Below are 128,389 nucleotides of genomic sequence, written 5' to 3' on the forward strand. Positions count from 1 at the left end.
TCCCTTCAAGTTTGAACATTCGCTACTTTTCACATTATCGTGCCAACAGGAACCGTACTGTGCCGGCTTGACTATATATTTTTCACACCGTCAGCGCGGTTCCAGCAGCTATGGTGGATACGTAAATATAAGAATATAGATACATCGAGAGGACCTATGAAATGGTAAACACTGGTGAAACTGGTCTGAGAATGTTTTGTCTGCTCTTTTCCTCCAATATTAAAAAGATCATTGGGGATATGGCATTGTTCAGCTGTTTTAGGAGTACAATTGTCCCCACAGGGCACAGAGAAAATGGGCTTATAATACACCTTCACACAGGGAACATGTCCAGGGGGAGATCAGTGTGATTATCATTGACCTCCCCTCCCATAACAGCTGCAGACAGAGCAGTTCTCATTACATTAGGTAGGGGACTTCCTGTTATTTCACACTGTGCCCAGATCAGGTTCCAGCTACTGTGGTTACATACCTGGGCTGATTCCAAACAATCTACAGTGTGACACTGAGACAGCTCTGTGGCACCCAAGTATTTCTGTGAGGCTTTAAGCGATGTTCCACTCCATACACAACCTAGCATGACTTTTCCACTTACTTTGGCTGTAGTCGACTCCCAAAGACAGTTTGTGGATGTTTTTTGCTTATTGAGATATTTGGTTCTGAACTTCACCTTCAGGCCTATCTGAATCATTGTTGACTAGCTTGTTAAAGACACGTTGCTTATCACACGTATGGGCAAGGTCACTGTTCCTTCTTAGAGCTGCTTGCTGGATGGAGTGGTGCTCTTTTGTCCACCAATGTGGGCCTATTCGAAGGCCTATACTTGCCCTCGAAGGCAAACATGAGTAACCCACTGTTAGTGAAGATGGGTTATCACGTACAGTCATTCCTTTGGTATTTGGCTTAGCACTACTATGTGTGTCTAGTCGGTGTTCATGGACAGCTGGACTTAGGGTGTCAACTAAGATCACGATAGTGAGTAATGGATCATTGCTTAATTAAGATTTTGTTGGCATGGTACTTCATGAAGACATAATTTCAGATTTTTACCTGGTTTTCTGGTTGACATAAGGAAACCAGATTGCAACCAGTTAAAGATGTCTCATGGTCGAGGGGGGGAAAAACAGTATACAACTTGGCCATGATGTCAAGAAAATATTTCAGTTTTCCCAGTTGGGTTATGCCTTTAAAAAATGTAAATAGCCTACTCGAAGACTCTCAATGGTGAATGTGCATGATAATGTGTACGAGATAATAATTAAGAAAATGGCCGTACAGGGGATTAGCAACAGCCATCTGCAGATCCTGATATATCTTCCTCTGCTCTGCTAGTTATTTGAAGATCCTGCCCTGTAGGTTGTACAGCAGTTGATCAGGAAAAGGCTTGTCATGGATGCCCAGCGTGTATATAAGTCTGATGGTTCTGAGAAATGACCGCTTGATCTGGTCCACAGGAACCAGAGATCAGGAGTCCGATCTCTGCCTTTTTCCGGTGGAGCCCCTAAGCCAGGGAGAAATCGTTTTTTCCAGAAGAAGTTCTCACTCAGACCCTAATCTGTGAAAAAGTCCTCACATATGTCCGGATCCACTATGGCACCTTCGGTCTCACTTGAATTACGGTTAAACTGTGTGAACACCCGGATCGGACTGGGGACTTGGTTATCTTCCTCATCTCAGTCCGCAGATGAGGCCTCTAGGAACTGGAGATTCTTGTTGGCTGAACGGCCGCAAGAAAAGATGGACACCAGCTCCTCCTTGCTTTGGACTGACGCCTCCATTACAGGGTAGAACTCAGAGTAGAAATGCTCATACTCAGGGACTGAATCATTGTGGTGTTTTTGCAACAAAAATGTTTTATAATACTGTCGGGCACTGCCTAAAAAGCATGACTGGGGGATGTCACTTGCAAAAAGTGGAGAGGGCGTACACAGGACGTGTTTCGCAAGGGGCTTTTTCAATTCCCTCACACTCTGCTGTTTTGACTGTGGTAACAGTGTCCTCAACTTTACTTCTCCCTTGTTGCTTTGGTAAAGTTTTGCCTCGACCATTGAACAGGGGCGAAAATCTGATATCAACTTTGGAGGGGACAATTACATGAAATATTCTCAAGAGCAATTCCTGAGGGGCACACCAAAAGTAGTGCTGTAACACATAGCCTACGTTGTAATATGTTAAATGCATATTGAGGAACCATAATCACTACTACTGGATAATTGATAGGTACAGTAGTTAAATGAAGGGTTGTCCCAACTTGTTCAAATCATTATAATACTACTACTAATAATAGTTAAAGCAGTGTTCCTTACCAGTCCAGTAGGTATACAGGTATTTGTATTTACAACCAGCAATACCAAGCAAGGCCAGTAGGTGGTAATGGTACTGTACACTGTATGGGTGCAGGTTTCATAAATACAATGAACATGGTGAGATCTCATCTCAAAGAATCTCCATTGAGAACCATCACAAAGTTGGTCTACGCACTGAACTGATCTTTTTATTGAACTTTTTCTGATTCATTTCTATAGTCATTAAATATGTGCCACTGGTTTGAGTCTATGACAACATCTTTACAAGAACAACACGCTCAGAGTAAGTACAGTTCTAAAAGCAAGATAACTACTTCAATGAAAAACCCAAACAAATCAACCAAAATATCCTTCAGAAATACTTAGTTATTGTTCAGTCAGTGTCTCAACTCTTCTAACAACAGCTATGGACAAATATTTCACACAAAGTATGCAATTTAAAAAAAATAAATAATAATAATTAGTAAGTGGACTGTCATGTACTAAAAACTACTAAACAAAATAACAAATATCATACTATACACCAGGTTTTCAAACAGGGTAGGTGGACCCCTAGGGGTCCCTGGTGTAATGGCAAGGGGTCCATGAAATAAAAAAGTGTAATGAACGTATTCAGCAGCACAAGGATTCCATTAACTTTACATATAATATAGAGGGGGTGAAGGTCCCTGAGGACCACTCAAAACCTTGCCTGCCTTTCCTCAAAATATGCAGGGGTTGCAGTACTCATAAAAGGTTGAGAACCACTGCTATACACTGTTTGAGGGTTTCAATGGATCCAACAAATTGCTGACAGATATTTTCCCTCAAGACTGTCCAGCCTGTCTTTATGTACATTGCAGACAACATTCTGATCAGCACCTCAACTTGGTCAACCAACCCCCGCACCGCCACTGGAAGCCTCCTGAGGACCTCTGCTGCCTCTCAACTTCTGCTACAGGGGTATTTGTTGCGAAAGAGAAGCAACTGCACTGAAAGAGAATCTATGTTCAGCTCAGGGTACTGATCTAGAGACTCATCCAACACCCCGTGAGAAGCACTCTTTCCAACTTTTACAGAATGTTTAGACTGTCCTGGTCAAAACGGTCGCCAAACTGAACCTCCACACCATCCAACACTTAAAAAAATGCTGCCCTATAGTGATCCATTGCTTTGCCAGCAAATCGTCTTGAGTGTGTCTCAATGGATTCAATCAATGTTGTTGCTTTCTCATACTGTAAAGCTTGTCGTCTGGGGAAGAAGAGGAGGACCAAGGTGCAGCGTGGTAAGTGTTCATATTTTAAATATTTTAATGAACACCGAAGGGAGACTCCGGCAGCGCCAGAGTGAAGGGCGATTCTGGCATCGCCAGCGTGACAGGCGGCTCTGGCAGTTTCTGGCTGACTGACGGCTCTGGCAGCTCCTGGCTGACTGACGGCTCTGGCAGCTCCTGGCTGACTGACGGCTCTGGCAGCTCCGGGCTGACTGACGGCTCTGGCAGCTCCTGGCGGCTCTGGCAGCTCAGGACAGACTGGTGGCTCTGGCACCTCAGGACAGACTGGCGGCTCTGGCAGCTCAGGACAGACGGGAGACTGGCAGCTCAGGACAGATGGGAGACTCTGGCAGCTCAGGACAGACGGGAGACTCTGGCAGTGCTGGACAGGTGGGAGCACCTGTAGGGAGGAGACAGAGAGACAGCCTGGTGCGGGGGGCTGCCACCGGAGGGCTGGTACGTAGAGGTGGCACCGGATAGACCGGACCCTGAAGGTCTTGAGCACCGAGCCTGCCCAACCTTACCTGGTTGAATGCTCCCCGTAGCCAGGCCAGTGCGGCGAGGTGGAATAGCCCAAGGCTGGTGCCATGTATGCCGGCCCGAGGAGACGCACTGGAGACCATATGCGTAGAGCCGGCTTCACGGCACCTGTCTCGATGCCCACTCTAGCCCGGCCGATACGAGGAGCTGGAATGTACCGAACCGGGCTATGCACACGCACCTGGGACACCGTGCACCTCACAGCATAACACGGTGCCTGCCCGGTCCCTCTCGCTCTCCGATAAGCATGGGGAGTTGGCTCAGGTCTCCTACCTGACTTAGCCACACCCGTGTGCCTCCCCCAATTGCATTTTTGGGGCTGCCTCTCGGGCTTCCAACCGAGCCGCCGTGCTGCCTCCTCATACCACCTCCTCTCAGCTTTCGCTGCCTCCAGCTCAGCCTTGGGGCGGTGATATTCTCCAGCCTGTGCCCATGGTCACTTGCCGTCCAGAATCTCCTCCCATGTCCAGGAGTCCTGCGATTCTGGCCGCTGCTGCTGCTGCCCGTTACCAGGCTGCTTGGTCCTTTCTAGGTGGGTGGTTCTGTAACACTTGTCGTCTGGGGAAGGAGAGGTTGACCAAGGTGCAGCGTGGTAAGTGTTCATATTTTAAATATTTTAATGAACACTGAAAACAAAACAATAAACAACCAACGAACAGTCTTGTAAGGTGCAACACAACACTAAACAGAAAATAACCACCCACAAAACACAATGAAAAACAGGCTACCAAAATATGGTTTTCAATCAGGGACAACGATTGACAGCTGCCTCTGATTGAGAACCATACCAGGCCAAACACAGAAATAGAAAATCATAGACAAACTAACATAGACAACACACCCAACTCACGCCGTGACCATACTAAAACAAAGATATAATAACAGAACTAACGTCAGAATGTGACACATACAGTGCAAGGTAGCTTTCGTCATTTCTCCTGTTTACCCCACGCGCTGGATAACTGGACACTGATTGGATTTAGCTGGTGTGCTGTTACAGTTACACAGTGGCGGTGGGTTTGGTAGTTTTGATATGCTGTGAATTTTACAGTGGCTTTTCTCCAGTTCCTAAATCCTGCACTAATGAAGGCAGCATCTGCTCGTTGGCCAAAATATGGCTGGCTTGAAAACCATTGGCTACAGTGAAAACAACACTCCTTTTATTGATGGATTATAATGTAGCCAAGGGAAACCGCAAAACCATCTCTCTTGAAACATCAACACTCTGTTGTCAAGAGTTTGCGGTTCTATAAATTGTGGGTGTGGCTGATATGGTTTTGTGCCATCACTGAGGTAACTGGACAATGCTGTGCCACTGTCCCCTATACTGGTGCTGCTGGCAACAAGGTTGACACCTGGTCCTGCCGTGGCTGTGACACTGTCCCCTATACTGGTGCTGCTGGCAACAAGGTTGACACCTGGTCCTGCCGTGGCTGTGACACTGTCCCCTATACTTGTGCTGCTGGCAACAAGGTTGACACCTGGTCCTGCCGTGGCTGTGAAACTGTCCCCTATACTGGTGCTGCTGGCAACAAGGTTGACACCTGGTCCTGCCGTGGCTGTGACACTGTCCCCTATACTGGTGCTGCTGGCAACAAGGTTGACACCTGGTTCTGCCATGGCTGTGACACTGTCCTCTGAAGTCTCTCTCCTTGGCTCTTTCCCTTTCACCACCCTCACTGCCTCACAGTCTGTCTCCTAGAAAAGAAATAAGGTGTTTGCCGTACTCCTAACTACCAGTACCCAAAACTACACAATTAGTCACAAAAGCAATACCATTGCCTTAAACAAATCTTAGTTCAGTCACTAGTTTAAGTTGAGAGTGGGGGTATCCATGGCATTTTCCAATTATGTCCCTATTTTACAAATCAAAAAAATGTAGAACCTTTCATAATGTTGCCAAACAAAGACTCAACAAACTTACCTGAGACACCCTGTCTCTGCCAGTCTGTCCCTGCCCATATGTCCCCAGCTCTGCTGTCTGTGTGCCCTCTGTTGCCTGGTCTGCCTAATGACATCATTGTTAAACGTTCCCATTAGATTTTCACTTCTTTCTAATGAAAATTTTTACTTTTTTCTGACATTTTTCTACCTGGCAGGCTGGCTAGCTGCACAAACACGCACGCACGCACGCACGCACACACACACACACACACACACACACACACACACACACACACACACACACACACACACACACACACACACACAGTGAGTGTGTGGGTTATTTACAGTAGGAGATTCTTATCTTCTCTTATCTTCTATCTAGCAAATGTGAGACGGATTGCAGTGACCGCTGTATGAGTTCATGAGTTCACTATTTCCACAACATATGCTGTAACCTTTTGTCATTTTAATACCGTTTTTTTCATATTGGCTGGCTTCAAACAATAGCTGAATTTGCAAAGCTAGCGAGCACCAATTCCGTTTCTGTGGTGTTTGCTATAATCTTTGCTATTGTCAGTTTACTCCAAGATCAGCACACGTGCTTCAAAGTCCCGTAGCGACAATTTACTTTTTGCAACGAGACCATTAAAGATATTTAAGACAATGGTAGAAGAGAGTGTAGTTCTGTTCAGTTGGGAGTTCAGTTTATCGCTAACCTTATCACAGGGCAGGGTAGCCTAGTGGTTAGAGCATTGGACTAGTAACTGGAAGGTTGCAAGTTCGAACCCCCGAGCTGATAAGGTACAAATCTGTCATTCTGCCCCTGAACAGGCAGTCAGCACACTGTTCCTAGGCCATCATTGAAAATAAGAATTTGTTCTTAAAACCTGTTATGGATGATGCGAATTTTCGCAGCTTTTTGTTAAAAATCGCGCAACATTTCAAAGTCCTGCTACTCATGCCAGGAATATAGTATATGCATATGATAAGTATGTGTGGATAGAAAACACTGGTTAAATCGGGTCTGTGGCTATAACAGAACGTGTTTAGGAGTAAAAATCCCTGGTAAAACTGTTTACCAAAAACAAAAACAAAAATATTCATCCGCCATTCAATCCATTGTTTAAGACGAGAGAAAATATATGCGAACCCCCTGTAAACGCCTACAGCTTCCACACGATGTCACCATTGCTATCAATATCAGAATCATTTATCCCTGGTTGCAACACAAATAGACCCCTCCCTTCTTCTGACGCACCACAGGATGTTGTGAAACTGAAAAAATGGACGATGTTTTCCAGACTTGCTGCTATCGAATACAGATCGCCCCGTGATCAATTTGATACATCATTTACGTTTATTAATACCTAAAGTTGGTTTAGAAACGTCGTTTGAAGTGATTTGTAAAAGTTTATAGGCGACTTTTGTAATTTTAAAAAGTGACGTTGCGTCTTGTAAATGGACTTTTTGCAGCATCAGACTGGCCTTCAGCAAATTACATTTTGGGTATACAATGACGGATTTAATCGGGAAAAAGACCCAATTGTGATGTTTATGGGACATATAGGAGTGCCAACAAAGAAGCTCGTCCAAGGTAATGAATGTTTTATATTTTATTTCTGCGTTTTGGGTAGCGCCGGCTACCGCAAAATCTGTTGTTTACGTGTCGTGCTGGTATTTTGGGGGGTGCATGCTATCAGATAATAGCTTCTCATGCTTTCGCCGAAAAGCATTTTACAAATCTGACTTGGTGGCTAGATTCACAACGAGTGTAGCTTTAATTCAGTACCTGGCATGTGTGTTTTAATGAAAGTTTGAGATTTAACGAGTACTAAGTAAAGTACTATAGGTGGCGCTCTGAAAATTCCGCTGAGCTATCCCTCTGCAGGGATCACCTCCATAAGAAGTTTAACTGACTTGTCTAGTTAAAAAAAACAGGGACTTTGAAGCGCTGCATGCTGATCTTGGAATAAACTGACGATAGCAAAGATTACATCTTTGCCGACGCCACATAAATGGAATGGAATAGGTACTAGCTAGCAAATAGTTAATGTAGGCCCGCAAGCTCTGCAAATTCAGCTAGTGTGTGTTTTTTTTTAAGTAAAAAAAACATTGCTATGGCGCGATTGACTGGATTGACTCAATGCACGTCAGTTACGTGCATTGAGTGCCTTTCTGAACCATCTGTTACCTGCCAGATAAGGAACTGGCAGTGGATCAAACCATTGTGAGGCAAAGGGCAGGGGGTCGCAATCTTTTGAAACTTAAACTTAAAAACACGCTAAAAACACGCTATTAAGTGTCTATAATCATCACAAGTGCTTTCATTGCGTATTATTAATATTATTGAAATTACATAGTTATGTTTACAGTGATATATTTTTCCCAGGATGGGGGGGGTCGTGTCCCCCCCGTCGCCCCTGGTATTTCCGCCTATGCCATTGAAGCTGGTTTGAATATCAGGTATACCAGAGCTTTCAAATAACTATATTGGCAAGTCATGGTTAAGTTTATCTGGTAGTGCTATCGTAGATCCTTTGTTAGACTTCTGTCCCAAAGCAAGCACCAGTTAGCCTGAAGCTAGCCTCGAGCTAGGCCCATCTCCCGGCTAGCCGAAGAGATCCATCAGACGATTCCTGGGCTTCAATACTTCTTTTGCCAATTGGCCTGGACCCTTTGCTGCCGACACGGAGCATTGCCGATCCATCCCGACTGGTCTGCCGACATAGCCGTTCGAGGGGGTTTCAACAGGCTCTCTCATTGCGACTTCCCCCTGAGGCCCATCTGTTAGCCTGCCAGCCCCGGCTTGCTAGCTGTCTGAATCGCTGTGGTGCCTCTAGAGACAAAACCTCTCTCATTTTCACTCAATGCCTAGGTTTACCTCCACTGTACTCACATCCTACCATACCCTTGTCTGTACATTATGCCTTGAATCTATTCTTCCTCGCCCAGAAATATGCTCCTTTTACTCTCTGTTCCGAACAAACTAGACAACCAGTTCTTATAGCCTTTAGCCGTACTCTTATGTTACTCCTCCTCTGTTCCTCTGGTGATGTAGAGGTTAAACCAGGCCCTGCAGCCCCCAGCATTACTCCCATTCCCCAGGCGCTCTCATTTGTTGACTTCTGTAACCATAAAAGCCTTGGCTTCATGTATGTTAACATTAGAAGCCTCCTCCCTAAGTTTGTTTTATTCACTGCCTGGATGTCATAGTCTTGTCTGAATCCTGGTTTAGGAAAGCCACCAAAAATCCAGAAATTTCCATCCCTAACTATAAAATTTTCCGACAAGATAGAACTGCCAAAGGGGGCGGCGTTGCAATCTACTGCAGAGATAGCCTGAAGAGTTCTGTCTTACTATCCAGGTCTGTGCCCAAACAATTTGAGCTTCTCCTTTTAAAAACCCACCTTTCCAGAAACAAGTCTCTCAACGTTGCCGCTTGCTATAGACCCCCCTCAGCCCCCAGCTGTGCCCTGGACACCATACTCCCCCCATCTATCTTCAGAGTTCTTACTGTTAGGTGACCTAAACTGGGACATGCTTAACACCCCGGCCGTCCTACAATCTAAGCTAGATGCCCTCAATCTCCCACAAATTATCAAGGAACCTACCAGGTACAACCCTAAATCCGTAACCATTGGGCACCCTCATAGATATCATCCTGACCAATTTTCCCTCTAAATACACCTCTGCTGTCTTCAACCAGGATCTCAGCGATTACTTCCTCATTGCCTGCGTAATGGGTCCACGGTCAAACGCTCCCTAAAACACTTCAGCGAGCAGGCCTTTCTAATTGACCTTGCCCGGGTATCCTGGAAGGATATTGACCTCCCGTCAGTAGAGGATGCCTGGTTGCTCTTCAAAAGGGCTTTTCTCAACATCATAAATAAGCACGCCACATTCAAAACATGTAGAACTAAGAACAGATATAGCCCTTAGTTCACCCCAGATGTGACTGTCCTTGACCAGCACAAAAACATCCTGAAGCGTTCCTGCATTAGCATCGAATAGCCTCCGCGATATGCAACTTTTCAGGGAAGTCAGGAACCAGTATATTCAGTCAGTTAGGAAAGCTAAGGCTAGCTTTTTCAAACAGAAATTTGTTTCCAGTAGGACTAATTTCAAAACGTTTTGGGACACTGTAAAGTCCATGAAGAATGAGAGCACTTCCTCCCAGCTTCCTGCTGCACTGAAGATATGAAACACTGTCACCACTGATAAATCTACAAGAAACGATAATTTCAGTAAGTATTTTTCTGCGGCTGGCCAAGCTTTCCACCTTGCTATCCGTACCCCGGCCAAAATCTCACCTGGTACCCCCTGCAGCAACTTTCCCAAGCCACCCCCCGTTTCATCAGACAGCTGATGTTCTGAAAGAGCAGCAAAATCAGGACCCCTACAAATCAGCTGGGCTAGACAATCTGGACCCTCTCTTTCCAAAATGATCTGCAGAAATTGTTGCAACTCTTATTACTAGCCTGTTCAACCTCTCTTTTGTATCGTCTGAGATCCCTGAAGATTGGAAAGCTTCCCGTCTGTTGGGGAATAATCAGAATTGGTTGGTAACATAGGTAAGATGTTTTATATTCATCATATGTTTGTAAGTTACTTCTCATCAAGAATGTTATTTTTGTATAATACTGTGGCAGGGTTGCAGTATCTGTTCTATGTCAAGACTAAGTTGCATGGTCCGCAGAGAGGGGACAGGTCAAGGTATCATCATGTGTAAACATATATTTTGCTCTTTTGCTCCACTGTGTCTGTGTGCCAGTCACTCCCTACTTTTCCCATGGGGGAGAGGAGGATGGCAGTGTCTGGAATCATTCTATGCTCTCCGTGAGCTTGTCCAGGATTGGTTGTATTTAGAGTTGGTTGTATCTAAATGACAATTTGATATATGCCTGTTGATATGGAGGATTGGTTTATGTTTCTGGGTTTGAGTAGGGAGACAAAGCTGAACGATTTATTATGTCTATGCTGTCTGACTATGTGTGTTTTTTGCTATTAAAGGATCTCAGCTGCAATGTGTAGGGGGCTCTCAGAGAATTCATTAATAGACACTGAATCGATCTGAGAGTCACAGGGTTGTGATAGAGCTCATATAATTAAAGATGGACTTTGATAACTAACTCTGACTTGTGTTGTGGTTTGCTCCCATGATTTGGTAAATAGAGGAAATTTCCACGACACGTCTTCAAAGGGGTAGACACTCTAGACCCAAACTGTTATAGACCTATATCCACCCTGCCCTTTTAACAGATCACCGACCATTTTGAATCACACCGTACCTTCTCCACTATGCAATCTGGTTTCAGAGCTAGTCATGGGTGCACCTCAACCACGCTCAAGGTCCTAAATGATATCATAACCGCCAAGGCTTTCGACTCTGTCAATCACCGCATTCTTATCGGCAGACTCAACAACCTTGGCTTCTCAAATTACTGCTTCGAATGGTTTACCAACTGCTTCTCAGAAAGAGTTCAGTGTGTCAAATCGGAGGACCTGTTGTCCGGACCTCTGGCAGCCTCTATGGGGGTGCCACAGGGTTCAATTCTCGGGCCGACTCTTTTCTCTGTATATATCAATTATGTCACTTTTGCTGCTGGTGGTTCTCTGATCCACCTCTACGCAGATGACACCATTCTGTATACATCTGGCCCTTCTTTGGACACTGTGCTAACAAACCTCAAAACAAGCTTCAACGCCATACAACACTCCTTCAATGGCCTCCAACTGATTTTAAATTCTAGTGACACTAAGTGCATGCTCATCAACTGATTGCTGCCCGCACCCTCCCGCCCGACTAGCAACACTACTTTGGACGGTTCTGACCTAGAATATGTGGGTAACTATAAATACCTAGGTCTCTGGTTAGACTGTAAACTCTCCTTCCAGACTCACATCAAGCATCTCCAATCCAAAATTAAATCTAGAATCGCTTCCTATTTCACAACAAAGCCTCCTTCATGCATGCTGCTAAACATACCCTCGAAAAACTGACTATCCTACCGATCCTTGACTTCTGCGATGTCATTTACAAAATAGCCTCCAACACTCTACTCAACAAACTTGATGTAGTCTATCATCCATTTTGTCATCAAAGCCCCATATACTACCCACCACTGCGACCTGTATGCTCTCGTTGGCTGGCACTCATTACATATTCGTCACCAAACCCACTGGCTCCAGGTCATCTATAAGTCTTTGCTAGGTAAAGCCCTGCCTTATCTCAGCTCACTGGTCACCATAGCAACACCCACCAGTAGCACGTGCTCCAGCAGGTATATTTCACTGGTCATCCCCAAAGCCAACACCTCCTTTGGCCTCCTTTCCTTCCAGTTCTCTGCTGCCAATGACTGGAACAAATTGCAAAAATCACTGAAGCTGGAGTCTTATATCTCCCTCTCTTTCTTTAAGCATCAGCTGTCAGAGCACCTTACCGATCACTGTACCTGTACACAGCCAATCTGTAAATTACACACCCAACTACCTCGTCCCCATATTATTACTCACCCTCTTGCTCTTTTGCACCCTAGTATCTCTACTTGCACATCATCATCTGCATATCTATCACTCCAGTTTTAATGCTACATTTTTATTATTTTGCCTCTATGGCCTATTTATTGCCCACCTCCCTACTCTTCTACATTTGCACATGCTGTACATAGATTTTTGTACGTTTGTTTATGTGTAACTCTTTGTTGCTGTTTTTGTCGCACTGCTTTGCTTTATCTTGGCCAGGTCACAGTTGTAAATCAGAACTTGTTCTCAACTGGCCTACCTGGTTAAATAAAGGTGAAATAAAATAACATAAAAGACGGAACCCCAACAATTTGTCTGCCTGCCATTTGCAAATCAGGGGACTTAGAAATTAAATGAAATATTTGATTGAGTTAATGGAACATTCTCTGGAGTAGATGGATCAGGGTGGTTTTCTGTGACATTATTACTTACACCAGTATCTTTTTTTTCATCTGCCTGATGAGAGTTTTTAGCACTCTTTGGGGTAACAGAGTAACAAGAGACAGTGAAAAGACACATTGCTAATACAGGCTTCTCAGTTGCATCCAGAATAAAGTCAGCTTTCCTGTCTGGTTTCCATATGTTCTTTGACTGTCTGATTCTGAACAGCAGGGCACATTAAAACAACTGATTTTGCTAGGTAATGATGTCTTGGTAGGTTTTAGTGTTGCGTTAGTGCTGACCACTCCTAGCAAGAGTTGGGAGGAGTCCATTTTTATATTTGTATTTGCTTGGTGTATCTCGAGGACTATGCTTTCATGAGGCAGCTGCAATGCGCTTGAATAAATAACAGCACTGCTAGCTTTCGAAATGAATTATGTATTCTTTCCGACTGCAGGGTTATGTTCTGTTGATTCTGGTGTGTTGAGAACCTCAGGTGAGGTCTCCCTGTTTTGAGTCTCTCTATTCATTTCTTGCAGTTGTGGAGGCCCAGATTCTCTTTGATATTGTGCGATGTTGTCTGTGCCAAACTTTCCTTCCTCTGTGAATGACGAAGACTCACTAGAAGCACAGGTGGTCATCGACACTGGCAACCCAGGACAATCTTTCAATTCAGCTGATGCCTGTAATTGTAATGAGCTGATTGGCTGTAAATTTATTGCCACGTTAACAAAATAATTAGGTGTTGACCAACCGGTGTCAACAGCTCGACCTGATGGGGAGCTTGATCACTCAGTGCCTTCACTGTTTGCAGGCAAGCTAGACTCGGCTGGTTTACAGTTAGCCTTCTTTTACTGGTCTTTCAATCAACTCATTCTTCTCAGATAACTTTGGACTTTGAGAGTCTCTTAGATGGGGAGTCGATAAATGTTCAACTGCAGACGGCCCAGGTGGCACATTGTTTCTGGCTCTCCCTTGGAGTGTTTCTGCATATGTGAGTGGACACTGATAACTCTTTGTTTGGAGAGTTTAAGATTTGATATGCTCACAGACTGCCTCAGTCACATAAACTGCTGTGTAATCTCTTGATAGTTGTACATGAGCATCCATTTCTGCTCCCTGTGCACATCTCTCCTCCTCAGAGTTACTCTGATTGACTAAGAATTGCCTCTCGTATCCTTCTTTCTTTGGTGATGTGACAAGGTATTTATTTTCCTTCTGTTGATTTATCATGTGGCATCACTAGATTAATCCCTATCTGAGTCAGAGCTTTTCTTTTAAGAAGTGGTTGATTTAGATCATTATCATTACATCTCTGTGTCTTTCGTCACCCATACTTTTACATACAGCTTATTCTGAGAACAGCACTTTCCCAGAGACAGGTGTCTTTAATGAGTCGGCTGTCATTTCCAATACCGCTTTGAGTAAGTCACAGGATTGACACTCTTCTGCCTCCCTGCTTAATTTGCTGACACCAACGACCAATCATCCTGTCTGATGACCAACTACATTGAGATTGGTTGATTTGTCCGTCTCGCCTTCAGAGGCATTATTGGCTGGGAGCTCAAGGGCCATCGTGGAGTCAGGCTTATTTATTGTGTTGGAGTTGGCGTTGTCTGGCTCTGTGGTTTCCTTGCTAGTTGCTGTCTCACTACGGGCAGACAGGGAGTTGAACTCTGGGTTGTTTATTGGCAGAGAGCCGCCATTGGCTCGTGGACCATCACCACATACCTCCCCCTGTGCTGCATTGCTGCTTTTTCCAACTGTTGCTTGGCTGTGCTCAATAAGCTGTTCAGCCTCCGGGAGACTTTTAAGCCTTTCAAAGGACCTATTGATGAATTCCAGGTGCACATCCTCATCTTCGCTGCCCGAGAGGACATTCCCCAAGCTATCCACGCCCTACTTGCTGAGGTAATGTTCCACGGGAGACCCCTCATAGTCCGAGGGTAAGTCAATGTGGCAGACAACCTACAAAGCACCTGACTTGAGGTCAGCTTGAAAACCAATGTTTAAGAAAGTGGTCCCCCCCCCGCGCCATTGATGTCACTCATGTAGAAAGGATTCCATTCCAGACAGCGTGTGTGGGTGTGTGTGTGTGTGTGTGTGTGTGTGGTGGGGGGGGTCACACTCCTTGCACTCCTTGCACTCCTGGAAGAAGAAGTCAGAGTCACGCTCAAAGACTTGCACACTGTGTTCATAGTCATCCATTGTGAGGAAGTGTTCAAAACAGTTTCACCACTACCTGTGAAATAAATCAACACATGGCTTTAAATGTCACTGCAAACATGGCGTACTGTCTGAGAAAATACGGATACTTGTCTCAACCTAGTTTAACATAAAAAAGTGATTCCTAAAAGTTCTACTGCAACAAATGACTGTAGAAATGTGGCAGGAAAGGTTACTGTGATTGACATATACAATTGCCATGTATGAAAATCTGATCTTGCACCTAAATGCAGACATAACATGCCCCAACAGGAGTGTGTCACAGTGCTGTTACTGATACACTGTGTATTTCTGTTGATATTTCCCAGCCACTTATGCCATGTCTCTCAGCTGATGCCTAATTCTGTCATGATTCATGTGTAGCTTTCCTGCAGCACAGAGGACAATAGAGTATATAAGCCCAGCAACAGTTACCATCAGTGATGCAAGTCTTTCGTCATAGAAACTATAGACAAGCGTACAGTAGATTATTGCTTTGGTTAGGCTACACATCTCAGCTCTTAATCTCTGGTTGACATCGGTTTAGCCTTCATGATGCGACTCAACTAAGTACTGGCTACGTTTGCCAAGTGCATTGCCAAAACTTGTTTGAGGAGAGCATCTATAAGACCTGCTTTGCCAAACAAGCTTTTATAGATAATGTCTAATAATGCATTATGATATGCTTTGTGGTTCCTGTGAGCCCCCACCTGATGTTCAACTCCCTCTGTCTAGGTGGGGAAACTAAATCAACTAAATAACTATAGTTATTAGTACAGTTATTTGTGAAATAATGATTTAATTATAGTTGTCATGCAATTCATGCATGACACAGATTCACTAACTTTAAAAACTTGTGCATTCACCATACATCTGTATCAGAAGATGTATTGTCCATGTGCGCAGCCATAGGGTCCTACCTGTAAAACTCAGACTACAATGCCACTGTCCTATATACAGTGTGCTGTATATAGGACAGTAGTGGCATGGTCCCAGCAGTGGCATGGTTGTCCCAGCAGTGGCATGAGTCCCAGCAGTGGCATGGTTGTCTCTATGTGTCCTCTGGTGGCTGACCTTGTGTCATGAGAGTGCAATGTGCCAGGCCCTATTATTCATTATAAATATAGCAGTGCTTCGGCGCTTCTTATCGCGTAAAACATGTCATGCTCCAGTCTGGCGCTCGCCATCATTCCAAACAGAGGTATAACATTTCAGAACCTTAATCAGGCGCCACACTCACAAGCACTCACAAGATCTACCCAATGTCTTCGTGGTGTTACAATTGTTTACCGAATCGGTCACAATCACTCTTTTGTATGTATGTATGTATGTTTTTTTTTTTTTTTAAGATCTTCCTGAGTAATTCTAACAAGGAATAAGGAATAGCACAACTGTCCCCGATGTTGCTACAGTAAATACTTGTGAAGCAGTTGATGCTCCTGACAACAGCCATACTACCACGGAAGAGGGTCCTCTGAGGCAGTCAGTCAGATGATGCATTACTGGATTTGATGTCACAGGGTGACAGAGGATCCGAATCTTTCCCCCTTGGACACAATGAACAGTCAGAGTGAATACGGGTAGGAGTGTTGGAGGGGCTAGGGGGAAGACAATGAGATCCGATTCACGCAAGTGTAGTCTGACACAAGCCATGTTGCAGCCAGAATCTCCCTATCTAATCCCTCCATAAGGGAGACATCTGGATACAGAAAGTGACAGGGCAAAATGCAATAAAGTGCTCAACAAAATGGTCAGTATATTTTCTGCACTTAGCAATGTCTTCTTTTGTAGTCTTTCGAGCATGGCATTAAATTAGGATAATTATTTTGTACCTTGGTCTCCTTGGTTTTTCCAATCTTGGATCCCTTGTTTTTTTCTATCTTGGTTTCCTTTGTTTTTCTTATTTTGGTTACCTTTGCTTTTCCTATGTTGGGCTCCTTGGGTTATATGGTTTGAGTGTGAGCACCTGTGGAACTCGATAGTAAATTAGATAAGTCCAAATAAACGAGCTTGACGTTACTTGGAACATAAGGTCTGTCAGGCTTTGTCTGTGGTGGGTTTGAGCCTTTGTTAACAGCTACCAGGAGGACTCAATTAGGACAATGGGGTTACACGACCATCTCTGCTGTCAAAATGTAATTGAAGGGACAGATATCAGGATGGCATATCATTCATGACTTTATTATCAACACTTACACTTGCAAATGAATGTAATGACTAGGCTATTGACAGTAAAAATAGTTCAGATAAGTGATTTCATACGTATAGCATTTATGCAAGCCACATTTCTAAATGCTTTCATCCACAGGGTTTGCTTTTCATGGAGGAACGACTTGTTAAGCATTCAGAACTTGCATCTAAAAAAGCATTCCGGACTAGCATCTACACTCCACATTTACAAGCTGTGTTTCTCCACAGCCACCACATTATTCACCATGCGTTTTATCACCAAGGCTAATTATGGGAAAGAATCCCGCCTAATTAACAAACTGCAGGCTGGGCCATGTGCCCAAGAAGGATCTATCAATGCATCGGGTTTCATAAAGAGAGACAAGCCAGGGCCTGTGTGTTTAATGCACCTGGGGCAACAGCAGCAGGCTGCTTTGACGCGGGTGGGATTCTGTTGACATCAACAGGATTTGGCCCTCAAAGTTAGTTTGGGATTAAGATCGGAATCTGTTTAGACTGCTTAACAGTAACTAATGCCCTGTTGGTTCGCGCTAATTGTTTCACCGTGTCAGCTCCAGCAATTCAGTGTTGATTAGACAAAGCCTTGTAAACAGAGGCAATCAGAGAGCAGGCAGAGAGACATTATGTTGTTTATTCAGAGATTGTTTTGTATTGTTTTACTGCACTGGCCTGTATGCCTTGGTTGGTGTCACCTTTAGCATCTCACAGGTGGCACAAACGGCAATGCTTCCATGACGACCAAATTGGGGAGAGTACTGTACTCTTTGTTTGGAGCATGCTCTGACAGAACATTTGACAAAAGAGGCAGTTTCAGAGGCTTGGTTGTTGTTTTGACCATTGAACGTGTTAAAAATGCTACACAGGGTGTTTGAGGGCTTTATTGTTAGGGGATTAAGTTTGTTCAAGTTCAGCAACAGTCACTTTAAGGCACTGAAGCAGTGCCAAAGCAGAATGCTCTTAGTTGCGTGGCACAAGTAATAGGTTTTTGTAACAATTAGTGGTTGGTCATTTCAATTAATTTTATACCTATTCAATTCTTGAAGAATATGTTGTACAATTTTTGCAAGATGAGTGCAACTCAGATGACGTTATGTTTTTGTTGACATTTGAGACTTTGTGAACAAGGCATGTAGGCCTATAGCTTCATGGGCCGAGTTTCCAAAAAGCATCATTATTAAGGCTAAGTTCATCGTTAGACAGTAGTGGTGCGTGAGTAAAATCACTGGGGAAGCCAAGTCAGACAAAAAGCCATATTACAACCTATGTGTTGTGATAATTCCTTTGTTTGCTCTATAACCTTTAAGTTCAGTTTTTGTTGTCCTAGGCTACCTGGCTAAAATGCTTGCTTGCTAGCCTAACTTCTTTTCATGGGCAACAATGGGCAAGCTAGTTAACATTAGCCTATTGCATCTAGCTACATATCGAACTTCTATCCTTCATTTAGGCCAGGGGCACAATGTATGAATTTATGGTTGGTTGGATCAGAATCTACATTAAATATTTATTGGCCAGTACGGAGAATTAAGTAAAACCACAAGTCCAAATCTCTATCTCCATTCATGACTAATTTAGGAAAACAACAATTTTAGCTAGCTAGCTAGCCACCGGAGGACAACGACACAATGAGATGAAACAATTTTTCTGTCAATTATGTTTTGCTTTTGATGTGATGTGATTGGTGTGACTCCAAATCCAAACTGGCTTACGTTTACACGTTTGTTTGGTGTGCCAGAACAATTCACAGTTGTGCTCACTCAGTTTAGCTCAATGCTGATTGCCTATTATTTGACTTATTTAATTTTTATCAAGGGAGACAAAATGCTTGCTGGCTTCCCTTGCATTCAATGCTACGGGCGGCAACAATGTCATACTCTTTTTGACCAGACAGCATCAGATAGATGGGCTACACATAAAGAGACAGAGGGGTGCTGTTTTTCTCACTAGGATTCTTTCTCAGGTAAGATACCATCAGCCTCTAGGCAAGGGAGGAAGGAAAATTACGAAACACAGAGGCAAAAGATAAATGATTTAATGTTTTTTTGTTGGGTCATTTTTTCCTTTTTTATGGGGAGGCTGGCTTACTTTGACATCCATGAATATCGTTAAAACCTTCTTAGGAGCATCGTTAAATATACGAGCTGTTTCCCAAAACCATCGTTATTATAGTTTCACAATTTTCATAATCTAACGCCTGCTTCAGACCACAGCTAAGTCTGTCAGAAGATTTCTTTGCCCTCCCACGTCACTTTAGACACAGAACATCACCGCTAAACATAGACTCACATGGTATATTCATCTCTCTCTGTGATACCAATATCTTCAGAACAAATTTGACTACAAATACAAAGTTGTCAATGTCTTTGCAATTGATACAAACAACTGACGTATAAAAATAGGCTTTAAATGAAAACCGAGATAACTGCATTAAAATAAAAGAGTAGGCCTATCTTAATCCTATTTAAATAAATTTTATGTTCAATCAGTTGAGTTCTACTTTACTACTTGTAGTCTACTGTCTGTAATTTCTCGCAATATATTGTATGATGTGTAGCCTAACGAGCGCAATGATGTGCCAAATCAGTGATTTAGTGCATTTTTATTGGGTAAGCAATTGAATAAGCCACCTCAACATTTGCAGCCGTAGGTGGTAATAACTCTCCAGGAGCTGATCCGTCGTCAGTAGTATTGTGAAATAAGTGTAATGTTAAGGTAAGATTTGAATAGAAAAAGCTTATGGAAGGAATCAATAGTTTACATATATAGCTTGATCAAATTAATTTACAAACATACAGTACCAGTCAAAAGTTTGGACACACCTACTCATTCAAGGGTATTTCTTTATTTTCACTATTTTCTACATTGTAGAATAATAGTGAAGACATCAAAACTATGAAATAACACATGGAATCATGTAGTAACCAAAAAGTGTTAAATAAATCCAAATATATTTTATATTTGAGATTCTACAAAGTAGCCACCCTTTGACTTGATGACAGCTTTGCACACTCATGATTTCTTCACTATTATTCTACAATGTAGAAAATAGTAAAGATAAAGAAAAACCCTTGAATGAGTAAGTGTGTCCAAACTTTTGACTGGTACTTTACCTCCTGCGAGTTCTCCCCATAACCGGCAGCTAAAATCAAAATCACATTCTGTGTGTGTCACTCGACACACCTTGAGTACCCCCAACAGCACACTGATTCAACTCATTGAGGGCCTGATAATTAGTTGACAAGTTGAATCAGGTGTGCAATAAAAATATGTGCTGTTGGGGGTACTCAAAGACTAGACGCTCTAGCGCGTGCAGACATTATCGTCAGTGGAGGAGAAGAGAGAGTGTCGAGTGACACACACACAGGGTTTGATTTGAATTTAGCTGCCGGTGATGAGCAGAACTCGCAGAAGGTATGTTTGTAATAAAAGTGTAATCAAAAGTGATAACATGGATCAATGAACAACATGGATCTAATTTATGATATAGGTTAGATAAGAACCAACATTGAGTAAACATGAGATGTCGCCTATAGAGTAAATCAATCCTTATTTGTTTTATTTTACCCTTATTTAACCAGGTAACCTACTTTTTATTTTAGGCGGTGGGATGGAATAGGCCTGTGGGCCTCCCATCTGAGGAAGTGTGAAGATTGAATCACCTTTGGCAGGGGCAGCAGTCCTGAACTCTTTCATGATTGTGACCACAAGATGGCGAAGAAGAGCCATAAAATCTGAACGGATTCACCGACATCAGCCAAAAGTCAATTAAGGTACGACCTGCAATATTTACTGCTGTTCAATGGTGATATTATAATTCAAGATGAATGTAATATAAATGCACATGCGTGTGCTACAACTGAGCATTAGCAGGCTACTGTCATCACAACTCATAACCCATCATTTAACCTTGGTTTTTACTTCAACAATTTAGTGTTCAGTGTTAAACAATATGTTTAAAACAATACCGTTGATCTCATGCACTGTCGGTAGTTGCATCCATATCTCCGTCTATGAATTTGTGAGTGGTTACATTTCTCCAGCTCCATCCCTCAGCATTATAGAAAAACGTGGCTGCAGTTTGGCTTAAATATGAAGTCAGGATTGTGAATTTAACATCAGAATTCATATGTTTAACATTTCATCAATATTGATCATAACACACACAAATCGGCCAGTATGCCATTTAATGTTGGGTATGGTTTTATTGACTTTAATTAGTGGGGGAGATAGGTGAACAAAGTAGCACATGGTCACTTGTAGCAACTATACTGAAGAAAAATATAAATGCAACATGTAAAGTGTGTGGCCCATGTTTCATGAGCTGAAATAAAATATACAAAACATTTCCAAAAAGCTTATTTCTCTCAAATGTTGTGCACAAATTTGTTTACATCAGTGTTAGTGAGCATTTAACCTTTGCCAAGATAATCCATCCACCTGACAGGTGTGGAATATCAAGAAGCTGATTAAAACACATTACAGAGGTGCACCTTGTGCTGTGGACAATAAAATGTCAGTTTTGTCTCAAGTTTTGAGGGGGCATGCAATTGGCATGCTGACTGCAGGAATGTCCACCAGAGCTGTTTATTTATTATTTTAATTTCTCTACCAACGTCGTTTTAGAGAATTTGGCAGTTCGTCGAACCGTCTCAGGGAAGCTCATCTGTGTGCTCCCAGTCCTGACCAGGGTTTTGACCTGACTGCAGTTCGGCATCATAACTGACTTCTGTGTGCAAATGCTTACTTTCAATGGCACACTGGAGAGGTGTGCTCTTCACGGATGAATCCCGGTTTCAACTGTACCGGGAAGATGGCAGACAGCGTGTATGGCGTTGTGTGGACGAGTGGTTTGCTGATGTCAACATTGCGAACAGAGTGCCCCATAGTAATGGTGGGGTTATGGTATAGATAGCATAAGCTACGGACAATGAACACAATTGCATTTTATCAATGGCAGTTGGAATGCACAGAGATACCGTAACGAGATCCTGAGGCCCTTTGTCGTGCCATTCATCCGCCGCCATCACCTCACATTTCAGCATGATAATGCATGGCCCTGTACATAATTCCTGGAAGCTGAAAATGTCCCTGTTCTTCCATGGCCTGCATACTCGCCAGACATGTCACCCTTTGTGCATGTCTGGGGATGCTCTGGATCGACGCGAACAACAGCGTGTTCCAGCAACTTCGCACAGCCATTGAAAAGAAGTCTGACAACATTCCACAGTCCACAACCAACAGCCTGATCAACTCTATACAAAGGAGATTTGTTGTGCTGCATGGTTGTTACACCAAATACTGACTTGTTTTCTGATCCACTCCCCTACCTTTTTTAAAAAAGGTATCTGTGACCAATAGATGGATATCTGTATTTCCAGTCCTGTGAAATCCTTAGATTAGGGCCTAATGAATTTATTTATCGATTTCCTTATACTGCTGAGACACTCAGGGGGCTCCAGAGCGGCGCAGCGGTCTAAGGCACCGCATCTCAGTGCAAGAGGCATCACTGCAGTCCCTGGTTTGAGTTCAGGCTGCATCACATCTGGCAGTGATTGGGAGCCCATAGGGTGGTACACAATTGGCCCAGTGTCGTCCGGGTCTGGCCGGGGTAGGCCGTCATTGTACATAAGAATTTGTTCTTAACTGGCTTGCCTAGTTAAATAAATGTTAAATATAAAATCAAATATGAACTGTAACTCAGTCAAATCTTAAAAATGGTTGTACGTTATGTTTATATTTTTGTTCAGTGTAGATCTACTCAGGGTTTTCTAAAGCTAGCTAGCGTCAGATAGCTTCACATTCCAGCTCAGGATTTATCAGTACTATGACGGTGGATATTGCTTGTCCGGCTTCCGCTAACTCTAGCAGGCTTGTAATTGCATGTACATGTCACGATCGTCATAGTGAGGAGACCAAAGTGCAGCGTGATGTGAATACATCTTTTTAATGAAAGACGAAAAAACACGAAGTACACTAAACAAACAAACAAAATAACAAGACGAACATGACCGTTATCAAAACTGAGTGCAAACATGCAACATCACATAGACAACAACCCACAAACCACAATACAAAACAGGCTACCTAAATATGGTTCCCAATCAGAGACAACGACAAACACCTGCCACTGATTGATAACCATATCAGGCGAAAACACATAGAAACAGACTAACTAGACTTGCAACATAGAATGCCCACTCATATCACACCCTGACCAAACAAAACATAGAAACAAACAACTCAAATAATGGTCAGATTGTGACAGTACCCCCCCTAAAGTGCGGACTCCGCCCGCAAAACCTAAACCTGTAGGAGAGGGTCTGGGTGGGCATCTGGCCGCAGTGGTGGCTCTGGCGCGGGACGTGGACCCCACTCCACCAGTCATTTCCCTCTTCAAGGGCCTCTTTAGAGTGGCGAATCTCGCCTCCGACCTTGGGTCTAAGACCCTAATTAAAGCCCCCACTGGACTGAGGAACGCCTCTGGACTGAGGGGCAGCTCCGGACTGAGGGGCAGCTCCGGACTGAGGGGCAACTCCGGAATGATTGACGGCTCTGGCGGCTCCTGGCTGGCTGACGGCTCTGGCGGCTCCTGGCTGGCTGACGGCTCTGGCGGGTCCTGGCTGGCTGACGGCTCTGGCGGCTCAGGACAGACGGGAGACTCTGGCGGCTCAGGACAGACGGGAGACTCTGGCGGCTCAGGACAGACGGGAGACTCTGACGGCTCAGGACAGACGGGAGACTCTGGCAGCTCAGGACAGATGGGAGACTCTGGCGGCTCAGGACAGACGGGAGACTCTGGCAGCGCTGGGCAGGAGGAATGCTCTGGCAGCGCTGGACAGGCGGGAGCACCTGTAGGGATGAGACGGAGAGACAGCCTGGTGCGGGGGGCTGCCACCGGAGTGCTGGTGCGTGGAGGTGGCACCGGATAGACCGGACCGTGAAGGCGCACTGGAGATCTTGAGCACCGAGCCTGCCCAACCTTACCTGGTTGAATGCTCCCCGTAGCCAGGCCAGTGAGGCGAGGTGGAATAGCCCGCACTGGGCTGTGCTGGCGAACCGGGGACACCATGCGTAAGGCTGGTGTCATGTATGCTGGCCCGAGGAGACGCACTGGAGACCAGATGCGTAGAGCCGGCTTCATGTCACCTGGCTCGATGCCCACTCTAGCCCGGCTGATACGAGGAGCTGTAATGTACCGAACCGGGCTATGCACACGCACCGGGGACAGAGTGCGCTCCACCGCATAACACGGTGCCTGCCCGGTTCCTCTCTCTTTCCGGTAACACAGGAAGTTGGCGCAGGTCTCCTACCTAGCTTCGCCACACTCCCTGTGTGCCCCCACCAAGAAATGTTTGGGGCTTTCTCTCGGGCTTCCTGTGCCCAGGGTCCTTCGCCGTCCAGAATCTCCTCCCAAGTTCATGAGTCCTGCGTTCTTTGCCGCCGCTGCTGCTGGCCGTTACCACGCTGCTTGGTCCATTGTTGGTGGGTTATTCTGTCACGATCATCGCAGTGAGGAGACCAAAGCGCAGCGTGATGTGAATACATATTTTTAATGAAACACGAAGACGAAGTACACTAAACAAACTAAACAAAATAACAAGACAAACGTGACCGCTATCAAAACTGAGTGCAAAAATGCAACATCACATAGACAATAACCCACAAACCACAATACAAAACAGGCTACCTAAATATGGTTCCCAATCAGAGACAACGACAAACACCTGCCACTGATTGAGAACCATATCAGGCCAAAACACATAGAAACAGACTAACTAGGCATGCAACATAGAATGCCCACTCATATCACACCCTGACCAAACAAAACATAGAAACAAACAACTCAAATAATGGTCAGAGTGTTGCAGTACATGTCGCACGTGGCTAGTCTAATGCCGAACTCTTCATTGAGACGATGCTGAAACATCAATCCATGCGCGAGGCAGTGCCATATTTAAATTTGTGCTGAAATCAAATGAAAGAAAGATGATCTTGGTGTGGTGTGAAATAGGCTTTTAGAAGTGCTGTTTTTATTTGATTACTTATTGTTGATGCCTAATTTGGTGTGCTTATCAATACACAACCATATTTTAAGTTTGGTATTGCTACATAAGACAGAAGGTTACTTAACCTTTCTGATCTCCCCATCCCGGATCCGGGATCGTGAATACAGACTCAAGCTCATTACCATAACGCAACGTTAACTATTCATGAAAATCGCAAATGAAATGAAATAAATATGCCATCTCTCAAGCTTAGCCTTTTGTAAACAACACTGTCATCTCAGATTTTCAAAATATGCTTCTCAACCATAGGAAAACAATCATTTGTGTAAAAGTAGCTAGCTAGCGTAGCATTTAGCGTTAGCATTAGCGTTAGCATCCAGCACGCAACATTTCAACAAAAACATAAAAGCCTTCAAATAAAATAATTTACCTTTGAAGAACTTTGGATGTTTTCAATGAGGAGACTCAGTTAGATAGCAAATGCTCAGTTTTTCCAAAAATATTCTTTGTGTGTTTTGTACATCACATTTGGCTACCAAAAAACACCGAAAATTCAGTGCTCAAAACGCGAACTTTTTTCCAAATTAACTCCATAATATCGACTGAAAACATGGCAAACGTTGTTTAGAATCAATCCTCAAGGTGTTTTTCACATATCTCTTCGATGATATATCGTTCGTGGAAGCATGGTTTCTCCTCCCAATCAAATGGAAAAATACTTGCACCTGGCTTTGCGCACCAGTTTCGACGCAGGACACCAGGCGGACACTTGGAAAATGTAGTCTCTTATGGTCAATCTTCCAATGATATGCCTACAAATACGTCACAATGCTGCCGACATCTTGGGGAAACGGCAGAAGGTCTAAGCTTATTCCTGTCGCATTCACAGCCATATAAGGAGACATTAGAAAACAGAGCTTCAGAAATTCTGCTCATTTCCTGTTTGACGTTTCATCTTGGTTTTGCCTGTAGAATGAGTTCTGGGGCACTTACAGACAAAATCTTTGCAGATTCTGAAACTTCAGAGTGTTGTCTTTCCAAAACTGTCATGCATAGTCGAGCATCTTTTCGTGACAAAATATTGAAACGGGAACGTTTTTTATCCAAAAATGAAATAGCGCCCCTAGAGATGCAACTGGAAAAAATGAAAGGAGTGTGGTTGATCGGGGTGGATGGGTAAGCGTGTAAATCGAACATCTAGCAACCCAAAGATTGCGTCTTTGAATCTCATCATCTACAACTTTAGCATTTGAGCTAATTAGCAACTTTGCAACTACTTACATGTTAGCTATCCCTTCCCCATACCCTTTAACCTAACATTAAAACCTAACCCTAATGTCAGCCACCTAGCTAACGTTAGCCACAACAAATGTTTGACTCCATCCGCATATTCTCAATCAAACGGAAGGATTTTCTCTATCTCCTGCTTCTGTCTGACATGCCACTGATTTCAAAACTCGGTCCTCCAGAAAGTGGAGAGCATTAAAACAACACTTTGCAGATCTTTTTGATATCTTTCAAAAAGGTAATGTTAGAAAGGATTACCTGCACACCAATCCGCATTCATCTCTTGTCATGTCCAGCACATCCATTATCTCAGCCAATCACGGCTAGCGGGAAGGTTCCTAACTTTTTCCGTGGTTAAACCACCGAGAATCGTAATTTAACAATTTCATTCGTATTTACAGATGGCATACAAGTTTGTTATTAAGGCACATGAAAGTTCACATGTTCCAGAAGGCATTTCTGGCAACAAAAAAAGCCACATTTTGATAAAAAAATAAATATTTACGCTCAGATGCCTCTCCTGTGAAGTTATGAGGAGCGATATTCGCCTAGTTTCCTGAAACGATTCACATATATGGACGGGCATGAGATTAGGATGACATTGCTGCATTTTTAGGCATTTGTATAAGGACAGTTTGCTGAAATCTTCTTAATTTGACCTGCTTTGAGGCAGCCTGACTTGGAGTCATACTAAATTAGACAATTTAGTCCATTTGGTCCTTTATGTGTACCGTTTGGCTGAAACAGCTGAGCTTGTGTGGAGCAGGGTGGAACCTGTGGACACACTTCACAGTGAACAGAACACAATGAACCAAGTAGACACGTGACAAGATCGTTGCTATGTGCCTGAGGGGTTGGGTAAGGTTTCCAGAGAAATTGCAATAAATTAGTGCTTCCCGGTATTCCTGTTCAAACCGGAAGTGCTATTAAAAAGCATATAATACCAGCTAAAAACATCTGACATGACCTTACCACTGTAAAGGAGAAATGTAGGCTACACATGAATCTAACGGTTTCTTCATTTTTCTAATGTTTATTTAACCAGGTAGGCTAGTTGAGAACAAGTTCTAATTTACAACATCGAGAGTAGGCAGCCCATCCAATAGGCTAAGGTAAGCTAAGATTCCCCTAAAGTAAATTGAACTTGCCAAAATTATGTCTATACAAAAATAAATAAAGTCCTTCAAAATACTACACCAGATAGCATGATTTAGCCCCAGTGGAACATTATCTTATTTTAATCTTGATCAAGTTTCAAGTTTTATTAGTCATTGTTACAGGAATTAAATTCCTCTATGTTTTAACACCCAATTAAAATTAAACACTGTCAATTCATAAGGATTTGTATGACCCTTATTTTATAAAAATGGACAGAGCCCAGTCTTAAAGTCAAACAGCAGCTTTTATTCACGAGAGTACTGCTCCTTACACATTTTACCACAGGTTATAAACTTAAAATGACGTCATTAGTTTCAGTACCCTCCCGTGCCATCTCCGCTCTAATAAAAAAAAGGCTGTATGGTTCTCACATCGTCTTTCCCTATTAAGTTGATATATGACTAAGCTTAGGACAGCTGGTGTAGATAAGCCTTCTAGCCAGTCTTGCTATAAGTTTATTCATTTCTACCATGGTACAGACAGTCATTGTTCTAATTCTTGATTATATTTACACACATTATATTCAGTACTAGGATTAAAAAGAAAATTCATACATATACAGTAATATAATAGTATTCTGATTAGTACATATACAGTAACATAATAGTATTCTGATTAGTCAGTCCTGATTGAAATGTATACATAATTAGTCATCATTGATAAACATTCCCTTAACAGTCATATGTATGGGATAAGCGAGACACTGTTGTGCCCTCTTGGTCAAGAGTGGTGTTGTTGGTCAATGACAAGTCCTCATTGATGTTGATGCCGAGGATCTTGAAACTCATGACTCTCTCTACTGTAGTCCCGTTGATGTGGATTGGGGCATAATCCCCCCTTTGCTTCCTGAAGTCAACCATCATCTCATTTGTTTTGCTGATGTTTAGGGAGAGGTTGTTGGCTTGACACCTCAATGCCAGTTACCTGCTCCGAATAGGCTGACTCGTCATTGTTGGTTATCAGGTCTACAACCATGGCGTCGTCAGCAAACTTGTTGATTGAGTTGATGTCGTGCATCATTGAGTGAGTCCGTGCTCCTGGAAAGCTTTTTTAGGAAAATGTCCTTCTCCAGGCTAGATGGACATCATAAACCAGGTTTCCGTCCAGCCGTTTTATGTGAGTAAAGTACAGGTCGGATAAAAAAATGTAATGACAGGCCTAATGGAAACAGCTAATTTTTAGGTAAACCTTCCAAATGTCGACAAAACAATATATGCTAGACAAGGTGGGATCTTTTTGTGTAGGTAAAATGAATGATACGGGATATGAGAGTGGAAACACCTTAATGCGCAAATATTAAAACAATCATATCGAAAGTCAACTCGGAGTCACACAATTATATCTTGTGTGGTCCTCCCATTATGGGAAAGCATGTTTATTAGGGTACAGATTAAATAAATTGAGATGAACTTCATAGGGTGGTGAAAGTGCACAATGATGGCTTGATGCTCCTTTCCAATAAATATCGAGGCTCTTATTCTGGTGACATGATGACGATGCTTGGTTGCCATTTGACAATAATCTCATTGTGTAGGTAGCCTACCCACACTGTATCTGTGAGCTGTTGGCTAGAGTGCACGTGCCAAGACAAGAGTGGGCTATATAATTTATTTTGACAAAACCATCAGTAGAGTTGAAAATGCGATAGAAACCCGGTTATTTATTTGGTACATGTGAATTTGAAACAGGAAACGGCCTTCCCCAAACTGTTGCCACAAAGTTGGAAGCACAGAATCATCTAGAATGTCATTGTATGCTGTAACGTCAATATTGTCCTTCACTGGAACTAAGGGGAGAGCATTATTCCCCCTCCACCAAATGTTACAGTTGGCACTATGCATTGGGGCAGCTAGCGTTCTCCTGGCATCCGCCAAACCCAGATTCGTCCATTGGACTGCCAGATGGTGAAGCGTGATTCATCACTCCAGAGAATGTGTTTCCACTGCCCCAGAGTCCACCTCTCCAGCCGACGTTTGGCATTGCGCATGGTAACCTTAGACTTGTGTGCGGCTGCTCGGATCATGGAAACCCATTTCATGAATCTCCTGACAGACAGTTATTGTGCTACTGTTGCACCCAGAGGCAGTTTGGAACTCGTAGTGAGTGTTGCAACCGAGGACAGACAATTTTTACATGCTACGCGCTTCAACACTCTGCGGTCCCATTCTGTGAGCTTGTGTGGCTTACCACTTTGCGGCTGAGCTGTTGTTGCTCCTAGACTTTTCCATTTCACAACAACAGCACTTACAGTTGACTGGAGCAGCTCTAGCAGGGTAGATATTTGACTAACTGACTTGATGGAAAGTTGGCCTTCTATGACAGTGCCACATTCAAAGTCACTGAGCTCTTAGCCTAGAATAAGGCCCTTCTACTGCCAGTGTGTCTATGGAAATTACATGGCTCTGTGCTCAATTTTATACACTTGTCAGCAACAGGTCTGGCCGAAATAGAATAATCCACTAATTTGAAGGGGTGTCCACATACTTTTGTTTATATAATGTAAAACTCTGGGGTAGATTTCTGTACTGCTTGCCATGCGGTAGTAGAGAGAACAGTTCATGACTAGGGTGGCTGGAGTCTTTGACAATTTTTAGGGCCTTCCTCTGTCACTGCCTGCTATAAAGGTCCTGGATGGCAGTAAGCTTGGCCCCAGTGATGTACTGGGCCGTACGCACTACCCTATGTAGTGCCTTGCGATTGGAGGCCGAGCAGTTGCCATACCAGGCAGTCATGCAACTCAGTCATGATGCTCTCGATGGTGCAGCCGTAAAACCTTTTGAGGATCTGAGGACCCATGCCAAATCGTTTCAGTTTCCTGAGGGGGAATTGGTTTTGTCGTTCACGATTGTCTTGGTGTGCTTGGACCATGTTAGTTTATTGGTGATGTGGACACCAAGGAGCTTGAAGCTTTCAACCTGCTCCACTACAGCCCTGTCAATGAGAATGGGGTGTGCTTGGGCCTCCTTTTCCTGTAATCCACAATCATCTCATTTGTCTTAATCACATTGAGGGAGAGGTTGTTGTCCTGGCACCACAGGTCTCGTCGTTATTGGTTGTCGTTGACTGTTGTGTCATCGGCAAACTTAATGATGATAACGGAGTCGTGCCTGACCGTGCAGTCATTAGTGAACAGGGAGTACAGGAAGGGACTGAGCACGCACCCCTGAGGGGCCCCCGGGTTGAGGATCATCGTGGCGGATGTGTTGTTATCTACCCTTACCACATGGGGGCAGCCCGTCAGGAAGTCCAGGATCCAGTTGTAGAGGGAGGAGTTTAGTTCCAGGGTCCTTAGCTTAGTGATGAGCTTTGAGGGCACTATGGTGTTTAACGCTGAGCTGTAGTCAATGATTCATAGCATTCTCACATAGGTGTTCCTTTTGTCCAGGTGGGAAAGGGCAGTGCAATAGAGATCGCATCTGCGGCCTAGTGAATGTTGACCTGTTTAAAGTTCTTACTCACATCGGCTGCAGAGAGCATGATCACACAATCATATGGAACAGCTGATCCTCTCATGCATGTTTCAGTGTTACTCGCCTCGAAGCGAGCATAGAAGTAATTTAGCTCGTCTGATAGGCTCGTGTCACTGGGCAGCTCTTGGCTGTACTTTCCTTTGTAGTCTGTAATAGTTTGCACGCCCTGCCACATCCGACGAGCACGGAGCCGGTGTAGTATGATTTGATCTTAGTCCTGTAATTATGCTTTGCCTGTTTGATGGTTCGTCGGAGGGCATAGCGGGATTTCTTATAAGCGTCCGGGTTAGAGTCCAGCTCCTTGAAAGAAGAAGCTCTGCCCTTTACATCAATGCGGATGTTGCATGTAATCCATGGCTTCTGGTTGGGGTATGTACGCACAGTCACTGTGGGGACGACATCATCAATGCGCTTATTGATGAAGCCAGTGACTGATGTGGTGTACTCCTCAATGCCATCGGAAGAATCCTGGAACATATTCCAGTGTGTGCTAGCAAAACAGTCCTGTAGCTTAGCATCTGCTTCATCTGACCATTTTTTTACAGACTGAGTCACTGGTGCTTCCTGCTTTAGTTTTTGAGTCACTGGTGCTTCCTGCTTTAGTTTTTGCTTGTAAGCAGGAATCAAGAGGATAGAATTACGGTCAGATTTGCCAAATGGAGGGCGAGGGAGTGCTTTGTACATGTCTCTGTGTGTGGAGTAAAGGTGGTCTAGTGGTTGCACATTTAACATGCTGGTGGAAATGTAAGTTTCCCTGCATTAAAGACCCCAGCCACTAGGAGCTCCGCCTCTGGATGAGCATTTTCCTGTTTGCTTATGGCGGTATACAGCTCATTGAGTGCCAGCATCGGTGCCAGCATCGGTCTGTGGTGGTATGTAGACAGCTACGAAAGCTAGGTAGATAGTGTGGTCTACAGCTTATCATGAGAAACCTTGAGACTCCCTTAGATCTCCACCTCTTGTCTTCCCAGAGACTGTTGTTATATCCTACCAATACAGTGTAAAACCTGCCAGCTGTATGATGTTCATGTCGTTGTTCAGCCACAACTCGGTGAAACAGAAGATATCGCAGGTGTAATGTTCAGTTGGTAGTTTAATCTTGCTCATAGGTCATCAATTTTATTTTCCAATGATTGCATGTTTGCTAATAGAACAGATGGCAGTGGGGTTTTACTCTCTTTCCTAGGAATTCTCAGAAAGCAGCCTGACCTCCGCCCTCTTTTTCTCTGTCTTCTCTTCAAGCAAATGACGAGGATTTGGGCCTGTTCCCGGGAAAGCAGTATATCCTTTACTTCGGACTCATTAAAGGAAAAAGCTTCTACCAGTTCGTGGTGTGTACAGTTTCAGCATGAACAATGTGTGCGCTTTGAATTTATGGTGACTTTGTGTAGGTAAATACCTTAGGCTAAAACAATGTACAAACACACACACACTGAGCATCCATTTTACGTCACGCTGTTCATATAAATTATTTATTATCATTTACTGGTCTCTCGCAATTATTTATCCCGGGACAAGGTAGTGGGCTTGGGTGGGAAATCCCGGTAAATCTTGGTAACCGGGTTCCCGCCATTAAACCCTAGTGTTGAGTGACCCTGGGTGTCATTGGCTGACTGGAGTCTGTCTCTTACCCGTGGGGATGCTGCTGTCTGCCATGAGTCGCTCCCTCATGAGCAAGTATGACCGTTTGGGCCCTGGGCTGCACTAATTATTAGAGAATGTCACACCCTAATCTGTTTCACCTGTCTTTGTGCTTGTCTCCACCTGCCTCCCGGTGTCGCTCATCTTCCTCATTACCCCCAGTGTATTTATACCTGTGTTCTCTGTTTTTCTGTTGCCAGTTCATCTTGTCTTGTCAAGCTTACCAGCGTGTTTTTCCATGCTCCTGTTATTCTAGTCTCTGTTTTTCTAGCCGTTCCGGTTCTGACCCGTTCTGCCTGCCCTGACACTGAGCCCGCCTGCCTGACCATTCAGCATGCTTTTACCTCGAACCTGCCTGCTCCCAATGTACAGTCGTGGCCAAAAGTTTTGAGAATTACACAAATATTAATTTCCACAAAGTTTGCTGCTTCAGGTCTTTAGATATTTTTTGTCAGATGTTACTATGGAATAGTGAAGTATATAAGACACATAAATGATCTCAGGATGCTTTACTGTTGGCATGACATAGAACTGATGGTAGCGCTCACCTTGTCTTCTCCGGATGCCCCAAACAATCCCTGTACCTTTTGCAGAATAGCAGTCTGTCCCTGATGTATTTCCTGGAGAGAAGTGGCTTCTTTGCTGCCCTACTTGACACCAGGCCAACCTCCAAAAGTCTTCTCCTCATTGTGCGTGCAGATGCACTCACACCTGCATGCTGCCGTTCCTGAGCAAGCTCTGTACTGGTGGTGCCCCGATCCCACAGCTGAATCAACTTTAGGAGACGGTCCTTGCGCTTTTTGGACTTTCTTGGGCGCCCTGAAGCCTTCTTCACAACAATTGTACCACTCTCCTTGAAGTTCTTGATGATCCCATAAATGGTTGATTTAGGTGCAATCTTACTGGCAGCAATATCCTTGCCTGTGAAGCCCTTTTGTGCAAAACAATGATGACGGCATATGTCTCCTTGCAGGTAACCATGGCTGTGATTACAAGTTTCAAAAGGAGGGTGGTCCCTCCTTTTGAAACTTCCAGTCTGTTATTCGAACTCAATCAGCATGACAGAGTGATCTCCAGCTTGTCCTCGTCAACACTCACCTGTGTTAACCTGTCTAACCCCATTCCGCTAGCGGAACCCCTCTCCAACAGCCAATGAAATTGCAAGGCGGCAAATACAAATCAACAGATATTTCATAAATCAAATTTCTCAAACATACAAGTATTAGGCACCATTTTAAAGATAAAATTCTCTTTAATCCAGCCACATTGTCTGATTTAAAAAATGCTTTACAGCGAAAGGTCCACAAACGATTATGTTAGGTCACCACCAACTCACAGAAAAACCCAGCCATTTTTCCAGCCAAAGAGAGAAGTCACAAAAAGCACAAATAGAGATACAATTAATCACTAACCTTTGATGATCTTCATCAGATGACACTCATAGGACTTTATGTTACATAATACATGTATGTTTTGTTCGGTAAAGTTCATATTTAGATCCAAAAATCTTATTTTACATTGGCGTGTTATGTTCAGTAGTTCCAAAACATGCAGTGTTTTTGCAGAGAGACACATGAATTTACAGAAATACTCATTATAAATGTTGATGAAAATACATGTGTTATTCATGGAAATATAGATACACTTCTCCTTAATGCAACTGCTGTGTCAGATTTCTAAATTTTTTAACGGAAAAAGCATAATCTGAGTACAGCGCTCAGAGCCCAAAACAGCCAAAAGAAATATCCGCCATGTTGCGCAGTCAACATTAGTCATAAATAGCATTATATATAAATATTCACTTACCTTTGATGATCTTCATCAGAATGCACTCCTAGGAATCCCAGATCCACAATAAATGTTTGATTTGTTCAATAATGTCCATAATTTATGTCCAAATAGCTTCTTTTGTTAGGGCATTAGGTAAACAAATCCAAATGCGCGTTCAGGTCCGGTCGGACGAAAAGTTCAAAAAGTTATATTACAGGTCAAAGAAACTTGTCAAACTAAGTATAGAATCAATCTTTAGGATGTTTTTATCATAAATGTTCAATAATGTTCCGACCGGAGAATTCCATTGTCTATAGAAAAGCAATCGAACGAGAGATACCTCTCATGTGAATTCGCGTGACAGAGAACGAGGCTGCTGCCAGACCCCTTGGTCAAACAGTTCTCATTCGCTCCCACTTCACAATAGAAGCCTGAAACAACGTTCTAAAGACGGGTGACATCTAGTGGAAGCCTTAGGAAGTGCAAAATAACCCATATCCCACTATGAATTTGATAGGGGCTGAGTTCGAAAACTACAAACCTCAGATTTCCCGCTTCCTATTTTGATTTTTTTCTCAGGTTTTTGCCTGCCATATGAGTTCTGTTATACTCACAGACATCATTCAAATAGTTTGAACTATTAACTGGATAGAAAACACTTCAGAGGGTTGTCTATCCAATACTAACAATAACATGCATATATTAGCATGTGGGACTGAGTAGGAGGCAGTTTACTCTGGGCACGCTATTCATCCAAAAGTGAAAATGCTTCCCCCTATCCCAAAGAAGTTTTAACAAGAGAATCACTGACATAATGTCAGCTGGTCCTTTTGTGGCAGGGCTGAAATGCAGTGGATATGTTTTTGGGGATTCAGTACATTTGCAAGGGAAAAAGAGACTTTGCAATTCATCTGATCACTCTTCATAACATTCTGGAGTATATGCAAATTGCCATCATACAAACTGAGGCAGCAGACTTTGTGAAAATTAATATTTGTGTCATTCTCAAAACTTTTGGCCACGACTGTACTTGTATTTCAATAAATATCAGAGACTTGAACCATCTGCCTCCTGTGTCTGCATCTGGGTCTCACCCTGTGCCGTTATAAAGAAAGACAGAAATCTCAGCTCTATACATCTGCTTTTTCAGATGAGATGTTTTGAAGAGAGTTCTCTGATTAGGTAAATACTTAAAGATATCACTTTAAGATAGTGTATGTAAATACTTAAAGATATCACTTTAAGATAGTTAGCCTAAAATAATATAATGCTACCAATAGTTTTTTTTAATAGACCTGACACTTTGTCCCGTTTGTGTCACTATGCTGATGTTTTCTAATCTTTTCGCCATCTAAAATAAGTCATTATGATGAGGACATACCATCCTAGTGTCCTGCCAGTTCCCTGAGCTCAGTCTGATAGGGCTATTAAGCTCTTTTCTGTATCATTTTCACAACCTCTGAAACATAGCAGAGGTTGGTCACACACCACTGTAATACACCCACCAAAGCTATAGAATTGAGAAGCAAATAACATTTTAAGTAGAAAAGCAGCTTGATTCATGATAATCAATTACTTTCATTGTTGAGCTGGAGGAGATTAAGACATGGTAATCAATTTGATGTACTCTGTTTTTAATCAATGAGTATTACAAGGTCAAATGTCACTCTCATTCAAAACAGTATCAATGTATTGTCTCTTATCTGCCTGTACAAAATAACTAGTTGAGAGCAGTAAACATTCTGTAACCCATGGAAAGGAATTAACTCATTTCAAATTAGTTAAGATTCGCTCCAGCATTTCTACACAATATAGTTGATCATTCAGACCGCCTACAGTAGGCGACCACAATGTTCCTGTTTGCCAGCTGGCTAATTTAGATTGATAGTAGAGAATGATTAGATGAACGCTAAACAACACCCTTGCTTGCATCCATGAAGTTTTGCAGCAATAACCAACAATGATTCATTGGATTCAGAGAGAAGGCTAGAACATCGTCCCGTCTTTGTCTGCTTCTTAGTTGTGTGCCGATTCCTGAAAAGCATTGAGCGGTTTGCTCATTGTTTAACATACTGGGAGCCATTGGAAGAGCCATTCTCTGACTGGTGGACATTTGGGTTGATGAGTTATGCGACGACAAAGGGTTGACTAGCCCGCCAGCCGAGGGATGGCCTTTCTTCCTTGAGCTAAGAAGTGGCATAGCCAGGCACGGGGCACAGGACTGTCAGTCACTTCCTGCATATCTACACAGACTGACTGAGTGCTACTGTCTGTCCTTGGCATGTCTCTCGTCGCCACTGATAAAACAGCAGCCCGGAGCCGCCGAGTTGACTGTCTCCACTCATTCGTTTAGCAGGGGTGTCAGTCACTGGCCCATTGTGTGACCTCCTGACCCCATCCATTACTTAACACTGCAGTCTAGGGCAGGATGGACACAGATAGATGGAAACACAATGTGTCCTTTGTGAAACAAGGAGCATGAGGGGAATTGTGGTGCATGTGTTAATTTATAGATTTTCAGATATGAGAACAGAAAAACAGTACAACCCCAACCCCTCATTCTCGCATCCCTCCCTCCCTCCCTCCCTCCCTACCTCCCTCCCTCCATCCCTCCCTCCCTCCCTCCCTCCCTCCCTCCCTCCAATCCACCCACACACCAAGGCATCATGCAAGGATAACATAAAAAAATGATTGAAATAGGACAAAAACATAAACAGTAATAGAATAAAAACCAATGGAAAAAGTTAAAATCGGTATCATAATTACAGTTGAATATTAACAGCACAATGTATGGCCACTAGAACAGACATGACTGCTTACCAAAATATGCAAGCTACACTAAGTAAAAGACAGGCTCTCCACGTATTGTATTAATGGGGACAAGTTTAAGTCAAACTTTAATCACCTTCTCCAGAGTCAGAGATGGCATCACCTCCTTAACAAACTGCAGAAAGGAGGGCGGCTTTGCAGACTTCCAGTGAAAGAGCACAAGGCGGTGAGCTAGCAGTGAGGTAAATGCTTTCGCATTCGCCTGATGCGTGGTAGCATTCTGGTCTAGGGGAAGTACCCCAAAAATGGCTGTGAACGGGGTGAACTCAAAGATTGGCATGACCAAAACATGTGTCCCACAGTCGCTGGACTCTGGTGGCATCTCAAACACTTGGGGTCAATATTTGGATTTATTTTTTTCAATCTGTCATTTTCCAATCGGTGTAAACTTTGAGCTGAATGAGCCCATGTCTTATGGAAAATTATGAGGTGTGGATACGCTTCATACTGTGTTGCCATATATCATCGGGTAGCTCGCCACCCATGTCTGATGGAAAATGATGAGGTGTGGTTACGCTTCATACTGTGTTGCCATATATCATTGGGTAGCTCGCCACCCATGTCTAATGGAAAATGATGAGGTGTGGATACGCTTCATACTGTGTTGCCATATATCATTGGGTAGCTCGCCACCCATGTATTGCTCCCCTGCAGAATTTGTATTTGCCAAGGAAGGTGGCTGAACGTTCTGTTATATGTCGTATAATCTGGAGATTGTGCCCTTCAGATACGAGTTAAGATCTAAGCACCCCTCGACTGGACACTTAGTGGGCTCGAGTGGAAATTAAGGGAAATGTTTTTTGGCAATGCTGCGAGTTTGCAGTTATCTAAAAAAGTGGGTGTTGGTAATATTATGGTTAAGCTTCAGAGCATCGAATGGCCACGAATGGCCACTCAATAAATAGATCGCAAAAAGACACCAGACCATTCCTATGCCAGGACAGGAAAGCAGTGTCAATCTGCGACGCTGGGAAGAGATTATTAGATGTTAATGGAGAGATGCAACTTAATTGTTTAAGGTTAAAGAGATTTCGGAATTGGGACAAGATTTTTTGGGAGTTCTTGACAATGGGATTCAAAACATTGGGTGCCTAGGTTCATGGGCAATGGGGAGCACAAGAGCGAGACAGGAGAAGTTGGAAGGCTTGACTGTAAACTCCATGAGTTACAGGCCCAAGTTAGACCATCCTTGTTTTGAAATGTAGAAACCCAATAAACACATTTAGATATATTTGCTGACCAGTAGTAGTGAAAAAAATTGGGCTTGGGGGCTTAGGTCTCTCTAGACATACCTTTCTCATTTGTGGATTTGACTTATTCCAAAGGAAGTTGGAAATGTAGCTGTCCAGAACATCAATTTTGGCAGAAAAAATTGGAAATATTTGGAATGAGTACAAAAACCTAGGTAGTACAGTCATCTTAACATAATTAATGTGACTTGCTAATGAAATGGGAAGAGATGACCACATTATGAAATCCTGCTTAGTGCGCTCCAGGAGTGTTTGAAGTTATGTTTAAATAGAGACATAAATGAAAATGAGCGTGTGACCTTTATCTCCAAATAAGTAAAGACCTGATGCTCCACCTTAAATGGGAAATTGGCATACCCAATACCTTCCTGTAACTGATTAATAGGGGGGAGCACACTTTTCGTTAGGTTTAATGTCCCAAAACGTTGTTGCATGCCCAAGAGATAGGGTATAGACTCCACAGGGTTAGAGATGTATGAAAGAAGATTGTCTGCATATAAGTACACCTTGTGAGTTATGTCGCCCCTTAGTATTCCCTTATAATCCTCTCCTCCACGCACAGGGCGATAGCAAGAGGCGCAGTAGCCATATCAAATAGGAAAGGGGATAAACAGCAACCCTGCCTGGCCCCCCTGTGGAGAGGGAAGTAGCTGGAGGTAACACTGTTGGTGTGATCAGAAGCCACTCGGGACGAGTACAAAATCTTAATTGAGGAAAGGAATGACAGGCCAATCCCAAATCTCTCTGGTACTGTAAATAGATATTTCCACTCAACCTGGTCAAAGGCCTTCTCAGCATCAAGAGAGATGACGACCTCTGGCTGTCGAGTTCAGTGGGCAGAATAAAGAACATTCAATATCCTTTGCATATTCTAGAAAGATTACCTACATGAGATAAATCCGGCTTGGTCAGAGTTAATTATATTAGGCATCACTGTCTCTAAACGGCGAGAGAGGACCTCAGTGAGAATGATATAATCAAAGCACAAAAGACTTAGGGAGGTATGAGCTACAGTCTAGGGGATTCTTGTCCTTTTTAATCCAAACTGAAATAGTCACCTGTGTAACTGTCTGGGGCAGTTTCTGACTAGACAGGATTTCATTATACATTGAGCTGAGGATAGGGGATAGTTTAGAGGAGAAATCTTTATAAAATTCAATAGGGAAGCCATCAGGCCCAGGAGATTTACAGCTCTGAATGGACTGGATTGCCAGAGTAGCTTCATCATCACTTACTGAGGCATCCATGTTAGTTTGTTCATCTGATTTGAGACAGGGGATGTCCAGATTGTCTAGAAATACATGCATATGAGATGTGTCAGGAAGAACCTCTTACGAGTAAAGAGCAGATTACAATTGCTTAAATTGATTGTTGATTGGTAGAAGTTAAATCAGCTGCAACACAGATTTCAGGTATGGTGCTGCTAGCAGCGGATTGGCAAAGCTGGTGAGATAACAACTTGCCAGTTTTCTCTCCGTGTTCATAAAATGTCTGCCTCGATTTAAACAGAAGCTGCTCTGTTTGTTTACTGGAAAGATTGTAAAATTCCAATTGGTGTAGCAGTCTTTCTTTGTAGAGTTCAGGAGTCGGAGAAGAGGCATATCTGTTGTCCACATCTAAAATGAGTTGAGATAGCTCCGATAAGCGTTTAGTGCCCTGTTTATTGTCATAATAACTGAAATAATTGCCCCCTTGGATATGCTTTTAACGACTTCCACACAGTAGAATGAGACACGTCAGGGGTGCAGTTGATCTGTAAAAATACACCATGGTGAGCACTACAGGATAGTTGTAGTGGGTCAAGTCGCAACGCGCGTTGTGACACAGTACTGTCCAGAAAGCAGATACCTAGCTGGACAGGGCTATGGCCTGAGATAATGATGGTGTGATATTGGCTATTAGTTACAAAAGGAAGAATTCTATTCTCCAGCAGGAAAATTTTTATCCTAGAGTATGAGTGGTGGACTGGAGAAAAAAAGGAGTACTGTTAAGCAGCGGGATTGCTCTTCCTCCATGGATCAGACAAGTTATAGGATTCTCGAAATGAGTTGATTCCTGCACCTGATTTTAAAATGACATTGGTCTGGATCTGTCTAGACTTAGATGTAATACACAATTGAAATCTCCACCCAGTATCAAATGACGAGAGTTAAGGTCGGGAAGTGTTGCAATGAGGTCTGAGAAAAATTGAGCGTCATCCCAATTAGGAGCATAAAGGTTAGCCAGAACAACTTGTGTGCTAAACAATTTCCTCATCACTACAATATACTGTAACTGCCATTAGTATCTGAAATTACTTTGGAGGAGACAAACGGGGTGCCTTTTCTGATAAGGGTGGCTGCCCCTCTCGTCTTAGCACAAAAGATGGAGTGAAATATTTTGTCTACCCATCCTCTCTTTAGTTTTATCATGGTCGCTGGACCCGGAGATGGGTCTCTTGGATGAAAACAATGTCCGGACTTAAAGACTTAAGGTGAGCATACACTTGGCTACTCTAAGTTCCAGCTGACAAAGCAAGCCTAGAGTATGTGAATTAGGCATAGTCACAGTAATTAGACATGAATGTTAATACAATCACATGGCCAGTGTGCTGAAAGGTCAGAGTAATAAAATATGAAACAAAGAAAAAACAGCTAAAAACAACAAAATACCCAGAAGAAAACCTTGGACCCTTACCTATGATGTCCTTCGCCCTGTTGGAAGGCTGCATCTACCTCTCCTAGACTAGAGCAAAATACAACATGTTAAACCGAACCTCAGAATTGTATTTTATTTTATTGTACCTTCATTTAACTAGGCAAGTCAGTTAAGAACAAATTCTTATTTACAATGACGGCCTAGGAACAGTGAGTTAACTGCCTTGTTCAGGGGAAGAATGACAGATTTTTACCGTGTCAGTCCAACGCTTTAACCACTAGGCTACCTATCCAGGGCGAACATAATCAAGTTCACACATAGCGAAGGGATTCTGGAGGGAACCACCTCAGTTCTCTAATGTATCTCATGCAATATGCATATTTGTATAAATGTAACACTGGGTTAAACATCCTAACAAGCCAGAACACCGAAAAATGACTGGCAAATGCTTGATAATTAATTCTCGTCCTGCGGTATCAATTACCGGCTGTACTACCTGCGGTCCCGTGCTAGCAGCCACTAAGCACCAAGGCATACCAACAAGTCAAATAGTAAAGAATTGTCACACCCTGATCTGTTTCACCTGTCTTTGTGATTGTCTCTACCCCCATCCAGGTGCCGCCCATCTTCTCCAATATCCCCTGTGTATTTATACCTGTGTACTCTGTTGGCTGTTGTCAGTTTGCCTTGTTTGTCAAGTCAACCAGGTTTTTTGCTCTCAGCTCCTGCTGTTCCCAGTCTCTCTTTTTCTCGCCCTCCTGGTTTTGACCCTTGCCTGTCCTGATTCGGAGCCCGCCTGCATGACCACTCTACCTGATCCTGAGCCTGCCTGCCGTCCGGTACCGTTGCCCCACCTCTGGTTTACTGACCCCTGCGTGCCTTGACCTGTCTATTGCCTGCCCCTGTTGGATTATTAAACTATTGTTAATTCGACGTTGTCTGCATCTGGGTCTTACCTTCATACCTGATAAAGAATAATACACATGGTCCTTTGGGAGTACAAACTTGTAGGTATTAAACATGCTCACAGTATGTTAGTAGGGTATCTTATTAAGGCATGGAAAGAGAGATCCGTGGCTAGCCTTAGGTAGCAACTAGGCTAATTAGTACCACAACACCTAGGACCGGGGCTATACAGCGGCCGCTAGTTGGTAAAAGCTAATTGTGCCATCTAGTGTCAATAAAATTCATACTATATTGCCACTCGCTGCATCACTTGGGCTCCCGAGTGGCGCAGAGATCTAAGACAGTGCATCTCAGTGCTAGAGGCATCACTACACACACCCTGGTTCAAATCCAGGCTGTATCCCAACCGGCCATGATTGGGAGTCCCAAAGGGCGGGGTAAATAAGAATTTGTTCTTAACCTACTTGCCTAGTTAAATAAATTGTTCCTAATGTTGAGTTTGGGAAGAATTATCCTTTTTTGGCATCATGGTGGAGGCATGTTTCTAATCAAGAAATGAGTTGACTAGTTAGTTCTTAGCCGCTTTAGCATGGCTAGTGTAGGGTCAGGGGCAGAGGCTGACCTCTTCTTCATGACTGCCGCTGTGTAGTCTGGGTAAATGCAAATCTTCTGGCCGTCGTGGGTGAGGGAGCCGGTCGATATGCCTTACAAAGGATATTCACCTTCTCCTGAAGATAGTGGAATTTGACTATGATGGGTCTGGGCGGCTCCCCATTCTTCAGTGCACGGTCAAGTGTGGGCGAGTAATCGATGCCAAGAATTTCCTGTAGCAGTTTGACTATGAACAGCGTAGGCCATGATCCACCTACGGTCTCGAGTCCCTCTCTCACACCGAAAATTCGACTGTTCCCCCGGCACTGCCTGTTCTCGAGGTCCTCGACCTTGGAAGTAAGTTTGACGACATCTGATGATAGCCGGGTGACTTGCTCTTCCAGTGTCACCGCTTTGTCCAAGTAAGTATTTGCGCCACCTTCCAGGCTATTCAGACGGGTGTCCTGTTTCACCAAGTCTTCTTTAACGGAGTCGATCTTTGTGTTTTCCTCAGTGGCGAGAGTGGCTATTTGTGGTCAGTGGATAGGGACTCCACCTTAGCCAGTACCGTCTGTTCAGACTTAATGATAGCCGCCACTACCTTGGCTAGGTCGGGGGGGTCAGAGTCAGTGTCCGGTGAGCCCGAGGCTTTAATAGAGAACTGCTCTTTTGTGAATCTTGTTGTTTCAAAGTTTTTCAATGAAAATGCCAGAAAAAATTGCCAAATGTTACAAAATGAACAAGGTAGGGAAGGTGTTGGTCACATATTAATAGTAAATTGTTCACCCTGGACAGGAGCACTAACGCGTCTTCACATGTTGCTGCTCACCAGCGCCCCCGAGTCAAATCTTTAAACTTGAGAAAATCTATTTTATTTCAGTCCTGACTGTTTGAGTACTGTATGTTCAAAATACCTCACACATGCACACACTCTGACAGACGCTTGTACTGTACACAGAAGAGTTGTGCAAAATCGTTGGCTAAATTCTAAGCACTCAAACCAGACTAATGTCTATTGTCGATGACATCATCTTGAGCAGATCCTGAGTTTCGGTATTCTTGCGCAGCTGTTATTCCAACAGCATGATTAAAGGACCAAAGACACAAGACAGATTATGTTAAATTATTGTAACAACATCAAAAAGTAACATAAACTGTATTTACATTATTGTCATATTGCAGATTCTCTTATCCTGAGAGACAATCAGTGCATTCAACTTAGGTAAAACAACCACATATCACAATAGTGTTCACAATAGTCACTATCTGCAAAATCAGTGCTAGAAAGACAAGGAAAATGTGAGTGCAAGAAATGCAGGTACATCAGTCACGTGTTAGTAGGTAAAACCTTTCAAATATATATATACTTCACATTCTGCCTACCTTTCTCTTCTAGTTTTTTTGTTTAAATGCTTTGTATGTTCTTCAGGGGTAATCATGTTATTATTAATGGTTGTAGGTAATGGCTACATACATACTTTTTCAGTGAACCAGCTGAGTGTAGCCTAGATATTTATTCGCTGACATGACGACATCAGGGCTTCTGCGACTGAACACCTAGGCATGAGTGTGGGCAAAACTGCCTGGCTAGCAAAACTCTGAGACATTACCATTATGTGATGTTTTCAGGAAGTCTACTGTATGGCTTTGCTTAACAGTTGGGAAAGAGAATGACGTATAGGCTGGAGCTCTGTCTGCACCAGTCACTAAATCAGTCTGTCTACATCTAGTACACTACGGCAGACTTGGGTTCAAATAACATTTAGTTTTCTTTCAAATACTTCATCTGCGCTTAATTGCTCTTGCCTGGCGGGATGGAATGAATGGGATTGTCTCAGTAGTGCAAATCCAGCCCATCTGGCACTCCAGGCAGACTCAAGCCAATGCTCCAAGTATTTGATAGAAACAATGTTATTTGAACCCAGGTGTGCAGTGCAGTAGACTACCACATAGTACACTACACACCCAGCATCTGTCTTAGGAGCTCTCATGAGTCAATTGGCCTGTGTATCTCTCTCTGTCATCCCTGCCCTCTGGCTCTGAGTCACAGTCTGGTGGTGAGAGTGGGTGTCTGCTTTGTTGCCCTGAGTGGGGATCTCCCTGGGGCAACCCCCTCCCACCGCCACTCCAGAACTCAATCATATGGAGCAGGGTCAAACAGGGCTCAAGCCCGACCCACCAATCACCTCCCAGTGAACAGAGTAACTGAAACCTTATCTGTGGTTTGACAGCCCTGTATTTCCTCCTTGGTTGGAGGCTGTTTACTTCCTGTTGATTTGGCATCAGAACAGCATTAGTTTATCAGTTGCTAGCGACAGCTGACAGGACCTCCACACTAGAGTAAACGTTACCTCACTGACGATGCTTGATTTAAGCTCAGTTGATTGATGTAGGTTTGTTCCCTGTCATCAGTGAATGTTGAGACGCCAGTCTAAATGGCGCATTCTTTGCACTACCACTTCAGACGTTTTACACTCTGACTTCGATCAAGTGGTCATGAAAAGCAGCTAAATTAACACAGGCCAGCCAGTCAATTCTTAATTTTTTCCCCAATTGAAAGTGTGTAAGAATTTGCATCGAAGCAGCCACTTTTCACAGGATAATAAAGGTGGCCCCCTGACAAATGCTTCAGCTTTAGCCCCCAGGTCTAGCAAAGAGCACTTTCCAGGGAAAGAGACTTCACTAGATGGTGTCCTGGGGCAAGCGAAGGGCTCTGATAACAAGAGGTAGGTTGAAACGTATGTGCTTGGGTGTTGTTTTTGTTGATCAGCTTAAAATAAATTATTTTCTGTTCCTCTCGTTTATGAGATAAGGCCCAGTCCAGTCAGAAACGTGATTTTCCTTTGTTTTATATACCCTGAGTATACAAAACATTAGGGAAACCGGCTCTTTCCATGACAGACTGGCGAATCTTATTGATGTCACATGTTAAATCCACTGTACTCACACTTGAGACATGGATTGTGTATGTGTGCCATTCAGAGGGTGAATGGGCAAGACAAAAGATTTAAGTGCCTTTGAACGGGGTCTGGTAATAGGTGCCAGGCGCACCGGTTTGAATGTGTCAAGAACTGCAACTCTGCTGTGTTTTTCACCCTCAACAGTTTCACCTGTGTATCAAGAATGGTCCATTACCCAAAGGACATCCAGCCAACTTGACACAGCATTGGAGTCAACATGGGCCATCATCCCTGTGGTACGCTTTCGACACGTTGTAGAGTCCATGCCCCAACAAATCGAGGCTGTTCTGATGGCAAAAGGGGGGGGCAACACAATATTAGGAGGAAAGTGAGTTCCAAACCTCTCAGTTTTCCCTCCCAACTCAGACTTCTCCCAGACAGTCCTAGCAAAATTATTGCTAGAGAAATGGCTTGTTGCTAAGAAGCAATTTTTTGTTTTGTTTTGACCATTTTAATTGAAAACAATCACAGTAAGGCAATTGTTACCCAGAAATTATTTGATAATGAGATAACAACATCTGCATTGGGCCTTTAATTGATGGTGGCAAAAGGATGGGGTCAGAGGTCAGCCACTGCCTTGAGCTCCAGTGACAAAAAAAGTAACTTCCTGCTGTTCATTTCCTGCAATTCTACACATTTTGCCATTGGTTAGAGATATTTTTTTCAGTTTTAAAGCAAGATTCCTGCAATTCTACACATTTTGTAATGACTTATGCCGTATTAATATGACATCTGAGTGAGAATAGTCTGGGGCCCCTATCGTCCGGTGGCCCGAAGCGACCTTTTAGGTAGCTTATGTCTGGTGCCGGCCCTGGGTACTGTGCATGCATGCTCACAAGCGGCACACTGTATTAGCCTATACATCTCACTGCTGAGACATGTAAAATACATATTCACATAACCCAGTGAGGTGTGGGCATGCTGTTGTCTCTGATGTAATATTTACACTTCCAGTCATCACAAGGATAAAGAAGACAGAGGCGAAGAGAAAGAAACTCCTGCCAGACAACAGCTCCCAGTCCCTTCTCATCTGTAGTCTCTCATAACAATCTGGGTTTTTACCCCCACTGTGATGCACATTCAATGATGATGTACAGTACCAGTCAAAAGTTTGGACACACCTACTCATGCAAAGGTCTTTCTTTATTTTTACTGTTTTCTACATTGTAGAGTAATAGTGAAGACATCAATAATTATAACATAACACATATTGAATCATGTAGTAACCAACCAAGTTTTAAACAAATCAAAATATATTTTAGATTTTAGATTCTTCAAAGTAGCCATCATTTGCCTTGATGAGAGCTTTGCACACTCTTGGCAGTTCCCACATATACTGAGCACTTGTTGGCTGCTTTTCCTCCACTCTGCGGTCCAACTTATCCCAAAACATCTAAATTGGGTTGAGGTTAGGTGATTGTGGAGGCTAGTTCATCTGCAGCAATCCATCACTCTCCTTCTTGGTCAAATAGCCCTTACACAGCCTGGAAATGTATTGGTTCATTGTCCTGTTGAAAAACAAATGCTTGTCCCGGTGGGATGGCGTATTGCTGCAGAATGCTGTGGTAGCCATGCTGGTTAAGTGTGCCTTGAATTCTAAATAAATCACTGACAGTGTCACCAGCAAAGCACCATCACACCTCCTCCTCCATGCTTCATTGTGGGAACTAGACATGCAGAGATCATCCATTCACCTACTCTGCGTCTCAAAAAGACACGGCGGTTGGAACCAAAAATCTTAAATTTGGACTCATCAGACAAAAGGACAGATTTCCACCGGTCTAAGGTCCATTCCTCGTGTTTCTTGGCCCAAGCAAGTCTTTAGTAATGGTTTCTTTGCAGCAATTCAACCATGAAGGCCTGATTCACGCAGTCTCCTCTGAACAGTTGATGTTGAGATGTGTCTGTTATTTGAACTCTGTGAAGCATTTATTTGGGCTGCAATTTCTGAGGCTGGTAACTCTAAGGAACTTATCCTCTGCAGCAGAAATAACTCTGGGTCTTCCTTTCTGGCGGAGGTCCTCATTAGAGCCAGTTTCAGCATAGTGCTTAATTGTTTTTGCGACTGCACTTGAAGAACATTTCAAAGTTCTTGAAATGTTCCTGATTGACTGACCTTCATGTCTAAAAGTATTGATGGACTGTTGTTTATCTTTGCTTAGTTGAGCTAATCTTTCCATAATATGGACTTGGTCTTTTACCAAATATGGCTATCTTCTGTATACCACCCCTACCTTGTCACAACTGATTGACTCAAACACATTGAGAAGGAAAGAAATTCCATAAATTAACTTTTAACAAGGCACGTCTGTTAATTGAAATGCATTCCAGGTGACTACCTCTAGCTGGTTGAGAGAATGCCAAGCGTGTGCAAAGCTGTCATCAAGGAAAATGTTGGCTACTTTGAAGAAACTAAAATCTAAAATACATGTGTTATTACATAGTTTTGATGTCTTCACTATTATTCTACAATGTAAAACAAAGGAAAACCCTGAAATGAGTAGGTGTCCAAACTTTTGACTGGTACTGTATTTCAAGAAACAATTTCATTCATCTCTTTGAAAATGTAGTGGTAGAACAGATCTAATGTGTTGCGAAAGATCTTTCGCACAAGTTATTTCCCACACAACAGCTCATTGTTGTGCCATTACATTTGTGTTGATATGATCCCCAACCAACCCCCCTTACCTTGTGAAAAAGCTTTGAATGTGACCTCTTATAGGTGGACAGTGGGCACTTAGGCTGAAGCGTGAGACAAAGTTGGGGGTGGGAGGTGGCAACAAAGACCATATACTTGAACAAGTGTCCTTCAAAGTTTTAATCAAAGTACAGAGAACAGGGCATGCTGGGAGCAAAACTTGCCCTCACTGCAGCCTGGGAAAATGCCAGCTCGCCCTGAGAACAACCCTTTTTACTCATCCACTTTCACAGAACTCCCACTGTGTTGTAATATCAACCTAGAAGGGGGTAGAGATATTGTGAGAGGTTACAGAGCTGGAGGGTACATTATAGGGGAACCTCTTGGACAGCCACACAATATTGTTAAATACTCTCTCTTGGGGTAAGGTTGCTGAGGTGAAGCGGCTGGTTACAGCATGGGGGTGGGAGAGGGGAGTCGGTTGGAGTCCAGGGTTTCTCTGTGGTCCCTCTTGATTAAAGTGCCTCATCGTTGTTGTGACCGCTTGTACAGGCAGAAAATAAGTTGACTACACATATTACACCTGTCCGTCAGTCTGCACAGCTGTTTCCACAATGTGCCAGCACTTAAAAAGAGGTGCATGTGGTGACATCTGGAGATTTACAGGAGTTATGCATTTTAATATCGTTCGGCAGAGTGGGGTTGTGTCAATTTGGATGAATGCCGTTTGGTTTGGGAAATAATTTGTAAGATTTCACAGAGAGGTTTGAGATACTGTTTCTGAGCAGTTTAGGAGATCCTTCATCTCTGTAGCCATCCCTCAGGCCTGACCCTCCCCTTCACACACTCCTTCACCTTCTCAAGCCCTCCTCCTCCACAGAGTTTGAGGCTTCACAGATAAAGAGGGCCCTGAGGACATGTTCTCCAGCTGTGCCCCCTAGCATGAGAACCCTCCCAAGCTGCCCCCCCCCCCCCCCCCAAACACACTCCTTTAGCCCCATGGTGAAAGTACAGAACAACTGGTTGATTGCCATGTTTATGAATGCTCTTCCGGCTGATGGCCCAAGGCTCTCTGTTTGCGCTCTCCACATGACCCCCCCCCCTGTCACCTCACCCCTGTTAGCATCATAGCATCAACCTTGTTAGCATAAACCCCGTAACCATCACCACACAACCAATCACGATACAACCACAATAATCTAGTTGATTTTTAAAGAATAAAAACATGACCCTACTTAGACCATGAACCAAATCAAATTTTATTTTTCACATTCGTCAAATACAACAGGTGTGCCTTGCCATGAAACGCTTACTTACAAGCCCTTAAGCAACAATGCAGTTTTAAGACTAATAAGAGTTATATATAATTAGAATTAGAATTATATATATATAATATTTACTAAATAAACTGAAGTAAAAAATAAAAAAGCAACAATAAAATACAATAACAAAACTATATACAGGGGGTACCGATACCGAGTCAATGTGCGGGGGTACAAGTTAGTTGAGGTAATTGAGGTAATATGTACATGTAGGTAGGAGTAAAGTGACTATGCATAGATACATCAAATCACATTTTATTGGTCATATACACGTTTTTAGAAGATGTTATTACAGGTGTAGCGAAATGCTTGTGCTTCTAGCTCCGACAGTGGAGTAAAATCTAACAAGTAATATCCAATTTCACAACATATACCCAATACACACAAATCTAAGTAAGGAATCTAATTAAGAATATAGGCATATATTGACGAGCGATGTCAGAGTGGCATGGACTAAGATACAGTAGAATAATATAGAATACAGTATATGTATATGAGATGAGTAACGCAAGACGTGTAAACATTATTAAAGTGACTAAGATACAGTAGAATAGTATATAATACAGTATATGTATACTGTAAGACATGAGTAATGCAAGATATGTAAACATTATCAAAGTCACTAGTGTTCCATTTCTTAAAGTGGCCAGTGATGTTTATAGGCAGCTGCCTCTAATGTGCTAGTGATGGCTGTTTAACAGTCTGGTGGCCTTGAGATAGAAGCTGTTTTTCAGTTTCTCGGTCCCAGCTTTGATGCACCTGTACTGACCTGTTCTTCTGGATGATTGGGGTGGTGAACAGGCAGTGGCCGGGTGGTTGATGTCCTTGATGATCTTGTTGGCCTTCCTGTGACATCGGGTGCTGTAGGTGTCCTGGGGGAGGGTAGTTTGACCCCGGTAATGCATTGGTCAGACCGCACCAATCTCTGGAGAGCCTTGCGGTTGCGGGCTGTGCAGTTGCCGTGTCAGGTGGTGCCCGATAGGATGCTCTCGATTGTGCATCTGTAAAAGTTTGTAAGGGTTTTAGGTGCCAAGCTGAATTTCTTCAGCCTCCTGAGGTTGAAGAGGCTCTGTTGTGCCTTCTTCACCATACTGCTTGTGTGGGTGGTCAATTTCAGTTTGTCAGTGATGTGTGGGGGGAGGCACCCTCTACCTCTACCACCTACTGTTTCCTGAAGCGCACGATCATCTCCTTTGTTTTGTTGACGTTGAGTGAGAGGTTATTTTCTTGGCACCACACTCCCAGAGCCCTCACCTCCTCCCTGTAGGCTGTCTCATCATTGTTGGTAATCAAGCCGACTACTGTTGTGTCGTCTGCAAACTTGATGATTGATAATAAACAGCGAGTTGCAGCAGCGTAAAAACAAGGAGGGGGGGGTCAATGTTGTTAAGAAGTTGTTAAGAAGCCTTTTGGACCTAGCTCTGTTACTGCTTGCCGTGCGGTATCAGAGAGAACAGTCTATGACTGGGGTGACTGGAGTCGTTGGCAATTTTTAGGACCTTCCTCTGACACCGCCTGGTATAGAGGTTCTGGATGGCAGGAAGCTTGGCCCCAGTGATATCCTGGACCGGACGCACTACCTTATGTAGCACCTTGCGGTCGGAGGCCGAGCAGTTGCCATACCATGCAGTGATGCAACCAGTCAGGATGCTCTCGATGGTGCAGCTGTAGAAATTTTTTAGGATCTGAGGACCCATGCCAAATATTTTTTGTCTCCTGAGGAGAAATAGGCATTCTCGTGTCCTTGTCATGACTGTCTTGGTGTGTTTGGACCATGATAGCTTGTTGGTGAAGTGGACACCAAGGAACTTGAAGCTCTCAACCTGCTCCACTACAATCCCGTCGATGAGAAGGGGGGCGTTCTCAGCCCTCCTTTTCCTGTAGTCCACGATCATCTCCTTTTTCTTGATCACGTTGAGGGAGAGGTTGTTTTCCTAGCACCACACTTCCAGGTCTCTGACCTCCTCCCTGCCTCATCATTGTCGGTGATCAGGCCTACCACCGTTGTGTTGTCGGCAAACTTAATGATGGTGTTGGAGTTGTACTTGGCCATGCAGTTGTACTTGGCCAATAAATGAACAGGGAGTACAGGAGAGGACTAAGCACACACCCCTGAGGGGCCCCCGTGTTGAGCATGGTAGACGTGTTGTTGCCTACCCTTACCACCTGGCGGCCTATCAGGAAGTCCAGGATCCAGTTGCAGAGGCAGGTGTTTTGTCCCAGGTTCCTTAGCTTAGTTCCCTCAAAGCTCATTACTATGGTGTTTAACACTGAGCCGTAGTCAATGAACAGCATTCTCACAAAGGTGTTCCTTTTGTCCATGTGGGAAAGGGCAGTGTTGAGTGTAATAGAGATTGCATCATCTGTGGATTTGTTGGGACGGTATGCAAATTGGAGTGGTTCCAGGGTTTCTGGGATGATGGTATTGATGTGAGCCATGACCAACCTTTCAAAACACTTCATGGCTACAGACGTGAGTGCTACGGTTTGGTAGTCATTAAAGCAGAATACCTTGGTGTTTTTGGTCACAGGAACTATGTAGGTATTACAGACTAGGCCAGGGACATGTTGAAAATGTCAGTGAAGACAATTGCCAGTTGGTCAGCGCGTGCTTGGAGTAAACGGCCTGGTAATCGGTCTGGCCATGCAGCCTTGTGAATGTTGACCTGTTTAAAGGTCTTATTCCCATCGGCAATCGCGAGCGTGATCACACAGTCCTCTGGAACAGCTGGTTCTCTCATGCATGCTTCAGTGTTGTTACTGAAGTCATTTAGCTCGTCTGTTAGGGTTGTGTCACTGGGCAGCTCGCGGTTGGGATTCCCTTTGTAGTCCGTAATAGTTTGCAAGCCTTGCCACCTCCGAGTGTCGGAGCCGGAGTAGAAGGATTCAATCTTAGTCCTGTATTTATGCTTTGCCTGTTTGATGGTTCGTCAAAGGGCATAGCGGGATTTCTTATAAGCGTCCCGCTCCTTGAACGCGGCAGCTGCCTGTAATCCATGGCTTCTGGTTGGGCTATGTATGTACGGTCACTGTGGGAACAACGTCATCAATGCACTTATTGATGAAGGCAGTGACTGATGTGGTATACTCCTCAATGCCATCAGATGAGTCCCGGAACATATTCCAGTCTGTGCTAGCAAAACAGTCCTTTAGCATAGGTGGGAAGTGAGGATGTCTGCAGCCTGATGCTGTATATTATTATTTCTTCCCTCTCTTCTCTCGGTTGTGGTGTGTTGGTGATGAGGTTGAAGACTTCAGACAAAGACAGCCGGCCACACACTCAGGAGCTTCCCGCTGCTTCAGTCTGAAGTTATTTCGGAGATTATTGCTGTGTCCACCAGCTGTGTATGTCTATACACACCCATCCTGAGCAACAAGTTACAAGTCCAACTCCCCACTCATTAAGCTGTAATTGATTGTAATGTGGCCTTTAAGAAGTACTATCCGCTACAGGGTTGTCCTGCACATGCGAGTGCCCCCACTGTCCCCTTCCTCTTGTTCACCTCACACATCAGCAGGGTCCAAGGTACAGGCACAATCGGCCCACTCAGAGTGAATCGTTAAAGCAGGCGGGACGTCGTCAAGAATTTCATAGAGCATGCTTCTGTGGACCAGCTTGAGCCCAGGGACAGTGGCCGGAGAGAGAGCCACATCCTGGGAAGGCCATTGTTTCCGTCTCCCCTTGACTGGCGGCCTGCAGCTCGGACTGCATTGGCTTGATTTGAATGCCAAGCCTCTGGACTAAAGGCAGCCACGCAGGGGAGCTCGGTCAATATTGGTTTTGAGAGCATGTGGAAAAATGTCAAAATGTTCAATTCTATTGACTTCCCCCCCACTGCTGTTTGTTTCTGTAGTGAAAGGCCTAGCAGGGCCATTAGTGTAAACAGCTCTTTGTCATACGGCTAGGTCTACAGCAGGAGGTTGAGAGAACAAAACACTGATACAGAGATTTAGGTCAGGCCTAAAAATGGCCAAGACACAGGACTCAAGAGAGACCTTAAAATAACAAAAAATACCTAGATAAAGAAAATAAACTGCAATCTTCCCACTCTCACAAGTGTGAAATACCTGCCATCTTTGCAACTTGATCCCCTGTGGTGTTTGCTGGTTTATATGAGGGAGAGCAGTCATCTTGAACATTTGAGATTTGAGAAATCCTTGCTTAAGAGTCATGAGTGGCACATTGACGAAACCAACAATCCCTTGCTGATTTGTTCCAATGTTTGTAACCTAACAAATGCAAAAATCTAGTGATAAGCAGCTTCATATGGACTGTGGACTGCATGTTATGTTGCATTGAACAAGTTATTAAACTCGACAGGTGGTCTCCATAATGACAGTGAGCAAAACATTTTTTATTCTACTGATAAAATCTTACTATACCGAAACAGAATGTTGGTAGTTAGAATTGTTAGTAGTTAGAATGTTAGTGGTTACAATAGTCCTAACCTAAGCTTTGGTCTTCTGCCTTACAGAACATTATACAGAAACAAAAACTCTAAGCCTTAATGTGTCCTTCGTCTCCATGCCTTTCTTGAGGGACTGGGGTCGTTGTAAAGAACAGCTGTTTTACAGCATAATGTCCCCCTTCCTCAACTTCTAGCTCTTCCTTTTCTTTCAGGCCTCAGGGAATTTTGGTATCTGTTTTGCAATTGCTTCAATTAACGTAAAAGTGTCCTTTTTCGCACCTCTTCTCCTCTCAGTTTTCTCTTCATCTTTTTTATCTGTCTACTTCTCACTTTATTGGACAGCTAGCTTTTGTGCTACACCAATGAGCCACTTCCTCTTCTTGCTGAAAAAAAGAACAGAGAGGTTATGGAGAGGTTTGAACATTTGGTAAGTGATGGGGTAAGGTATACGCATTGTCTTGGCAAATTGAGTGTGAACCGAATGCTTTCAAACTGTTTCTAGGCCAAATTCTGTGAGTAGGTTAACATGATTCACATGTACAATATATATAGGCCTTATGTTTTTTTTATTTTTTAGTATCAGCCTTACTGTGAGTGACAACTCCCAGTTAAATAAGCACGAAACACACCGGGAAATCTCCCTGCCGATAGACTGCCGATAGGTCCTTATCACAGTGGGAGGCTGTCCTAGAACAAAAGCGTACCTGCTGCGTGCCGACTCGTTAGTGACGAACTTGCCGTTTCTACTTGTAGAATAGCAATGCTCGTTAGAGGCCAACAACTTTACTTTGAGCAAATCAGAGAGCACAAACCCCCATGTGGGGGAACCAAAAGGAGTGACAACAAAAGGAGAAAAAATATATGAGCCAGTCACACTTCATATGCAATGTAGGCTATGGGATGGTAGCTAGTAGCTAAGTGCACAGACACAATGCACACAACACTAAATACTTCCTGTAAGCTAGCTAACCACTGTAGCTAGTATTGACATTATAATTAAATCACAATGGATTCGTTTGGGCTGACACTGGCAGTATGGGATTATGGTATGGGAAAGTTAATTTAATTATTTATTTGTCATCTTGCTGGGTAGTTATCTAGCAGTGGCCATCTGGCTAGGATCAACAAGGGCTTTCTACAAAATAGCAACATTAGCGCAGCCAGCTAGCCAGCATTGTAATCTAAACCATAAACTAAGCAACACACAAATATGCATAGTCAAACAACACTACTGCCACCTTCTAGGTTGGAGTATGGCTGACGACTTCAAGGTCTTTGCTATGTGAAAACAAAAGAGGTTTGACACTCTCTTCAGAGGTGCTAAGTGCTGTCGGCAGGCAAATGTTTGACCATCCTACCGGTATGTCTGAGCTATTAAGTTCACCATTAACAACATCAAAATCAGGGACACAGCTTTTCACCAGCGTTAGGTCTAAAATCAAACATGCAGGCAACCCTGCAAAGTGCAGCGTTTACCACCTACCAGTGTAGCCTCACTGTTGCTAATTGTTACTTAACATGTTGTCACACTGAAAAGAACAAATGCATCCCAAACCACACGTTGCTGCTAGGAGTCACACTTCTGTTATTGCAACTCAGGATTGGGTGTTAGAGATCTAGCTTTGAGTGTGAAAATCCCTTAAACAAGTTACTTGCTCACACCTCTATCTAAAGTGTGCTCTAAAATGGTACAACAATGTTTAATTAGCTCCACCACTTTACAAGAAAATAAAATTGTCATGGCCTGTAATTGCACTGATATAATTTAAATGAATGGTTTCCTCAGTGCATGGTACCCATAGTAGATGATATACCCAATATATAAAATTGGGCTAGTTAGCATTGACTTGCAAAACGATCTAAAACTAACTACCCTCATACTGGACACAGAGACATAAAAATAGTTCACCTGCCTCTGGGAAAAGTTCCTAAAGGGCCTCATTGACAAAATCCTAAAGTATCCAGTCAAGGCAAACATGAAAGGGGGGTGGGTTGGTCGGTGTGGAGGAGTGGGTGTACAGACGGGTTAGTTGTTTAAAACTTCTTATGGCTGGGGGGCAGTATTGAGTAGCTTGGATGAATAAGGTGCCCAGAGTAAACTGCCTGCTACTCAGGCCCAGAAGCTAAGATATGCATATTATTAGTATATTTGGATAGAAAACACTCAGTTTCTAAAACTGTTTGAATGATGTCTGTGAGTATAATAGAACTCATATGGCAGGCAAAAACATGAGAAAAAATCCAACCAGGAAGTGGGAAATCTGAGGTTTGTTGGTTTTGAAGTCTTTGCCTATCCAATATACAGTGGAAAATTTGGTCCGATTGCACTTCCTAAGGCTTCCACTAGATGTCAACAGTCTTTAGAACCTTGTTTCAGGCTTCAACTGTGAAGGGGGAGAGAATGAAAGCTGTTTGACTAAGGTGTCTGGCAGAATGCCATGAGCTCAGTCTCGCGTGTGCCCGTGAGAGTTAGCTGCATTCCTTTTCCTTTATAAAGACAAAGGAATTGTCCGGTTGGAATATTATTGAAGATATATGATAAAAACATCCCAAAGATTGATTCTATACATCGTTTGTTTTATGGCTTGTTTTGGTCTCTGAGCGCTATACTCAGATTATTGCATGGTGTGCTTTATCCGTAAAGTTAAAAAAAAATCTGACACAGCGGTTGCATTAAGGAGAAGATTATCTATACTTCCATGCATAACACTTGTATCTTTTATCAATGTTTATTATGAGTATTTCTATAAATTGATGTGGCTCTCTGCAAAATCACCGGATGTTTTGGAAGCAAAACATTACTGAACATAATGCGCCAATGTAAACAGATTTTTGGATATAAATATGAACTTTATCGAACAAAACATACATGTATTGTTTAACATAAGGTCCTATGACTGTCATCTGATGAAGATCATCAAAGTGCAGGGATTCATTTATCTCTATTTCTGCTTTTTGTGACTCCTCTCTTTGGCTGGAAAAATGACTGGGTTTTTCTGTGACTAGGTGCTGACCTAACATAATCATATGGTATGCTTTCGTCGTAAAGCCTTTTTGAAATCGGACATTGTTGTGGGATTAGCAACAAGTTTATCTTTAAAATGGTGTATAATACTTTTGAGGAATTTTAATTATGAGATTTCTGTTGTTTGAATTTGGCGCCCTGCACTTTCACTGGCTGTCGTCATATAGATCCCTTTAACGGGTTTTCAGCTGTAAGAAGTTTAACACAAAACCAAACCGTGCGCAACAATGGGGTAAAACAGATGGCTTAGATTGTTGACAACATGTAAACTACACTGAACAAAAATATAAACGCAACATGCAACAATTTCATAGATTTGTATGAGTTACAGTTTATTTAAAGGAAATCAGTCAATTTAAATAAATGCATTAGGCCCCAATCTATGAACTTCACATGGCTGGGAATACAGATACTGTATGCATCTGTTGGTCACAGGTACCTTAAAAAAAAGGGAGTGGCATGGATCAGAAAACCAGTCAGTATCTGGGGTGACCACCATTTGCTTCATGAAGTGCCAAACATTTCCTTTGCATAGAATTGATCAGATTGTTGATTGTGGCATGTGGAATGTTGTCCCACTCCTCTTCAATGGCTTTGTGAAGTTTCTGGATATTAGTGGGAACTGGAAAACGCTGTTATACAAGTCATGGATGGCATGGAAAGAACTGGGACAGCTTCCAGGAATTGTGTACTTGATCTTTGCAGGTGATGGTGGCAAATGAACGGCGGATGAAGGGCACGACAACGAGCCTCAGGATCTCATCACGGTATCTCTGTGCATTCAAATTGCCATTGATAAAATGCAATCGTGTTCATTGTCCGTAGCTTATGCCTGCCCATACCATAACCCCAGCATGGGGCACTCTGTTCACAACGTTGGCATCAGCAAACCGCTCGCCCACACAACACCATACAGACTGTCTGCCATCTGCCCGGTACAGTTGAAACCCAAATTAATCCGTGAAGAGCACACTTCTCCAACGTGCCAGTGGCCATTGAAGGTGAGAGTTTGCCCCCTGAAGTTGGTTACCACACTGGTGAGGACGACGAGCAGGTAGTTCAGAATCCCTGAGACGGTTTCTGACAGAAATAAAATGGAACGAAAGGTTTGCAACTGTTGGACTAATGATTACATCCTATATCAGTTAGATACAGGCAAGAGTGTGCAAGGCGTGTCACTGTCTGTTTACACCTACGTTGTAAACTTTCTTTCATTCATAGGTTAGTTTGTAGCAACTTCATGGTGGGTATAGGGAAAATGTGAGTATCATGTAGTAGCCTAAACCTATCACTGTTACACTGAACTGGGTGAATGGAATATGAATGACAGTCATCCAATATGCTGTAATAGAAATAAGGCCATGCTCATGAAAAAATAAATTGTCCTCCCTCATCTTAAACAGCACTGACTTCCACTGGGTCATGCAATATAATCTTGATGAAATATGAGTCGGTGGCGGGCAGGTTGAATAAAGAGAAAACAATGCATTAAAAATCCACAAATGTATAATTATTCATATTCATTGGTGTAAAGTACTTACAGTAAGTCAAAATACTTTAAAGTACTACTTAATTTTTTGGGGTATCCGTACTTTACTTTAGTATACATTCTTTGCCAACTTTACATTTTTCTTCACAGGATATAATGTACTTTTTACTCCATACATTTTCCCTGACACCCATACTCGTTACATTTTGAATGTTTAGCAGGACAGGAAAATGGTCCAATTCATGCACTTATCAAGAGAACACATGGTCATCAAATCCAATCAATTCAAATGTTATTCGTCACATGCGCCGAATACAGGTGTAGACCTTACCGTGAAATCCCTGCTGCCTCGGATCTGTCGGGCTCACTAAATACAAATGCATAATTTGTAAATTAAGTCTGAGTGTGCACCTGGCTATTTGTACCTTTTTAAAACAATAAAATGGTGCCGGCTAATATAAGGAATTTGAAACGATTTATACTTAAGTATATTTTATCAATTACATTTACTTTTGATACTTAACAAAGACTTTCAGACTTATACTCAAGTAGTATTTTACTGGGTGACTCACTTTTACTTAAGTAGCTTTCTATTTCAATACTTTAAATCAAGTATCACAGTTGGGCACTTTTTCCACCACTGTTCATACAGTGCCTTGCGAAAGTATTCGGCCCCCTTGAACTTTGCGACCTTTTGCCACATTTCAGGCTTCAAACATAAAGATATAAAACTGTATTTTTTTGTGAAGAATCAACAACAAGTGGGACACAATCATGAAGTGGAACGACATTTATTGGATATTTCAAACTTTTTTAACAAATCAAAAACTGAAAAATTGGGCGTGCAAAATTATTCAGCCCCCTTAAGTTAATACTTTGTAGCGTCACCTTTTGCTGCGATTACAGCTGTAAGTCGCTTGGGGTATGTCTCTATCAGTTTTGCACATCGTGAGACTGACATTTTTTCCCATTCCTCCTTGCAAAACAGCTCGAGCTCAGTGAGGTTGGATGGAGAGCATTTGTGAACAGCAGTTTTCAGTTCTTTCCACAGATTCTCGATTGGATTCAGGTCTGGACTTTGACTTGGCCATTCTAACACCTGGATATGTTTATTTTTGAACCATTCCATTGTAGATTTTGCTTTATGTTTTGGATCATTGTCTTGTTGGAAGACAAATCTCCGTCCCAGTCTCAGGTCTTTTGCAGACTCCATCAGGTTTTCTTCCAGAATGGAATTTGTATGTATTTGGCTCCATCCATCTTCCCATCAATTTTAACCATCTTCCCTGTCCCTGCTGAAGAAAAGCAGGCCCAAACCATGATGCTGCCACCACCATGTTTGACAGTGGGGATGGTGTGTTCAGCTGTGTTGCTTTTACGCCAAACATAACGTTTTGAATTGTTGCCAAAAAGTTAAGTTTTGGTTTCATCTGACCAGAGCACCTTCTTCCACATGTTTGGTGTGTCTCCCAGGTGGCTTGTGGCAAACTTTAAACAACACTTTTTATGGATATCTTTAAGAAATGGCTTTCTTCTTGCCACTCTCCCATAAAGGCCAGATTTGTGCAATATACGACTGAATGTTGTCCTATGGACAGAGTCTCCCACCTCAGCTGTAGTTCATCCAGAGTGATCATGGGCCTCTTGGCTGCATCTCTGATCAGTCTTCTCCTTTTATGAGCTGAAAGTTTAGAGGGACGGCCAGGTCTTGGTAGATTTGCAGTGGTCTGATACTCCTTCCATTTCAATATTATCGCTTGCACAGTGCTCATTGGGATGTTTAAAGCTTGGGAAATCTTTTTGTATCCAAATCCGGCTTTAAACTTCTTCACAACAGTATCTCGGACCTGCCTGGTGTGTTCCTTGTTCTTCATGATGCTCTCTGCGCTTTTAACGGACCTCTGAGACTATCACAGTGCAGGTGCATTTATACGGAGACTTGATTACACACAGGTGGATCGTATTTGTCATCATTAGTCATTTAGGTCAACATTGGATCATTCAGAGATCCTCACTGAACTTCTGGAGAGAGTTTGCTGCACTGAAAGTAAAGGGGCTGAATAATTTTGCACGCCCAATTTTTCAGTTTTTGATTTGTTAAAAATGTTTGAAATATCCAATAAATGTCGTTCCACTTCATGATTGTGTCCCACTTGTTGTTGATTCTTCACAAAAAAATACAGTTTTGTATCTTTATGTTTGAAGCCTGAAATGTGGCAAAAGGTCGCAAAGTTCAAGGGGGCCGAATACTTTCGCAAGGCACTGTATCTATAGGCTACATTGGACAGTAGGTAGCCTAGCGGTTAAGAGGGTTGAGCCAGTAACTTGGGGCGGCAGGTAGCCTAGTGGTTAGAGTGTTGGACTAGTAACTGAAAGGTTGCAAGATTGAATCCCCGAGCTGACAAGGTAAAAAGCTGTCGTTCTGCCCCTGAACAGGGCAGTTAATCCACTGTTCCTAGGCCGTCATTGAAAACAAAAAATTGTTCTTAACTGACTTGCCTAGTAAAATAAAGGTAAAAAAAAATTGCTGGTTTGAATCCTGAGCCAGCAAGGTGGACAAATCTGCAGTTCTGCCATTCAGCAAGCAGTTAACCCCCAACAACTGCTTCTCTGGTGCCGATGATGTGGACATTGATTAAGGTAGCTGATTCAGAGGGGTTGGGTTGAATGTGGAAGACACATTTTGGTTGAATACTTTCAGTTGTGCAACTGACTAGGTTTTGCTTTCATAATTCTTATCTGGTGTTGGTCCTAAGCCTAAGCTTTAAAACACACCAATTAATATACACAAAATACACACCAATTGAGAAATGCTTTTGGGAACTTGGGCAGAATAAGTTAACATCAATCCACTGAGGCAAAAAGGACAATGTCGGAGTTTAATTCAAAGAGCTGCGAAATAGAGAGTTGAAAATAAATAGAAGGGGGGGGCCAGAACACACATTAATCTAATCTTCTGGAAAGTTTTTGGTGAAGTTGTTGAAAGAGGATGATAGCAGTGCTGGCTATTTTATGTGTGATGATTGTGAGGCGCTATACAAATTATACGGGACTTCAAAATGGCAGGTCAAGAGAACTGTAGGCTACTGTTCATATGGGTTAAATGAAGTAGTAGCCTAACTGAAATGTGGACTCTGTAGGCTCAGAGTAGGCTCAAATACAGTTGAAGTTGGAAGTTTACATACACCTTTTTCACATCCCTGTCTTGGGTCAGTTAGGATCACCACTTTATTTTAAGAATCTGAAATGTCAGAATAATAGTATAATATAATTATTTATTTCAGCTTTAATTTCTTTCATCACATTCCCTGTGGGTCAGAAGTTTACATACACTAAATTAGTATTTGGTAGCATTGCCTTTAAATTGTTTAACTTGGGTCAAATGTTTCGGGTAGCCTTCCACAAGCTTCCCACAATAAGTTGGGTGAATTTTGTCCCATTCCTCCTGACAGAGCTGGAGTAACTGAGTCAGGTTTGTAGGGTTCCCTGCTCACACATGCTTTTTCAGTTCTGGCTACAAATTGTCTATAGGATTGAGGTCAGGGCTTTGTGATGGAAACTCCAATACCTTGACTTTCTTGTCCTTAAGCCATTTTGCCACAACTTTAGAAGTATGATTGGGGTCATTGTCCATTTTGAAGACCCATTAGCAACCAAGCTTTAACTTTCTAACTGATGTATTGACATGTTGCTTCAATATATCCACATCATTTTGCTGCCTCATGATGCCATCTATTTTGTGAAGTGCACCAGTCCCTCCTGCAGCAAAGCACCCCCACAACATGATGCTGCCACCCCCGTGCTTCACGGTTGGGATGGTGTTCTTCAGCTTGCAAGCATCCCCCTTTTTCCTCCAAACATAACGATGGTCATTATGGCCAAACAGTTCCATTTTTTGTTTCATCAGACCAGAGGATATTTCCCCAAAAAGTATGATCTTTGTCCCCATGTGCAGTTGCAAACCGTAGTCTGGCTTTTTTTATGGCGGTTTTGGAGCAGTGGCTTCTTTCTTGCTGAGTGGCCCTTCAGGTTATGTCGATATAGGATATAGATACTTTTGTACCTGTTTCTTCCAGCATCTTCACAAGGTCCTTTGCTGTTGTTCTGGAATTGATTTGCACTTTTCGCACCAAAGCACGTTAATCTCTAGGAGACAAAATGCGTCTCCTTCCTGAGCGGTATGATGGCTGCGTTGTCCCATGGTGTTTATACTTGCGTACTATTGCTTGTACAGATGAACATGGTACCTTCAGGCGTTTGGAAATTGCTCCCAAGGACGAAGCAGACTTGTGGATGTCTACAATATCCTTGGCAGATTTATTTTGACTTTCCCATGATGCCAAGCAAATAGGCACTGAGTTTGAAGGTAGGCCTTGAAATACATCCACAGGTACACCTCCAATTGACTCAAATGATGTCAGTTAGCCTATCAGAAGCTTCTAAAGCAATGACATCATTTTCTGGAATTTTCCAAGCTGTTTAAAGGCACAGTCAACTTAGTGTATGTAAACTTCTGACCCACTGGAATTGTGATACAGTGAATTATAAGTGAAATAATCTGTCTGGAAGCAATTGTTGGAAAAATGACTTGTGTCATGCACAAAGTCGATGTCCTAACTGACTTGCCAAAACTATAGTTCGTTAACAAGAAATTTGTGGAGTGGTTGAAAAACGAGTTATAATAACTCCAACCTAAGTCTATGTAAACTTCCTGTCTTCAACTGTAGGTTCGGGAACAAGAGTGGAGAAATATGTATTTCTTTCAGCATGTTGGGAGAATGTGAATGTGCGGTTGAGGGCTCTACACAGTTTCTATTTCTTGAACGCGACGCAAACGGACCTCCGTTGGCTCCGTTTGCGTCACGTTCAAGAAATTCAGGCGCACAAGTATACACACAACTATGTAGAGAGTGATGCAAACAGACCGCCATCAGCTCTGTTTGCATAGACTGTGTAGAGCCCTTTAGGGACCATCTGTAATAGTACCATTTGACTGTTGTCAACTAGATTGAAGTATTCATTCCGGCGATTTATGACGTTCGGGTGAACAAGGGTTTATTTTGTCTTCTAAATCAACATGTCATGACAGAAGAGAAGCTGCATGTATCTAATTATAGACTAATTTAACTAACAGATAGCCTACCAAATTGTTGGAAATTATAAGCAGAAACATAGGCCTATCTATAAAAAGGCCTATTAAAAAATTGTTCCGCCATCTCTGACTAAAATACTTTTATATATTTGCATGGTTGGGTGCGGGCCTCAGATTTTCACTTTATGACATATAGTTGGGCAGTTACTGATGGGTTATTAGCAATTCCTGGCAGATGCGGGTGAACAAACATTATTATCATTATTAGTCATATTAGGAACTCATCCTTGATGTTACATTTTTAGATCTTCCCTCTTTCGAAATTTCTTACAAATCTTTCCATCTGACTGCCATATGAAACCACTTTCATGGTGAGTTTTTCACAACGTTGTTTTGTCCCCATAATTGCATTCTGGAGCATTGGCGCGCACCATCGTGTGCGCATTTCTGCACTCATAATGTCCAAAAAGTATAGTTATAGATTATCAAGATTTGAAGCTTAATTTTGTGATCTGTTCCATCAGCCTCATTGTGACATTTTGAGATGTAAATGTGTTTTAATGAATTTGGGATTTTACCCATCATTCCTGAACTGTCCCAGAGTCTGTTTTGAATCGTCAAAGACATATTTCTTATTGTCCCTGGGATGGCAGCGCACCCTTCATTTCGAGACTTGGATATACAGTGCTGTGAAAAAGTATTTGACCCCTTGGACATCATGGGTCCCATTATGCCTGGCGAAAACCAAACACTGCATTCCACAGTAAGATCCTTGTACCAACAGTCAAGCATAGTGGTGGTAGTGTGATGGTTTCAGGATGCTTTGCTGACTCAGGATCTGGACGACTTTCCTTAATAGCAGGAACCATTAATTGTGCTCTGTATCAGATAATTCTAGAGGAGAATGTCAGGCCATCCATCTGTGAGCTGAAGAGCAGCTGGGTCAGGCAGGAAGAGAATGATAATGGCTAAAAAGCAATACATTTTAAGTTTTGGAATCGCCTAGTCAAAGTCCAGATCTATTCCCAATTGAGATGTTGTGGCAGGACTTGAAATGAGCAGTTCATGCTTGAAAACCCACAATTGTCATTGTGTTAAAGCAGTTCTGCATGAAAGAGTGGGCCAAAATTCCTCCACAGCAATGTGATAGACTGATCAACAACTACAGGAAGCATTTGGTTGGAGTCAATGCAGCTAAAGATGGCACAACCAGTTATTGAGTGTATTGGGGCAATTACTTTTCACAATTGGGTGTTGCATAACTTTGCTTATGAAATAGGTTATATAAGTATGTAATTATTGTGTTATTTATTCACTCAGGTTCCCCTTATCTAATATTAGGTTTTGTTTTAAGATCTGAGAACACCCAGTATCAGAAATATGCAAAAGTAGAGAAAATTAGAAAGGGGGCAGATACTTTTTCACAGCACTGTATCTTTGGCTGGCCAGTGGCTTGTGTGGATATTTTATCATGGTGATTAGCTAGAGTCTAGACTACCTGTTCCGCCCTGACACATAAGTGCAACTCCTGACTGAAGAAGAGCTTTATTCTGCTGTGGCAGTACTGCTGATATTTAAACTATGTAGCTTGCTGCACAGACTCGACCAGTGACCAAATCTAAAGCCATGCATGTTTGGATACCAGGTGCCCGCAGTCTCTTTACAGGGCAGGCTGGGGAAAAAGGCACAAACGGGCCCATGCAAGCTCCTTACAAAGCAGACCATCGGATGGGCTTTGGGTGGGGAGCTGGCAAACTTAGGGTCAGTGGGTTCAAAACAGCAACTGTATAAAACATTTTTTTTTATACCACCACCCAAAAGGGCACTTGGCACGTGGGAGGGCAAAGGGACAGGTGCTGCTCGGGCACAGGTAGACCCCCATTTGTGCACGTGCCTGATTATAAGCATTGATGATCTAACACAAGATGTGAACCCCTTTGACATGGGTGACGCAGTGTATTTATTTAACTAAAGCTGTAACAATGCTTCAGTATTTTTATTTCTTCCCACAATTACCTATCGCTGTTCCTACATAGTGCACTATGAGTTCTATGGCTCTGGTCAAAAGTAGTGCACTATAAAGGGAATACAGTACTATTTGGAATGTACAATTATGTTACCCCCATGGGCACCATGGACCAAAACCTGGCTGAAACTCCTGACATCTCCGCGTGAATGTTCTTCTGAATCCTTCAAAAAAGAACTCTCATCCACTCTTCAGAACCTAAATCAAGTCAACATTGCAAATGGGCTCCCTAAAGTCTAAAGACGTGAGGATTAGTACTCACATATAAAATACAATTAGTGTATCTTATTAAAAATTGTATAAAGTCAATAAAGTAGTTATGTAAAATGTTGTACCAGTTAAGTCACCATCACCAACTATACAGGCACAGGCACATGCACAGGACATGTGATAACTTTTTTCTCATCTGAAATGACATCATGAAATGCGCTTGCCTTCAGGAAGATGTAAAACCACACGGTGTACCCAGGAAGCAGCACCAGGTCCATTGTGGTCTGTAGTTTGTTTCTTAAACACTATGAACCTCTAACAAAGCCAAGTCTCTCTTCATCACAATGGCTTAAGTAGAGGCTTGAATGAGGTGCAAGCGCTGTCATTTGAAGTGCAATGTCAGGCCTTTCCTTGTGTTTATGGGGTAGTGAAGAACGGTGCAGGGGGCAGTAAAATGGAGGATAGAGGGTTTCACACGTAGGTGTCTATCCTGCCATCACTCATTCACAATGAATGTGCCTCTTTAAGAAGAGTGCTGAGGGCTAAGGAGAGGAGTGACATGCCTCATGAGTGACAAGCCGCCACTACTCATGCGTACATGCTTGCGAGCATACACACAACCACACTCTAAAATTCTACTTGTGTTACCACTGTAAAATTGCTGGGAAACTTAATAACAACAGTCTATGACTTGGTTGAAGTCATAAACATCAAATACAGTACATTAGTTGTTCAGAGACACAAAGACTACTCAATGGCTATTTTAAAATTACAAAGTTCTTATAGACGAGGAAAATAATGAATTGGATTGCAAAAATACAATAACAAATATAGCTTCTCTATATATCTTCAAATATAACTAATTGAAACACAAAAGCACTAATTCAACATGGAGAAGATAAAAACTCAGTAAACAGAAGGCAGAGTATGTGCGGATGGTGTTGTGTGTTTTTTTTTATGTTTGGGAAAGTGTGGCGTTGAGTGAGAAAGGAAATGGTTGCATATCCCAGAACCAATGTATTGCTCTGAGCAGGGGTGTGAGAGAGCTTTCAATGTTGTACAGATGATGGATATACTTTTTATAATGAATTATACGTCTTATTTATTTATTGTCCTATCATGGTAGAACAGTGTTTTAAGATAAATTATATATTTCATTTATTTATTGTCCTATCATGTGGACCTACATTTAAAAAATAAATTCAATATATTATTTATTTATTTATGACCCTATATTCATGGAACGGTCCACAGCCGTATACCCTAGACACGCACCTGAACGACCCAGATACTAAGGAGGAGTCCCTAACTGTTTTATGGGCCTGCTGTAAGTGGCCTGTATGCAGCCAAAATGCAGTCAGAGACCTAGAGCAGCACTGCCCCATCAAGATTCTAAGCCTGCTTGGCAGGGTTGGTCCTGCAAAGCTAAAGCCCCTTAATAAAGGGAGAGCATACTATACAAGGAAACTCTCAAAGCTGATAATGAGAACCTTGACGACCTTGTACCTAGCCGGTGGAGATTCCGGCTGTGTGCCCCCACCCAGGCAGTGGCTGTGCTGGCAACACTAGCTGCAGTAACCCATGGGGAGGGGGTCACACTCGGACATTCAGAGAGGGGGTATATTATTGTGGCCCTGGTGGCACAAAATCAAAAGTCTGACTACATGGAGATGCTTGGGAATATGGTCAATATGGGGGACCGTGTTGTAGGTGTTTCAGGGAAAAGGTGTACATTTGACCTCCATCATCTAGGACGTGACAATGGTTAATAAATCTCTCAATTTCTGCCCATTTTTTTTAACAGTCTTGCAGGCCTTCTCATACAGCTGCAACTGTATATGCATTTGGATATCAAGACCTTTCTTGAGTTGGGCTCTGGGATGGTGCAACTGTTGAGAATGTGAGCCTATGTGTTACAATGTGCCGCAAAACCTGACTCCATGGGGGGAGGGTCCGGGTGGGCATCAAGCCTCGGTGGCGGCTCCGGTTTGGGACGTAGACCCCGCTCCGCTCCCTGATCCCTCCGCTTCCGTGGAACCGGACCGTGGATCGTCGCCGGAGGCTCCGGACCATGGATCGTCGCCGGAGACTCCGGACCGTAGATCGTCGCCAGAGACTCCGGACCATAGATCGTCGCCGGAGGCTCCGGATTGGGAACCCTCGCAGGAGGCTCCGGACTGGGAACCCTCGCAGGAGGCTCCGGACTGGGAACCCTCGCAGGAGGCTCCGGACTGGGAACCCCCACTGGAGGCTCTAGGATACAGGCTATCACTGATGGCTCTGGACCGCAGACTGTCGCTGGAGGCTCTGGACCGCAGACCGTCACTGGAGGCTCTGGACCGCCGACTGTTGCTGGAGGCTCTGGACCGCAGACCGTCGCTGGAGCCTCTGGAACGCCGACTGTCGCTGGAGGCTCTGGACCGCAGACCGTCGCTGGAGGCTCAAGACCGCAGACCGTCGCTGGAGGCTCTGGACCGCAGACAGTCGCTGGAGACTCTGGACTGCAGACCGTCCGGGGCATGGATCATCACTGGAGGCTCCGGGCCATGGATCATCACTGGATGCTCCAGGCCATGGATCATCACTGGAGGCTCCGTGCCATGGATCATCATTGAAGGCTCCGTGCCATGAATCATCATTGAAGGCTTCGTGCCATGGATCATCACTGGAGGCTTTGGGCCATGGATCACCATGGAGGCTTCGTGCATGGAGCAGGCACAGGACGTACCAGGCTGGAGACACGCACTGAAGGCCGGGTGCATGGAGCTGGCACAGGATATACTGGACCGTGGAGAAACACTGGAGGTCTGAAGCGTAGAGCTGGCACAACGCGTCCTGGCTGGATGCTCACTTTAGCCCGGCAAGTGCGGGGCACTGGCACAGGACACACTGGGCTGTGTAGGCGCACTTGCGACACAGTGCGTAGAGCCGGTGCAGGATATCCTGGACCGAGGAGGCGTACTGGAGACCAGGAGCGCTGATCCGGCACAACCCATCCTAGCTGTATGCTCACTTTTGCACGAGAAGTGCGAAGAGCTGGCACGGAGTGCGCACTGGAGGCTGTGAATGCGCACTGGAGACACAGTGCGTATCACCGCATAACATGGTGCCTGAACGGTCACACGCTCCTTAAAGCGAGTGCGGGGAGTTGGCTCTGGTCTGAAACCTGGCTCCGCCAACCACCCGGTGTTCCATCCCCCAAAATATGTTTTGGACCTGCCTCTCGTGCTTCCTTCGTGGTCGCGAACCAAGGTGTCGTCGTTGTTCCTCCCTCGCTGCCTGCTCCCATGGAAGGCAATCCCTTCCGACCTGTATCTCCTCCCACGTCCAGGATCCCTTACCGTCCAAGATATCCTCCCATGTCCAGGATGTCTGCTCCTCCTGGCCACGCTGCTTGGTCCGTTTGTGGTCAGATCTTCTGTCACGATCGTTTAGAGATGGATTGAACCAAGGTGCAGCGTCGTAAGCATACATCTTACTTTATTTGATGAACACCAAAAACAACAAAATATAAACGAACGTAACGTTCTGCAGGCTACACAGTAACTATACAAAATCAAGATCCCACAAACTAAAGGTGGAAAAAAGGCTGCCTAAGTATGATCCCCAATCAGAGACAACGATTGACAGCTGCCTCTGATTGGGAACCATACCCGGCCAACAAAGAAATAGAAAAAGTAGAATGCCCACCCAAATCACACCCTGACCTAACCAACTAGAGAAATTAAAAGGCTCTCTAAGGTCAGGGCGTGACACTATGGTTGAGTGTGTATGAGTGTGTGGGTGTATGTGCGTATCCCACAACTGTTGCGAAGGAGTAAAATATGTTTGGGACAATATAGGATGATTCACAATAATTGTTTGCTAATATAATAATTGCTTGAAATAACGTAATTTTGGTAATGGCGAGACTGGTGAGAGGTAAAGACCTTTGTATAAATTGCCTACATTGCTACAAATAATAATAGCTAATTAAGGAAAATAGGAAACAGGATTTAAACAAACAAAAAAATTTGATGGCTATGTATAATACAAATAGAGGTGAGGTTGATGGAAATGCATTTGGCAGTTGGTCTATTTCTGTTCTGTAAATGTCACTGAATGCTCTTTCGAAGGATGGATCCCAGTCTTTTCAGGGCTATGGGATACGAGGGGTCGGGGGTGGTCTGCCGGGCATTGGGATGACAACCCAACTCGGGATGAGGAGGGGTTTTAGCGGATGGAATAGTGGGGACCAATTGGAGGTTTACTTAGTAGCAAAGCAAATATCATGGTACAGGTATATAGACACTCGATCATTATGTTACTTTTTAATGGTACATTTACAAACATATATTATGATAAATAGAATTGAAAGTTGTGTCTCATTATGGTAAGTGGTGAAATAAGTATAGCCAATTACAATTGTAATGGCTTAGCAGATAATAAAGAAAAGACTATCAGTATTTACCTGGCTAAAAGAGAAGGAATATAATATCTATTGTTTACAGGAAACTCATTCAACAATTTTAGATGAAGTTTTGTGGAAAAAGGACTGGGGGGTGAAATATATTTCTCCCATGGGCAAAGAAATACAAAAGGGGTGATGGTTTTAATTAACAGTAATTTTGATCCAAATGTGCATATTGTCCAAACAGATCATCAAGGTAGATGGGTTATTTTAAATATGATTGGACAATAAACAGACATGACTTATTAACCTATACGGTCCAAATAAGGATGATCAAAGCTTCTTTGAAAATATAAGAATTTATCAACTCTACAATCAACACTATTATTATGGTGGGAGATTTTAATAAGGTCTTAAATACCTATATGGACCGTAAAGGAAAATCACACTACAAACTATCACCCACAGGCACTTAAGGAAATCATGAATGTCATAGATATATTGGAATTAGTGGATATATGGAGACTTAAATACCCTGACCTAGTGAGATACACCAAGCTAGTCGTCTTGACTACTTTCTTATGCCATTCTCTCTGGCACCAAATGTTAACAAAGTGTTGATAGGGGACAGAATGTGGTTGAATCATCACATAATTGGTAAATATATTACTCTTACAGAATTTCCACATGGGCGAGGATATTGGAAATTGAATCAAAGCCTACTAGATGATAAATTGTTTAGAACTAGGACAGAAAAATTTGTAACTGACTTTTTCAGACATAACATAGGTACAGCAGATCCCCTTATTGTATGGGACACTTTTAAATGTGCCTTTGGAGGCCATGCAATTCAGTACTCATCTATAAAACAAAAGCAATTTAGATCAAAAGAGTCCATATTCACAAAGGAAATTGAAGGACTAACAATACAGTTAGATAGCAATAAAACGGTACCATAGAGGCACAGAATAAGTTAGAGGAAAAACAAAAAGAAATGGAGGAACTTATTCAAGAAAAATCCAGTGTAATATATTATATAAATAAGGAAAACAGGATGGAATATGGGGAAAAATGCACCGAATCTTTTTCAATCTTCAATATAGAAATGCTAAAAATAAAATGTATTGACATTTGTTACAAATGATGGAGTCACGCATGATTCACCGAATAATATTTTGAAAGAGGAAGTAAAGTGCTTTAAGAATATGTTTTCGATTCAGTCTCCTCCATCTCCGCTAACTGAAGCTAATTGTAAGGATTTTTTTCCTAATAATAATGTAAAATTAACATCTGTACAGAAACACTCACGTGAAGGCCAAATTACAGAGGAGGAACTTCTTGATGCATTTAAAGTTTTTAAGGCTGGGAAAACTCCAGGGCTGGATAGCATACCAGTGGAAGTATACTAAACCTTTTTTGTGATATACTCAGAGGACCATTATTAGCATGTTTTAACCACTTCTATATAAATGGTAAATTATCAGACACACAACAAGAAGGTCTGATATCGCTTTACTGAAACAGGACCCAAGTGGTATATTTATTTTATTTCATGTTTATTTAACTAGGCAAGTCAGTTTAGAACAATTTCTTATTTTCAATGTCGGCCTAGGAACAGTGGGTTAACAGCCATGTTCAGGGGCAGAACGACAGATTTTTACCTTGTCAGCTTAGGGATTCAATCATGCAACCTTTCGGTTACTAATCCAACGCTCTAACCACCAGGCTACCCACCTCCCCATATAAAGATCCAGTCCATTTAAACAATTGGAGACCTCTTACACTTCCGTGTTCTGATGCAAAAATCCTAGCAAAATGCTTGGCGCATAGAATTAAAAAAGTATTGTCAGATATTATTCATCCTAATCAGACAGGTTAATGGAAAGTACTGGAAACAATAGAATATTATGATATATCGGAGACACCAGGCCTGGTTTTCATAGCTGATTTTGAAAAGGCTTTCGATAAAGTACGACTGGAGTTTATATATAAACACCTAGAATATTTCAATTTTGGGGAATCTCTTATAAAATGGGTTAAAGTTATGTATAGTAACCCTAGGTGTAAAATAGTAAATAATGGCTACATCTCAGAAAGTTTTAAACTCTCTAGAGGAGTAAAACAAGGTTGTCCACTATCGGCATATCTATTTATTATTACCATCGAAATGTTAGCTGTTAAGATTAGATCAAACAATAATATTAAGGGATTAGAAATCCGTGGCTTAAAAACTAAAGTGTCATTGTAAGCTGATGATTCATGTTGTCTTTTATAACCACAATTAGAATCTCTCCATGGCCTCATAGAGGATCTAGATACTTTTGCTATCCTCTTTGGATTAAGTGTACTATATTACGTATTGGATCACTAGAAAGTGCACATTTTACATTACCGTGTAGTTTACCAATTAAACGGTCTGACGGAGATGTGGACATGCTCGGTATACAAATCCCCCAAAAAAGAAATTATCTCACTGCAATACATTTTTACAGAAAGTTAGCAAACATAGATAAAATCTTGTTACCATGTAAAGGAAAATACCTGTCTATTTGTGGAAAAATAGTAGTCATAGTCATATCACAGTTGACCTATTTGCTTATGGTTTTGCCTACATCTAGTGACCTGCTTTATAAATTATATGAACAAAAAATATTTTATTTTATTTGGAATGGCAAGCCAGACAAAAGTAAAAGGGACTATTTATATCACAAATATGAATTCGGAGGGCAGAAATGATTAAATATTAAAGCGTTCGACCTCTCACTAAAGGCATCAGTCATACAAAAGTTATACCTCAAACGGGTTCTCTAGTACATTGGTAGGAATGTCTCATCCTATGTTCAAGAATGGTCTTTTCCCTGTTATTCAGATTACACCTGCTCACTTTTGGTTTTTTGAAAAGGAAATAATCTCCAAAATGTCGTAACAAGCTTGAGAAAGTTGGTTGAAATTTCAGTTTAATCCACCTGAAAAGAGAGAACAAATAATACAATAAATCTTGTGGATAAACTCAAATATACTAATTGATAAAAAAATATATATTTTCGAAGAAATGTTTAAAAAAGGTATGATTTTGGTGAATGATATCATAAACAGGACTGGTGGAGTTATGTCACACATGCATCTAACACAGACATATGGAAATGTCTGCTCTACCCAAAATTACAACCAACTAATAGCAGCATTACCACAAAAATGTAAGGGGCAAGTAGAAGAGGAAAAAAACAAGGAACTTGTCTGTCGACCCTGCATTAAAGAACATAAATGGTTAAAGAAAAGTGTGATGAATAAAAACATATACCAATTTCATTTAAGCACCAAAAAACTGAAAGCTGTGCCATATAAATTGCTAAATAGTTGGGAAGAGATTTTCGATATACCCATTCCATGGCACATGGTTTATGAATTGATACGCAAAACAATGCCAGATTCAAAACTTTGAATTTTTCAATTAAAATTACAATACATAATTCTTGCAACCAATAGAATGTTAAATATATATATATATATATATATATATATATATATATATATATATATATATATATATATATATATATATATATATATATATATATATATATATATATATATGAGGGATACAATCTTCCCAGCTCTGCAGATTTTGCTGTGAGAAGGCAGAGTCATAAGATCATTTATTTTGGTACTGTCCAAATATAGCTCATTTTTGGTCACAGGACCAGGAATGGCTGAAGAATTGCAACAATTACCTAGAACTAACGCTGCAGACAGCAATACTGGGTGATTTGAAACGCCATAGTCAATCAATCAATAATATAAAGTTATTTTAGCAAAAATGTTTATTTTTAATTTACAATCTGTAGAAGCTATGAGAATAGAAAGGTTCAGAACTTTTGTGAAGCATCACAGCACAGTTGAAAAATATATGGCAAAAATAAATCCAAAATGGATGGTGTTGAGAGATAGATGGGAGGGGTTGAATGGAGCTGAAGGGTGGGACTAATAACAAGATAACCAATGTAAAACATACGGGGTCTGTAAAATGTGTATCGGTTCAGAAAATTTGTGAAATAACACAGTTACAAATAGAAATCAAACTGGATGGACATCAGAAATAGAGGAAGGTCTAAAAACAAACTAAATATAACTATTGTAAAATAGATTGTGTCTGTAAAATGTGTATAAGATGAAGGTAGAAGCCTAAGTGTTATTGTTTATTAGTTTACTCCAATTGGGGGAAGGGTGGTAGGGTTTGCGGGGAATAATAAAGGTATATTCTAAAAAAAAGTATCTATATCTATATAGCTATGTGTATGTATATATGTGTATATGTATGCATATGTGTATGTACGTGTAGGTATACGAATATATATATTTACCAAAAAAAAGATACCGGGGATTGTAAATGATGCAGACAATTACATTAATGGAAGCAACAATCTTTCCGCAATATGAAGCTGATCCACCCCATTTTCTAAGAAGCAATACTATTTTTTTCACTGGGAGGCATTGTTGGATGTGCTGATTCCCAGTCATCAACCGGAAGGATTTTAAAGTTGGCTGTGATTAATTAATTCAGAGGAATTCTTTCAAACTTTAAGGGCTGCTTTCCCAGACAGAGATTACGTTTTGGACTGAAAAGCATGCTCAATGGAAAATCTCCATTGAAAGTGCTTTTTAGTCTTGGAGTAAATCTCTGTTTACCTGAGGGCAAAAATACAATGTTTATCTAACTGTGTTTACATCATTACCAGTGTGCTGTGGTATTTTTATTCCAATATTTTGACTTTGAAATCAGATAAAAAATATTACTTAATTTCCACTAAAATGGTTTTAAAATAGGGCAACACAAAGCCTTGAACCACCACAGCAAATTCAGTAGGCTATTTATTAATTTATTATTTCATTAAATGTTTTTTGTATTATGTCTAAAGTAAACTGATGATAGAATTGTATTTTCTTGAGTGATTATTTCTTCAAAGAGTCAATGAACTCAGCCTCTGAGGCAATGCCACAGGTGCAAAAATAGCTGCACAAGCATGGTTAATAATGATAAAAGCATTTAGAAAGAAAGAAAACGTGGGAGGAAAAGTTCCCACACTTTGCCTGTTTTGTTTAGCTTTTTTCTCTCTTTTTTCAATACTGCCAAGATGTAAAGCTGTGTGCCATGAATGAATAGAAAAAAACGAAGGGAGAAAAAAAGAAAACAAAGAGAACTTGACTTGTGTAACTCATCTGTTGCCTGTGAGTTTTTTTGTTTTGTGTTCATTCAGTAACCGGGCAGGTTGCAGGTTGCCCCTCCTTGAGGCAGCACTGATTCCCAGGTAAAAGAGACAGAGAGAGAGTAAAGAAGGAGAACGAGAGGGGAGGAGAGTTCCCACCACGCTCGCTTGCTGTTCTCACACCAGCCCATTGGTCGAAGGTTGCCTCATCGGTGTAACACAAAACCTCCCCAGCAGAGCTGGGAAGGCAGGTGTCTGGGGCTACACGACAGAGGTGCTGTGTGCGGGTGCGTGGGTTAAGCATGTTTCATTCCACATTGCTGTGCCTATCCCTGTCAATGCAATATACTTCATAATACAACATCCTGGCCTTTACCTACCAGGTACAGTATATACTGTATCATAAGCAGACATTTGAAGTGCTGTAAACAATAGACAGCATTTTACCTACATTACACTCTGGTCCGTAACCCAGGTCGGGGCTACGTTGGGCACAGGTGAGCGCGAGGAATGACCTGTGGATGCACCTAGAACCCTTCTGTGTCATATATCACCACCTTACTACCGTTATCAGCCTATCTCAACTCACAGTGCCCCTGCATATATTTACACAGCGTTTCCTGGTGTGGATTTCGACAACGCATGGTTCTCATGCTTGGCACTCGCAGGCTTCCACAAGGACACATTATTATGGTATTCTTAATCACTGACATGAAGCAATAGGCAAATTAAGCAATAGGCATTTTCCATCAAATAAAAGAGTTTTTCATTGTTTAAAATGTAGTAAACATATTTCACTTAATTAAACAACTTGAATTAAATTAACTGCTACTTTGTAGATTGTACATGTACTGTAGCACCTTAAAGAGCCACAGAACATGCCGATTGGCACTTGTTTATCTGTTGCTCATTAGGAAAACAAGATTTCAGTTTTGGAGGTGTGTTTCCTGTCTGCGTTTGTTTAATGATGTTTGTCCCCCATGAGACACTGTAGATGCAGAAGCCCATTTCACTTGCTCAAAATCCTCAGAATGATTCTAAGATAACTCAAGAAATCCGTAATTAATTTTGACGGTTTTGCCAAGGATGTTTTAATTGCCGGTGACTTTTTTGTTTGGTGTTCAATTTTGCATCTAACTAAGGTGTTTGGTGCAGTATTCAAGTAAAAATAACAGTTGGAGCTGCTGAGCAGATCTGTCACATTGTTTATGCTATTGGATTAGAGGTAAATCACCACAGCCCATGTTAGGGGGCAAATCGAAACCCAACCTTCATTTACACGTTGTGACGCAAGTTCCAAACTCCATTTTAGACGAGACTGACTTTATGACCAAAATTACACTTTGTACTTTGTAGTCAATTTTGACACTAGAATAACTGTCTCTAACTCATATCGATGCCACACAGGCAGTTTTCAAAGGGATATGTTGCTTTTTAACGGCAGTCATTCTTTAATGCAAATTGTGTCCTGTCTTGATTATTACAGTATTATTCCAACAGCTCTCGCACACACCAAAAATGAAACATGCACACATGAATGGCCATTGTGGACACTCCCACTCTCTACGCTGTATGAGAGTTTCTGTTCCTCAATGAAGGGCCTCCGCCACCATTCTGTCACCCGTGGAGTATTCACCACACCCAGAGTATCAAGGACACAGCACTCAACACATACAATGCACACGGGACATCATAGTCAATAATGAAGATATCAACACCAATCCCCAATGTACTGTTAAAACACTTCAATCATCTATTCAGGGAATATTTCAATAATTGTAAATATACACATAGGCACAAATATCCTAACTTGAGATCTGCATGCTCACATTGTCGCACAAATCATTGATGTCAATTATTTATGAAAAAGAGTCATATTAACAATAATGAATTTTATAAGTAAAGCACATTTCTCACACCCAAGGCGCTAAACTGCATTCATCTCAAGCTAGGATTCAATCCTATGTGCTGAAGTAGGGCGTAGCCAGGGTTCGAGGGTGTTCGAGGCTAGGCGGTCTGTGCCCTTCCTTTCTCTATCCCTACTCCAATTCCTGTCTACCATATACTACAATTAACCTACTTCTAATACTGTCCTGTCAGAATAATGTTTTATATTAAAAAAAAGTGTTTAGCCCCACAAAGAATTGTGAATTGTAGGGCTGGGCAATATGGCCAAAATATCATATCACAATATATACACTGCTCAAAAAAATAAACACTAAAATAACACATCCTAGATCTGAATGAATGAAATATTCTTATTAAATACTTTTTTCTTTACATAGTTGAATGTGCTGACAACAAAATCACACAAAAATTATCAATGGAAATCAAATTTATCAACCCATGGAGGTCTGGATTTGGAGTCACACTCAAAATTAAAGTGGAAAACCACACTACAGGCTCATCCAACTTTGATATAATGTCCTTAAAACAAGTAAAAATGAGGCTCAGTAGTGTGTGTGGCCTCCACGTGCCTGTATGACCTTCCTACAACGCCTGGGCATGCTCCTGATGAGGTGGCGGATGGTCTCCTGAGGGATCTCCTCCCAGACCTGGACTAAAGCATCCGCCAACTCCTGCACAGTCTGTTGGTGGATGGAGCGAGACATGATGTTCCAGATGTGCTCAATTGGATTCAGGTCTGGGGAACGGGCGGGCCAGTCAATAGCCTTCCTCTTGCAGGAACTGCTGGCACACTCCAGCCACATGAGGTCTAGCATTGTCTTGCATTAGGAGGAACCCAGGGCCAACCGCACCAGCATATGGTCTCACGAGGGGTCTGAGGATCTCATCTCGGTACCTAATGGCAGTCAGGCTACCTCTGGCGAACACATGGAGGGCTGTGCGGCCCCCCAAAGAAATGCCACCCCACACCATGACTGACCCACCGCCAAACCGGTCATGCTGGAGGATGTTGCAGGCAGCAGAACGTTCTCCACGGCGTCTCCAGACTCTGTCACGTCTGTCACATGTGCTCAGTGTGAACCTGCTTTCATCTGTGAAGAGCACAGGGCGTCAGTGACGAATTTGCCAATCTTGGTGTTCTCTGGCAAATGCCAAACATCCTGCACGGTGTTGGGCTGTAAGCACAACCCCCACCTGTGGACGTCGGGCCCTCATACCACCCTCATGGAGTCTGTTTCTGACCGTTTGAGCAGACACATGCACATTTGTGGCTTGCTGGAGGTCATTTTGCAGGGCTCTGGCAGTGCTCCTCCTGCTCCTCCTTGCACAAAGGCGGAGGTAGCGGTTCTGCTGCTGGGTTGTTGCCCTCCTACGGCCTCCTCCACGTCTCCTGATGTACTGGCCTGTCTCCTGGTAGCGCCTCCATGCTCTGGACAATACGCTGACAGACACAGCAAACCTTCTTGCCACAGCTCGCATTTATGTGCCATCCTGGATGAGCTGCACTACCTGAGCCACTTGTGTGGGTTGTAGACTCCGTCTCATGCTACCACTAGAGTGAAAGCACCGCCAGCATTCAAAAGTGACCAAAACATCAGCCAGGAAGCATAGGAACTGAGAAGTGGTCTGTGGTTGCCACCTGCAGAACCACTCCTTTATTGGGGGTGTCTTGCTAATTGCCTATAATTTCCACCTGTTGTCTATTCCATTTGCACAACAGCATGTGAAATTTATTGTCAATCAGTGTTGCTTCCTAAGTGGACAGTTTGATTTCACAGAAGTGTGATTGACTTGGAGTTACATTGTGTTGTTTAAGTGTTCCCTTTATTTTTTGAGCAGTGTATATATTATTTTTTTTACCGTATTTTGTGTTTTTGAATAATAAAAGTTGTCAAATTTTGTGGTGGTGATAGCCCCCACATTAAGTAGGTATTTATTGATGCTCAATGTTAATTTCAAATCTTCCTACCATCACATCTAATCCAATATGACAGCAATGTTGCTGAATCTTCGCAAATCAACTTGGTTGAAGGTACACAACACACTCCCCTACCCTCGTCATGATCCGTTCAGCCGTTACCGAGAACCACATACCAGATTTTTGACAGGGTCGTAAAGATTAGGAACAAAAACAATTTCTTGCTGCCACCTAGCTAAAACTCTAGACGTTGGATTAAAACGAGACTATAGCATCCATACGGTGACCCTTGGACATTCCATTTGTCTTCTAAATAAGTTTGTAGGTACAGTTTTGATTAAATGTATATTTTATCTCTCTCAGGTGCCAATAGAGAATCAACGTCGCGCTACCTTTTTGTAGCATTTCTGACAGTGCCAACAGCTTTTTCAGCTGAATGTCAGAGTTCTAAAACTCTTACTGTAGCTAACATATTCATGCCTCGCCTATTCCGCTCTGATTTAGAAGATCCTGTTGCACAAACAACATGCTGATTTAGGCCGACACCAAGCACTGGCACTATCTGAGCAACTAAACGATCGCTGCAGCTGTACATAGTCCATCTGTAAATAGTCCACCCAGGTAAAAAATTAAATACAACAGCAGCAATTACCAGTAAAAAATAAAAAGCCTAAATATATATATATAAAAAGCATTAAGACCTCATCCCGATACTGTTTTTATTTATTTACTTTTCTGCTCTTTTGTACACCAGTATCTCTACTTGCACATTATCATCTGATCATTTATCACTCCAGTGTTAAATTGTAATTATTCGCCTACCTCCTCATGCCTTTTGCACACAATGTATATATACTCTTTTTTTCTACTGTGTTATTGACTTGTTTATTGTTTACTCCATGTGTACTGCATGTTGTTGTCTGTTCACACTGCTATGCTTTATCTTGGCCAAGTCGCAGTTGTAAATGAGAACTTGTTCTCAACTAGCCTACCTGGTTAAATAAAGGTGAAATAAAAAAATTTAAAAAACTGGTACCAGCTAGCTACATTTGCTCTGACTCAGTATATATTAGCTATCTAGCTAGACAGCTAACTAGCGATTAGCATTTGCGGCTAACACAATTTATTTCAGCCACAACTTGCTAAGGAAATACAAACTAGTCATTGCAGAGAGTAAGATACAAACTAATAGTGCAATTATAGAACACTTAAGGATTTATATTAAGAAGCTAAGCGGAAGAAAGCAGCGTTGTTGTTATCAACATATCGTTGCATCTACTGCATTGACCAAACAGACTGAAGAGTGAACGTCGGCAAATGACCTCATGGTTGAGCAACAACAACTGCGCTCCTTGATTGAGAAGGGGCTTGGTGAGAAAGGGAGAGAGACGACTCAAGTAGCGACGTAAACTATAAAAACGGAGTGGCGTATCAAATTTAACAAACCAAAACCTGAAATACCATTAAAGAAGGTAAAGTAAAAACACATACCGGTCCGTGCATCAATACCGGTATATAGTAAAATGCAGTATACCACCCAGCCCTAGTGGGAACCAGTTGGGACTGTGCTGTTTGTTTTGCTTTGTCACATCTTCCCTCTGGGCAGCTTAAACTTGCTTGTGGACAGAGGTGGATGAGCTCTCAGGACACACACAACATTAGTATTGGGAGGTGAGGCAGCTTTTACAGTTGGAGGTATATACTTATAGTTACGTTTAAGTGAGTCACTCAGCAGCAGTACAATAGTCTAAATTCGAATGATTTCCGTGATCATTATGAAAACAGCTTTGATGTTGATCGTAATGACATGACAAGTATGCCAAGTGCACCTGATGAGCAGGTTGTGGCTCAGGGAAATGGCTAAGGTAGATAGGAATATGGTGAATATTTTTGCTTTCTCAAACGTACATCTTTCTGTAGAATATTAAACAGATGACTGTTGAATTGATTGCAACCTTTGAAGTGTAAATTTGACCAAATTTAATGAACCAATGTAGGTTATAAACTGATGAGTGATGAGTGTGTCTACTGTATATGTATGAACACGTCTGCCTGTGTGCGTCTATTAGTGCTATTGTGTGTCTGAAGTGTGTGTGTGTGTGTTGGGGGGGTGTTGCTGGGCACCTCTGGCTTCTGCCTCTTTAATGTGTGTAAGTCTGCAGAGAGGAGGGGCGGTAAGCCTGGCTGTGTGCCACTGGGAGCGAGCCTGTCTATGTGTGGGTGTGTGAGGCCGCTGACGGGACCTGTCACTATCAGGCCCACACATCTCTGGCACTGTCTGTGTTGACAATCTGCCCGAGGGGGAACGAGTCTGCAGAGGTTGAGGAGAGCAGTGGTTTCCCACGCATGCTGCAGCCCCAGTCCTGCCTCTGCATTCCTCGGCTGCCAGCGCTCTGTAAATGTTTGGACAGCCTTGAACAAATAACACACCTTGAAAGCACAGGCTCTCTCTCTCTTTTCCTCTCACACCCCCTCCTCCTCATTAAGCCCGATGCGCCACCAATGGCACCAATCCGCCACCCTGCCTACCTACCGCTGCTCTCAAGCTGTCTCTCCCAGATTCACTGTCAAACACAAAGAGATACAATATATATACAAAAGTATTTGGACACCCCTTCAAAATAGTGGATTCAGCTATTTCAGCCACACCTGTTGCTGACAGATGCATGAATCGAGCACACAGCCATTCAGTTTCCATCGAGAAACGTTGGCAGTAGAATGGCCTTACTGAAGAGCTCAGTGACTTTCAATGTGGCACCGCTATTTTATTTGTTATCAGAAACTAGTCCCACTCCTGCGTTGCCTTGGCTGTGTGCTTAGGGTCGTTGTCTGAGGTCCTGAACACTCTGGAGCAGGTTTTCATCAAGGACCTCTCTCTACTTTGCTCCGTTCATTTTTCCCTCGATCCTGACTAGTCTTCCAGTCCCTGACACTGAAAAACATCCTCACAGCGTGATGCTGCCACCACCATCCCTAATTGTAGACTAGTTGAACGCCAATGCCATCCTCCTCTCTTTCACGTTGGCAAAATGGTCTATGGCTCTGTCATACAGTACACTTTTATTTTTAGTTAGCTTGCTAGGCTGACTTCCTTCACATGGGCAACAATGAACGAGCTAAGTTAGCCAGCTAGCTAGTTAACGTGAGCTTTCTATGCTACATCTAGGCTGCATATTGAACTTCAATCATCCCAGGCCAGTGGCACAATATATTATTTTATGATTCAAACAGAATCGTCATCATAATCATTGGCCTGTACAAAGAATTAAGTCAAAACCACAAGTACAAAACCTCATCTCCATCCATGGCTTAGGAAATGGTGAACTTAGCAAGCTAGCTACTGCAGGACATCGACACAAGCAGACCAGAAACAGACACGTTTTTCTGAAAATGATGTTTTGCAAAGGAGGTCATTTGATTGGTTTGAAGCCAAATCCAAACTGGCCTCCCTTGGGAGGTGTATTGCTGCACCGGGACAACCTGCAGTTGGGCTCAGCTCAATGCTGATTGGCTAATTCTTTCATAATTTCTTAATCTAGGGATGGCAAATGCTTGTTGCCATCAATCAATAAAATTCTACAGCAGCAACATGTAATACTCTTTTGGTCCAGACAGCATCAGATACATGGGCTACACATACTGAGACAGAGGGGAGCTGTTACCCTCGCTCGGATGATTTCTCTGGTGAGATTCAGTCACTTGTGAATTGACTGAAAATTATGAAAACACAGTGTGACGAAATATTAAAAACTAAATAACTATAAAATCATTTATTGGTCAAATATTTTGGGAAGCATGTCTTCCCTTGGCATCTATGAATACACGCCACTGCACCGCTGTAGCTCTGTCACTTTCCACCACAGATGCGTAAGGCCAACCCCGGCAAATGCAGTGGATTGAGATGACAAGAGATCGGAGTGACAAGCGCCTGTCATAAGCAAGACCAAGAAATACAAGAAGCAAGTGCCCAAGTTGTTGTGGCCCACAAGAAAAGTTTACTCAGTGCTGAAGACTGAAATTATATGCATTTCCTATATTTCATATTTAAATTAAATTATTTTGTTCTCAAAAAATTAGACATTGTTTCATAGAAAGTATATCCTCATGAACAATTGTGAATTATCATAAAATCAACATTTTGTCAAGTTTGTCTGGCGTACAATCAAAGTAGGCTACTTGCAGTTATTTGTTATTTGTTTATAGTTCTTATTTGGATCCTCATTAGCTTTTGCAGAAGCTGTAGCTATTCTTCTTTGTGTCCACAAAAAAAAAAAAACATGACAAGTAACAAAACACTGATAGACACAGACAGTCACACAAATTGTAACTACAATGAAATACAAATAATACAACAACAAAAATGATACAAATAAAGTTGACACCTAAAAGGGGTTAATTGATTCAATAAACTTTGCACAGTGTAGACATTTTAGTAAGATGTCAGGGTAGGACACACAAAATCGTCTAACCCACATCTTAGACAGACTTCCTGACAAGTAGGAGTTTTGAGGACATTCATACACAAGCTCCATTTTTAGGGCTAGGCCCCTTTTTTTCTCCACTTCCTGTCTGAATGAGGTGCACGAAGTAAACTGCCTGTAGCTCAGGCACTGAAGCCAGGATATGCATGTAATTGGTACCATTGGAAAGAAAACACTTTGACATTTGTAGAAAAGTTAAAATAATGTAGGAGAATATAACACAATAGATATGGTAAGGGAAAATCCAAAGACAAAACAACCAGAATTGTGTTTTTAGAGACCATCCTCTTAGAAATGCAAGAGAAATGTCATATTGAAAATTAGCTCCCAGGATGCAATTCCTTTGGCTTCCACAGGGTGTCAGCAGTCTATGTTCAACGTTTCAGGGGGGACACAGTCTCGAAATTTGTGTTTGCGTGCGCCATGAAGACATTACGCACCTGCTAAAATCGGTTTCTGATTGAACATATTTCTTTCTGAAAGAAATATTATAATTTGATTACATTTTAGGGTAACAGAGGAGTAAATAGACACATATTTTGACTTGTTGAAACAAAGTTTAGGGGTAGATTTTTGGATTCCTTTCTCTGCAAGTTGAACAAGTGGATTACTCAAATCCATGGCGCCAACTAAACAGACTTTTTTGGATATAAAGAAGGATTTTATCTAACAAAACGACACTACGTGTTATAGCTGGGACTCTTGGATGACAAATCAGAGGAAGATTTTCAAAAAGTAAGTGCAAATTTAATTGTTATATGTGAATGTATGAAACCTTTGCCGGTGGACAAATATTTTGATGTGGGGCGCCATGGCATGTTTTCGCTTTAATAGCTACTGTAAATCGAACAAACAGTTAGATTAACAATAATTTAAGCTTTCAGACATTATAAGACACTTAAATGTACATAAATGTTTCAAATCCATAATATTTATGATTATTTATTTGAATTGCACGCCCTCCAGTTTCACAGGAAGTTGTCCCGCTAGTGGGACGCCTAGGCCTAAGAAGTTTTAATGAGTTCCTTATTCTGAAAACAAAGTGCGTGCTCATGTAAGGTAAACATTACTGTTCTACCTTTATATAAAACTTTATAGTATAACTTTATGATAAACCATCAATTTGTAGGCCATAACGATTTGATGATGACTGATGATAATTATTGTTGATTACATTGTTGTAAGAAAAGCCTAGACTGTCAATGCTGATACAATGTATATTTTGCAGGAATTCAATTGAAACCAATGAATCACTCAGAATAAGGCAAGTTTTGTTGAGTGATACTGAAAACCCACAAAGACACCAAGGTCGGAATTCAATCAGATCATGTGCCGTTGAGCACTGTTGAAAATTATGCTTTTAAAGGCAATGTTCCTGCTACAACACACATTCTGATTGAATCCCAGCCTGTGGCGGGAGGTAGCCTAGTGGTTAAGAGCAAGGCACTTATCCCTAATTGCTCCTGTAAATTGCTCTGGATTTTTTGTGTCTGCTAAATGACTAAAATGTAATGCAAAATGAGACATTATAATAATATGTAGATACTTATAATACCCTATTTATTAGGATCCACCAGCCCATCATTATGAGACAAGATGATACACACTGTAGCCTATTGCACAGGCCGATCCCAATGCAAATTCCCCCACAACCACCCACAAACACACGTGCGCACTGATGTCTGACAGCAGCTGTGGAATTCTGGAGTGCCTCTGCTCATAGTAAATCCCATGTAACATAACGCAGGACAAGTTACACTGGGCTTCTCCCGGCAGCAGCCGCCGAGTCAAATGCGGCTCTGTTTTCATTGTAGGGAGGCCTCGGGGTACATATTTCTGTAATTAGGCTTTTATACTCAGCAGTTTTGCAGCTGTGATGACATTTGGGTGTCGCCCCCCTGTTTCTCACGGTCTCGCTGCCAACGCTGGTCCGGCCGCTGGTCGGCAGCCAAGACTGAGGTCTATGTGTCAGCCCCCACTCCTTGTGTACACACAGAAAGAAAAAATATATTCCTGGCAATTGGAAGTTAACCGCACTTGTGCCATTTCAGGGTCAGCTTTCAAACCGTAGCTCCCTGGTTTGGGGGTTGGAGAGGAGAGGTTAAAAGAGAACTGAAGCACATTGAAGTGGATCTATACATGCAAAACATTTACTTGTTTTTGCGCTTAGTGGTTTGCCAGGCTACTTTATTTTTCAAACACACCACATTGGGAATTTTAGGACTTTTGGTGGGTTACTTGAAAAAAAGTTGTATTTATTTTTACTGAATAAGTTAGTTATTTCTATAAACTTGCTTTTGCTGTCACATACTGTAGCTGTGTTAATGTTTTTCCCCTACTGGACCATTCTCCCTATTGTCAGTTGAGTAGCCTCCACTGGCAAGATAATGAAGTAATTATTTGCAAAATGATCCTGTTTGTATGTACTCCCCCTTTCCTATTTTTTTAAATTACATTTCATTAGATCAATTTAAGAGTATATGCAATGATTTTAATCTGATCTCAAAACCCACACGGCTAAATGTGAAAAAACCTGTTAACTCCTCCCTGATTGATTTCATTCATTTTTTCTTATTTTTTTACAGGGTGGATCAGCTTAATATTGTGGAAAGATTGTTGCTTCCATCAATGTAATTGCCTCATTTCCAATCCCCCATATTTTGGGGGGTAAATATATGTATCCATATACATACACATATGCATACATATAGAAGCCTAAGTGTTATTGTTTATTAGTTTACTCCAATTGGGGGAAGGGTGGTAGGGTTTGCGGGGAATAATAAAGGTATATTCTAAAAAAAGTATGTATATCTATATAGCTATGTGTATTTATCATCATTAGTCATTTAGGTCAACATTGGATCATTCAGGGATCCTCACTGAACTTCTGGAGAGAGTTTGCTGCACTGAAAGTAAAGGGGCTGAATAATTTTGCACGCCCAATTTTTCAGTTTTGATTTGTTAAAAAAGTTTGAAATATCCAATAAATGTCGTTCCACTTCATGATTGTGTCCCACTTGTTGTTGATTCTTCACAAAAAAATACAGTTTTATATCTTTATGTTTGAAGCCTGAAATCTGGCAAAAGGTCGCAAAGTTCAAGGGGGCCGAATACTTTCGCAAGGCACTGTAGATATGCCGATAGTGGACAACCTTGTTTTACTCCTCTAGACAGTTTAAAACTTTCTGAGATGTAGCTATTATTTACTATTTTACACCTAGGGTTACTATACAAAACTTTAACCTGTTTTATAAGAGATTCCCCAAAATTGAAGTATTCTAGGCATTTATATATAAACTCCAGTCGTACTTTAACAAAAGCCTTTTCAAAGTCAGCTATGATAACCAGGCCTGGTGTCCCTGATATTTCACAGTATTCTATTGATTCCAAAACCTGTCTCATTAGGATGAATAATATCTGACAATACTTTTTAAATTCTATGCACCAATGATTTTAAATAGGATTTTTGCATCACAACAGGTGTCCAATTTTTTAAATGGACCGGATCTATATATATACCACTTGGGTCATATTTCAGTAATAATGACATCAGACCTTCTTGTCTGATAATCTACCATTTATATAATAGTGGTTAAAACATGCTAATAATGGTCATCCGAGTATATCAAACATGTTTTCTGTACTTCCACTGGTATGCCATCCAGACCTGGAGTTTTCCCTGCCTTAAAGGCTTTAGTTGCATCAAGAAGTTAATCCTCTGTAATTTGGCCTTGACATGAGTCTTTCTGAATAGATTTACATTTTACATTATTATTAGGAAAAAATCCATACAATTAGTTCCAGTTTGTGGAGATGGAGGACACTGAATCAAAAACATATTCTTAAAGCTCTTTACTTCCTCTTTCAAAATATAATTCGGTGAATCATGCGTGACTCCATCATTTGTAACAAGTTTCAATACATTTTTTTTGGTAGCATTTCTATATTGAAGATTGAAAATGAATTTGGTGCATTTTTTCAATATTCCATCCAATTCGCTTTATTTTTATAATATATTACACTGGATCTTTCTTGAATAAGTTCCTCAATTTCTTTTTGTTTTTCCTCTAACTTATTCTGTGCCTCTATGGTACAGTTTTTATTGCTATCTAACTGTGCTATTAGTCCTTCAATTTCCTTTGTTAATATGGACTATTTTGATCTAAATTGCGTCTGTTTTATAGATGAGTACTGAATTGCATGGCCTCTAAAGGCATATTTAAAAGTGTCCCATACAGTAAAGGGATCTGTTGTTGTGTCTGAAAAAGTCAGTTATAAATTATTTTGTCCTAGTTCCAAACAATTTATCGTCACGGATTCAATTTCCAATATCCTCGCCCATGTGGAAATTCTGTAAGAGTAATATACTTGCCAATTATGTGATGATCCCCATTCTGTCCCCTATCAACACTTTTTTAACATTTGGTGCCAGAGAGAATGGCATAAGAAGGTAGTCAAGACGACTAGCTTGATTAAGCCTCCGCCATGTATATCTCACTAGGTCAGGGTATTTAAGTCTCTATATATCCACTAATTCCAATATATCCATGACATTCATGATTTCCTTAAATGCATGAGGGTGATAGTTTGTAGTGTGATTTCCTTTATGGTCCATAGAGGTATTTAAGACCGTATTAAAATCTCCCACCATAATAATAGAGTCTAGTGTTGCTTGTAGAGTTGATAAATTCTTATATATTTTTTCAAAGAAACTTTGATCATCATTATTTGGACTGTGTAGGTTAATAAGCCATATCTGTTTATTCTCCAATAATATATTTAAAATAATCAATCTACCTTGATTTCATTATTACTAATAACCCCACTAAATATTTGTCTAGGGTTTTATTTGCATATGTTATCAGTGATCATTGTCCCATAGTATTAGAGATACGAAAAAGGAAAATACTCATCTTCGTTTGAATTAAGAGAAAATGTAAAAAGCTTCCTCCTCAAGAGTTTTTACATGACAAGCTCTGGTCTGATTTAGAGTATTCCAGACCCTGAGTTGGCTCAAGAAAATGTATTCCCCATATGTATTCCTCTGGCAGATAAACATGCCCCTTTTAAACAATTCAGAGTCAAAGATAGAGCTAACCCTTGGTTTGCGTGGAGCTATCTGTCTCATCCAGATGAGAAATCAGGCCTGGGCCAAAGTAAGAAAAACGGACTCTTTGGTGGACTGCCAATCTTTCAGTTAATTGAGAAGCAGATGTACTATCTCGATTAAGAAAGCTATATCAAGCTATTCTTTAAGCTCTGGTATCATAACTGAGAAGAATGGGATAACTGATGATTTTAATCATCATTTTATCTTGGCAGGCTTTTTATTTGAGAGAAACAGTGATTTAATTGACCCTGGTCAGTCAATCGACTGCTCTTCCCTCTGCCAGCCTTTAGCTGACTCAACGATTAACCCGTCAACTTCTAGTGAATCTTTGTTTTCATTTCAATAATTTACTATATGTGATGTGCTAGATGCCTTACTTAAGATTGATGTAAACTGTCTTCCCTAGCTAAAATATTACAATCCTTGATTCATTCTCAGCTAATATCTTTCTTGTCTTTGACATGTATCCTAAAAGAACCCCTGTCGGGTTTTAGACCAGGTCATAGCAATATCTCTGCTGAATCCCTAATTATAAATGATGTGGTTCACTGTATGGATAAAAGGCAACATTGTGCTGCCATCTTCATTGACCTGTCAAAAGCTTTCAATACTGTTGTTCACTCATTGCTAATTGAGAGGTTAGATCAGGCTGAACGTAACTTTTTTTACATGAATTGACAGATAGCACTAAATGTATATCTACTGATGGTGTTAAAACTTCTTCAGGATTGTTGGGTCCCCCTGCGGGACGGTAGAGCTAATGTGGGCTAATGCAATTAGCATGAGGTTGTAAGTAACAAGAACTTTTCCCGGGACATATCAGACATATCTGATATTGGCAGAAAGCTTACATTTGTGTTAATCTAAATCCACTGTCCAATTTGCTGTATCTATTTCAGTGAAGTAATACCATGCTATTGTTTGAGGAGAGTGCAAAGTTTTGAACATGAAAAGTTATTAACCTCTCTGGGGTAGGGGGCAGCATTCGGAATTACACGGCCTGCTACTTGGGCCCAGAAGATATGATATGCATAAAACTGATAGATTTGGATAGAAAACACTCTAAAGTTTTCAAAACGGTTAAAATAGTGTCTGTGAGTATAACATAACTGATTTAACAGGAAAATCCATTCAGGAAGTCGTTTTTTTTTTGGGGGGGGGGGGTTGTAGTTTTCTATTCAATGCCATTACAGTATCCATTGACTTAGGACTCCCTTTGCAGTTCCTATGCCTTCCACTAGATGTCAACAGTCTTTAGAAATTGTTTCAGGCTTGTATTCTTATAAATGAGGGAGTAAGACCAGTCTGAACAAGTGGACCCTAACATGTCGAAGAGCTTTTTCAGGCGCATGTGCATTTCTTGTTTACCTTTTATATTGAGGACGTTATTGTCCGGTTGAAATATTATAGACCATTTAGGCTAAAAAACAACCTGAGGATTGAATATAAACATTGTTTGACATGTTTCTATGAACTTTACGGATACAATTGGGATTTTTTTGTCTGATCGTTTTGACTGAGTTTGAGCCTGTGGATTACTGAAGAAAACGCGCTAACAAAACAGAGGTTTTTGGAAATAAAGAGACTTCATCGAACTAAAGGAACATTTATTGAGTAAATGAATGTCTTCTGATTGCCACCATATGAAGATCATCAAAGGTAAGGGATTCATTTTATCTCTATTTCTGATTTTTGTAACGCTTCTGCTTGGCTGGTTACTGTTTGTAATAATTTGTTAACTGGGCTATGTTCTGGGCTAGGTATGTTCTGGGCTAGGTATGCTTTTGCCGAAAAGCGTTTCATAAATATGACACTGAGGTTGGTTTAACAAGAAGTTAATCTTTAAACCTATGTAAAATATGTTTTGTTTTCTGAATTTTTATAATGAGCATTTCTGTAATTGAATTTGGTGCTCTGCAACCTCACTGGATGTTGGCCAGGTGGGGCGCTAGCCCACGTACCCTAGAGAGGTTAATAAACAAATTAGGCATATTTGGGCAGTACAACATTTTGAACAGAAATGCAGTGGGTCCTTGGATCAGTATAAAACTTTGCACATACACTGCTGCCATCTAGTGGCCAACGTGTACGTTGCCCCTGGGCTGGAATAATACATTATGGCCTTTCTCTTGCATTTCAAAATCAGAATCATAATGTTAAAATCGAGATGTTAAAAACTGTCCATTGTGCCAATAGATGGAATGCACTCGCATGAGATTTGCTGTGATGTTGACAGAGTGGCATGGGAGGTTTATTTCTTAGACTGGGTTAAGATGTCAATTTTGGGACACATCCTCAGTAGTGTGCCTTCGAATCAGTGGGTGTTTCGGCCTTTAATCACTAAACACTCTCATCAAAGGTGGCCAGCTAAAGGGTGATCAAGCCTTAGCTTGTGTCCCATGCCCAATTAAGATGTCCCACGGGACTATGCAAGGCAGGGGCGTCCTCTTCCCTGAGCCAGTCCTACAGCTGACCGCATATCTCATATGCCCTCCTCAAGTTGGAGGGATCTGAATTGGGTTCTCAGGTGGGGGTGGGGTGGGGGGGTCATGAAGTTATAGCCCAGCAAGGGTCCTTCCGTTTGATCCAGATCCACTGGCTGCCTCTTTCAGCTGCTTGAGAAACTGCTCTGACGGTCTGCCGCAGAGCCTGTCCATGGATTCCAAGTTCTTTCAGCAACCTGATGGTGGAAGAAGCCACGAATCCTCTGCATCCCACTTCAACTGGCCAGACTTTTGCATTCCAGCCACGCTGAGTTGCGTCTGCTGCCAACTCTGTGTAACGCAGTTTCTTACGCTCGTAGGCCTCTTCAACAGAGTTTTCCCACGGGACTGTGAGCTCTATGATGTACACAGCCTTTCGTGAAGGGGACCAGAATACCATGTCTGGCCTAAGGTTGGTAGAAGCAATCTCAGGTGGAAAAATGAGTTGCTGGCCAATATCGACAAGCATCTTCCAGTCCCGGGCCATGGCTAGGTGTCCAGTTTCTGGCTTTGTAGGAGGATACTTGGGCCTTTTCTGTCCCTCCCGGATGAATGTTGTTGTTTTGACGGGATTGCTTGTTTTTGGAGGTAATGAATTGGTTGCACTCCTTTTGGTCTCAAGTGCTGCAGCCAGGCTCTTGAGGACCTGATTGTGCCTCCAGGTGTAGCGGCCTTGTGAGAGGCTGGTCTTGCAAAAAAAAAATTAAAAAATGGTTTTGTTTTTTCTTTGTATTATCTTTTAACAGATCTAATGTGTTATATTCTCCTACATTCTTTTAACATTCCAACAAACGTCAAAGTGTTTCCTTTCAAATGGTACCAAGAATATGCATATCCTTGCTTCAGGATCTGAGCTACAGGCAGTTAGATTTGGATATGTCATTTTAGGCAATTTTTTTTTTTTAAGGGCCAATCGTGAAGAGGATCCTTAATGTAAAAAGTGCAGGACCCAGAATCGACCCCTGCAGGACACCTTTATATGCCGATGATACTATTGTGTATGTTATTGCCCCCATGGTTGACCAGGCTCTATCTAAACTACAGTCTGCCTTCATTGTATTACCGAAAAACTTTGACCTGAAATTAGTATTGAATTCAGGTAAATCTAAGGTACATCTTGTTCTCTAGATCACATCCAGATAACTCTGATGTACTTTGGATGGAGTTCATATTGATTGTGTCCCAGCTTACAAATATCTGGGCATCTGGATTGATGAAAAGCTGTCTTTTGAAAAGCATATTGATTAGTTAGTTAATTAAAACTTCTTATGGCTGCAGGGGCAGTATTGAGTAGCTTGGATGAAAAGGTGCCCAGAGGTGCCCAGAGTAAACTGCCTGCTCCTCAGTCCCAGTTGCTAATATATGCATATTATTATTGGATAGAAAACACTCTGAAGTTTCTAAAACAGTTTGAATGATGTATGTGAGTATAACAGAACTCACATGGCAGGCAAAAACCTGAGAAAAATCCAAACATGAAGTGGGAAATCTGAGGTTGGCTGGTCACGCGCATTTCACATGAGAGGGAGATGCATTCCTTTGCTTTTCTGAAGACAAAGGAATTCTCCGGTTGGAACCTTATTGATGATTTATGTTAAAAACATCCTAAAGATTGATTCCATGCATCGTTTGACATGTTTCTAAAGGACTGTAACGGAACTTTTTGACATTTCGTCTGCAACTGGTGAACGTGCTTCGTGAGTTTTGATTTGTTTACCAAATGCCCTAACAAAAGTAGCTATTTGGACATAAATGATGGACATTATCGATCAAATCAAACATTTATTGTGGAACTAGGATTCCTGGGAGTGCATTCTGAAGAACATCAAAGGTAAGTGAATATTTATAATGTTATTTCTAACTTCTGTTGACTCCAACATGGCGGATGTATATAAATGTTTTCTGAGCTCCGTTCTCAGATTATTGTATGGTTTGCTTTTTCTGTAAAGCTTTTTTAAAATCTGACATAGCGGTTGCATTAATGAGGAGTATATCTATAATTCTATGTGTAACACTTGTATTTTCATCAACATTTACGATGGGTATTTCTGTAAATTGATGTGGCTATGCAAAATCACTGGATTTTTTTTTATATAAATATGATCTTTATCAAAGAAAACATACATGCATTGTGTAACATCAAATCAAATCAAATCAAATGTATTTGTCACATACATATGGTTAGCAGATGTTAATGCGAGTGTAGCGAAATGCTTGTGCTTCTAGTTCCGACAATGCAGTAATAACCAACGAGTAATCTAACCTAACAATTCCAAAACTACTACCTTATACAAACAAGTGTTAAGGGATAAAGAATATGTAAATGAAGATATATGAATAAGTGATGGTACAGAACGGGATAGGCAAGATGGAGTACATGGTATAGACTACAGTATATACATATGAGATGAGTAATGTAGGGTATGTAAACAAAGTGGCATAGTTTAAAGTGGCTAGTGATACATGTATTACATAAAGATGCAGTAGATTATATAGAGTACAGTATATACATATACATATGCGATGAGTAATGTAGGGTATGTAAACATTATATTAGGTAGCATTGTTTAAAGTGGCAAGTGATATATTTTACATCAATTTCCATCAATTCCCATTATTAAAGTGGCTGGAGTTGAGTCAGTGTGTTGGCAGCAGCCACTCAATGTTAGTGGTGGCTGTTTAACAGTCTGATGCCCTTGAGATAGAAGCTGTTTTTCAGTCTCTCGGTCCCTGCTTTGATGCACCTGTACTGACCTCACCTTCTGGATGATAGCGGGGTGAACAGGCAGTGGCTCGGGTGGTTGTTGTCCTTGATGATCTTTATGGCCTTCTTGTGACATCGGGTGGTGTAGGTGTCCTGGAGGGCAGGTAGTTTGCCCCCGGTGATGCGTTGTGCAGACCTCACTACCCTCCGGTTGTGGGCGGAGCAGTTGCCGTACCAGGCGGTGATACAGCCCGACAGGATGCTCTCGATTGTGCATCTGTAGAAGTTTGTGAGTGCTTTTGGTGACAAGCCGAATTTCTTCAGCCTCCTGAGGTTGAAGAGGCGCTGCTGCGCCTTCTTCACGACGCTGTCTATGTGGGTGGACCAATTCAGTTTGTCCGTGATGTGTACGCCGAGGAACTTAAAACTTACTACCCTCTCCACTACTGTCCCGTCGATGTGGATAGGGGGGTGCTCCCTCTGTTGTTTCCTGAAGTCCACAATCAACTCCTTTGTTTTGTTGACGTTGAGTGTGAGGTTATTTTCCTGACACCACCTCCTCCCTGTAGGCCGTCTCGTCGTTGTAGGTAATCAAGCCTACCAGTGTAGTGTCGTCCGCAAACGTGAAGTCCTATGAGTGTCATCTGATGAAGATCAAAGGTTAGTGATTAATTGTATCTATATTTGTGCTTTTTGTGACTCCTATCTTTGGCTGGAAAAATAGCTGTGTTTTTCTGTGTCTTGGTGGTGACCTAACATAATCGTTTGTGGTGCTTTCGCTGTAAAGCCTTTTTGAAATCAGAAACTGTGGCTGGATTAATGAGAATTTATTTTCATATACATTGTTATATACATTGCTATGTTTTCATTTATAAAGCCATTTTGTAAAAAGTCCTACTGGTACACCTAACATCATTACTAAACCTTAGATATACGAGTTACCACACCCCGCCTCAAAGATGGCTAACTATGGAAATTCCTTTCGTCTCTAATGTGTTAGGTAAATCAGCCTTTAGTTTTCTTGCATTTGTGGAACAATCTTAAACATTTTCTTAAAGTTGATGTTTTGGTGCCTGAAGGCAATTCAGAAAGCTGATTGAGGACCTTATCACTGATGAACGTGTTTGCTCTGGTGCCTCTAGGGAAATTCATAAAGCTGATTGAGGACCTTATTACTGATGAATGTGTTTGTTCTGGTGCCTCTAGGGAAATTCATAAAGCTGATTGAGGACCTTATCACTGATGAATGTGTTTGTTCTGGTGCCTTAAGGGTAATTCATAAAGCTGATTGAGGACCTTATCACTGATGAATGTGTTTGTTTTTATGACCGTGTTGTTCTTTCTGCTTGCATTTTCTATTTATATGTTGATGTGTGCATTTTCTGTAATTTATGTAAAAGAGACCTCAGTCTCAGTATTACTCCTTGATAAAATAAAGGTACAATAAAAAATAAATGTATTCTGACCATCAAAATGAACAGTAGCAAGAGGTAATGTAATGTCAAATTTATCAATCTAACAGATATGAGAATGTATGCAGACTGCAGTGCAGTTCAGTGGTTTACAGACTACAGTATACAGACCCCTTGACTTTGTCCATATTTTGTTACGTTACTGCCTTAGTCTAAAATGGATAAAAAATATTTCCTCATCAATCTACAAACAATACCCTATAATATTTTTGGGGGAGTGTCAAATTTATAACAAATAAAAGACAGAAATATCACATTTAGATAAGTTTTCAGACCATTTACTCAGTACTTTGTTGAAGCACCTTTGGCAGCGTTTACAGCCTCGAGTCTTCTTGGGTATGGCACTACAAGCTTGGTACACCTGTATTTGGGGAGTTTCTCCCATTATTCTCTGCAGATCCTCTCAAGCTTTGTCGGGTTGGATGGGGAGCATCGCTGCACAGCTATTTTCAGGTCTCTCCAGAGATGTTAGATCTGGATCAAGTCCAGGCTCTGGCTGGGCCACTCAAGAACATTCAGAAACTTGTCCCATAGCCACTCCTGCATTGCCTTGGCTTAGGGTTGTTGTCCTGTTGGAAGGTGAAACTTCACCCCAGTCTGAGGTCCTGAGCGCTCTGGAGCAGGTTTTCTTCAAGGATCACTCTGTACTTTGCTCTGTTCATCTTTCCCTCGATCCTGACTAGTCTCCCAGTCCCTGCCACTGAAAAACATCCCCACAGAATGATGCTGCCACCGCCATGCTTCACCATAGGGATGGTGCCAGGTTTCCTCCAGACGTGACGCTTCACATTTAGACCAAAGAGTTCAATCTTGGTTTCAGACCAGAGAATCTTGTTCCTCAAGGTCTGAGAGTCCTTTAGGTGCCTTTTGGCAAAGTCCAAGCAGGCTGTCATGTGCCTTTTACTGAGGAGTCGCTTCCGTCTGTCTACTCTACAATAAAGGCCTGATTGGTAGAGTGCTGAAGAGATGGTTGTCCTTCTGGAAGATTCTCCCATCTCCACAGAGGAACTCTGGTGCGCTGTCAGAATGACCATCAGGTTCTTGGTCACCTCCCTGACCAAGGCCCTCCTCCCCCGATTGCTCAGTTTGGCCGGGCAGCCAGCCCTAGGAAGAGTCTCGGTGTTTCCAAACTTCATCCATTTAAGAATGATGTGTTCTTGGGGAACTTCAATGCTGCAGAAATGTTGTGGTACCCTTTCACGGATCTGTGAACCGACACAATCCTGTCTCGGAGCTCAATGGACAATCTTTTCTGCCTCATGGCTTGGTTTTTGCTCTGACATGCACTGTCAACTGTCCGACCTTATATAGACAGATGTGTGAATTTCCAAATCATGTACAATCAATTACATTTACCAATCAAGTTGTAAAAACAAGGATGATCAATGGAAACAGAATGCACCTGAGCTCAATTTTTTTGTCTCCATAGCAAAGGGTCTGAATATCAAATCAAATCAAATCAAATCAAATCAAATTTTATTTGTCACATACACATGGTTAGCAGATGTTAATGCGAGTGTAGCGAAATGCTTGTGCTTCTAGTTCCGACAATGCAGTAATAACAAGTAATCTAACTAACAATTCCAAAACTACTGTCTTGTACACAGTGTAAGGGGATAAAGAATATGTACATAAGGATATATGAATGAGTGATGGTACAGAGCAGCATAGGCAAGATACAGTAGATGGTATCGAGTACAGTATGTACAAATGAGATGAGTATGTAAACAAAGTGGCATAGTTTAAAGTGGCTAGTGATACATGTATTACATAAGGATACAGTCGATGATATAGAGTACAGTATATGCGTATGCATATGCGATGAATAATGTAGGGTAAGTAACAAGGTAGCATTGTTTAAAGTGGCTAGTGATATATTTACATCATTTCCCATCAATTCCCATTATTAATACTTATGTAAACAAGGTATCTTTTTTTATATAAATTTGCAAAAATGTGCAAAGACCTATTTTCACTTTGTCATTATGGGTATTGTCTGTAGATTGTTGAGGAAAATAATTAATGTAGTCTATTTCAGAATAAGGGTGTAAAGTAACAAAATGTGGAAAAAGAGAACAGTTCTGAATACTTTCTGATTGCACTGATTCACAATACTGGTATTAAGCTGTTTATAGATGCATCCCAAATGGCACCTTATTCCTTATACAGTGCACTACTTTTGATAAGAACCTATGGGCCCTGGTCAGAAGTAGTGCACTATAAAGGGAAAAGGGTGCCATTTGGGATGTGCCCTATGACAATTCAATTTATACTCCTTGCAGTTAAGTTGATAGAAATGGTTTTGTCGCTCCACGTTTTGAGCAAAGTAGCCTGTCTGGGTGTGTAAACAAATATACATCCCCAAATGATTTCCTAATTCATAAAGAGCCCAGAAGGAGAGGAAGGGAGGGAGGAGGAAGGTGGCATCAGGAATAGTCCCAGGGGGGTGATAATGGCGGGGGGTGTTCCCCATGGTAGTGCCGTCTGTCTGTTAGCGCTTAGCTGTCCTCCCGGAAACCCCAGTCCAGCTGCTGCCTATTACGCCAGGAATGTATCCTTGGGTCGGATGCCAAGAGTGTGGTGGCACATTAATAATGGGGTGACCACTGGCTTCGGCCACTTGTGAGTTATTAACATTGCACACACAAATCCTTCCCATGCCCCTCTTCTCCCCTGCCTTAACCCTCCCATTACAGCAGCTGCCAGACCCACGGTTTCCCAGACTCAGTGAGACCATCTGTGTGTGTGTGTGTGTGTGTGTGTGTGTGTGTGTGTGTGTGTGTGTGTGTGTGTGTGTGTGTGTGTGTGTGTGTGTGTGTGTGTGTGTGTTTGGGTGTGGAGAGTTTATTGGGTCAGGATATCTGATTAACCTCTTATGGCTGAGTCCCTTGTTCTCAATTTTCTGCCTGAAGACATACCCTAATCTAACTGCCTGTAGCTCAGCCCCAGAGGCAAGGATATGCATATTCTTGGTATCATTTGAATGTAAACATTCCGAAGTTTGTGGAAATGTTAATTGAATGTAGGAGAATATAACACAGTAGATCTGGTGGATGAAAAGAGAAAGAAAGAACATGTTTTCTGTTTTTCATTGTTGTAGCATCATCTTTCACATGTACTAGAATAGCCACACAGTCAGATAGGATGCTGGAGATAATTTTGATGGATAACACAAGAGGGCAACTGTAGGTGTGCAAAGTTTCAGACTGATAACTTCAGGAATGGGTGAGCTACATGACATTCAGCATGAAGTCACCCAGGTGTCCCACACAAGTTGCCCAAATGTACCCAAGTGGCCAAATTGGTGAAATTACCTATAACGGTATATACAAACGTGCAAATAACTATATACAACATATCAAAAAGCAATTCTAACACACCAAAAAAAAAATATATATATATTTTTTTTTTAAACAGTACACCCTTTGGATGTCCTCTACACAATATTTTGCTGCCCGTCCCATGTCCCATAGCAGTCTCGTTCTGATGTAAAGCAGAGGCAAACTGAACAATTGGTGCAGGTCATGCGACACAGAACACAACGACGCCTCCATGCTGTGCCCTTTTGGCCCTGAGGCACAGTCATGCCTGCAGTAATGAACTGTGGCATATGAACACCACTGGAGGCAGGAGTAGAGGGGCAGAGGTAGAGCGGGCAGCTTGGCACCGGGGGCTCTCAGTCGGAGTCGCTATCATTATGAAAGAAAACATTAAAAAAAATATTTGTATTGTATGAGCCTTTTATCATCACATAAAAAAAACAAATATGTATTGTATAGAGCAGAGGGAACAGTCACTAAGGTGAAGCGCTGTTCCATTCAACTTTGGCCATTGTTGTGGTCCTGCCCTCCCCTGAACAGCACCCAATGGCTATTTCATATGGAAATGTAGAGTAGCAGGCGCAGTGGCCATGTGTGTGTTTGCTGTTCTACTCCATTCCATTTGAATACAAAAATGGAAAATATATATATATCTGACAAGGAAAATATATATCTGGCATGGAATATATAATATATATATATATATATATATATATATATATGTACACACACATACATATATACACACACACCCAAACAAACCAGCACACACACACACACACACACACACACACACACACACACACACACACACACACACACACACACAAACAAACCAAACAAATTGCTAAATATATATACAGTGGGGAAAAAAATTATTTAGTCAGCCACCAATTGTGCATGTTCTCCCACTTAAAAAGATGAGAGAGGCCTGTAATTTTCATCATAGGTACACTTCAACTATGACAGACAAAATGAGAAAAAAAATCCAGAAAATCTCATTGTAGGATTAGATTTTTTTTTGTGCAAATTATGGTGGAAAATAAGTGTTTGGTCAATAACAAAAGTTTATCTCAATACTTTGTTATATACCCTTTGTTGGCAATGACAGAGGTCAAACGTTTTCTGTAAGTCTTCACAAAGTTTTCACACACTGTTGCTCGTATTTTGGCCCATTCCTCCATGCAGATCTCCTCTAGAGCAGTGATGTTTTGGGGCTGTTGCTGGGCAACACGGACTTTCAACTCCCTCCAAAGATTTTCTATGGGGTTGAGATCTGGAGACTGGCTAGGCCACTCCAGGACCTTGAAATGCTTCTTACGAAGCCACTCCTTCGTTGCCCGGGCGGTGTGTTTGGGATCATTGTCATGCTGAAAGACCCAGTCACGTTTCATCTTTAATGCCCTTGCTGATGGAAGGAGGTTTTCACTCAAAATCTCACGATACATGGCCCCATTCATTCTTTCCTTTACACGGATCAGTCGTCCTGGTCCCTTTGCAGAAAAACAGCCCCAAAGCATGATGTTTCCACCCCCATGCTTCACAGTAGGTATGGTGTTCTTTGGATGCAACTCAGCATTCTTTGTCCTCCAAACACGACGAGTTGAGTTTTAACCAAAAAGTTATATTTTGGTTTCATCTGACCATATGACATTCTCCCAATCTTCTTCTGGATCATCCAAATGCTCTCTAGCAAACTTCAGATGGGCTTGGACATGTACTGGCATGTACTGGCACTGCAGGATTTGAGTCCCTGGCAGCGTAGTGTGTTACTGATGGTATGCTTTGTTACTTTGGTCCCAGCTCTCTGCAGGTCATTCACTAGGTCCCCCCCCGTGTGGTTCTGGGATTTTTGCTCACCATTCTTGTGATCATTTTGCGTGGAGCCCCAGATCGAGGGAGATTATCAGTGGTCTTATATGTCTTCCATTTCCTAATAATTGCTCCCACAGTTGATTTATTCAAACCAAGCTTCTTACCTATTGCAGATTCAGTCTTCCCAGCCTGGTGCAGGTCTACAATTTTGTTTCTGGTGTCCTTTGACAGCTCTTTGGTCTTGTTTGTAGGTGACCAAATACTTATTTTCCACCATCATTTGCAAATAAATTCATTAAAAATCCTACAATGTGATTTTCTGGATTTGTTTTCTCATTTTGTCTGTCATAGTTGAAGTGTACCTATGATGAAAATTACAGGCCTCTCTCATCTTTTTAAGTGGGAGAACTTGCACAATTGGTGGATGACTAAATACTTTTTTTGCCCCAAATGGCATTAGCACTTACCCGTCCAGAAGTACTTCCTGTCCTTGCAGAAACAGCTCCTCAGCTCCTGTTTGAATCATAACACTCAAAGATTCCTCAAACAAAAAATCTGTCTCACTTCCACTTTTTCACTTTCACTTTAGACTTTGACTTCGCTTTTCCTGATTTATTTGCCATGATATCTTCAATGAAATCATGGAAAATACAACTTTCCAAAACTTTACTGCTGCGCGTAACAGCAACTCCTCTGATAGTCAAGGCGAGAATGGAGTTCGTTACGCATGCATTTACAAACAAGGAATGGTGGTCCAAACCAAAACCATTACATACTGGCGTTTACCTCAGCTCATTGGCTATCTACCCAGCTAGAGTTTAAGAAGATCAGTGGTCGTTGGGCAGAAATACAGTCAATCAGCGAAGCTTCGCTAAAATTATTGGTGCGCAAGGTAGTCATTGCCCGTTGTCTTCAAATAATTTCACTTTGGTCAATACTCCCCGCAAAAAAACCAATGATGTTAAAATTAAGCTGTGTAGCAAACATCCAGAGGAATGCACTGAAACCAACCATGACTAGATAAACGATTGTTTACCGTGTGTAATTACGTTGAATGCTCTGTAAAAAAAAATTGATAGAGATGGAATTCACGGCACAAACGGGTTACAAAATGTTTCGATTTAGCCTATAAAAATGGCACTTCATTTGATCACTGGGACCCTCAGGAAGAGAAATGAGAGCAAGATATCAGAATGTAAGTCAGAATTTTACCTTCAGATGTGAATGTGTAAAAATTGTCATGGCGGAAAATGTTTTTGTTGTTGATTGCTCTTCTCAAACAAAAGCATGGTATTTGTTCTCTGTAATAGCTATTTTAAATCGGAAAACGTAGTTTGATTACCAAGATCCTAATCTTTTGAAGGATGTAAGACACTTGCATTTTCAAGAATGTTTAATGTTACGGCGTTGTATTTTTAGTTGTCACTCTGAAATTTCCCCTGATGTTGATCCCTGTACAGGAGGTTTAATAAGAGGTTTAATTGGCCAGATATGTACACCAATAGTTCCTGTTTGGTCTGTTTCATTCTAAGCACATTTACTTAATCTTTTTTGTTATGGGCCCAGCTTGTCACGATGTCTAATGACTGGAGACGGGTGCAGGAATACGTAATAGGGCCTTTTATTTTCTCCATCCAAACAAAAGAGCGAGGTGTAAACATCTAAATAATACACGGGACAAGACCTGTAAAACAAGTGCACAATAACATGTATCATGGAAGCTGAAACCAAAGCACAGGTACTCATAGGACCAATGGACATGGTAACAATAACCGACAAGGACAATGGGGAACAGAGGGCACATTTAAATACACATACTAAACAGGGGGAATGGGAACCAGGTGTGCGTAATGAGACAAGACAGTCTGGGGTTGTGTAGTGAATCCAGTTCAGTGACGCCGAGAAGGACGGTGACGTAGACCTCCAGAGCTGGTGAACTGAATGAGCAGCAGAACCGGGGGGATCCGTGACACAGCTGAAATGTTATAGGGTGCCTCCCATAGCTATTGCCATTTGGGACCCATACATAGCTACAGTTGAAGTCGGACATTTACATACACTTAGGTTGGAGTCATTAAAACTCAGTTTTCAACCACTCCAAATCAAATCAAATTTATTTATATAGCCCTTCTTACAACAGCTGACATCTCAAAGTGCTGTACAGAAACCCAGCCTAAAACCCCAAACAGCAAGCAATGCTTGTGTAGAAGCACGGTGGCTAGGAAAAACTCCCTAGGAAGGCCAAAACCTAAGAAGAGACCTGGAGAGGAACCAGGCTATGAGGGGGCGCCAGTCCTCTTCTGGCTGTGCCGGGTGGAGATTTTAACAGAACATGGCCAAGATGTTCAAATGTTCATAAATGACCAGCATGGTCAAATAATAATAATCATAGTAGTTGTCGAGGGTGCAGCAAGTCAGCACCTCAGGAGTAAATGTCAGTTGGCTTTTCATAGCCGATCATTAAGAGTATCTCTACCGCTCCTGCTGTCTCTAGAGGGTTGAAAACAGCAGATCTGGGACAGGTAGCACATCCGGTGAACAGGTCAGGGTTCCATAACCGCTGGCAGAACAGTTGAAACTGGAGCAGCAGCACGGCCAGGTGGACTGGGGACAGCAAGGAGTCACCATGCCAGGTAGTCCTGAGGCATGGTCCTAGGGCTCTGGTCCTCCGAGAGAGAGAAAGAAAGAATTAGAGAGAGCATACTTAAGTTCACACAGGACACCGGATAAGACAGGAGAAGTACTCCAGATATAACAGACTGACCCTAGCCCCCCGACACACAAACTACTGCAGCATAAATACTGGAGGCTGAGACAGGAGGGGTCAGGAGACACTGTGGCCCCATCCGATGATACCCCCGGACAGGGCCAAACAGGCAGGATATAACCCCACCCACTTTGCCAAAGCACAGCCCTCACACCACTGGAGGGATATCTTCAACCACCAACTTCCCATCCTGAGACAAGGCCGAGTGTAGCCCACAAAGATCTCCGCCACGTCACAACCCAACGGGGGCGCCAACCCAGACAGGAAGATCACGTCAGTGACTCAACCCACTGAAGTGACGCACCCCATGTAATGCTCTGTAGGTTATCAGTAAAACCTTGAAATCAGCCCTTGCCTTAAAAGGAAGCCAGTGTAGGGAGGCTAGCACTGGAGTAATATGACCAAATTTTGGGGTTCTAGTCAGGATTCTAGCAGCCGTATTTAGCACTAACTGAAGTTTATTTAGTGCTTTATCCAGGTAGCCGTAAAGTAGAGCATTGCAGTAGTCTAACCTAGAAGTAACAAAAGCATGGATACATTTTTCTGCATCATTTTTTGACCGAAAGTTTCAGATTTTTGCAATGTTACGTAGATGGAAAAATTCTGTCCTTGAAACAGTCTTGATATGTTCGTCAAAAGAGAAATCAGGGTCCAGAGTAACGCCGAGGTCCTTCACAGTTTTTTTTGAGACGACTGTACAACCATCAAGATTAATTGTCAGATTCAACAGAAGATCTCTTTGTTTCTTGGGACCTAGAACAAGCATCTCTGTTTTGTCCCAGTTAAAAGTAGAACGTTTGCAGCCATCCACTTCCTTATGTCAGAAACACAGGCTTCTAGCGAGGGCAATTTTGGGGCTTCACCATGTTTCATTGAAATGTACAGCATAGCAGGGAAAGTGAACATCATATTTTCGAATGACATCCCCAAGGGGTAAAATATATAGTGAAAACAATAGTGGTCCTAAAACCGAACCTTGAGGAACACCGAAATTTACAGTTGATTTGTCAGAGGACAAACCATTCACAGAGACAAACTGATATATTTCCAACTGATAAGATCTTAACCAGGCCAGAACTTGTCCGTGTAGACCAATTTGGGTTTCAAATCTCTCCAAAAGAATGTGGTGAACGATGGTATCAATAGCAGCTCTGAGGTCTAGGATCACGAGGACAGATGCAGAGCCTCGGTCTGATGCCATTAAAAGGTAATTTACCACCTTCACAAGTGCAATCTCAGTGCTATGATGGGGTCTAAAACCAGACTGAAGCATTTCGTATACATTGTTTGTCTTCAGGAAAGCAGTGAGTTGCTGTGTAGAGGAATGGAAGATTTGATATATGCCGATAGTTTTTGTATATTTTCTGGGTCAAGGTTTGGCTTTTTCAAGAGAGGCTTTATTACTGCCACTTTTAGTGAGTTTGGTACACATCCGGTAGATAGAGAGCCGTTTATTATGTTCAACATAGTTCAATTTGAACTTTTAAGAAATCCACCTCTCTAAAAACAAGTCTCTCACTGTTGCCGCCTGCTATAGACGACCCTCTGCCCCCAGCTGTGCTCTGGACACCATATGTGAACTGATTGCCCACCATCTATCTTCAGAGCTCGTGCTGCTAGGCGACCTAAACTGGAACATGCTTAACCTCTCTGCGCACCGAACCCGTTAGAGGGCTGAAATTCCACAACATACGGTGATCGCTACATAAATAGTCCTATTAAACATTCATGAAAATACAAGTGTCTCACATGTTTCGAAAGCCTAGAATCTTGCTAAACCATCTGCGTTGTCAGATTTAAAAAAGGATTTACTGGGAAAGAATACATTGCGATTATCTGAGGATAGAGCCCCATAACAAAAAAAATATTTCAACTAGCACAGAATAACAAAATCACAAACTGCATTAAAATAAATAGTTTACCTTTGACGATCTTCGTCTGTTTGCAATCCCAATGCTCATTGTTGCACAATTAATGATCTTTTGTTTGATAAAATCCGTTTTTATAGCCTAACACGAAACCGCTTGTGTCATGAATTCCATCTCATTCCATTTTCGACGACACATTCGAGGGTAAATACCCACACAAAACGTGACTTTTCCAGTCATGTTTGGTTTCATTTCAATCAACTGGTTTATTTGTAACACATTTCGCGGACGTATTGACCGAAAGAAACCGATTTGAAGGCAACAAGTAATGACATCACTGTCATTACTTGACATCACTGTCCACCAATGAAATGACCACTGTTTTGTTGATTGACTGTATTTTAACAAACTTTAGTTTTGGTAAGTCGGTTAGGACATCTACTTAGTGCATGATACAAGTAATGTTTCCAACAATTGTTTACAGACAGATTATTTCACTTATAATTCACTGTATCACAATTCCAGTGGGTCAGCATTTTACATACACTAAGTTGACTGTGCCTTTAAACAGCTTGGAAAATTCCATGAAATGATGTCATGGCTTTAGAAGCTTCTGATCGGCTAATTGACATCATTTGAGTCATTTGGAGGTGTACCTGTGGGTGTATTTCAAGTCCTACCTTCAAACTCAGTGGCTCTTTGCTTGATGTCATGTGAAAATCAAAAGAAATCAGCCAAGACCTCAGAAAATAAATTGTAGTCCTCCACAAGTCTGGTTCATCCTTGGGAGCAATTTCCAAATGCCTGATGGTACCACGTTCATCTGTACAAACAATAGTACGCAAGTATAAACACTATGGGACCACGCAGCCGTCATACTGCTCAGGAAGGAGACGCGTTCTGTCTCCTAGAGATGAATGTACTTTGGTGCGAAAAGTGAAAATCAATCCCAGAACAACAGCAAAGGACCTTGTGAAGATGCTGGAGGAAACAGGTACAAAAGTATCTATATCCACAGTAAAATGAGTCCGATATCGACATAACCTGAAAGACCACTCAGCAACGAAGAAACCACTGCTCCAAAACTGCCATAAAAATGCCAGACTACGGTTTGCAACTGCACATGGGGACAAAGATCGTTGTAACGGAATTCTTCGTCCTCCTCTGACGAGGAGTATGAAATGTCGGACCAATGCGCAGCGTGGTATGTGTTCATGATGATTTATTTGACTGAAAATACAAAATAACAACGTGAAAATAAATGAAACCGAAACAGTCCTGTAAGGTGCGTAAAACACTAAAACAGAAAATAATCACCCACAAAACACAGGTCGGAAAAGGTTACCTAAGTATGATTCTCAATCAGAGACAACGAACGACACCTGCCTCTGATTGAGAACCATACCAGGCCAAACACATAAACACAACATAGAAAAAAGAACATAAACTACCCACCCCAAACCACGCCCTGACCATACTAAAACAAAGACATAACAAAGGAACTAAGGTCAGAACGTGACAATCATACTTTTGGAGAAATGTCCTCTGGTCTGATTAATTAAAAATGGAACTGTTTGGCCATAATGACCATCCTTATGTTTGGAAGAAAAATGGGGAGGCTTGCAAGCCGCAGAACACCATCCCAACCGGGAAGCACGGGGGTGGCAGCATCGTGTTGTAGGGATGCTTTGCTGCATGAGGGACTGGTGCACTTCACAAAATAGATGGCATCATGAGGCAGGAAATGACCTGGATATATTGAAGCAACATCTCAAGACATCAGTCATCAGACATCAGTTAAAGCTTGGTCGCAAATGGGTCTTCCAAATGGACAATGACCCCAAGCATACTTCCAAAGTTGTGGCAAAATGGCTTTAGGACAACAAAGTCAAGGTATTGGAGTGGCCATCACAAAGCCCTGACCTCAATCCTATAGAACATTTGTGCCCAGAACTGAAAAAATGTGTGTGAGCAAGGAACCCTACAAACCTTACTCAGTTACACCAGCTCTGTCAGGAGGAATGGGCAAAAATTCACCCAACTTATTGTGGGAAGCTTGTGGAAGGCTACCCAAAACGTTTGACCCAAGTTAAACAATTTTAAGGCAATATCAATCAAATACTAATTGAGTGTATGTAAACGTCTGACCCACTGGGAACTCTCCCATAGCATACTAGAGCATCTGTAATACTGCGTCACGAAATAAATAAAAGCTGAAATGAATCATTCTCTCTGCTATTATTCTGACATTTCACATTCTTAAAATAAAGTGGTGATCCTAACTGACCTAAGACAGGGAATTTTTACAAGGATTAAATGTCAGGAATTGTGAAGAACTGAGTTTAAATGTATTTGGCTAAGGTGTATGTAAACTTCTGACTTCAACTGTATCTGAAATACTGCTAAAAATCATAATATCATCCACTATTTGCTTTCAAGGAAGAATAGGGTTCCATACTGTATTGCGCATGCAGTCGGCCTATTTCTATTAAAGATGAACAGTGTGGCATCAAAAGACAACGACTCGGTCAGTTTAACAGAGTACTTCTGTGTTCAACGTAGACAAAACAGTTGATTCAGAATGACTGGCTTGTGTATACGATCGACAGGACATTAAAGGCTGTGGGTGTGATTCACTTCCTTCTTCTACAGCATCAAAGGTCGACGGAAGTTCTGAAGTGCCTTTGAATTGATCGAGGAACAAACACCATTATGTTTCTTTGGGAGAGCTTTTTAAAGGACCGCAAGCAATATGGAAAAGAATCACGCAAATGTACATCACAGTTAAAGTATTTTTGGGTTTGATCCCTTCAAAGTAAAACCATTCCATCATTGTTAAGCATAGTTTGATTGACAGATGGAAATTTGAGGGGTCCACTCATGGTTCAGTATTAACCAACATCGTATAGGCCTGTCACAAAGCACAAAATCCCACAGTAGTACCGCTGTTTTTCTTTAAATCATCCCTTAGGATATTCAGCCATTGAAGCACCTGGGTGGATCATTTTGGCCTAATGATATAGGCCTGACAACAAAACAACCCAATAGGTACTCCAGAGGACATTTTTCAGCCTGGTCCTAATTACAACCGAGACAGACAAAAAAATATCAAAACGCTCTGTACTTAATTGGTTTCCTTTCTTTTATGCTTCCATGCATGCTATTCAATCATGAGATGGAGGCAAACAAAACGTTGCTCTCTCCTTGACCCGAAACGTTCCCTCTAATTGCTGCAGGCTGCATGGTCAAATGCAGCTGGATGTGGACTCTCCCATAGCATACTAGAGCATCTGTAATACTGCGTCACGAGAAGGTTTTTATCAAGCTACATGAAGCACGCTAGAGTGTCCGAGACATAACAAGTTTGCCTCTGTTTCTATTGACGGCATGTTCATAACTGAGATTTCATTTCCTCATGTTTTTAAATATTAGAGGACGTGTGGATGATCATAGAATCCCTTTTTCACACCTCCTCCTGAAGAGGCATACTGAACACACACCTTTTCTAAGAGAACATTTCTCCTTTAAGTAAAAGTGGGACACTGCAGTACCATTCGGACAACATTTACAGTGAATGTTGCAAAATTATGTATGGTGTCTCTGATCACTAAGATGATTTCAACTGTATTACGCAGCATTAGGCATACAAGTACACCATCATTGGGATATACATTTTCTCTGGGCTGCAGGATGCAATGACACTCACCCCCCATCGTGTCTGCTGCTAAGGGTTATGACCTCACAATCACACGTGTCTTGTGCATGCCAGCAGAGCAGTCCGCGAGGCCTCCACACAGATGACAGACTGCATATGTGCAGACAGACAGAGACAGGCTGACAGCCCAGAAGTATCAGTGATCACTCCAGGAGACGTTTATGGGAGGAGGGTGGCAGTGGAAATATTGCATGATGGGAACAAACCTGCTTTTGTTGTTTCTAAGGTTGACACAGGTAAAATGATTGCCCGTTCTAGACTTGTTTTAGGGACTATAATCAAATACACAAGACATGGCACCCCAGGAAGACGAGTGGTAGCTAAGGCGTCAGCTAATGGGGATAGTGCCTAGGGATGTAGCTCGTTCAAATTGGAAGCAAACAAACTGAAGTTTGCTTCTGCCATGACTGATTCAGAGAAAAAATAAGAATCCTCACAGGAATTTGATTTGACAATTTTATCATGCTGATTTGCATGATAAAATACATTTATACTTTAAACAGCATTACTGAGAAATTAAGAACTCTTCAAAAATGTGTACACAAGGCAAGGTAAGGCAGTGAAACAAAGTGAATTAAAGTGTAAGTACAGTCAATACGTTTCAGAGAGAGAGAGCGAGAGAGATAGAGAGAGACAGAGAGAGAGAGAGAGAGAGAGAGAGAGAGCATGTGCAACTCTCACTCATTGGAGAAGTTTAGTTAAACACCATTTACCAGCAGACAAATGCAAGAGCTTGTAGTATGGGCAGTGATAGTGTGTGTATGCGTCCTTGTGCGTGCATGCATTCGTTCCCTGTTTGGCCACACATGGCTCCCCCTTTCCCTCCACCCACACCACTGCCTCTAATCTCTGACCCCCATCAATAAGATGCTTTCAAACCCCATCAAGCAGCAGAGCTGTTGTGCAGGCGGGCAGGCACCACTGAGGGGGAGGGGTGGGGGAAGGGGGAGGGCCCTCAGCCCTGGGAAACACTCCCTTAATTGTCCCCCCGAACCCTTTTTAAAGAATATTAAGCTGCATTAGCGGTCTATGAGCCTTTCTTTCCTGGCCTTTCTTTTGGAGAGGGGCTACAGCGGCGCACTCAGCCGACAGACCATTAAACGTGACAGGTCTTTATGGTGGAAGGGGTAACAAACCGCAGAGAAGTGAGGCTAGGGCTGTTCGAGCCGCAGGTTAGTTAGGGCGTCTGGTTTGTATCAAGCCGCTCCTGCCTGATCCGCTCTCACAGACTTAGCTCTATTAGGGGATATTAGCCATCGTGGTGGAGTGGAATCATACAGTGTAGGAAGGAGCTCCCACAGCCAATGTTGTGCTACTACTGTTCATTTTCTAGGAGGACAAGCAGGCAGACACCAAAGAGGATAATCATTAACTTGAGATTTTCCAGTGCTTGTGATGTCATCGCTTCTCTTGTTATTTATGAAATACCTAGACTGCAGTACATCTCCAATTACATATTTGAATAGCTGAAATAACTGAATTTAGGGTCATTGTGCAAGTGATTTACTTTATCTACAGTCCAATCAAAAGTTATTTGTTTCATATCCAGTCTGTTCTGTACTGACAAATGGAGAAATACAATTCACTTTTGATATAATGGCTTATAAGAGGACCAACACTGCTTGAGCAGGTTAGAAGTGAAATCCATTTGTTAGTAAATTGAGCATGGGGGGTTGGAGTTATATTGTATTGTCACCCAACGCTGCCACATAACAGGAATGTGGTGGGGCCAGGGCATCCTGTTCCTCACATTAACCAAAGAGAGCAGATAAGGGAGCATGGAAGGAGTGAGGCATGCGTTAAGGCCTGTGTTAAGCTGCTATGCTGAGACCTGAATTCCCAACACAGTGGATCTGACACAGGGATTTAGGGGTGAGGGGCCCTGGTGCCAGCACCTTTAGGCTGCTCTCATTTGGGTGAACTGGCGTCCCGATTCTCCACACATCTCCCGATTCTCCCAAAGAGCTCCACATCATTGCTTTCATTAAAAGCCAGCAGCATACCACCTTGCGTCCCACTGTTGGCTTGCCTCTGAAGCAGGATTGGTGCTGGTCCCTGGATGGGAGACCAGATGCTGTTAGAAGTGGTGTTGGTGGGCCATTAGGAGGCACTATTTCCTCTGGTCTAAATATCCCAATCTCCCAGGGCAGTGATTCGGAACATTGCCTTGTGTAGGTTGCTGTCTTCTGGATGGGATGTTATACGGGTGTCCTGAGTATCTCTGGTTACTAAAGATCCCATGGAACATATCGTAACCCCAGTGTCCTGGCTAAATTCACAATAGCCACCTAATCATCCCCAGCTTCCAGTTGGCTCATTCACCCCCTGTATCTATTCCCCAGGTTGTTGCTGTAAAAAAAGAATGTGTTCTCAGTCAACTTACCTGGTAGAATAAAAAGCATTGGTGTAAGTGTTGGCCGGAGGGAGTTCCCACCTTAGTTAAATTGGGTGTGTAAGTGCAAACATTGGGAGAAGGGTGGAGAATGGGGACGCACGATCAGGCCATTGGCTGGCCCAGACCTATGGAAGAAGGATGTGGTGCAAACCAGCTTAATTCATCATTAGATGCTTTTTGTCTTTTTTGGGGGTGTTTTTTGAGTCTACATTATACAAGAGGGATTTAGAGAAAATGTGGGAATGAGTTTCAGAGTCGAACCTCAGTATTGAGATGTTCAAATCAAATTGTATTTGTCACATGCGCCGAGTAGAACACGTGTAGACCATACAGTGAAACGCAGAATAGAACACGTGTAGACCATACAGTGAAATGCTGAATAGAACACGTGTAGACCATACAGTGAAATGCCGAATAGAACACGTGTAGACCATACAGTGAAATGCCGAATAGAACACGTGTAGACCATACAGTGAAACGTCGAATAGAACACGTGTAGACCATACAGTGAAATGCCGAATAGAACACGTGTAGACCATACAGTGAATTGCCGAATAGAACACGTGTAGACCATACAGTGAAATGCCGAATAGAACACGTGTAGACCATACAGTGAAATGCTTACTTACAAGCCCTTAACCAACAATGCAGTTTAAGAAAAAATACCCAAAGAAATTAAAGTAACAAATAATTAAAGAGCAGCAGTAAAATAACAATAGCGAGGCTACATACAGGGGGTACCGGTACAGAGTCAATGTGCGGAGGCACCGGTTAGTCGAGGTAATTGAGGTAATGTGTACATGTGGGTAGAGTTATTAAAGTGACTATGCATAGATAACAACAGAGAGTAGCAGCAGCGTATCACATCTCAGTATTGAGATGTTGAAGATAAAGCATTGTCCCTCTCAAAGAAATTATTTACAATTTATTTTAAAAAATATGGATCTACTATCATGTTATGATCTATCTATATCCATCTTAAAATGCAAAAAGAGGCATTGTGTAATTCATTGCTACTGATTGAAGGTCTAGTGGATAATATACAAATGTAGTGGCGTTCATACTAATTGTAGTTCTTTGATAAGTCAAAAAAATACTATCTGTTCACTACAATATTAAAAGTCAATGTAAAACAGTAACAAAAATGAGAAATGGGTAGTCTTATTAATATACTGTTGATCATTGGCATATTGGTAAAGCCTCTCATCACAGAATTTAACTAAAGTCTTCAAAAACAACCTGAAGAACTTAAACACATTGACTGAAAAGCAGATGTACAGCTATCTCCTTCCTTTTATTATGTGGCTAACGTTCCCTATGACCTTGTGACATCATTACTCAAAAACATTAAAGAAATGTGCTGCCCTTCTGGACCCTGAAACTGGCATATGCTGCACAGAATGGGCCCCACATGAATCAAAAGCAGTTAAGCGCTAAATAGGCAGATCTTAGAAGAAGAGACAGACCTCGGGGTTAGGGTTACTCACTCCTGGCCCCACGACAGTTCATATAATCCCAAAGAGAGAGAATTCATCATCTTTTCATCCATATAGAGGAAAGAAAACTCAAAAAATTGTATTGAAAAAGTGGTGTGTGTGTGTGTGTGTGTGTGAGTGAGTGTATATGAGAGAGAGTGTGTGTGTCCGTGTGGAAAAAGAAAGAACGCGGTCAGGGCTGGGCGGGTCCCTCCTTGTTGGCGACACAAAGCGGTTGCTGTGCAATCAGCTCGGTGTAAAATCGGTGCTCTGTGGCCCTCACAATGGCCCACAAAGGCCAGGGTCTGGTGGCTGGGGCGGGAGTGCGGTGACACAGCTGTGTGCAGAGCCTACACAGCTCCGCTCAATATGGGCCCTCTTCACATCTGTAGCAGCTCGGCCCCTGCTTCCACCAGGCCCCGGCAAAATGGGGCCCCTCAACAGACCCTTTTGTTGCAAACTTTTTCAGGGCTCCTTTTTAGCCCAAATCTTAAATATTTCATTAGGCCTCCTTCACCCCCGCTCCCTTTCTTTCTCCCTCAATCTAAAGAGTGGAGCTGGGCCCTTGGCCCCTACCCTTAGCCTACCCTCTGGTAGAGCCTCGAAGTCAACAAAGGATTTCTCCAAATCTGTTGCATTTTGGTTGCTCCTCAAACACAAGTAATGTTTAAAATTAAAAAGTGTACAAAAAAATACGCTATTTAAGTCCCTAGAAATGCACAGTGAAGAAAAGTTGGACCAGTGTTGCTCCAAAGTTAGTATGGAGAAGTTTTATCAAAGTATTATGGTCCAGAGTACTTGGTGTGTATGTGAATGTGAGAGTATTCTGTTCCAGGGCACCTTTATTTTTATTCTGTATAATGACAGAATAATTTCCCATCCATCAATTGTTGGAAAAGTATATAACAAAATGTATCTAGCTACATAATCACAATTATAAGGACAGGGTAAAGAGTAAGGGAAAGGATGTCTACCACTTCAACAGAGATTCTGTTGAAAGATGTGTTCACATTTGTACAGAAGGTCTATAATTTCACTCCATAGCCAGTGTATGACCGCAGTTGATAACAACCATGCCACATTATTCATGATATGCTTAAGTACATTTAACTTTCACAATGCCAGTGTATTAAAATTCAAATATATTCATGGTGACATATGGTCACTTTCACTTTTCAATGACACTTATTGAGTGTCATTATGAAGTGTTTAGGCTATGACTTTAGGCTCCTCTCTGTATCGGAATGCCACACAGTAAAAAAACATCAGGAGAGGGTGACCAAACACTCCCATACAAATATTAAACACTAGTTAATAACTTTTCCGTCCTTGCAGCAGAGCTTCTTTCACGATGGATAAATAGGCCTGAAAAGGATTCGCTTTTATGCGAAGGTTTAAACCGTCTTGCGGCGATTGGGTTCGTGACAAAAGAGAAGCTTTTGTTAAAATGGGTGAAGCAGGGGGGCAGGATGATTTATCCAACACTTTAAAGACCCCTAATGAATAATTCAATGTTATCATTCAGCTTGACGCTCGACTATTATGTTTTTCTTCGCTCTTCACACGTGAGGGACCCTGCCGGATGGGGGGTATCATGCAGGGGCACCTAGGGGGAAGTAATGTGCGCCCACGGACAAAACAAGAAAGGCCGTGGCACAGGACTCTGCTGTCAGCTTGATAAATATAATGTGTCACCAATTAAAAACTCATTGCCGTTCTCTAATTCAGCCAGAGTCTTGTTAACCGCTGCCTGGCAGGGAGGCTGCAGCCTCAGCTACCAGCACCCACCATAATAGAGGCCCCGGTTTTCCCATCCTTTAAAAAACCTTCCCTTTGGAATGTAAATAAGACATTCATTCAGCCGCACTTTTCCGACGGAAAAAAAATGACCATCGACGTCTTTGATTTCATCTTTTTTTCCTCGGCAAAACAATGAATTCTATAGTTTCAGAATTCTTATTTAAAAAAAAAACGGCGTGGTCCTTTCTTTAAGGGTATTCTCATGGTAATGGTGTTGACACAACTTTGTGCAATGTGGGTATACAACGCATATGAACCCTAGCAGGAGTCCATTACAGAAATACCATTTAGCAAGCTCTTTCTGTGAGAAAGTCAAACGTTTAAGAGGGGTTTTTTTGTGCGAGATGGGGACGTGGGTTCCAGAGAAGCAGCGGGAGTCCTTTGGGAGAGTTTCAGCGAAACGAAAAGCTTCTCAGGTCTGAGATGTTTGCCAACTGAAGTCAAAAGTAGTGAAAACACAAGGCAGGGTTTTTTTTTTCTTAAACAATGTCTAACTCCCTGTCATTCATGGCTGTTGCACTCTTTAGCAACCCCTTTGTCCCTTTAAACATTTGATGAGTGCATAGAGCCAACTCTTCAGAGTTCACAGTTACATCTACTTGTATTATACATTTTTGTTGTTCACTTCTTTCTATTGACCACTTCATTATTTTCTTTGATTAAAAATCATTTATTTCCACAAGATTTAAAGGGCTACCACATTGATCAAATGTATGTGTTATACAGTCCTTAGGTTACTAAAGAAAGTGTTGTATAAAAAATAAGACACTTTTATTCAAAAACATGCCAGACAATGTTCAAGTTGCAATTCTGAGAAAGAATGACTAGTGAAAACGACAGGGAAAAAAATCTGTCGATCATCATTGTAAAAAAACATGGAGGAAAGTTATGCATCTATTGCAACTGCCAGGTTGTGACTGAGATTTAAAATAATTTAAAAAAGACAAATAAGATGAATCATGATAAAAATACAAATTATTAGGATGACATGTCCAAACTAACTTGCATTTATATAATTGCATTTCTTTAAGTGACTTCAGTCTAAAACTAGTAAAACAGTGTATCTATTTCTAGGTGTTTGTCATGTCACATGATTAGTCTGGTATTTTTAGTTCAAAGCCTTCACACCTCCTTTATGACAATGTACCTATAGTTAAAGGGTTTAGTGTGCAGATTTGGAGACACTACAGAGTGTAGTGATCAGTGGGGAATCCTGAGGACACTCCACTTCTAATGCCCCATCGCTCAGTGTCCCTCTTCAAGCCCATTTGGATAGTAGTCTAGGAATGTGAAATATTTCCATTGGAGTAAGGCCTAAATTACCGTTGCTTTGGTCTTCGGTGGCACATGAAAGCAAAGAGGTGGGTGCAGACTGAAGTAAAAAGAGTTTAATTAGTTGGGCACCCTCCTCCCCTCCCTACTCCCCCAGCCTTTTTATCCCTGTCACACGGGACCAGCGCCCACTTGGCACAGTCTCGTGGACTTAATTTAATTAGACATACCCGCTTGTTTAGGCATTGTGCGGTGGCATGAGAATCTCCTGACCATTTTCGCAAGGCCTCTGCAGCAGTTGTTGAAAGATCTGAGAGTTGCGACTCTCGGGGAACGGACTGTGTATGGTGCCCCAGACTCCCATTCGGTCTCAGCGGTGCCCTTGTTCTCCAGAGCCTGGCCCAGTGCCCAGTGAGACGAGGCGCTGGACTCGTGGGAGGCTGAGCTCCTTGTGTCTGTCAGTGTGTGCTGGGCTGACTGGAGCAACATTAGGAGAAGATCTGACCCATAGATTAGGCCAGGGCTCACGGCCCTCTGGTAAACCAGGGCTCACGGCTCTCAGGTAAACCGTGGAAAGACCTATGAGGGGCCATACAGTAGACTGGATGGTATTGGAATCTAATCCACAGTTTTGAGTAGATTAACTCGTTGACGTTCACGTATCGAGAAAGCATCCGGATTTTGATTTCTTGCAAGAACTCAATGACAGCTCCATGGAAAGATGATAGACTGCTCCAAAATAATGTATTACATTTGAAATGTTGTTTGGGTGAAAGTGTATGCGTATGTGGACGTCTGCATGTCCATCCATCTGTTGTTCAGGTGCTCCTATACGTTTTTGGGGGATGTGGCCCTCATTCCTGACCACAGCAGCAATAGTGGCAGGTTAACCCGGTTTACTTTTGGGCCTTCTGAGTTTCATAGCACTGGTTCTAAAGCTAACTTTAAAGTCAACAGCCAAGACGCACTTCTTCAGGATTATAGTTTGCCTTTCAAATCGAGAGGGGCAAGAGGGAAAGGGGGGAAACTCCCTAATGTGATTGCACTCTCCATTTATCCAGCCGGGTCTTTAGAAGGAGGTCTAAGAGGGGATGTGTCAGCCCTGTCACTACATTAGGTCACCACTGTAACCCCGGGGGTCACCTCCGGATTGACACCGTAACCCACGGCCGCTGATCCTCCTCCAGCCTCTTTAGAGGAGAACCCAGCCGGCAGTAATACGGCCTGCACTTTATTCATTTCGAGATCAGGGGACCTGAATAGATAAGCTCTGAATAATTGGAGCCTATGGACCGCAGAGAATTTTATTCCGTCTTTAACGTTCTTTCTCTCCCCCCTCTTATTTCTTAAGGGCACCCGTGTAACCTTGGTGGAGCAACCAGATGGGGCGATTGGCCTATTGGACTGTGAGGTGATGGCGAGGATGTTAGGCTCTTTAGAGAGCAGGAAAACACTTGCTGCAGGGACCTGTCAGTCAGAGCTGGAGGGAGTGAATGAGGGACTTAATGGATCCTCCACAGCCACCAGTGGACAAGAAGACGGTCTGTGTAGAAACACCAGGCATACCAGACAGCCTGTTTTCAGCCATCTTGGCTATTTTCACTCATTATTTTGCCTCTATCTGAATGCCTAACCCTCCCTTAAACAGTAATGCAGAGACAAAACCACGTTGGTGTACTGTTTACACATTCAATCTCATCACTTCTTTCTCAGCTAATCAACTTTAATCGTCTGAGGATGTCTTTAAGAGGGTTGTTTGAACACGAGATTCACACCAATCCAAAGTTTTAAATATTATATAAAAAATAAAATAGCTCAAGCTGCCACTAATTCTGCTGTAATCAGGGGCGTCATGTATGTGAGGGTAGCTGGGGGCTTGGTCCCTCACCCGGAAGTTGTAGAATTAAGCATTTTACACCTGAATTTACTTTTAAAGAGAACAACAAATATTTTACAGGACAAATCTGAGGGAGCACATGCCCAAGGTTGCCCCTATGGTCCTGATGCCGCTGGGATCTTGGATGAATATACATGTTTTTTCCTTTTGAATAAGAATAGTTTGAGAGAACTACAAAAATAGAGAAACTCCATCAATAATAGGAAATTAGGGTTATTTTGGAATGGGTGGAGGGTTAGCTACAACAAACTGTTAGCAGACCTGTTGCACTGCTGGGCCGTGCCACCAGTCGAGACAGGAGAGGACTGTCTAACGGTGGAAACGATACCGTATGAAAATGAGCAGCTTTGCTACTGTTGATGAGTCTGCCACCCCGGGGCGAGTCCATGACAGATAGAGCGGTGTGTGTGAGTTTATATGTGTGTCTAACCACATGTGTGTGTGCGCGGCTCCCCTTGTAACGACAGGTCCTACTTTGTTTTGGGATGGCGCCAGTGGAAGACATGCTGCACTCCGCCTGTCCACAACATAATGGTTTTACTGTATGAGTCCACAGCTGGAATAGGCTTCATCTACAGCCTCCTGAAGACAGAGAGAACAACAGTGCCACAGACTCATGTTTCATTACTGTCACATCATCTATTTCCTTTATTCCGTCCCATTCATAAGCACTGACATCAATTCCCTTTGAGTTGATAGAACTGGAGTGCATCCCAAAAGACACCTTATAATCTAATATTCAAACAATGATAAAGGTCATACAAACTTTGCATGACACATAAACCGACATGAATCATGTTTTTCACAATGTGAATGAGCAGATAAAAAAATTGTACTGTTAGTCCTGATCCTAGGGTTATGCAAGATATGATATGAATTGTTTCTTTGCGAGGAAAGATATACCCACCAATTGTAGCATGTTAGAAAATGTTGAGGCTGGAATATCTACTACATATAATTACTATTGTGATAACTATGACGACCAAAAGTTATTTGGGAAAGATATTAGGACGTTAGAATTTCAGGGGGGCAGTGACCATTTTAGATGTTGAGCGGACACATCATTATCAAGGTCATGTTCATTAGGCACCAAACGGCAGCAAATGGACTGGAACAGGGGCTTTCTGGACTTGTCCAATAAGTAACATACATTTTAGTTTTCTGTTGCAAAAAATTTAAAAATAAATATCCTATGTGAGCCCTATTGAACACGGCCCAGGTCTGATGTGTTCTGTACCCTTACTGGCCTCAGCGTTAACATAGCGGACCAGGCCTGTGTGAAACATAACACTCCTAACAATTACAATAACACCAGACAGTGCATGAGACCCTAAGCAGACAAACAGCCTGGCCCGGGGTTGAACAAATCTCTAGCCATCGAGTCAAGCAAAATATTTTCTCTGCCCAATCACGAGGGCGCATTGCTTCCTGCCTGGACGCAGCGTCACCCAATGACATCCCTGTTTTCCATCAAGTTACTTCCTGCTTCACAGACAAGTTTCAAGAAGAAAAAACATGTGTTTTATCGAATACATAAAAATAAAAAATTGAAACACCCACCACATCCACACACACTCCCCAGTCCTGAGTTTTCTATACTTGCAACCGGAGAGTATATTTGAAACTGGACAGAACATAAGACATTGCTGTAATACAATCCGACAGTATGACGGATGGAATTTGGACCAGCCCTTTAGAACCAGCTGACAACTCATCTGTAGTAGAGAGACACAATAAAAACAGATCAGATTTATAGCTGACTCATCACTGGAGTAAACAAGTGTGCAATGCAACTGCTCCATCGAACATTAGCACAGAATAAATACTTCTAACTAAATCATCTTGAGGCCTGTCATTTGATATACACAGGATACACACCCCTTAAGGAATTGATAGAAAAGGTTTTAATGGATATTTTTAAAAGCATTGTTCTACAAAGCTGTGTGTGTGTGTGTGTATGTGTGTGTGTGTGTGTGTGTGTGTGTGTGTGTGTGTGTGTGTGTGTGTGTATGTGTGTGTGTGTGTGTGTGTGTCATAATACTTTTATTAACCTCACTTGTTAAATATACTCACTTGTAAAATCATTACCATAATCATTACATTTTCCAAAAATATGATTTATATTGGATGTAGGCTAAATGGGAAAATGCGTTTTAGGAAAATATATGCATAGCCCTTGATAATTGAGCATGTAGGTTCGTATCATAAGATTGAAGGTCTGCCTTTAAATAACACTAAAACGTCCTAAAAGTGTCCTCTATCTTCTGGAAGTATCTAGCTAGGCCGGCCGAGTGTGAGAGGCTTAGCCTATATCACAGACAGGCAGGCTGAAGTGGCCCAAAATTATAAATCAATGACGGTTTGTAATTCTGTTCATTTAAACAAAGGGCAAACGAATAAAAAGCCATTAAGATGACATGTGAATTGGCAAACAAACTGTTTAATTTGTGTCTGCAGTGTGAAGGGGGCTCACAGCCTGTGAGGCCGGGGGCAGCCCCAAATTTACATCTGATTGGAGTTTAATGGGCCGTGTCGGCTTCGCTGCCCGATCTCCATGACGACCAAGCTTTTCTCAAGATTTCCAACAGGCTAAAATGTTCTTTTTTTGTTCTTTGGAAATGTGTCATGCAAGCCAAATGGGGCTGGAACTTGTATGTATCAATTTGTTTCTGTTGCGGGCCCGCAATAGTCCTGCAATGAATATATGGGCCATTGAGTTCCGGCACACAATGGCCACAGCTGATGTGGTTGCCACAGTGACACGCCCACACCATGGCTCGGAATGATGACATATGGTCAAAACCCGCCCAGTCTGTGGACCCCCAATAGGCTGACTGCATTGGCAGGACAAAACCCCAAAGTTAGCCATTTATCCGTGCCTACTCATTTCATGGTAAAATACACTTTTTTATTTAAGTTTCCACAGCCTATGCACAAGGAGTAAACAAACCACTGGTGAAAAAGACACCATGTAAAGTGGGAGAATTCATCATGAAGTGATTAACAAAGGCTTCTTTACCACCTGCTTTACATTAATACGGCCATTAAAGAGACCACTCCCCCTGGTTAAAGAAAGAGGAGAACAACACTGAAGCAAAAAATACATTATGTCTGAAAATATAAGGTATTATTCTGTCAACTTTGAATTATGTAAATAAATTTGATTAAACACTTTTTTTTGCCTTTTTTGTATTTGTTATACTATTTAGAATTGATTTATATTGTTCAGATGATATACCGTTGGTCAAAACATACTCACATTTTAAGATATTTTTGCTCATACTCATCATCCTTTACTCATCTTGTTTTCCCCAGGATGAACATGTGAACTAGTCATGAGGAATTGTCAAATGCAGCTGTGAGAAACGTTTGGAAATATTTTGGTACGGCTAGTCTTTCCAAAGACTTGAGAAAAAAAGCTAGGCTTGTTGGTCAACAGGAATGTGGATGCAAGCATTTTCCATTGAACGAAAACAATTGCTTAAAGACGATGTACGTTTCCAGCGCCAGACATCCAGATTCCTTAGATACCCCAAATCAAATGGTTTACCCCATTGGATGCTTGGTGAAACCCAACACTTTGCTGGCTACATTGAGAACCAGACAGACCGCCCGTTTTACGGCATGACTAACAAGTTATTTGGAAGGAGAGAGGACCTAAGGAATTTTGCACTACACTGGCTTAAATACATTTCTGGTTGATGTACAGTGCCTTCAGAAAGTATTCACACCCCTTGACTTTTTTCCACATTTTGTTGTGTTACAGCCTGAATTTTAAATTGATTAAATTGAGATTGTGTGTCACTGATTTGCGTACAATACCCCATAATGGCAAAGTGGAATTATGTTTTTAGAAATATTTACAAATTATAAAAAAATGAAAAGCTGAAATGTCTTGAGTCAATAAGTATTCAACCCCTTTGTTATGGCAAGCCTAAACAAGTGCAGGAGTAAATATTTGCTAAACAAGTCACATAATAAGTTGCATAAACTCCCTCTGTTTGCCATAATAGTCTTTAACGTGATTTTTAAATGACTACCCCATCTCTGTACCCCACACAAACAATTATCTAAGTCGAGCAGTAAATTTCAAGCACAGATTCAGCTACAAAGAGCAGGGAGGTTTTCCTATGGTTCGCAAAGAAGGGCAGCTATTGGTAGATGGGTAAAAAAAAACAGACATTGAATATCCCTTTGAGCATGATGCAGTTATTAATTTTACAATGTGATGCAGTTTTTAATTTTCCACTTTGGATGGTGTATCAATACACCTAGTCACTAGAATGATACAGGCGCCCTCCCTAAATCAGTGGCCGCATAGGAAGGAAACCGCTCAGGGATTTCACCATAAGGCCAAAAGAGATTTTAAAACAGTTACAGAGTTTAATGGCTGTGATGGGAGAAAACTGAGGTAACAAATTGGCTAAGAAATTAGCTTTTTGTTCTGAATACAAAGCATTATTTTGGGGGCAAATACATCACTAAATACCACTCTTCATATTTTCAAGAATGGTGGTGACTGCATCATGTTATGGGTATGCTTGTCATTGACAAGTACTAGGGAGTTTTTTTTAATTAAAATAAATGGCATAGAACTAAGCACAGGCTAAATGCAACCAGGACCAACCCTGTTTAGCTTCAGAGGCAAGCCAGCAGTGGGAAGCAGGGTGGTACGCTGCTGGCCAATAGGTAAATAACCTAAAACACAAGGCCAAATATACACTGGAGTTTATTACCAGGACGACATTGAATGTTGGCCCAGTTAAATGTTTTACTTAAATTGGCTTGAAAATCTATGGCAAGATTTGAAAATGTCTGTCTAGCAATGATCAACAACCAACTTGACAGAGCTTGATGAATTGTTTTAAGAATAATGGGCAAATATTGTACAATCCAGGTGTGCAAAGCTCTTAGACTTACCTGGAAAGACTCACAGCTGTAATCATTGCCAAAGGTGATTCTAACATGCACTGTATTGGGTCAGACAGATCTGATAAATATACCGTATATTCGTTTTTAATTTTCCATTGATAAAAATATATTGTTTTTTGAGTAGATCGTTGACAAAAATGAAGAAGTCTAGTGGTGTGAATACTTTTTGAAGGCACTGTATGATGCTAATATGTCATTGTGTGCCTGAACATTGAGTTATACTTCAGAATCAGAATTACGCATCATTAACCTTGTGATGAGATAGATTTTATGATTTTTTCCCCCCTTCACAATGAGATAATGGTGCAATTCAGTATTGGAGAGTTGTTTATTGGTAAAATAAACAATGATGGCTTTAGATCAGGGATAGGCCCACGGACCAATTAAACTAAATGTAAATAATAATATTTAAATGTATTTTTTGGAACTCTGTCTTACTCAACTCAACTTACTGTTGAGGGTTAGAATAATATAATACACAAGGTGAAATTCCGAAATGTGGTTATGCATCAGCAGTCACTCAATTAGCCCATGTCAGCAATGGATGTGGGTATGGATGTAGGTACTCAGACCCACGGGCCACTTCGGACCCTCATGAAGAGTTCTGATCCCCAACCCCCATCAAAGTTGCCCATCCCTGCTTTAGGTGTAATTGCATAGATACCATAGTAAATTAAATTACAATATTAACATGAAATAAATGTCACGTTAGCCATCAGTGAATAGAACTGAGTTATAGCATACTGCTACCAAAACTATTTTCTAGTTATATTAAACTCAAATTGTTCCGATTTCTTTCAACATGCCATGGACTGATCTTTCAACATGCCGTGGACTGATCTTTCAACATGTCATGGACTGATCTTTCAACATGCCATGGACTGATCTTTCAACATGCCATGGACTGATCTTTCAACATGCCATGGACTGATCTTTCAACATGCCATGGACTGATCTTCAACATGCCGTGGACTGATCTTTCAATATGCCATGGACTGATCTTTCAACATGCCATGGACTGATCTTTCAACATGCCATGGACTGATCTTTCAACATGCCGTGGACTGATCTTTCAATATGCCATGGACTGATCTTTCAACATGCCGTGGACTGATCTTTCAACATGCCATGGACTGATCTTTCAACATGTCTTTGTGGAGTACTTCATGGTCTTCCAGAGCAACAATGTTTTAGAGTTAACAAACTACTTTTTTAAAGTCTGTTTGAGTATTCAAATACTCTCTCCATTAAGAAAATATTTCGAATAAACAATGATTCACTATCACATTGTCAATGGTTCGAGGAGAAATCCCCCTGGTTGAAAGGGTTAAAGTGGAAAACATCTAATTCCATTTGGGAAGATAAACTATGTGAGAATAATACATTTTAAAAGTTGTCCTGGTGCGCATGACTTTCAACCTTCGTCTCTCCCGAGCCCGTACGGGAGTTGTAGCGATGAGACAAGATAGTAGCTAATACAACAATTGGATACCACAAAATTGGGGAGAAAAAGGGGTAAAAAATGTTTTTTAAATTAAATTAAAAAAAGCTGTCCTGGTGGATTACTCACCAAGTAAATATTTGGGGTGTTGTGGCCCTTACTCCAAATCTAAAAGAAGAACGCATCTGAAATGTTTATCATGACAGATAGCGTGCGATGAATACACCATTTATAAATGTTTGAACATTTGGGGAAAAGTAATGATACCCTGGTTTCTATTCATTCTTACAGGGGGAGATTAGGGAACACCAATGAATATGTTAAATAGATCAGATAGTTAGATAAGACAGATAAATATGGATTTATAGGTCAAATATCTATATTTTTTAAGTGTGAAAAAATAGCTTTTTGTTCATGTTCTGCCGAGGTGCCCATCTGGAGAAAACAGCAAAGGACAATGGAAATCCATGTGTCATGGAAAGTACAGAATACTTTAATTCATTTCATGTGCTTACACGTATTCCCACACATACTCATGTGCATACACAACCGTCTCTCTCATACAAACACCCATTCAGACAGTACATGCACCCTCACACATACACTGTACTCTCTGTATACGAATGAACCGCTCCTTGAATTGACAGATGATTTCCCATAGGATCCAAAAATAGATCCAGAGGAAGCGCCACATTCCAGGAGGATGGACCCACACTACAAAGACGCCCTAAACAATAACGCTCTCTCCGATGTCGGAATCATCCGAGACAATATAGGAAGTGCGAGGCATCAGAGGGCTGTATTTTCCCAGACAGATTGTTGTGTCTAGGACTGGGAACCTCTGACCGGTAATGATGAGCAATGGGCAAGTGGCCACATCAAAAAGAATTGGCAGTGTAGATGGGATAAACACATACAGGGGAAAGCTGACCTGCGTCTACCAAGGCCGTGTCCCAAATGGCACTCTATTCCCTACGTAGTGCAGGGAATAGGGTGCCATTTGGGATGCATCCCGATGCAACGGTGACGTCAATGGCCAGAAGCCATGGCTCACCCAAGGGGCTCCAGAGCTCCCTCTGAAAAAAAGGTCACTGGTTCGAAAACCTGTGCCGACTAGGTGAAAAATGTTCAGATAAGAGCATCTGCTAAATGATGTAAATGTTCAAATGTAATGTCTGTATATGAAAGTAAGAGCTCAAAGGGTTTTTGCAGTGTGTACTTGATGATAAGCTTCATGGTTCAATTGTTTGCTGTGTTGCTACATAGGCCCTTTCTGTTGTGTTTTTCAAATAGTTTAGTGAAGCATATCAACGTATTTTGCTAACTTGTACAGTCGAGGCACTAGAAAAAAAATATGTTTAACAAAATCCTGATCTTCAAAAGGCTACAGGCTTTTGTGATCGTGCGCTATGTTGCATATGACGCCCTTATAGTACCCACACCTGTACGTTGTATTATTCACTATATTATAACAAGGATTTGTTCATTGTTAGTTATTTTCTTCACGTTTCTAATGTTATTTAATATGTTTGATAGATAGATACAAAAAAATATATGTAAAGAGAAAAATAAATAGCTTTTTCACTCCTGGCTGATTGACAGCCATACAAAGGCATTGGAGTAAAGTGATTTGTCAATGGCTAAAATCAACACAAAGAGCCATTGATTGGCGGAAGATAAAAGGCCAATGGGGACAATGAGCGGTGGCTGTGGGATAGGTTAAGTGATCAATACTGTCAGTTCTGCTTGAGGGATCCATCCCACTTCATGTTTATACAGTGAGACACAGAGTAAAGAGCACCTATTGTACAGCAGGCCACCACTGTCAATCAGAGTGAGACAACACGGCAGGGCGCCCACAAACGCAAGCATGACTGCTCACAAGCGTGCGCAGACATGCTCGCCATACACAAAATACAGCGGGTGGTGATGCTTGTACTTTGCCACTGTGTGTGTGTGTGTGTGTGTGTGCGTGTGTGTGCGTGTGTGTGTGTGTGTGCGTGCGTGCGTGTGCGTGTGTGTGTGTGTGTGTGTGTGAGAGAGAGACGGAGAGAAAGTGAGAGAGGGAGTGTGTGTGTTTGTGTGTTACTTGTGGAGACATGGCTCATAAGTGCAGACAGTGGGCAAATTAGTTTTGCATGGACCGGTGGCCTGGCTGTGTGGAGTTTTCACAATTTAGACCTTCTATTGGTCCTTAGAAGTAAAATCTTCACCCACCCGTGGCACCAGGCCATGCAAAAGGAACTTGTCCACGCACTGAGGTATACTTGGCTCCTATCCTGCACCTCTAGGAATCACTGCCCATAGAACATGCTCCTGCTATAGACCCAACTGTGTTATTGCATGAGAGGGCATGTTCAGCCCAGCTATATGTCTCTTCTGGGTCACTATCATCCCATCCCCCTGTTGCACACCAGGGTCATATTCATTAGTGCATACCGTAGAAAAACGTTTTGCAATGGAAAACATTTAACAAAGTAAACTAGTGTCAAATTAGACAAATTCAGCTAGGTCCCTCTCCATTTCATCCCGTTTTCTTCCGTTTGGTTCGTAGTGAATACACCCCAGAGCTCAGTAGGGAAGGCCTCAGTTCCTGCTCCCGTTGACGCCAATGAACGATTTACATGAGTTGTGCGTGTGTGTGGGTCTATAACTATGTCAACAGCTATAGTATACACTACATGACTAAAAGTATGTGGACAACCCTTCAAATTAGTTGATTCGCCATTTCAGTCACACTCGTTGCTGACAGGTGTATAAAATCTAGCACACAGCCATGCAGTCTCCATAGACAAACAATGGCAGTAGAATGACACGTACTGAAGAGCTCAGTGATTTCAACATGGCACTGTCATAGGATGCCACCTTTCCAACAACTCAGTTTGTCAAACTTCACAATAAGTGCTGTTATTGTGACGTGGAAACGTCAAGAAGCAACAACGGCTCAGCCACGAAGTGACAGGCCACACAAGCTCACAGAACGGGACCGCAGAGTGCTGAAGTACATAGCACGTAAAAATAATCTGTCCTTGGTTGCATCACTCACTACCGAGTTCCAAACTGCCTCTGGAAGCAATGTCAGCACAATAACTGCTTGTCCGGAGCTTCATAAAATGGATTTCCATGGCCGAGCAACTGCACACAAGCCTAAGGTCACCATGCGCAATACCAAGTCTCGGCTGGAGTGGTGTAAAGCTCGCCGCCATTGGGCTCTGGAGCAGTGGAAACGCGTTATCTGGAGTGATTAATTACGCTCCACCATCTAGAAGTCTGACGGATGAATCTGGATTTGGAGGATGCCAGGAGAACGAATACATAGTGCCAGCTGTAAAGTTTGGTGGAGGAGGAATAATGGTCTGGGGCTGTTTTTCATGGTTCGGGCTAGGCCCCTTAGTTCCAGTGAAGGGACATCTTCATGCGACAGCATACAATGACATTCTGTGCTTCCAACTTTGTGGCAACAGTTTGAGGAAGGCCCTTTCCTGTTCCAGCATGACAATGACTCTGTGCACAAAGTGATTTCCATACAGAAATGGTTTGTCGAGATCGGTATGGAAGAAATTGACTGGCCTGCACAGAGCCCTGATCTCAACCCCATCGAACACCTTTGGGATGAATTGGAACACCGACTGACTGCCAGGCCTAGTCCCCCAACATCAGTGCCCGACCTCACTAATGCTCTTATGGCTGAATGGAAGTCCACACAGCAATGTTCCAACATCTAGTGGAAAACCTTCCCAGAAGAGTATAGGCTTCTGGGAGCAAAGCTGGGACCAACTCCATATTAATGCCCATGATTTTTGAATGATGAGTTCGACGAGCGAGTGTGTATGTTTACTGGTGTGTGTCCCATGTGCGTGGGTGGGTGGGTATGTTTGCCTGCATTAATAATCATAAATGCCTTCACGCATTTATCATGCGCCCTTGTCTCGTGGCCTCTGGAGAGCGGACTTAGATTCCAGATGAGTGGTTCTGGTGGAGGGGTGATCTATCCTCAAGTAATTGCTGTTAGACAGTGATCGTTTC

The 128,389-nt window shown here is 42.1% G+C and overlaps 1 long non-coding RNA gene across 1 annotated transcript; it reads left to right on the forward strand.

The window, feature by feature from the left end:
• Positions 1 to 7,241: 7,241 nt before the first annotated feature.
• On the forward strand, positions 7,242 to 121,163 carry LOC149976654 (uncharacterized). Its single transcript, XR_016487227.1, has 3 exons — positions 7,242 to 7,579; positions 20,880 to 21,050; positions 117,445 to 121,163. It is a non-coding gene; the product is annotated as an uncharacterized LOC149976654 (long non-coding RNA).
• Positions 121,164 to 128,389: the final 7,226 nt, after the last annotated feature.

This window comes from Oncorhynchus mykiss, chromosome 16 (assembly GCF_057628025.1).
Source record: "Oncorhynchus mykiss isolate SJ-2025 chromosome 16, ASM5762802v1, whole genome shotgun sequence".
Lineage (NCBI taxonomy): Eukaryota > Metazoa > Chordata > Actinopteri > Salmoniformes > Salmonidae > Oncorhynchus > Oncorhynchus mykiss.